Below are 140,820 nucleotides of genomic sequence, written 5' to 3' on the forward strand. Positions count from 1 at the left end.
ATTTATCTGTAATGCATTAGTATACAGGTAAGAAGGTACAAATTCATTGTGTCCCCTCCCTTCTCAATAATTCAATGCCCCAAATTCCCAGTAATTCTGCTGCTTGTTCTGGCAGGAGCAAGAGGAAATGTGTAGGGTTGGGTAGTAATTATCCAGGCACCAACATTCAATTTGTATTATCCATGCAGAAATATTTATTTATTTATTAGCTAAGTTTCAATCCTAGACTTTCTTTCTTTGTTGGAAAGGTAGAACATATCAAAATGGTGTGGCTGCACGTCTGAAACTAGTCAGTGTCACTGTGGTAAGAAGTAAATAAAGCAAGAAATACCAAACCTAAGTTTCCTGACTGAAAGTACACATGGTGTGATTACATAAAGCAAAAGAAGTAATCCCCAGTGATAAATTAAAAAAAATTAAGCTGTAGACTGGGGCCGAAATTTAAGAGGTTGAAAAGTTGGGTTTGAAGTATTAAAAGTGCCCTCCTATAAATTGTGTCTACTGGCATTTATTTGTAATGAAGGAATAACCCCTGTGAAAACTATCAGTTGAGCAGGGACAAAGCTGGAGCAGAATTCATGTTTTAAGAATTTAAATGTTATGTTCAGTTTTAATAGTTTTTAACAGTTTTAAATAAAATAATATTCTCTCCCACTGTTTAAGAATCTGAAAAATATCACAGACACATATCCTAAAACCTGGATGAATAGAAAACAGATTATTTGTGTTACAAGATAAAGTAACCACAATGAATGATAATAATTTGGGTGATTTTATTCTTTAAATTAACAGCAAGATGAAATGCATTAACTATAGATGCAAAGAGATGGTGGACAATGTCTGGAAGTGCAAGATTGAGCACACACACAGGAAGTGTCCGCGACATAAATCAGTCATGGGAGACACCCACTAGATAAACTTGCTGACACACAGGAATTTATCCAACTTTAACTACACTGATTAGTCAACATGTATTCCAGAGACCGCTCAAAAGCACCAGTATGACTTTTTTTTTAATCAAGAACCAAAAACGTTAACAGAAAAAAGTTGTAATAATGTAAAGGAAACCAAAAAGAGTGTTCCTCTGACTTTGAATGAATTTGAATAAAGATAAAGTACATTCAGTGTCAACCAATCAGCTGCTGATGATTAGTGATGATGTGTTTTTTGTTGTTGTCTTCTTGTTCTTTACCTTGTACAACAACATTGGTTGTTTTTTAATGTTAAATGTTAAAAGTTGACTTTATAGCACCTGTGAGGAGTTTCAAGGTTCAAGGTTCAAGGTTTCTTTATTATCCCTGGGGGGCAATTTGTCTTGTTTTTGACTGGTTATTAAACAGTCCAAAATGAAAAGCAACGCCTCTTCGTGGCCTACAGGAACAAATGAGACCATCAACGACATGATTGAGAATTTGTTAGTAAACCTTTTTTTTTAATGCCTGAAACCACTGAGGAGGTGATGGGGTCAGTGTTTGCAGCACCTCTACCTACTATAACATAAAAACTGCTTACCTGTTAAAGTAAAAACTGAGGGATTCATTAAGGGTTTACTACTTTTGGTTTTGTATTTGATGTTGACGCTCCAGACAGGAAGAATTCTTTGACGCCACCAACTGGTTTCTGGAGAGGTGAAGACCAAAGATAGCTGTGCATGTATTGGAAACGCTCGCTAATTTACAGCTAATCTTGAAACCTCAAAGAGGTGGAGTTGAGGCCATAGCCTATCCACAACAACCATTGGCTGGATATTAACATGAACAGCGTGTCTCCAACTCTCACAGTAAAACAGTGAAGCCAAAATACTGCAACTACAGAGGACACACTAATTTTGTCATTATGCTGTTAACTTGGACCCTTGTGCAAATGTGTCCATCAAAGTTAGTAGTAGAACATTTAAATGTTGAAAAAATTGTCACCTTGAAGTACTAAAATGCTACTGAGCTTGCTCAGCAGCTCAGTCCATGTCACATATTTGTCTTCTGTTAAACAGAGGAATGTGGGTCAGAGAGACGGGCCTATAGAAATGTAAGCGCAAGTGTTGGACCACAGACACTAAATCCCACATTTCCTGTAATGCAACCACGACCTGCTGACATCATGTGGGCTGTTTCTTAAGAGTTTGGAGAAATCATTTCGAGCAACAAAAGACACAATATCCTACAACTGTTTACAGGCTGAGTCACACTCTGCTTAAGTGGGGAGTGAATTTGATGCGTAAATGGGTGGAGTGCCCCTCCACTCTCTGGCACTGATGTTTCCTATGAAAAAGTTACCTTGTTTACATTGGTGAATACAAGATGAGACGTTTGTCCAGCTCATCATTTTGACTCACACAGACATGAACTCATGAGTTTAAGTGAAGCTGATAATCAGTAACTATGATGGAACAAATAGTTTGAAAATAATTACAGTTTTATGGGCACATGCGTATTTTTATACACAATGGATGAGGTGAAAGTAAAGAGAAGCAGCAAAAAATGGGAGTTTTTTTTTATTGATAACTTTGTTGTAGTAAAGGTGTATTAAAGTGCACAGACTCCCATGAGTGGGACTTAGCATCATAACTGGTACAGGCTGTGTGTTTACAGCCTGATAAACAGACGAAGGGGAGGTAGGGCTGCATCATCATCCAGGCCTGCTGTGCAGCTTTACACAGGTGTGGACTGGACGGCCGGGTGAGACGGTGAGCTGTGCTTGTGGCCAGACGAGACGAGACCTTTAAGTACATACCTTTGGATATCTCGGTCACGTGACTCGGTTCCTACAACCTGCCTTCCTCCAGCCGGCTGTCCGCTCGCACCATTGCAAACACTGAAGGTAAAAAAAAAAATCTACAGCAGCATTCACCGACTAGCTCTAGTTTACAGACCATTAGCACCGAAGTTCTCTCTTTTATTCAGCCCCCATATAAGGCGGAATGACATGAAGCGACAGGCGCGTCGCTGCTCCGGAAAGACACCGGGCTGACAGTGAGCTCAGTCGGGCTGACAGTGAGCTCAGTCGGGCCTTGAATTTGTTCGAAACGCTGAAAACAAACCGAGCTCCGCCGCTGGATCGTCTGATATCAGCGCTATATTAGCTCTATATTCACCGAAGAGGTACCGATTCGTGCTCGAAAATACAAGAAGGAAGCGATAATAGAGCAACGTGGCGGTAGGATTTGTGAAGATTACAGTCAATAAAGTGCTCTGCACAAGACTGCCTTCCTAATCCCTGTGTGAAAGGGATGGGCAGTGCACCGGCTGGATCCGACTTTCTGCAAAAAGCTGGGTGGGGGAGCAGAAGTAACACTCTTCCTCCTCTCATGCACATTTTAGTCTAAAACGGTGTTGCCTCACTTGTAGCTTACTAGATGTTAATTTTCAAACTCTTGCGAGTAGTTGAACGCACATTGTTTACACGATGCAGTTATATGGCTGAGGGAGCATCTTATTTGACTCCTCATTACTTTTAATTCCTTTCCAGAGACAGTCAAACTTCCTGACAGTTCCCCACCCAGCACCCACTCATTTTAATGTTTTCTTTGTTGCAGGATGGCAGAGCCTCCCATGTCATGTGATTGTTTTGTGTCTTTGCCCCCTGGATCTCGTGATGACCATGTGATTTTTGGGAAGAATTCAGATCGTCCGCGGGATGAGGTGCAGGAGGTGGCCCATTTCCCTGCAGCATCTCACCCTCCAGGCTCCATGCTGGAGGTAAAGCAGCCCTGCATTGTGACTGATAACTGGCATCAAGCATCATAATTATATACAAATAAATAGTGCACTGAAGATAAAATCCATACAATTAAAGCATATGAAAAGGTTCAAGGAGGTAAATACTCATGCAGGCCATAGTCTTGATGTCATAGTATAATCAACCTGTAAGTAGAAATACTGTGAAAAGCTGGTTAAATATTTACATCCCTGGTAATGTGTAAAGGAAACAGAGTACACGTTTTATCCAACTGATTAAGCCATTTTCCCGTTTTACCTCAGTCGTGCCGTTTGGATTTAGCTGTCCCTAAGATTGTCTTTGACTCCATTTAAGTACAGAGGAGATGAATGATTAAATGTTTGTGGTACTACTCAGAACATTAAGTCCCAAGAGCTAAATTTGAAGGAGCTAAATGTTACTGCTTCAACTCAGTGTCTGCAACCCTTTAATGTAAGACAAACTTGCCTGCTGTTTTAACAGTTTCAACATTCTTTTTTTTTTGCACAGAGAAATAGATTTTTTTTACAATACACACTATATGTTGTTGTCTGCTGAACAAAACACAACCAAAATTGTTCATAGATGGAGATTATCAAAAAATGGTAGATGAAAAAAAATGCTAGAAAGATCTTACAGTGGAAAATGTAGCAACAGGTGGTTTCTGAAACTGTGTGCTGGTTTCTCTTCATAATTAGCTGGCCTGCCTGAACATAGGTGTCTTTACAATTTTCAAAGCTCAAGAAATATTCATAACCATTAACATCCCTTTCTTAAAATAAAACTATTATGTGAATATATTTTCTTTAACAGGTAAAGGTGTAAAGGTCCTAATAACAGTTTATATTTGTTCACATGAATAAGAAGGTTAATGTATCCTGACTATCTGACCCCAATCAGCAAATCTGGTTGGACATATTTTGTAAATAAAATAAGCACCAGATATGGAGGTACCCTATGAAAATTGTGAATGACTTGATCTTTAGAGTGGCAGGGGTTGTGTTTTTTTTTTTGGTTTGGGGCATCTTTTAGCCTTCATTCAACTGGACAGCTGAAGAGAGACAGTAAAGTATGGGAGTAGGGAGTGGGGGATGACACACAGCAGTGGATTGTGACAGGGAGACAAACCTATGACCGCTGCAACAAGGACATAAGCCTCTGTTTATGGGGCACACACCCTGCCCCTGGGACACCAAAACGACAGGGGCAGTTGGGGTTTAATGGACAATATTGCTGATAATTGTTGGAGAAGAGGAAGAAGTTTTCAATGCTTTGCACCATGAACTAAAAACACATTCACTAAGTCAGTACAGAAAAACCGGGGCAATGGAACCAAAACTAAAACCACAGAGTATATAAAGTTTTTTGCCGAAGAAACCAACAAAAAGTCACATAACTAAATAAAACAATCAGAAAGAATTAAGGCTGTCAGCATTCACATGTAAATCATAATGCAATTAAAATGTGTGTTTTATTCGTCACGTTCTATTTTGTCCCCTTCAGGCACACTGTAGTGAAGCCACTGTAACATCTTCCTGCTTCACTCTGCTGCTGCAATGGGAAATAATGACACCATTGTGCTTTGACACTGTACATTTACTTAAAAAAAACTCCCAGAGGGCTCAGTTGACAAGGCGGAAGTAATATGCACTTTGCGTCAAATGGAATTAAATATCACCAAAGTACTTAGAGTTTGAGCTACCACCTTGGAGCTGAGCAGACAGGTGCAGCTAATCAGACTGATGTTAGCGGGCAACCACATCACACAAGCTGGCAGAGCACTATTCTGGAGTCTGAGAATCGCTACAGACCTGTGGATGAAACAGTTTATTTTTTAATTAAATTTCTGACATTCCCACAAAGAGTATAATCACTTAACATCTCAGCTCTGTCTTCACAATGTGGCATGTTTTCTCTGGCTTTGTTGATAATAATGCATTTATGAATCTTAAAAAGGCTTGATGGTGCTTTCTGCTTAAAAGTTTTTACTGCAGCATACAGATTTTTCAAGCAGGATAATAGCATACTGGTTATTAAATACATGGTGAGAAGTTGTACTTTTACCCATTGAGTCTCCTGGTTCTTAGTGTCCTGTCCAGCCGTAAATACTCTGGAGATTATTGCAGTTATTTGTCCAACAAATGAGTCAACCCACCAACAGTATGTTCATTGCCTTTTGACTTTAACGTGAACTGTCTCTTGCTCTCTCATTTTGTCTGCAGTGCACATATATCCAGATTCCTCAGGTGGAGCAGACACACGCTGTCATCCTCAGTAAGCCTGCATGGATGTGGGGGGCTGAAATGGGAGCCAACGATCAGGGAGTCTGTGTTGGGAATGAGGCTGTCTGGACCCGAGAGCCTGTTGACCCCGGAGAGGCTCTGCTGGGCATGGACCTGGTCCGGTGAGCACCACAAACCGTTCATCTCTTTTTTAAAGAAGAATTCCACATGGGTTATCAGCTTAATTGATTTCAACAATAAATAATATATAATCCTCAGAGCTGATCTGAGAAACTATTTCTACCTTATTAAGTACAGTTTAGATAATGTGTATTCAGTATTAGTATGAACTTAATCCTCTTAAGCTTTGATCAGAAGGGCGTGTATATAGTCAGAAGCATGCTATGACCGGTGTGTTATGAAGTATTATGAACAGTTGAAGAGAAGCAATGGCAGTGGCATTTTCTCCATGATTCAGAGAGGTGTTTAAAAACTACCAACAAACTCATGCTGAGTTAAAAAGACTAACTTTAACACAAAAAAGTAAGTTCAGATACAGATGAGAAGATAAGTGCATGGAAATTGTATTCTTTATACTATTGAGTTGCATGCATTTATAACTAGAGGACTGATGCCCTCTAAAAGAAAGACTCAGACTCAAGTCCTTGTATATGACCAAGCCTCACTTTGATCATCAGACTGGGGCTGGAGCGATCTGACAGTGCTTGGGTGGCGCTGACTGTGATCACCGGCCTCCTGGAGCAGTACGGTCAGGGGGGGCCGTGCAGGGAGGATCCCGAGCCCTTTAGCTACCACAACACCTTCCTCCTTGTGGACCGCAAGGAGGCCTGGGTCCTTGAAACTGCTGGAAAACTGTGGGTGGCACAGAGGGTCACAGGTGAGGATGCACAGAAAGACAACTGACAGTTTAATCACATTCAAAGGCTTTACTGGCATAGAGCGAAGTAGTGATCTATTTGCAAATACCACTGAGCAGAGCTATATTTGTATTTTTAAAGCCTTTTGTTCAGTTCACCTTAAGACACCTCAGATTTCTGCCCTGCTCTCACTGAACAGTCCTCTGTACTGCACACAGATCTGAGAGTCCGGAACAGTATAAAAAAGCAGTAGTTACCAACTTTTTCTGTGTCTCTGTGTTAAACTTGAATTTATGATCTCCACTTTTGCATCTAATGCAAATAGCTGTACTAGCTTCAGAGAGCCTCAGTCACATCCCCAAATGTGCAAAGGATTTAATGGATGTGGATACATTTTTGAGTTTGCATCAACTCAGGTATTCACCTGTATTTACAGTGTATTGAATCCTAAGTTTATGGCTGAAGGCATGCAGTGTGAGACAGATAATGTGTCTTCTCTCACATGAATCCTGGTAGAAGAAGCAATGCCAGCCAGGAGAAGTCTTATTTCTCTGTCAGTGTAACATGCGCTGTGGATTTTTTACATTTTTGCTTGTATAGACTGCGTTTCTAAATACTGAGAAGACATCAGCTTTGAAAGGTGGAAAGATTCCCTGAAAGAACTTGCTCCATATGTTTGTATGTGCATGTCTGCATGTATGTGTGTGGTTTAAATCTTCACATTTTGCAAGAAAAAGTTATGAGAGATGGAGTTTAATTATAAATAATGAAGTCTCTAGATACAGCATCATCGTTTTATGGTCACGACAAGGGTGAAAAGCCTAATCATAGTTTGTATTACAGGCCTTTAAAATCTATACCCCCTCCACTAGTTACAATCTGCAGAAAAGGTTAAGAGTTAACAGTTCGTCGACTGCATTTCTGGCTTTCTGAATAATTGGTCTGACCGGATGTTACTATCAGAACATTTATTTTAAAGTTAAGAACACGTTTTTTGATTGTTTTCAGTGAACAAAATTGCATGGTTGAACATAATTGTGCCGAAAGTAAAACATAAACATTAGCAGGGTACCATACTCCTTAATTAGTCTGACCGGATGTTACTATCAGAACATTTATTTTAAAGTTAAGAAGCCGTTTTTTGATTGTTTTCACTGAACAAAATTGCATAGTTGAAAATAATTGTGCCGAAAGTAAAACATAAACATTAGCAGGGTACCATACTCCTTACACTGTTGCCAAAGTTTTTTTCAATTTGTTGGTTCAAGAGTTTGGCAATAAGACACAAAATACAGCTGGGATGCACCGTCAGTCAGAGTCATAGGTCGTTTTTCAGGTGTTTAATTAGAGGCAAAATGTGCTAAAAAGTTATCGATCAGTCATTGGAGTTCACCTTGTACTTGTTTGGCAAAGCCAGCATACCAGCCTTTTCAGAGCCACACTGTCAGTGCCATACCAGCTAAAAGAAATCAAAGGACTGAATGAGACTGAAGTTGTGCATTGAGTGATCTTGCCCTTAATCACTCAAAGAGAGCGAATTAAAGAAAACCACAGCAAGGTGTTGAAATATTTTTAAAACACATGACTCATATCTGCTTTTTAATGTGGTGAAGCTAAGTAACAAAGCAAATACAACCCATTCACATGTCTTTGTTCATAATTCATTGATTGACATGTGTCCACAGCTTGTAGAGGTGTGCTGTATGATTCAGGAAATCCTGAAATTGTGATGAAGAGATGAGGATTAATCTGCACTGGATCCCCCTGTCAGCTAAAGATAACACTTGTTATGCTCAGAGTGTATGCACATGAGTATTACATGAACACCTGGATTGAAGTTACGTTTTTTATTGTTCTTTATTCGAGACACAATAATTGTTAAATTAAAAAGTGATGGTGTGCAAATATTTTAAAAAGTGGCACTCACAAAGAAAAGATTTTCATCAGCTTTCCAAACAAAGATCTTTGGTTTGAAAAGGCATCTTCATCACAGCGACCGTCTCTTTTTAGAGGGCGTGAAGAACATCTCCAACCAGCTGACCATCGGTGCGGAGGTCTCTGCAGAGCACCCGGAGCTGCGGAGCGTGGCCAAGGCAGAGGGCTGGTGGGACGGAGAGGGAGAGTTCAACTTCTCTCAGGTGTTCAGCCCAGAGAACCCACCTGCCAGAATGGAGCTGGCCAAACAGCGCTACAAAGGAGGAACAGAGCTACTCCGGCAACATGACGGTGAGTTTGGTCTGTTTACTCATTCCCCAAATTGCATTTTTACATCCTCCCCAGACCTGTTTGAAAAAGAGAAACTTTGACCATGATTTTAGATATGATGTCTAATGCAAGGTAATTCATCCCTGGCTCACCAAGTTCTGTATTATCTTGGGCAATGAATTATGGGAAAGTAAACACGTTTTTAAAAAACAAAATACATGTCAGACCCTATAAATACTTCAAATTCCTGCTGTTAACTTCAGCAAAAAGTTTCAAAAGAACATTTTCATGAGAATACTTGGCACAGAATATATATATATAAAAAAATCTAAATTAGAAAATGTTGCAATCATGTCAGTAAATACTATTAATTCCCGGAGCCAGGCGTCAAAGACAGGCTTAACGTTGTCTCCTTGGGCAAACAAAAAAGAAAATTAGCTGTGTAAACCACTAAGAATGAGCAATGTTTTATTTCTATTTCATCATTTGGTGCAACATTAGTTAACGTAAGGTTGGATAAATTTGTATACAAGTTAGTCTGTATTTTTGGGAAACTGTCTAACTTGCAAAAGACTGGTCTCTTGTAAGGAAAATTAATCCCGTCCTTACTGGTCTAATCAACGTGAAAATAGTCCCTTATGACATGCCTGAAAATGCTGTGTACAGTATTAATCAGAGAGGACAATAGTAACTCAAGAGAGCATGATTTTAGCTCTTTCATACCCGCTGTTTCTGCTTCTTAGGCTCAGTGACAGCAGAGGTGATGATTTCTATTCTGAGAGACAAGCCCAGTGGCATCTGCATGGATTCTGGAGGTTTCTGCACCACAGGCAGCATGGTGTCCATTCTGCCCAGAGACACCACCCTGCCATGTGTCTACTTCTTTACTGCCACCCCAGACCCCTCCAGGTTTGTCTCAAACAAGGGATTGAGGCTTTTCAGGCCACAAACCCTCCTCTCCTCTTCATCCCTACTTTTCTTTCATTCTCTGTCTTCCCTTTGGGTTGGAGGGAGTTTCTGAGTCTGGCTTTCTTTCTTTGCTCTTCTTCTCCCTGTTGACCTACCCCACTTGCACCCTGGTAGGTCTGTATTCAAGCCTTTTGTCTTCTCGGACTCTGCCACCCCAGTGATGAGGGTGGTCTCCCCGCAGTTTGGGCAAGATGATCCTGCCAGGCAGCAGCCTCGCTTTCAGAGCCGGGTGGACCGCAGACATGACCTGTACAAAGCCCACCAGATGGCGCTCAACACCAACCCGGTGGGTACTATTGGAGGACTTAGATCAATAATTGTCCTGTGCTAAACTTGGCACAGCTGGGAGTTGTCACTTACGTTGTTTATACATCCAATTTGGAACCATATTCACCGACAGCTGAACTTAGTCTGTTGTTATTGAGCAGCACAGACAAAAGGGACACTCCCAGTGCCAGGCTAGACACTGGTTTGAATGTAGACTAAACAATAACACACCACAACTACACATTCAACTCCAAAGAGTAGGGTTTCAATAACTGTGCAACAAAAAAAAACACCATGGGAAAAGCTGGGAGGTATTGGTATCTCAAAATAACATCAACATTTAAAGGTAATTAGGAAATGAGTAGACACAAAGTTTTTAAACAATAAAGGAAACGTGTGTTAGCTTTGCTGAAGTTTAACTGCAGCCAGTGGCACATGAAGTAGAAACTATGTAAGGCTAAAAATGTAGCATGGTATAACAGTGGCGTAAGTTGGGAAGAAAATAATTATATCAAAAATTATTAGCTCGTTAGAATCGGCAAGCTACCTAGAGTCAAAAGATGTTTTTTCCTCATACATTACTACCTAACCCTGCCTTAAAGTGCTCTGATCAGCTATCATTTGTTTCATTAAAGTTTGCCCTCAGAGCTTTCTTAAAAAAACTCTGTAATACAGGAGAAAAAGGTTTCCTGTCGTATCGAGACAGTCTTGCCACCCAGTTACATATTCCATATGTTGATGTGGTTTCTTGATAAAACCCCACTGTGTGGCCTGGGTGTTGGGATCAAATGAGCAGGTGGACAGGGATTCACTGGTTAACTCAATGAAACTTGTTTCCTAACAACCTTGGAGAGATAGTCTCTTCACTTAGAGAACCGAGGTTACAGTCTTAACTGACCATTCTGTCAGTGAGTCCATGCACGCCTCGGCACTCGACATTAAAAAACAATGCATTTACCATCCATTAATGTGTTTTAAAGAAATATACAGAACTAACCTGTGAGGGTCAGTCCCCCTACAAATGGAAAATGTTACTGGAGTAGAGATAATCTTGATATGATAGGGAACCAAGGTTTCCATCATAACTGGCAGTTCTTGTCCTGTTTGTGTTCGTAAATTGACCAACTGCCCAAACCAAACTAAACTGTTAGTGTTTAACAACTTTTTTTGGATTACAATTAAGAAAAAATGAAGTTAGGCCTTAAAACATTGTCAGTGATAGCTCGTTTTAGCGGCTCAAAAGCTACGTTCTCCAGGGTACAAGTCCTGTTTTTCACCACTTAGCTTTCATAACTGATCAAAATGTGAGACAAGGTGGAACAGAAAATAATGACAGAATTAGTGATGTGTCCCCAAAGTTACATTGGAATAACTGCAGATAGAGGGGAAACTGTATCAACACAAGCTTGGAAAATGATACTAAACGTTTTGCATATACAATTTTTATTATAGTAACTTTTTACAGGGCGCTTTCAACCTGTTGGCCTCACATTTCTGCTCCACTTCATTGTTCACCTTGCAACTAAGGCTTTGAGAACATGACCAAACATAGACCAGTTTGTTTGACAGTGCTCATTTAAAGTCACAGTTGGGTTAGTGCATTTTTGTAAATGTATTGTTCTATTTCCCTAAAGAAGTTCAGTAATTGTTTCTTTCGCATACCTACTAGGAAACCAGTATGCTTTTAATCAGTATGTATGTATCTAGTGTGTAGTATGGATTTGAACATAGGTTTTACCTCCTGTTTTGCCTAGTATTAGTGTATGTTGAATCCCAGATTAGCCTGTAGAGGAAATGGAGGTTTGTGATAGCAGGTGTGCGACTACTGTCATTAAGTGTGCACCACCCCCACAGACGTCTGGTGGAATCAAACTGAGAAAGTCAAAATGTGCAAACACACACACACACACACACACACACACACACACACACACACACACACACACACACACACACACACACACACACACACACACAGGCTCCACCAAGTTTAGGACTTTGACAAATAACTTTACGGCTTAAGCAGTTTTAAGCACACAACATGCATGTTCAATTTGACTCAGGTGTGACTTGTTTTGATGACGCTCTGTCTTTCTCTCTATCTGTCAGGATGAGGGTTTAGCCATCTATGAGATTCTGATGGACCTGGAGTCACAATGTCTGAGCGAGATTTCAGCCATGCTGAATGGCGAGATACCAGGAGAGGACCTGGGGGACTTATTTTTTGATTGTGTGGACGCAGAGATTAAGTTCTACCAGTGAGCAGGTGGGAGGCTTTATCAGCTGTTTTTGTTTTTGTTTCATGCGTTAATGTGTTCCTGTTGTAAAGGAAAGAGAGCTTAGAAGCCACGCAAGTAATACGTTGGCATTTAGTAGGACTGCAGGTAATGGTAATGGCATATATATAGTGCAGTAAATATTTGATTTGTGTATCAGCTGATATGACCGAGCTGATTTGAAGTCATTGCATAATATCTGTACCTGTGAAAAGGTTTGTATTTATTTTGCACCACATTGAATGACGTTTATCACAGATCACCTTTCTCACATCACAGGACATGCAAGAAAGAGGCCCCAGGTTGGAATCTAACCAAGGTCACATTGAGGACCAAAGCCTCTGTACATGGGCACTGGACTTAACTACTAGGCTAAACTTGTACCAGATTTGTTTGTATGTCATAAAGGACAGACGGCGTGTGGAAATAACATGCCTTAAATCTGAGTGTGAGACCAGCCAGAGCAGTCACAAAGAGTTTAACTGATCTAATATGGAAAGACCTCACCATCATCTTTGAACAGTCAGGTGTTGTTTTTGGCATTAGATAGGAAGTCTTAAAACAAACAATAGATAGAGTCACATAGGCAGTAACATAGAGAGATCAAAGCCTCTATCAGAACTTGAATGTTATTGTTCAAACAACAAGTTTATATTTTCTGTTATGTTTGTTTCATCCATTCATTGTGATTTGATTTATACACTCCCCCTGTGTGGAAGTAAATGTTGCTGTGTTCCCAGCAAAGCTAAATATGATCATAATGTAACTGCCCTCTGTTACAGTGCCCTCAGGTGGAGATCCCCAGCGCTTGCACAGTTGCAGGATAGAGGCTATGGGACTGATATAAACTGTTCTTCATCTGACGGGCCTCCGCCTCACACAACACACATCCCTGACACCATTCCAACATTATCGCAGACTAAATGTCTAACCTGCAAATGTGATTGGAGCATATATCTCATCTGTATCACCAAGGGAGCATTAACAACCCCACAGTAGTAACTATAATGATGTAGATAAACAGGAGCCTGTTTAGAGACAGTGGCACAAATACTGAGGGAATGGCATTTCTATAACACGTTGCTGTTACAGAAGAATGGGTGGTCCTTTTAAGGCTACCTTTAGGGAAAGAGCTAATAAAGAATGAGTCTAGACTTTCTTCAGTGTGTTGTGTGTTTTATTTCAATACTCTTATTGTGCTTGTACTTAAAATGTTTGAGGATTTTCACATACATTTTTTTGTACCATCTTCATTACAGAAATACAGAAATACAGATATTGTAAAATTGCCCACGAAGTGTGTAACTCTAACAATACCAACTTAGAGTTTCCTTATCTATTTGATAAACTATGACACAGTGGTACTTTAGTCTTGTACAACCTGCTGATGCTATTAACATGTATATATGAAATCAACCATTCCCCCACATTCAGATATTTTAAAGGATTTTTGGCTTGTAATTTCTACTACTAATGAATTTCATTTATATTTCCAAAGAGAAAATGATGTGAAATTTTGCATTTCAGAAATGAAGTTGTTTCTACATGCTGAGGGTTTGAACAGCAGAGACTAAATTTACCATCAAACAGACAAATTATTTTACACAACAGACAACAAGGCCTGCAATCGTATAGAAAATAAGAAGTTTTACTACACCGCTCCACGTGTAACAGTTAACTAGTTTGAAATTGAGCTGAACCGGTTCCCCTAAATTAAAGATTATTTATGCAATAAAGCAATCCATAGTTCTTATGCCCTTGCTCTGCTAAAAAGTCTGCTGAACATAATGAAAAATATTAATGCAGACAATTATTTGTCTTACTGTGCATGTATACTCACTGTGGATTGAAACATCTTATTTTGATCAGGAGAACAAAAAATGGTAATGTCACACAGGCACATTTTGAACATGTAAGTAACCTGAAAACCAGCAACTACATAATGTTTTTTTTCTTTAAAACTTAAAATAGGAATAAAACACATTTAAAATTAAAGAACTTTGTAAATATAAATGTAAAGTTTTTTCCTGAGTTTTTCTCTCCAAAAAAAATTGTATGGGAAAACTGAAATTTACAAACTGAAAGAAAACATTTACTGTATTGTTAAATTGCCCTGATGTAAAGTAAACAGAGAAATCTTGAAAACCACAAATCATTATACAAGCAAACTAGAGCATGGTATATAATATTGAAACGATGGGGCAACAAAAAATAAAGGAACATCAACAAAGTGATCATTATTTGGAGACATGTTTAAACACATTTCTGTTTGAAAACATAGATTTGGTTTTCAGATTATCATTCCAATAAATATTCATACAACTTCTGGTCCGGTTAAAGACCAGTGCATATAAGCTGTCTTCCAACTACACCAAATATCACTTTTTTGTTTGTTTGGATTTGGTACATAAGCTTAGAATATTACGAGTCCAAAAGTAATTCAAAATTATATAAAATAAATGTAAATGTTAAGTTGCCATTTGTTATTTGCATTATAACCAATAACAAAACCATGTCAATGATATATTTTTTTATTGTGCAAGAAATGTCCTTTACAAGGGGTACAAAAGGGGGACCAAGTGATAGTAGATAGAGTAACATGTAAACAAAGCATGAATATGGACAACAATAAAACAACAAACAAACAGACAGACAGACAGACAGACAGACAGACAGACAGACAGACAAGTGGTAATAATAGTAATACTGATAATAAGAGGAAAACAAAGACAAAAACTAAAACAAAAAAACGAGACAAACAAAGAGAATCAATGGATGTTTTTTAAAAAACAAAACAAAACAAATAACAGAGCAGAAATAACCTATACAAAGTAAGCCACGAAAAAGGGAGAAAAACAAAATAATAATAATATAATAATAATAGGAATGTAAATAAATATATTATATCAATAATGATAATGAAACAGATAAGGCTGGATGACAAAGTCATAATTGTTCATTTCAATGGGTTAATAAATAAAATAAAGATAGATAAGTAAAAATATAATAATATATAAATAAACACGTGTAAAAAAATCAATAAATAAACAAAAAGTATGTCTTGTCTGGGTTAATGTTTGTGTGGGAAGATTGAAGGTATGATGGTTACTGAATATATTCCGATCCATTCCATGTCAATGATATCTACACTGATATTGTGCACATTACAATGCCTTCACATCTTTCTAAAATATTCAGTCTTTTTTTTAACGAATATGTTATAAAATCTAATTTCTGTAAGATATAAAAGAAAAGGGATTTTATTATTTGACAATAGCCCAATGTATGATGATTTAGCCAATTTCGGTCAATTCCAACATGTTACAAGCGCTTTAGTCCTGAATGAGGTTGTTCTTACTCCGTCCAGTAGGTGGCAGTAATTCAGATTGTTTGTTGCTTGTTTCCTTGCGGGGTCAGTATCCTGCTGCAGGACGCTCAACCATACAGTAACTAACGATAACTTACAATTCAGTGCATCTTTCCTTCACTCTGCAGAGTGTTGTATTAAGGTTTTCTGCTGATTACCAGGTAAATCTTCATCATTTAGCCCTGCTGCGTTAAAGAACGAAGAGTCGTGCATCTGAAAGGTAACGTCAGGTTGCTCACCAGTGCTACGTTGAGTTGTTAGCTAACACCGTTATGTTAACCACTTCATGCGGAAATGTCATAAAGCTTGTTTCCTGAATTGTAGGTTAAGGTGTTGGTTGTTATATTACTTATATTATCTTCCAATGATTCAAAAGCTAGAGCTAAGGTAAAAAGTTAGCTAGATTTTCTGTGCTAATTTGCATCCGACCAACAAACAGCAAGTAGATCTGTCCAGCTGAGCTTACCAACGAGTAAAAAGATACATCAGGCATCTGTTTTCTTAATATCAAACCTCATTTGGTAAGGAATGCTGTACCTCCACCAGCAGCTGAAATGTATCTTATTAAACAATTCATCTGTGGTTGAATGGGGCTGGTGATTTTGTAATCTGGAGTAATCTCTGCTCGCCCAAAGTCTGTGGCAGCAAACAATATTATTCCAACAATATTTAGTACTTTTGTTTCTTAACACTGAGTAGAGGACATCATACTTTTGGTCCTTACTTAAGCACCAATCATAGTTTGTATTTGATTCAGTGTGTTGTGTTGTATAACCCTGTTTTCAAAAAAAGTTAGGACACTTGTAAAATTTAAATTTAACTCAAAATGTGATCCTAAAATGTTGTCAACTCAAACTTTACATATCTGTAAAAGTAGCATAAATCTTGAAACTAAGAAATGTCAGTGTTTTTGGAGAACTATATGTTAATTTTGAGCCTGATGCCAGCAATATGTTTCTATAAGTTGGGGCAGAGCTATGTTTTCCACTGTGTGTCATCACCTCTTTACACTCTAGGTGTTTGAGAATTGAAGCCCTTGCTGTCATTGTTTTTTAAAAGTGGAATGGTGTCCCATTTTGTTTGATATAGAAATCAATCTGCTTAATAGTTCAAGGTCTCATTTATCATGCCATAATGTGTCAAACGTCTCCAATGATTGACAAGTCAGGACTGTAGGCGGGTCAGTCTATGATCTGGACTCTTCTACTACAGAACTATAAGAATGTAGTTTGTCATTGTCATGCTAAAATATGCTAGCTCTTCCCTGGAAAACACTTCACTTCAAATGTGCCCTGTAGGGGTTTGTGATACCACAAATTTTGGTTTTGATCCAATACCAAATAATACAGGGCCAGAATCGCTGATATCGATACGGTACCCATACTTTCTATTATTAAAAGTATCTTATGTACTTTGATGTATCACATGGGTGTTCAAACACCAGACAGTTTTTAAAGGCAAACAACAAATACTCTGCCTGAAGTATTTCCCTCCTCCTCCCATCTTTTCTCTTGAAACTCAGAGTTCTCTTTGATGAGGATTTTTATATGTCTTAACAAATTGGTGGCACCACAGCAGCAAACAGCTTTCCTAAACACGTCACAGTTCGCTACATTTTCAGTGACAGCTGTAAAATAGCTCCAAAAGAGGCTCCTCTTACTTTCAGCCATCACGGCATGCAATGCATGTCTGATTGGCATCGTTAGTCAGGGTGCGCTGTGGCGCGATGTGTGATGCGTTTGTTCGTTGTTTGAGCACACAGGACAGCAGCGGTGGAGAAGCAAAAAGTTCATGCACTAAGTGTGTACAAGAAAACGTAACGTTGTTTGCACAGACAGCCCTACTCTTTGATGAAATGGATAAAACATAAGCAAGAAACTGAAACTGGTATCGATCCTATTGACCCAAGAATCGATCTTCAAAAACGGCATAGTATTGATATTTTGGCATCGATCCGCCCACCTTTAGTGCCCTGTTAGCTATCCATGCCATGGGCACTTATGCATGTCCACACCATCACAGATGCTGGCTTTTGAAATTTTGAAATTCAAATGTTTTGAACCCTTTTGGTTTTTGTAAAGGGAATATTCTCAAGTCACTTGGCCAGTTTTAATAGCCCTGTTCAAATGTAACCATGGGTTTCAGTGTTTTGCAGATCGTCACATTTCGTTAATGTTAACATTTTACAGTGTCCCAGCTTTAGAAGACAAGAATGTATTTCTAAAATCTATATTTGCATCCCGTCTTTGATCTCACTTTCTTCCAGCAGTCCTTGTAAATCATATACCATTTGTTTTTAAAGTCTACTCTCTCTCCCCCTTTTGATGCAGTCTTTGACATCCCGGTGGCTGCTGGATCTGCTGAGATGAGATGATGTATTCCAACAGGTCTGAGCACAATCACAGGGGGCAGTACAGTGAGAGAAGTTCAAGGCAGTGGGACAGCTATGACGACAGGCGGGAAGAAAGACGTGAACCTCACAGAGATGTACCCAAGGATTCATATTATAAATATGGCGGGGATGGACAGAGAGGTGCAGAGAGGACAAGCAGAGGTAGAGAGTACAGCGACTCACCCAAGAGGAAGTACAGTACAGACTCAATGAACAGAGACTGGAGTAGAAAGAGCCCAGTGAGGAGACGCACGTCTTCATCTGATTGGGCTTCTTCTGAAAAGAAAAGGCGAAGGTTTACAGAGGAAGATGAAGATGATTACAGATACAGGCGTGAGACTGAGGATAAGTCAAACAGACCTTCTCCAGACGTTTTTTTCCCGCTCACACACTAACAAGGATTCTAAACACTCACAACAACAAGATGAAGATTTCAAATACAAGAAAACATCACAAGACTCGAGGCAAAAATATCGACATGAGGAATTCCCTTACAGGCATCATCGGGATGATTCAAATAGCCGACCCTCCTCTGGATATTACAAAGATAAAGATAGCCATGAAAAAAGCTGGGATCGTTCACAAGAACGGAAGCAATCACAAGATTACACCTCAAAGGTAGGTCACAGACAGACTGAGATATTGGCAGTGTATGGATTATGATTTGAAGTATTAAATTGTTCCTCCTTGTCCGGCAGAGTTATGCCAAACCCAGAGAGACAACTGACAGCCCCTCCAAAGACTATGAGGATCATCGTCATAACAGAGCAAGGCTTTCTTTGAATGGATCTAGTGGTCAGGTGGGTTTATGTCACTGTTTTGTTGCAATACGTTATTTATTTAATTATTAGACGAAGTAACAGATATGCTCTGAATACAAAAAAGGTTAATTTCCACCCTTTACTCATTCTTTCTAGTTAAGCATTGTGTGCTTACTTTTCAAGAGAGGGAATTGCCTGGGACCAAACAGTACAATAATAACCTGATACCATTGCCAAAATACTATATTATATATCATAACCTTAGTTCAATTGAAAAATGTATCAAATATAACGTGGGAATCAACTGTCCCCCCCGTTTCACCTGATACATCTTTCACTTTATCTCTTTTGCTATTTTAACTTAATGAGTATTGGATTTTCAAGCAGACAGGGAGACAATCAATGTCATGAAATCCTGCCGTAAATCTTGCATGCACCACATAAACCGATCTTATATAACCGAGTCAGACCCATCAGCTGTATATACATTTTCAACAATTCAGTTGGTAACAAAAATTGACGCAGCCCATTCAACAACTGTGGGGGTTTGAAAGGTTTTTCTTTTTAAATGCACTTTCTGCCCTAGTTCATCTTTAAAGCAATCCAAATCATGCCCTCTCTGTTAATACAACATTGCGATCAAAAATATTGCAGACAGTGCTGTGCTGCATTGAAGATAAAAACACTGTGTGTAATACATTGTTTTATAAATTTCGGATGCTTTTGTGTTCCCCATTAGTCTTTCGAGAGCGATGTTTCTTATCAGATTCCTGCTAATCCTGTGGAGAAGAAGACGAAGGGTTTCCAGCGTTTCCTCGATGTGCTCAACAAGGGGGTCAATGTTGACACGCTCACCAAGATAGTGACCCAGAACCCTGAAGGAGGGGATAAACGACCTCCGTCTCCAATTTCTTTCATGCACCCTGAAGACCAACCATGGTCCCCCAGTTGTGATGAAGTTCAACAGGCACGTGACAAAAATAACTCCCATAGGAAAGAGAATGTCAGAGCTCAGAAAGTCGCTTCTCCTCATCACAGGTCTTTCAGCCCAAAGAGAAGCTCCCTGTCTGATGAAAGGTCTCTACAAAAAGGTGATGGAGTGCGCAGCTTCCTTAGCTCTAGCAGTAGATCCAGGTCTCCCTCAGTGGTGGAAAAGGTCACACTGACACCTGAAGAGGAGCACAAGCACAGGCAAATGCAGGACGTTTTGCAGGCCATTGGCATGAATTTAGGATTTGAGGAGCTGGGTCAAATGTCACATCGGATCCAGGAGCGGTTGTATGGAAAGAAGGACAGTGACAGGGAGTGCCATCGTAGAAGAAACAAGGAAAGGGACACAAGGCGGGCTTTTTCACCAAGACTGCATAGTAGATCGTCATCGAGTAGATCAAGTTTCAGTCCACCAAGTCAAGATTATTACATGAAAGAAGATGCAGATAATGCTCCAAGAGATTTATCAGAAGAAAGGCAAACCCAAACACTGAAACCTGTTGAATATGACCCAAACTCCAGCAGTAATACTTTCTATGATGTGAAGAAATATGAAACAAACACTCAGGAAAAGACTGCTGTGTCTCAAGCATTTTCTCAAAACCACACATACACTTCATCAGAGCCACCTCCTCCATCTGTGATGTCAGCGTACTCTCCTGTAACCAGTTCACCTGCAACACCTTTCCCAGCTCTTCCTCCTGCTCCACCCACCAATCTCCCTCCAGCTCGGCCTCCAGGGCTCCCTCCAGCTCTACCTCAAGCTCTACCTCAAGCTTTACCCCCTGCTCTGCCTCCTTATTTCCCCAATGTTGGACCCAGGTTTTTATTTCCTTGCCGGCCTCCCGTCTTCCCTATGCCCCATGCTCCACCTCCGAACCTCTTTCCTGGACTTCTCCCTCAAACAAGTCACCTACTCCCACAGCACATGAGTAATCCTCAGCCGCCCTTTTTTAACCTGCCGCATATGAACCCTATTCAGCCTACAAACAACACACAAAACAAGAAGACAGCGTCAAGGCCCCGCTGTTTGCAAGTCATTGAAACAAAACAAGCTGGATGAAGAAAGTAGATTAGGATGAAAACCAGACTTTAAAACAGATAGATATTGATGATAACGGTCATTTTCTCCTACAGAAATAGACACACTATAAGATGCTCACTATGTAAATGTTCTGGGTTTTGTTAGTCCAGTCAAAACCACACAATACCATTTTTTTTCTTATGTAAGAAAAAATAAAACCTGTTGATTAAAAGCAGTAACATCCTGAAAACACCAGTTTTGTATTCTGTGCCTACACAGAACATCAGAAGGGGCTACAAGCTGAGCTGCTGCTAGCTTATTTGTAGGTGCTCAGCTTGAGGGCTAATTATCTAACAGATCTTATGATTAAAACTGCCAAAATAATAAGTAAAGCAGTTTTATTAAAAAACATATATTTCTCTGACCCTCTATGGTGGTGTTTCGGGGGCTGGGAGCTGAGCTGCTGCTGACTTTGGCTCCAACGCTGAGAGAAATATGTCTTCCAGTGAAAAAAAAGTTGTGACTTTAAACTCAAAGAGAGGCTGGAACTTTTGTATTAGTCGGCAAACAGCACGTTGAAAAACAGATAAATGTGGTTACACATAAAACATGAGTCACATTGGATGATTTGGAAGTTTGGTGAGGCACTGATCTGGAGATAATAAGGGAACAAATGATCGAAGCTTCTTATTCAACAGCCAGATAGGAATTCAATGACTAAATTCTTAGTTATGCACAGTCCTTGGAACAATTGGAAGCAGCCTTACCAGCATCAATAAAGAATAGGTCAAGTACAGAGAAAACAGACAACAAATTTAACAACTGACAGTTGACCAGGAGTTGATTGACGAACCTGTAGGATGTGTTTGAGCCTTGTACTCATAGCACAGTGTCATCCTAGAGAAACGTACTGGAACAATATTGAAAAAGTGTCTTGATTTCTCAGAACTTTGTCTTCACTTTGTTTTCATGATTGGTTAAATCATGGACTGGTACATCATAGCTGCTCTTTGAATTATACTTGTCTTGAAAAGTTATCGTGTAGGATTCAGGATTGTCCTAACAAATTAGCAGATTTGTCTTTTCACTATGGCTTCGGTCAGCCTTACTGCACCCGCTCTTTACCTAAGCTGTTTGGTTTATTGGTTGACATGTTTTGTTTTTCTGTATAAATGCATATTGTGTAAATAACTTGAATTGCATAATATTAAACATTTTGATCTAAAGTGAATGACTAAGAGCTGTGTGTGCATTCATTCTTTGTTGTTATGAAAAGAAGGCAAAACGTCTCTTGCAGCAACAGGAGGGTCCTTAAGTAATCCTGCCATCTTCCAAATGTGTTTCTGCATTGACAGGTGCATATCAATAATTTAGAATATTGTGGAAAAAGTCATTTCTTTCAGAAGTTCAATTCAAAAAGTGAAACTCATATTACAGATTTAGTATGCATGGAGTTTCTTTAATTGTGATAATTATGGATTACAGTTTGGTCACTACATTTATTTTGGTAAAAGGACAAAATAACAGATACTAATGAGCACTTGCACTTAGACTTGCTGAGATGACTTTTATGTTTTGTTAGATGACTAAATGATCACTTTTCAGAGTTTAAATTGATCCATTTAATTTCAGCTCTTAAAGAGATAAGCTGCTACATGAACACCACATGTAAAATTATTGGAGTTACTCACTGCCTCTCGAGATGTATCGGGTGAAGCCATAGGGTGAAGCCTGCAAAAGTATGCTAACCGTTTTAAAAGTTCAAAGGTGTTGGAGAAAGTCAACAATTGCTTTAGTCCTACCCTATGAAGGGGCTAACTAGCGAGTATTGGATAGTAGGAAATGCTAAATCTGGTTCCACTACAGAGGCGAAGAACCACTCCAATAACTTGTGTTAACCCTGCAATATGAATGTTCCTGCAAGTTAACATGTCCCGGGTCCTTGATAGCATAAATACAGCATAGATTATGTAATCTGTCATTATAAATTATAGGTTTTTTCAGTTATAATTTGATTATTATAAGATCAAAACAGCCACAGTGGCCTTTGGCTTAAAACGTCACCCGTCACATAAATCTTTTATCCTTTGGGTCAATTTGACCCCTGCAATTTAAACCTCCAGAAACTGATTGTTACCCAGGTTTATGTGTCAGGTACTTTATGTTTCTTTGTTGATTACCTAAATAGCCCTTTAATTAAACTATATTTCAAGCATACACACAATTTAAAGCATTTAGAAGGACTTTAATTGTAAAATTGAACATCAAACTGCTGTGAGTTTGTCATGCTCTCGTCGGCCCTGCCTTGTTTCTATGTTATCAAAATGTATGACACAGGAGGACACATCATTGAATGTCAAATTGACCCCAAAGAACAAGATACATACATTTTTTTTCAGGAATTTGGAACATCTCAACATTTTAATTTGATGTTTTCCCAGTTGTCCCCATTAAGTTAGGAAAAGTCATGAAATAAGAAGCCAAAAAAATGATGTTAGTCATTAATTTAGAGACTTTAAACACTGAATGGGGTCAATCGGGTCCAATTGACCCCAAGGATAAGAGGAGGGTTACATTTCTAGAAGGTGCAAATATTCAGAATGATTCATGCAGTGGCAGTACTCCGTCCAGCAGGTGGCGCTGTTACATTATATCCCACACCACCGAATTAGTGATCTATGTGTTCTAACCATAGGGTTCTATCCTATCCTATGGTTCTACCCTCCTCTCGTTCAGTTCGAGGTGTCATCAAACTGTTACTCTTGACAACATCTGAATCAAACTGCAGTCTGACCTTTAACTGTCCGAAAACATCAAAATGTCGGCAATGAAATAACAATCCGCAACTTGACAAGAGGGGTTCGACTGTCTGTAGTAAGTAAACAATCTGGTAGCTACACAGCTAAGCTAGTAAAGAGAGAGAGAGAATATTTATTTTCTCTTCGTTTAATTCACAGTTTGCCATAATAACACTGATATAGAGTATTGCACTGCTATGGATGTGTGGTGATCAAATGTTAGGCTTGGTGTTTACTTCAACTATTGAGATTTGCTAACTTAGTAAATGTTATTATTATCTTTATTTAAACTCGAAAATCATTGAGAGCAAGCCCTCATTTACAATGACGACGAGTATATAAAAGAAACATTAAAATGCATGACAAGCAAATAAAAGATATAACCCTAAAAGAATGAATCTGTTAAAAACAGACAACAATTAAAAGTAATGTTACAACCATTGAAAAATAATGTCACACAAAGTCAGTGAAAACAGGTACAATCAGAGGTTAAAAATGTTAAAACTAATGATTTAAAATGATTAAAAGAAACCAGTGCATTTATTTTGAAAGTGCTTTGCAGGGAGTTCCATGCAGATGGTGCAAATACGCAAAAGGCAGATTTTCCCACCTCAGAATTAACTCTGGGAACCTGCAGAGTGAGCCAACCAGTTGATCTGGTATGTTTTGCTCCAGAGGACCAAACTAGCATCGAAGATAAATATGACAGTAGCATTCCAATAAGTGCTTTATAAATAAATGCATTGTGTACTTAAATATTGGAGTGATCAGTCGATGTTAGGGGGCTTGTCAAAAAGGCAACTGATATTTTCTGTTAAGCAGGGTGGCAGTTGCTGTATTGTAAATAAAGTCTGCAGATAAACAGTCTGCACACTTTATGTGCTTGTTCACGCACTGTCCTCTCACCTACCTTTCAGAAAGTGTCCTGACTTCAAAGAGACGAGCTGAAGGATGGATCCACTTTTCCAGGATGCTATTCAAAGGAGAAATCAACAGAATGGCATTATTAGCAGCATGTACAATGCTCCAGCTTCTAACCATAACCAGAACTCTCACTGTGAGTACTCAAGATACACTGATGTTGGACCACAAAGCAGTGCTGGAGTGAATGTGGAATGGGAGGAACCCAGCTCTGCATCCTCTGACTTTTACAACCAGGAGTCCGAAGCTGATGACCCAGATGGAGAGCCCCTTCTCATGGAAGATGAGGACCCAGAGCTGGCAAGAAAACGTCAAGAACTCAGAGAGATTGAAGAGCAGATAAAACAAAAGAGAGTTTCCATTGCTCTGAAAAAAGGTGAACATATTGTGAATAAGGCAACACTAGACTTTTCCACCAATAGAGAATCAGCTGAATGTGAGGGTCCAACTCTTAGAGAGAGGGTGAATGCAGTTTTGCAGAAACGACATCCTGACAGCTTACTGTCAAAGGTAGGTAACTTATATCTTCTGATTATCTAGTGTTTAAACAGTTTGTGCACGTTGAAATTAGTGTGTATTTCATAAAACTTGAAAATCATAAACTTGATTCTTTGCTGTTTCCTCTGTTGTTTCTCAGGGCCACTCACCTAAAGAGAGACTGAAGTCATCAAGCCGGAGCAAGCTGCAGGACCATCCCTTGAAGCTGAGAGTGAAGGCACTAATGGAGCGGAGACTCAATGATCCCTTTGTATTTTCAACATACAGACAGGTTTGTGTGATTGTTTTTCCCTTTCAGAATTTATTTTTGGCCTGACAGTTGACAACCAGAAAATGTATACTAATTAATACTAAACACAATAGTTTCTTTCAACTCTCTATTCTGTAATGGTGTATTCTGTACAGGGCCCTGGAGGTTTAAACATCGCCCAGCATGCATTCATTGATAGACAGTAAGGTTGCCAAATTATGATCTACAGTTGCAAACGAGCCATCAGCCAGATAACTGACTTTATTTTAATACAAGGAACAGCTTCCACTGGGTCAGTGTCAGACAAGATGAACCAACTTTATTTATACTTCAAGTAGGGTGGTTGATTGATAAACGACAGCAGGGAAGCACTTCATACCCATGATAGGACAAGATCAGCAAAGAGATTGTTTTGAGAGACTAATATTTACAAACTTCACAAGGTTCATGTATGCAATTTCTCCCAGGTCCCTGATATCACACCACCTCCTCCAGCTCAAATGGAAACTTCAGCAGAGAAGAAAGCAAACAGCTTTGACCTGGGTTTCCAGCGCTTTCTCAGCGTGCTCAACAAAGGAGTGGACATAGACATGCTCAGTAAGATTGTCAACGCTGATGGTGAGGATCTTCCTGTAGGTGTGGAGGTCCTTGACTTTCAGCCCACTGCTTTAAAGGACAAGTTAGATATGCCTCTCAGAGGCGCGAGCCAGGGAGAAGGTCCACCTTCCAGGAGTGAGAGCCAAGGATCAAATAGTGGAGTCTCTCTGCTGTGCCACAGCCAGACAAGCATCAAAGAGAGAAAGACCAACCCACACAGCCAAGAGAGATCCCTCAGTGAGAGATTCTCCCTACCAAATGGTGAGGAGAAGAGGAACGACAGAGGAGATCACTGCTTGCTTTCTAGTGGAGCCTTGCTGCCAGGCCACAGTCTCACCAGCAGTGCAGAGAGAAAGATCAACCCACACAGTCAAGAGAGGTCCCTCAGTCAGAAACTCCCCTTACCTGATGATGAGGAGAAAGAAAAAAAAGAAGGCCGCTGCTTTGCCTCGAGTAGTCAATCAAAGTCTCCCCCTGCAGTGAAGAAGAAGAAGAAGAAGAAGAAGAAAGAGGAAGAACCACCAAAGGTGGATGATCACCGTGAACAACTCCAGAACATCCTCAAAACTCTGGGGTTAAGCCTGGAAGTGGAGGAGATGAGTAAACTAGAAGACAGAACTCAGGAAAGGTTGTATGGGAAGAAGAGGGCTGAGAGCAGAGAACAGCAGGAGAGCCAGCAGAGGGGCTCTCACAAACATTTCAGAAACTCTTTTACTTCCTCTTCTTCCTCCTCCAACTCAAGGTCAACATCTCAAAACTCTAGTCCCAGTTCCTCTCACTGTCGGTTGTCTCACAGCAGAGACTCTAATCAAAGGCGATCATCTCACTCGAGAGACAGATGCAGAGATAAGCTGACAAACCATGACAGCAAACAGGACAGTACAAGAGCACAGACTCACTGTGACAGAGACAGAGATGGGGAGCACTCCAAAGAAACCTTTACCCATGAAAACCCACATTCACTTCATCCTATTCCAACATATCCACCCGAACACCCTGATACTTTTCCTGCATATACAGAATATGGTTTTCCCCAGTATTCTGAGTATGATGAGTACCACAGCAACTCTTTCGATGCTACTACAAACTCTTTTTGGATGTATCCCCAGGATGCTGAGCCTGTACCATTTTATCACAGTGAGTATTCTAATTCCCAGGACCCTTTCCATCACTTTGCTGAGCCTGCAGCAGCACCTAAAAGAGTCCGCCAACTACACAAACTTTCAGCACAAGACACTCACTTACTTGTGAATCCAGATTTGTCGAGAAGTGAGGGGCAAGTCGGGCCGGCCTCTGGCACTCGCTGCCTGCGTGTCGTTACCACCCTGCAGACAACCTCCCAAAGCTGTTTAAAGACACTCACAGGAGGCAAGAGGAGAAGAACAGGGGATCCTAACAAAAGAATATGGAAACAACGTTTATTTATACAGCGATGTAGGATGGGAAAAAAGCTGGCAAAATCTGCCAAGGAGGCGAAGAGGATGAAGACAGTGATGGAGGAGAAGGAGGTAAAGAGGGTTATGGAGGAGAAGGTAGAGAAGAGGGTGATGGAGGAGAAGGTAGAGAAGAAGGAAGCTTCACATGGAGTTGAACATGACTCTGAAACAGTGGTAGTAAAAGAGGCACCAACAGAAGAGGAAATAAAGAAGAATCTGAGGAAAATGGTTAGTAGAGGATCGTTTTTTACGACTTCTCAATCTGTCTTATCTGAGAAAATTAGAGAAGTTATTTAGTACCATTCATCTAGATTTTTGTTCCCTGGATAGAGAAAACAATTCTATATATCGATGTGCTATTTTTGTAAATTTAAGATATAAGCCTGACAACAAGTAATAAGACAAATTTTGACAAACAAACAACAAAAGAAACCTTCTAAGGGTGTTATGATAGGTCCCACAGAGAATGCATGATTAAGGGCACAAGAAAATGACGTTAGATTTAAAGTAATATAGTTTCAGTTGCTCTGCATTTCTTTTTCATTTTTTTTACCTCATGAAAACTGAACCTCAAAAATTAGTGTAAGGATGTTCAGGACAAATAATCTCAGTTTTAATCTGTGACTAAAACTTCATAACCCTTGTTTCTGTATCATTTCTTATATATAAAAAAAATGTCCTCTAAAGCTGATACCTGACTACCCTCCAGTTTTCATTGAGAAGAAGAAAGTCTCACTGTCCCATGCAGAGGACACAGGTTTAAATTGTATTTCTAAAGGATTCAAATCAATAATACAAATTAGAATTTACAGCTGATTTCTAACTGTTTCTACTTCAGGATATTTTTTGCTGACATAAACGTGAAACACTTTTTCTCTGTCCTGTTTAAAAACTTTTTTTTTTTCTAGCTGGCTGCGTTTAACCAGAAGCAGAAGCCAAATGTCATACAACCACACAACTCTATACCCTGAGAGACTGAATAAAGTGAGTAAAGATATGTGTGAGACCACTCAAATATGTACAATGGAGAATTAAGGCCAGATATGTCAAATCAAGAGAATTCAAGAATGAAATTGTACTATTAGGAGAATAATTTTAGTCCATGGTAAGTAGTAGAGTAGCCATCAGCCTAGACTAAAATGAGGAAAGTGGAGCATCTTGTGGATTTATACTTTTGTAAAGGTTTCGCAAATAATGAAATCAAAGCAAATCAGCACCACAGTGTGAGAAGTATCAGGACTCTGAGAAGATTGTACAAAAACACTGGGGCTTTCTCGAAGAAAGAACCACTCTGACCTGGAGGAGTTGTGTCTTTTGTTTCGAACGGTATGGCTGCAATTGGTTTACTGCAGGGCTAGTGTTGGTTACTGCATGCAATTCAGAGGGGCTTTGTTGTTTCTCAAGTTTGTTGATACCCAATACTGTAATAGACTTCCCTTCCTCAGAAAAGACTGACAGAAAACAGAAGACAGAAAAGATACTAAGGACAATGTATCGCTGAGGGGCTAAAAGGTTGGGTATTCAGTCATTTGTGAAACTTACGCTTAAGTAATACCACAAGATGCTCAACTTTAATTTGGTTTCGGCGGCTGGCTGTTCCCCTTACATTCCCCTTCAAAATAAGATATATGCTTACTATGGGCTAGAATTATGACTTTACTTTGGTAAATTTACAACTTTTTTTCCTTGAAATCTCAAATTTTTCTTTAAAGTGGCTAATCTTCCACTAGTGTAATGATTGACCAACCCACATACAATAGTAATTTATTTTATTGCAATATTTATAGTATTACTATTTTAACTTAAATGTCCTCCACTTTAGGTTCTAAATGTTGCCATCACCAAATCATCTCTAGATATTTTCTGTACTTGACGTCAGTATGAGTAAAAAATCAGTGTTTTTTCAGGATTAGTGGAGGTGGATGAATGAAATTTATTTTTCTCCCTCGTTTATTACCTCTTTTGTTCTTTTTCCACAGATCTGTGAAGTGTTCTCAGTGTTATTTCATTCATCGTTCTGTGAGCCCTGACAGACCACATGGACCTCATGTATAACACTTATCGTTTACAATAGTGTTAAATAGTGTAACATGACCATTTAATATTTAAGTCATACTACTGTTTTTGTACTGACCTCTCTGAAGACACTGTAAAAAAAAAAAGAAAATTATTTTATTTTGGGACTGTTGCCCTTTTTTAAAAAAAAAATTAGATAGGAAAGCTGGAGAGACAGGAAACATGTGGAGTAGAGAGTGTAGTAAGACATGCATGGGATGGTCGTGGCCGGGAGTCGAGTCGAATGAATGGATGAACTCTTCTTCAAGAAAGTATTTTTGGGCAGATAAATGCCAGTTTTGGTCTGGACAGTTTCACTCAATACATCATTGTGTTTCAGTGAGCATCACTGCTTTGTGACTGTTTCTATTCTGCCTTTTTTACGTCTACAAATTTGAATAAGGACAATATGTATGTAGGATCTGTTGGCTGAAATATATATTTTCTATCATAAAGTGTTGATCCTGTAAAGTGTTCAGGTCCTGTCATTTTGGGCTTCACCACCAACAATTGTGTCTGTGCTGAGTGAAGTCATCTTTGACCAGATTGAAATAATAATAATAATACATTTTATTGTATTGAAATGGAACAGAAAAGCGACTTTGAGTTGTCCTTTTTCTATGATGTGTTTTAGAAACATCTCGGGACAGTTCTCTTGACTCTTTCCTCCTCTGACTTTAGTGCCACCAACAGGTCCAAAACTTCATGTTTTACCCAGTAATACACAACAAATACCTCCTAAACTTCTGCTGTGATTTTTTTTTAGACAAACTATGAAGGTAATAGTGATGTCTCATTAATGTTAACCAACTTTATGAAGAGCTGTATTATTTTTAGGTCATTCAGAGATGGAATTGTTGTTGTAATAATCACTGAAAAGTTTGAGCATCACATCCTTGAGAAGAACTGTAGTGTATTTATACAAACTCCCAGCAGATGGTGAAAATGTCACCTTAACTGCTTGTGGCTACCAGTGCCAATGGTTGTGAATGGACTCTTTTTTTCAAATGAGGTTTATTTGAACAGCAAAGGGTCAGTTCTGCCTTGAATTAATGCATAATTGCTCATCTAAATTTACACAAACAGCACCAGCGCACAGATACAAAAAATAAAATAATTCCTGTTATGAATCTGGCCCTCTGTCTAAGAAATAAAGGAACCTTTGGAATGAGAGAAGGAATGTCTGAAAGAACTATTATAGTACGGTTGTCTTTTATATATATCTTTTTTTGCCTTTTTTTGCCTTTATTCGATAGGACAGCTGAAAAGAGACAGGAAATGTGGGGAGTAGAAGTGGGGGAAGACATGCAGGAGATTGCCGTGGCCAGGGGTCCAGCTGGCGACCTCTGCGACGAGGACTATAGCCTCTGTATGTGGGGCGCTTAGAGTGCTAGGCCACCAGCGCCCCAGTACGGTTGTCTTTTGATTAAACTTTAAATTACTGCAATGAGGTTGTTAAACATGTTAGCCTTGTAGAGTCAGCAAAAGAGGTCTAAGTAAAACTCAAAAAGAGTTAATGGATAAAAACTGACATATTTACTTTGGAAAAACTGAGATTGAAAAAGTCAAGTGTTGTAAAAGGATCCACATCCACAACATAACCTCATTTAACGACATTTTGCAATTTAAAACTGCATAAGTTGAGTACTGACATTCAACATGTTAACTTGATATTTGTTTTTAAATATGAAAAAAAGCCTGATACGACTCCTTTCAATAACTTTACTAAATTATAAAGCATACTTAACCAGATGAGACTTGATAGCACAAACTCTGAAACACAGGGTATCATCTATTCACTGTGATGCAAAAGTGACAACTCAGACATTTTCTTTTTATTAAATCAATTTCCATAACTATCTATATTGGTGCTGAGACTGCAGAAAGCACTAAAGTACATCTGGAAACTAAAAAAAAAAAACAGTTTTGCAGTCAAACTTTTGACAACATCCAAATTGTATTTTAAAGTCAAACAAAGTTCTTGAACAAAACCAGGAGAACTTCCAAATAAATTACTCCAGTCATCACACAGCAGGGTCTGCAACATCACAACTCACAGCACCAGCATCGAATACATTGCCCTAGGTCAAACTGTTATAAATAGGATTGTTTTTTTGTGTGTTTATCTAAAGTTCATCCTTCTCCTCTCCTTGACAGTAGCATGCTGATCTCTGGCTGTTCATGTAGGGTCTGCAGCCCAGAGTCCACACAGTGTTGAACAAGGTGTCTGCTACTGTTTCACACGCTGAGGACAGGAAGTGACAGAGAAACAAGAGCGTTAGTCAAAAAGATAGAAGATAGGGCTGACAGATAATTTGACATTTACTCAGCCTCCCTTCCTTTTATATTGAACTATTAGTAACTGACACTTTAACATTGCAGTTGACTCATTCTCAATGGTTTTTTGATCCATACCTAAATTTTTTAGAAAAAATAAATCTTTAAAAGTGGGATTTATTTATACATTATCATCATACATAAGATTTAAATTTGGTAGAGAAGCAGGCTATAGATGAGTTGAATCACTAAACTTGCAATACGTTTCCCAGTTTCACCTGCTTTTAAAAAACAGTGTATGACATCACTGGACTTCACTTTAGGGTAACTGTTATGCCGTCCATCTTTTTATACAGTCAACGGATCCTACTTTTAAAATATCAAAAGTTGAATCTAGTTTAAATAGTGCTGAAAATAGGAACAGGTTCAGTAACCCTGCCCTGGATGAAATAAAGGTAAAAAGATTACCAACCTTCTACTTTTGACACAAAGCCAAGACTCTTCTTGAGGTCGGAGCAGATGCTGTGGAGGCACCAGCGGAACTTGGAGTCGCAGCGGTACTTGTTGGAGCCACAGGTGTCGTAACACATATCCAGCTGATTGCAACACTTGGTCATGGCAGGGATGCCCATGTCCATCTGGTGGACAACAAAATATGATCAGTGTTCATGTTGGTGGGGGTTCACAAACAAAGTGGTAACAAAACGCAGTTTTGGGGGACTTTCTAAGACATTTAGGGCCAAAAACTTGTTCTTATTTTATTTAACCTTACCCTCACAAAAATTATAGTCAAGAACTAAAATTAGAAGAAATACTGGAATAAGTGATTTAAAAGAACACCATGTCTTGTTAGTTTACAATCAACCCTGTTTTACTTATAGCTGAGGCTTTACAGAGATGAATACAGCAATTTAATGACTGTGGTAATAACCATATCTCCACTGACACTGACTATCTCTTCGGAAGATCATAAACATAAGCTTGAATGTTTCGCAAACTACCAAAGAGTATTTAGCTTGGAATAGAAAGAAATAGCAGGAGTGCATATCAATATTTTCCTAAATAACTTCAAAAGTGTGTCATAAAGTAATAATCTTATTTGAAATCCTTCTTTACTGATATAATTTTTCTTAAACCTGGCATTAGTGCTGGAAAATCAAACTTAATTTGGATATTTCATTTTGAGTCTTAAAATGCAAAACAAAAGACAATCTTTCTTTCACTCAGTCTATCTTTCCTCAGGAAAAGCATGGAGAATTTGATTTGCTTCCATGATATGAACGCCTTATCACCCACTTCCATAAAAGCTCTTTGCTGTTAAAGATTATCATATACATTATACATATAGTTCGACATTAGATAAGAAAACAGTCTGGACAATTGGTGATGCGATTGCTCACACAACAAATCAAACATTATGAAGGGAATTCTTGGACTGTGCTGAATGACCAAAATTTCATGAACACTTATTTTTACAAGGAGTTGACTAAAAATAGGAATTTTCGCTGTTATACAAAATTGTTGATATTCGTAATCAGTTGCCAAAGATAGTAATTTTCTTGCCTTTGATTCCAGGCAAATGTTAAGATAACCAATTTTCTCCTTTGTGAATTCCCTTTAAGATGCAGCAATAAAACACAATGCTTATCTCCATACATAGTAATCGCACATTCACTGGGCAACGTGAGATTTCAACTACACGTGAAACATGCCATATCTCTTTTCATGCTAAATGAGTAAAGGTGCATACAGTCATGTACTGGGTCAGTGTGAATGGTATTAGATCACCTCAGTCATTAACACTCAGACTCAGACTTAGCTGTCTAATCTAAATATAGATTCAATTTAAGAGTTAATTAAATCCTAATGAAACATACCCCTTCTGGAACAGGGAGGCCAAAGAAGTAGGAGCTACAACCATTAGGCTCTGGCATCTGGAAGTCAGGACGAGGAACAGGATCTTTACCTGAAAGGAGAAGAAAAGTGACATGTCAGATTGTATGTTTGACAACAGACAGGCCTGTGTTCCTGTGCAGGGCTCTGTCTGACATACCTGTGGGTTTAAATTCATGTTTTCACGCAGAGAAACAAAGGTCACTTATCACAATCATATCCACTGGGAATGATACATGACACATTCCCCAGTCACCACAGGAAACCTCTGCTATCATGCCAGGGTCACAGTCCGTGTTCAGTCCCTCTTCCGCATGATAACAAAGATGATAAGTCTGAGAAGAAGTAAATCCTGCGGTATGTTTGGTATCAGAGCGTTCTTGTTTTTGATTTTGTGAAGGCATTTTGCGCCATAACTGGAATTTCAAGAGTACAACCACTTTGAATTATTGTGTTTTATAAAAGTATAATTAATACTCTCAATTACATTTCCAGCTTGCGTACTTAAGTGCAAGAGATGAGCCTTTGTGGTAGATTACGAAACGTTGTTGAGATTAAAAATTTATTTTTAAAACTGTCCTGGTCCAGACAGGCAGCAACACTGTCAGCAGCCTGATATACAAGCACATTACAAGATACAAGATTGCAATACATTAAAAAATATAAAATAAGTAAAACTGAAAATACGAATCAAAGTCAATCACAGTCATAATTTCATCAGGCTGAATATCTACAGCTAGATATGTGTGCCTCAAGTCATCTCCCTTCTTTCCTCTGTTAAAAAAGTAGCTTTCTGTGAATCTTTGAAAAGTCACATTGGTGCAAAATCAGAATATAACTCACATAGAGTATTTGTTTGTTGTCATTCCTGCTCAAAACCTCTAAACATGCCATCATAGTAACGTTTTTCTGTATTATTGTATTGGTTCAAGGAAATACCATATAAGTCTGGCTGTAAATAACAGATGAGGCTGAATTCTAAAAGGCATTCATATTTTGAATAACCTGCATACAAAAAGGTTTTCTTTCCAGAGTCAAGATCTTTTGCAATAAATAACATAAATGAGGACACTGCTGTATGGGATGAGAGCAGTTATTATCAGTTTTATTTACAGTATTAGCATTAAAGTTGGAAATGTTATTACTGGACCAGTCGACCTCACATCGGCTACAATATCAGTTGTACTTATATTATAATTACTTGTCTGCTTATTTACCATTGTTACAGACATTGTCACCATAAATCTGTTTATCTGTTGTTGTTGTTGTTGTTGCAGTGTTGGTTTGTCTCTATTAATATGATTCTCTCCCTCTAAGCCAAACTCAGTCTCAGGAGAGGTCTGTTTAACATGAATCTTGTTCTGCTAGACATTACTACCTGTCAAAGGGAAGTGGAATAAGGTAGGATCTCTGTAAATACAACCGTATACGGCCTCTAACCGCAAATCTGGCTTCATAGTATACCCCACTACTCTTTTTGTGAAGTGTCTTGAGATAACATTTGATTGATTTAGCACTACCGCTACAAACAAATATTGATGGATTGATTTAGCAGTAAAATAATTTAGCAGTGTTAAGGGTATTTTACCAGTGTTAAAGGGAAACTGTGATGCAATTGAAATGCATTTCTGAATTTTTTTTGGAAATGCATTTGGAAATGCATTTCAAAAAAGGTTTTTCAGTGTTACACATCACTGGTTTATGTAGTTTATAGTCTGATTCTAACTATCAACTAGACTTACCATATCGACAGCGGTATTGGCACACTCCATCACGTCCACCCATGAACTCCAGCATGGAGTCAAAGTAGCCACTGACTGACTCAAAGCCTCCTCTCAGGTTGTGAATACCCCACTCCTCATCCTGGTCCTCTGCCTGTGTGCCATCAGAGGCCGGGGCTGGTGTTGGTGCTGCTGGGTCCTCGGCGTCCTGAGTGACCGCACTGATGATAAAGAAGCTCAGAAGGAGCAGAAGGGGAGCAAGAAAGGCCCAACGGGTCATCTTGTTTCTAAGTATAGACACAGATAGAGTTTAGAGACAGAGGAGAAGCACAGACACACACACACTGAGGCAATACTGAAAGTGTCTGCGTGACCTGGACTTTGAGCCAGAGGCAGGGACTGCCTCATATGTGGAGGAACAAAGTACAGCTTCTATCTCAGCTTTCTGAAATGTATTAGCTTTTATCATTCTCACTGATTAAAGGGAGAGCATGCTTGTTTAACATTCAGCCCAGGAGATTCAAGAAGATTTTAATCCTATTAATTTAAGAGTTAACCTTTGTTGAGGCTAGTAAAGAGTGTAACACACTGAATAGATCAAATTAGAGAGAGCATCACCTCTGTTTAATGCTGCCCAACTTCTCTAGTAGGTTTACATATCGATAAGGTCAGACACAAGCTCTCTGAATACAAGACAATCAATCACACCTCCAACATGTGGTAATCATTTCATACTGAATTATTCTGTTCATAAAAGCTATCAAAGGCAGTAAGTACTATGTCATGGTGTATGAGTTATATATACTGAGTACATTTGACCTGACTGATGAGGTTTAACATTGTTTCATGTAACCTCAAAATAGTTCAGTTCATTTTTAAAAACTGTATATTTAAGGCTTTTCTTGTCTGTTTCATTCTATAATTCTTAATGAACGGTACGAAAGACCACCTCTGCTTTTTCAAGTCTTGAAATGTTACCAAATACTCCTATTCAAACAAACCTGTACCACTAGGTGGTTGCCATGTGTCAGTAAAGCCGGGCTCATCCTGATATCTCTTAGTGGGCCAAAAGCCCCTGGCAGATAAAAACATAAAGTCCATAGTAAATGATGCACTAGTGCAAATCTAAAAAGAGCCAAATCATTTTCATTAGACAAGTCATTAGACAAAATGTTTCTTAGAACACAGATATTAAGAATATGGCAGCATTTTTTATCAAAGTAAAGTCTAGTTAAACATCCTCTCAACAGAAAATAATAAAATACTTTTTTTGTCTTAATTCAAGTTGACTAGTGAGGATTGTCCCCCCACAAAAATCCCAGATTTTTTATAAAATTGTCTCAGATATTTCCTTTTCTAAGGTTGTTGATTTGGTGAACCAAACACTGTTTAATACTTCTATTAAATCTATGCCCGTAGTGATTGACGAGGTTGTATGAATACCCATAGAAGTACACCATATTTGACACTTAGTGTCCAGACAGATCTTGTCTGTGACTTCTTGAACTGACACCAGTCTTTTCAAGAAAATATGACCATATCACCCCGGTTCTCAAAACACTTCACTTGCTCCACGTTCAATACAGAATCCATTTCAAAATCATATTATTAGTCCATGAAGCACTCAATGGATCAGCTCCCCAGTACATCTCTGACTTGCTCACAGTGTATAACACGACCAGGATCCTTAGGTCAGCAGGTGGAAGTCTTTTAAATGTACCCAGAGTCAAATCAATCAGTCAAGTACGGTGAAGGGGCCTTTAGTTACTGTGGTCCATCTTTTTGGAACAAACTGCCTTCCGACATAAGGTCCATAATAACTGTTTCAATTTTTTTAAAAGACTCAAAACCTATGCTCAAACACATTTATTTTGTCAAGCCTATGAAGGATATAATGACTGTTGTGACTGAAAACATGTGCAGCAACAATTGCTGTTTGTTTGATTGCTATGTCTGATGCATGTTGGGTATATCTATTGTTTTATATTTATTCTATTTATTTTGGGGGATTTTTTTTTTATTCTCCATGTAAAGCACATTGTATCTATTGTTTTATATTTATTCTATTTATTTTTGGGGGGAATTTTTTTTTTTTTTTAATTCTCCATGTAAAGCACATTGAGCTTACGTGTAAGGAAATGTGCTTTATAAATAAAATTTGAATTGCTATTGCTTGGCAGAGGGAGACCCGGAAGCTGCAGATTCCAGACCGCAATTCTAACCTCTGCTCTGCAGACACCATAGGCAGACACCAGGCAGACACACACGGTCGAGGCAGTCAACGGTTGTCCAGTCCAGTAGATGGCGGTAATGCTCCTTTAAGCTTGTCTGGACACTGCTATTAAAATGACATAAGAAGAAGAAGGAGCTGTGACGTCTGTCTCAAACACGGAACTAGAAGGGAACGAGAGAGTGCAGTAAGCAGAGCCATGTGAGTCAGATAGTAGTAACCCAGACAGAAAGGTTTTAGAGATTGGTAGATAAACTAAACGTGGATAACACCAGTAGAATGATAATGCTCCGTTGTTGTTTTATGTGAGAGAGGCAGTATCCAGGTTTTCGTTTTGACCTGAGGTAAAATACTCACTGACGGTGTGGTGACGTCTTGTACTATGATGCCCGTTATTTTCTTTCCATAAGGATAAACAGAATAGTAACAAAAAATATTATAAAATGGCTTTCGCAAACCTGTTCACGAGACTGGCTGCTGTCGAAGAGGATGTTAAGAGTCCTGTTCAACCAGGCTTTACACATAGGTATCTATCGACCCACAACAACTGACCTTGATTTATTTGAATGATGAGGTTTATTCTCCATCCACTAAATCAGTATCAACTCCTTTTTGTGTTAAAGGAACGAGACTGGGAATGGCAGAAAGCGCGGTGGCAGAAAAAGGAAAAACAAGGGAAAGCAGACAGGTTCTTATGAAAAGGTGAGTTAAGCTTAAATGTTTATTTATTCTGTCTTCAAGCTTCATTTTCATCAAATATGTCATCTATTCATTTGCTTCTTGATAAAAATGTATCTCACTTGTCACACTGTAAAAATAGTTATATTTTTGTGAATGATATTACATGATGTTCATACCTGATGCACTCAGCTGATGTCAATACAGTCGAATCTAACAGCTGTAAAATTAAATACCCACATGAAGGTGTTATGTGTAGCTTTGTGTTAGTTTGATAGATCGTGACAAATGCACACCTAGAATCACTGGAAATGGAAACACACAAAATAAAAGTGAAATACCTACACACACTGGCAGAGAAGGTAACTGGATTCGCTTTGTAATGCAAGCTAAAACCTACAAATTGATTCTTAAGTTGATTCAGTGTCAAACTGTGTGAGTTTTGACTGAAACAAAGCATTATACATTTTATTACCTCTAAGTCTGTTTATCTTTTTGTGATAGTGCCACTTGCATGAGCACCATAAATTTGTATTTCTTTACATGCCAAACTTTATAAAATCCTTTTTCTGATGCTCATTTATTTTCATTGACGTGCAATTTGATTACATTTCCTTTCCACAGAAGCCATGCTACCAAACCCAGACAACCGGAACTTATGATGGCACATCCTTCAAAGATGACAATCACAAACCCCAACACTACCAGAATACCTACCATGAATATCTGAATGTTGGCTTCAACAACAAAATGTTAAACAACCACAGCCATAAGACTGGTAATAATAACATGGCTCACAAAGGTCAGAATACCAAAACCAGAAATGAGCGTAACATATACCAGCAAGGACAGCAGAGAAAGACGAGAGAGCAGCAGAAAAATGAACATCGTCAGGAGGATGGAAGGAGGGCTGCATATAGAGGTGGGAGACCTGCTTTCAGAAAAGATGGAGAGTACAGGAAGAATCAAAATGAGGTAAGCATAAATGTGACTTGTTATTCTTTATTGTTTTTCTGTTGCAGCAGTGTAAAATAAAGGACTTGTAAAAAGGCAGTCAATTGGTGTTGTGGCAGAGACGAGATTCGGATATGAATGTGCCTCTGTAATCTGGCCTGTGAGGATTTTTGTTATGCATTTCATCCAACACTTTCTTGATATTTGTTGTCCTCCTCTGTCATATGAAGTCAAAATAACAGCATAAATGCTTCAGTACTTTTTCATAAACCAATCAAATGAAACAGACATGGAATTGGCCCTGTAACCAAAATGCCTCCAGCAATCCTTAAATTTAAGAAAAACAAAGATGTATTTAAGGAGCAAAGCAATGAGTTCCAGTATACTTCAAAGGGCTGTAACTTATATCATTCAATGCAGACTTTCTCTATTGACAAATGGCTGTCAATTAAAAAAAAAAAAAAAGTATGTTTTCAAACTGAAAAAGATGCATTTGCAAATGTGCAAAATGTCACTCATAATTAGTGGTTTGTTTGTGAGTGTTGTTGTTATCTCCTCCACTTAGGACTCAAAAGTGAAACGCACAAGATTCATGACACAGGAGTTTAAGGACCAGAACGTCATCTCAGTGGGTGATCGTTTTCTCTGTAAACACTTCTTGTGGGGAAAGTGCGTGAAGGTAGGTCATATTTATTATGGATATTAAAATGTATTTTTAAAAAATGATATGTCAATAATTATGGTGGGTCATACTGCAGTTTCCTCTCCACCCTCTCCTGTACGCAGGGTGATGAGTGCCAGCTGGAACACGTTCAGGGTTATAATGATCTGGTGAAAGAAGTTTGCAAATTTTACGTCCAAGGAACCTGCATGAAAGGAGAGAGCTGCCCCTACATGCACAATATCCTTTGGCTGTGGAGTTGAGAAGCAACGATATGAACATCCTCCTGATATAAACTCATTTAATTCTGCAGACTTTTGTCCTGCTATTAACCTTGAACTGCTGACTAAAGAATATCATTCCTCCATTAGCAGAAAATGTAGTGTCTGTACTTGGGGGTCTGGATTTTTAAGCATGTAAAGTTTACATTTGTAGATTTGTTGTCAAAGTAGTTTTGACTTATCACTTAACAGCGGGCTTTGGTGTATGCAGGAAAAACAGAGAGAAACAGGCAGAACATCCCAGCATCCATTGGCAGTAATCTGAGGATGATTGATTCATCTCTACAAACACATATCATCATTAATGAGCAGCCAACAATCTGTTCTAGATCAAAGATTTCAACTTCAGTGACAAATCTGCTTGAGGACATGTAACAAAAGCCTAACAGCCAAGATTTCCTGAATCACGTTAGATTTCCAAACACAAGCATTTTACAAGTTTCTTTTTCTTTTTCTCTTACAAAGCTTATGAATATTTGATTTTTACATTTTGCAAAGCTGCTCCACAATGTTGTTATTTTGGGCAACTTAAGACCTGTTAACTGTGAGCAAATCACAAGAAAATAATTTTCTTTCAGGGGCTTGTATTGCTGAAGTAAGCTACAGTGAAGTCTGTGTAACAGAATTGTCTACTGTTGAACCTAGTTCAAACAGATGATCAACCACTATTCTGGGGAATGTAATGGACTCAGAGTTGACAGTGTTTATGTAGCAGACGTGAACACCACATGGAAAAGGAACCCAATCGCTGACTTCACCAGATAATTACCAAAAAGTGTGCATAATGTAATTCCACAGTGATACAGGATGATAGCTGATGGTCCTGAGATTGTTGAGTATCTAATGTTTCCTTTACTGAACTGCACAGTCCTTCCCTTGCAAGTTCTTCCACAGAAGAGGAAAGTGTTTTCAAGGTGAAAATTGCAAGTTTTCCCATGAGCCACTCAATGACCTCACAAACAATCTGCTGGATCAGGTGCGTCTGTTAAAAGTCCAGATATGAAAATGTTGTAAAATGTTTCATATGGATTCCAGTGTGTTAATGACTCAATGTTCTTTACTTTCCATGCAGGCACTAAAGCGGGAAAATGACCAGATTGCACTTGCAAAGAAAGCGGAACAAGAGTCATCAGTGCAGCCAGTGAACTTAGAGGAGTCCGAAAGCATAGGCGCAACGAAAGCACCTGATGTGCTCTCGCAACCATTAAGGTATTGACATAGAACCTTAAACCTATCACTATGATTCTGTTGAAATATTAGGTCTAATTTTAGCTCAAAGGTTTGTCTTTGTTTGGATTCACCTACACCTTTAATTTGTATCTTTCAGGACTAACTTTTATCAAAGTGCAGAGATAAGTGCTGAAGAGAGATCTTTGTTACCTCAAACTGAAGAACTGAGTGAAAACACAGAGGAATCTGTAACAACACATGCTGCCCAGCCTCACAGGGCTCTGTCAGCAAACCTTGATCAGAAGGAGCCAGTTTGTTATTCAGTTGAAGCAGTGCTGGGACCTCAGCTATCAAAACCTTTCCTAAGTTTCTACTCGGCTCCAAGAAGTCAAGAACCTGTTCCCCTCCGTTCCTCTGATCCCACTCCAGCTTCTGCCTCGAACAAGAGCCCCGCTCCTTACTCTGTGGAAGCTGTTCTCAGGTCTTTTAAATCAACAGAAACACCTACACCTCCTACTTCACAAACTGTGACCTATCCTCAAAAAACTGTCTGTCAGGAAAGCACTGATCTAAGCTTGGAAGCACAACATACAAAGGTATTTTGTCCAGTAAATACCGGAAATGAAGGAAACAAATTCCAGGAAAAATTGTTTCAGTGTCTTCCGTCCTTCCAAACACACTCTAACCTGATTCCAAACACGCGCTCTGATCTTACTGTGGCCTTGGGGGAACACAAGAGACAAGTTGGGAATATGCAAGAATCCCTTAAACCTGTTCATGAAGTCAAGCTGTTGCATACTCGGAAATCTTTTGCATCAAACAGCAAAGGAGATGTCAAAGAAAGCAAGCATCTGCATACAGATATTAAATGCTCTGTTAACTCTAATAGTGAAAGAGGTGATCAATTTGGACCCAATAAGCACAAAACTGTTTCCTCAAATTCCCTCAGTCTGACATCATCCTCTTCTGAACATCCCGCGCAGTCACATCTCTCTGTCCTGTCATCTTTCAAGCCCTTCAGTCCCTCTTCAGATTCCACAAAGTTTAAAGGTAAAGTCACTGTCTCCACCTCCATCAAGCCAAGTGATTCTGCAGACCATGTCGGTCCTCTCGCAACAAAACAACCCAACAAGAGTGATCTGCACCCCAAAGGAACCACAGCTGACTGCAGCAGTAAAATGGCAGATGGTCAGGTGGCAGGTGGATTTAAAAAGACCCTGAAAGCACCATTTCATAGCCTCTTTGCAAAACCAATAACTGACTCTATTCAGCTTAAAGAAGAGTCTTCAACAGCTACCTCTTGTCCTCGAGGCTTAATTCAGTCTTTATGTCCTGCTCCAAAGTCAGCAGGATTAAAAAACAATTATCTTAAAACTGACAAAGCCCCCGTCAGGTCCTTCGCCAGCCTTTTTGCTGCTCCTCTTAGTGCTGCTCTTCCCTCCATTTCACAAAAATCAGCCCAGAAAGTTGAAGTAGTTCCTCATTCTTCAGACTCCAAACAAGGGGCTGCCAGTTTACAGACTCAAAGACATGACAAGGTGAATGTACAGACCTCTCTCAGAACTGGAGTCCAAGAAATCTGTCAAGTGCCAAGATCTTCTAATTTCTCTCGTGATCCTAAAAAAGGAAATAAAGGCTGTTCAACTGAGTGTGAATATCAGCAAAAAGATCAAGCCTGTAGTCCTGTTTCTGGTTCTCCCAGTGAGCAGTCAACTGATCATCCTATGCCTGAAATCTCATCTTGTAAAGGTAAGGAGACACGACACAAACTGTTTCAGAACAACAAATGTGAAATTCTGGTTTGAACTGTCATTTATAATGCCTTCTTTTGTTGGTTCAATAGAAATTGCTGCAAAATCAATTCTGGGGACACTGTTTCAGCGCTTGAGCCCCTACCAGCAAGATGGAGATCAGCAGGATTCAGATCAGATCAGTGTCTCTGCAGGTATTTAGTCCTGTTCATGGCATTTATATGAGTGTCATTGTACTAAATGTGGTCATCCAGATAGCATTGATATGTTTTAATGCTTTCTCGAAATTCAAATGGAGTCCAAAGTCAGCATGGGGGAGTGTTTGAGAAGCAACAGCAGAAGAGGAAAACAGAAAGGTGGAAGAAAAAGGAAACTGAAGGTAGGCAGAAGATTGTGAGAAAGAAGAGCATGTGAGAGATGCAGTGCAAATTTTTGCTCCTTGCTAAAAGTAACTCCCAGAGTCTCTGCTCAATATTGATCTGAGAGCGACTCAGATTCATGCTGCCCCGCTCAAATTGCTCATTGATTTGCCTCCCAAAAAAAGATGCTGGCATCTAACCAGTCAACATCATTTAGACGTTTTCTTCTGTTCTGTCGGAAACATTTTCTTAGACCACTTTATCATCTGTTGGAGTTACATAAAAAGTATATTTACATGACTTCTCTTTTCTTAGTTACCTCCTCTGACAGACAATGTTGTTAATCACACAGCTGCAGTCTTTCTTTATTTATTTAACCAGGTAAGAGACTCATTGAGATTTAAAACCTCTTTTTCAAGAGTGACCTGGCCAAGACGTCTTTGGCCAGCATGCTTCAAAATCATCATCAGCACTATGCTCCATCCTAAGGCAACTTTATTTGTATAGCGCGTTTCATACACGAGGGCAACTCAATGTGCTTTATATCAAAACATTAAAAGCATTGGAAACATTCAGACAGACATAAAAGAACATAATTAAAATGAAAAATATAATAAAACACAGAAAAGAAAAGGAAAATTAGAAATATATTAAAAATTAAAATGTGTATTTAAATTGAGTTAAAATGAGCTATGATAGGAAGGCAGTGGCAAATAAAAAAGTCTTCATCTTTGATTTAAAAGAGGTGAGAGTTTGAGCAGACCTACAGCTTTCAGGGAGTTTGTTTCAGATATGTGGTGCATAATGACTAAACGCTGCTTCACCATGTTTCGTTCTTACTCTAGGGACTGAAAGCAGACCAGTACCTGATGACCTCAGAGGTCGAGGTGGTTCATAAAGTAGCAGCAGATCAGCAATGTATTTTGGGCCTAAACCATTCAGGGTTTTATAAACCATTAGCAGGATTTTAAAGTCTAGGACTCGAGCAGCAGCATTCTGTATGAGCTGCAGGCTTCTTAGGGAGTCCTGTAAAGACCCTGTTACAGTAGTCTAGTCTGCTAAAGATAAATGCATGGATGAGTTTTTCTGCATCCTGCTGAGACATAAGTCCTTTAATCCTTGATATATTCTTAAAGGTGATAATAGGCTGACTTTGTAATTGTCTTAATGTGGCTGCTGAAATTAAGCTCTGAGTCTATGACTATACCAAGGTTTCTGGCTTGGTTTGAACATTTCATCTGTGCAGATTGGAGCTGAGCAGTAACCTTTAACCTTTCTTCAGACCAACAGTGACAGGATTTAATTTTCTTACAGTGAATTTTGATGCTTGTTAGCTACATGCACTTCTGTTCTAAAAGTTTTCCTGACGTTGTTTTTAATCTGCTCCTCAGACACTGGAGACCTCTGAGGAAACAGAACAGCAGCCCTCTGTTCATGCTCCTCACATCTGCTCAGAGGCAGCCGGTGTGTCACCCCTCTGCAGTTAAGGCTTCGGGTGAAAAAGTCTGGTGAGCACCACTTGCCATTGACTAGGCTGATGCAGCATCACATTGAGCAAAGACTGAGACCCACATCAAAGGGAGAACAGTGTATCCATGGGATGCATGGCCGCCACACAACTGAAGGACATTTTAAAGACTTTAATCACCACCGTTTTCCACTCTGGACAAACTTTGGAGAGCTTCGGTGTAAAATCAAATGTTTTCTTCACGATCAGTTACAGTAACTCACTAATATAAGACGTATCTCTTTTTCTTAATCTACAGGCTTCATGCATCACAGTTTGGCTGCGCTTAGGATTTCATCATGGGAATTAGTAAATTCTTGTGTTGATAACTATTGAACCTGAAATTTTTTAGATTTCTTTTTTTTTTTTTTCTGCTATCAGAGATAAAAAAAACAATGCCACATGTTGGATTAGAGTGTATCATTAAAAATGATTAAATAAAACCTACAGTCTAAATTTTGTCTCTACATTTTGAAGTATATTAAGCAAACACTGTCCATGTGTACGGTGGCCCTGAAGGGCAATAGTAATGAATATTTCGAAAGCGCAAGAAATATTTCACATAACAAAAATTAATTTCACAGATCACAAAATATTTTTAACAGAACAAAAATACATTTCACAGAACAAAAATAAAAAATATTATTATTATTATTATTATCATTATTATTATATTATTATTTATATTACCATTATTATTATATTATTATTTATATTACAAACATTTCTTCATTTTTATAATTTATTTTTGTTTTTTGCCATTTATTTTTGTTCTGTGAAATGGTTTTTTTGTGAAATTTGTTTGTGTTCTGTGAAATTTATTTTGCCCTTTTGAAATATTTAGCACTATTGGCCTTCAGGGCCACCGTACATGTGCATCCCTTCTTTATTATCAGCTCCCTGTCTCTCTGCACTCTGTCCTCCCCATGGATAAACTGAAATTGTTCCTCTCAACTCGATTTCTTTTCTTGTGGTGCATCAGAAACTTCTCATGCCTCTTAGATTGTTACACCACCCTCCAGATGGCCGTAGCTAACTATATTGTAACAGTTGCTCCCCCCTTGAGCTATGACAAACTAATCATAGCTGAAAGACAGTAAACATATCATCACTGATACTCGAGCACAAATCTCAGACACAACATTTCTAGTTTTCCTTGGAGACGGGGAGATTCAATGGTCAGCTCCGTGGTGAGGGACTAAATAATAATTATTTGTTTGCATGGGGGAATAATAGATAATTATTTATGCAATATCACACGAAAGGGAGTTATTTGAAACTGAATATCACCACCGCTGTGATTCAGTTATAAGCACAAGTTTACAACCCAGGTGCTGAAGAGAATCACTGATATTTAGGAGAACATCAAGACGTGGAGTAAAATATTGCTTTTATTCAGAAGTTCAAAAAGCAGCATACACTAATGATGGATGATTTCATTTGTCATTTTCCAGTGAATTAAGAATCTGTTGTTTCATTCAGAGGTATCAGCTAACCATCAGGACTTACACCAGCATCAGTATGTAATATGCGTCATAATACTTGGCTGAGATAGAATGACACAGTAAAAAGTTCCAGTGGAGATGTTCTCTATATCAGCGCTCATGGTATGTTTATGCTGGTTTAATAAGAAAAAGAAAGCGCAAAAAAGGAACTCAACCCTATATTTCCTTTTCATGATATCTATTCATATTCATTTTTGCACAGAAATACAGTTTTGACTAACACTTATCAATGTAACACCATAAATATTATATCCTATGAAAACAAACATGTATTTTATTAATAAAAAATAAAAACACACTTATCATGCATGATTTCATGATTTTTCAACGTGGTAATACTTCCAAATGGCTTCAACATGTAAGAGTAGAGGTTACAGAGAAGAAAAGGTCATGCAGACAGAAATACATCATCTCTCTATAAGCAAAATGATTATATGAATAAGATAAGATAAAATACTACTTTATTCGTCCCACAGCGGGAAATTCATGGAGTTACAGCAACAAGCAAAAAAAGTGTGCAGTCCAAGAATTTCAACAAGAATATATATAGAAAAAAAAACTTGGCCATAATTCTCCTGTCAGCCACCACCTCCACAGGGTCCAGGACTGAGCTGGCTTTTTTTTTTACCAGTTAATTCAGTCTTGCTCTCCTGTATCCTGTCCGCCCACAGCAGGTGAAATCCTTACAATGTGGCGTTCATGCCCGGTGTTAGCTCTGTTAGCATGATGCTACTCCGCATCTACTGTATACAGTTTATATATATATATATATATATATATATATATATATATATATATATATATAAATTGAATATTGCAACCACTCTGTATTTTAAAAAAAATTTGCTGTCAGGGTAATGGTTTTGATGGCACTGAAATTAGTAGTCCTCTGTAGATTTTACTTTTTAAACATTTTTCACATATAATACAAACTAATATTTTGTAATTCATAAATGGTAACCTCTCGCTGGAAGTCTTAAACTGACTTTTGATTCCGACCTGTGGCCCATTGCCCCTTCCCCATGTCAAACCCCACTCTCTCTTCCCAGTTTCCGAGTCTATCCACTGTCCTATCCTCTTAAATAAAAGCTAAAGAGCCAAAGAATAAAGTTAATATGAATTGCATTTCCTATATACAAGCTGCATTTATTTACATAGCCATTTTTTGGATGATTACTATGTTTTATTTCTACTTAAGTCACATCATTCATTTTAGAGAAATGCTGATGTTGTCAGATCTTGTTCCATTCAGAAATCTATCAACCTTTCCAATAAGTTTCATAGAAAATAAGGGCAGATGTTTGTTTTGAAATTTTACTGACACGATTGTACTGGTATGACCTTTTTTTTTTTTTACAAAAATCTGAAACAGCCATGTGTTGTTTGAGAATAAAAATGTGAGTAATAGTGTGAAATAGCAGAGCAAATGACCTCCCTCTGTTTACTCTACTTCGAGTCAGGACGGCATACAAATATTTAGGTGTTGAATAATCACATCTTGAAGAAGTGATTATGCTGATTGCATTGCAGGTTTGAAGAAACCAGAAAACCAGCTTACTCCCAGGACAGAGCGAATGTTTTCTACCCTTGATTTGCAACAAACGGCAAGAAAAACATGGGCTCTTCTAACAATTAATGGTAATATTTAAAGCAATTTATATATTCTGCTATGGGTGGACAGTGAAGACATCCTGAGCCCTTACTACCTTTCCACCAACCTTTCAAACAGCCAGATGTATCTAGAGGACCACTTAACAGGCTGTACATAAAATACGCACATGCCGTTTGGGACAAAAGAAGAAATCAAAATACACGTTAAACAGTTTTTAGCATTAGCAGAGTAGAGGAGGAAAGGCAAGAGAAAACGCAACCAATACTGACACCACCTGAGGGATAACTTTTTGTTGTTAAGTTGAAAGTGTGTTTTGGTTCACAGTAGGAGTGGGATGTCACCGCAGCTCAATTGGCTGGCTTACTCTGACTGTAAAAGGTCACCAGTACAATATGTCGGTAAGGGGGCAGGATTTAGGCTGCATTTCTGTACTTCTTCATAGATTCAATGCGTAGGTATGAATAAGACTTATGAAAATGCTAAATGCCGAGTATGACTGGGAAATTGCTAGCTCTGGAAATAAACCGCAGTGGATCATCAGTAAAAAACTAAATCTTTATCTAATTTTCAATCTGTTGATTGGTATCAGTAGTTCAGGAAAGACTAGTCAAAGCCTGTCCAAGCTCAATTACATACAAAGTACTAACTTATAAATGGACATAAAACTAACACTTTGGTTTTTGCTCTACTTAAATGAATTTTGGCTTGTAATTGAAAAAGCTTTGGAAATGACCTGCTAGGTGGATTGTGTTAGCTTGGCTGGTTCATCAATCTTCAGTTATTTTCAGTTCTTCCAAACTTGGGAATGATGAAGGGTTCCAAGTGGCATCAGTCTTTTTCTCTATATCATCCAGTGAAGGATTGTTGGTTTCATCATCACTATTAAGAAGCTTCTTTTCCTCTAGAGGTTGATCAGATTTGGCATCCGTCTCTGGCTGGCTGCCTGTTCCATTGCTGGGGAAAGGGATGAACTCAGTCGGTGAGCCAGCCTGGAGAGCATCATCTTCCGCTTGATAATCCTCAAGTGTTTTCCTCTTAAAGAAACCCAACTTGTGCAGAAAAATAGAGAACAACAAAGAAAGATCAAGAAACAATTACAGTATTTTAAATTTACTTAAAGTGAACAGCTCTCAATATAAGGTTTGTCTGTATTTGGTATTTGAATAAACTGTTGGACTGTAATTTGAAATAAAACTATTGAATCACCTTAAACATGATGATTGTGAGTATGATCAGAAGCAACAGTCCCAGTCCAGCTCCAGTCAAGATGATCAGGAGTCGATCGGGGGGGATTACAAATTCAGCCCGAACTTCACTGCACTGTTGGCAAGAAACACAGAAAAAATGCTTTAAGAAGCAGGGTTTCAGCTTTTAGTATTTAAAATATGCAAAATTATTTTAAAATGTAAAAGTACCCATTGTACAGTTGGATCTCTGTTTTTCCACAGGCCACTTTCATCAGATTTTTCCTGTTTATGACCATTTCAATTTCATGTTCAATAATAATCATGATCAGTGAAGAATACTGAAAAGCAGGACAAGCAATATATTTCTAAAAATTGCATCACTGTGCTCAACTTACCTCTTGTTTGTAAGGTTTCAGCACATATTTTTGCTTGTTATAATCGACCTGCAGAAAACTTTTGAATTTAACCTCTGCACTGTCTCCAGTATATCTCTTGAAAAAGGCAATATTCTGCAATACAAAGAATGTCAAGTTAAAGACATATTCAGGACTTTAAACTGTGTGTTTGTCCTGTCCTTAGTGTTTGAGTGTGTGTTTTGTTGCCACATACCGATGCTTGTTGTTTGAGATCCTTGAATTGTACATCTCCCGACAACACAAACTCCACAGCGGATTCCTTCTCCAGGATGAAACTGTTGCACCTCAGGATTTTGCAGTATTTTTCTTTGGAGCAATACTGCAACACCACAAAACACATTTGATCAAAGGTATTCATGTATTTATGACACTAGAAGCTTGAAATTGATATTAAGTAGGTTTAACTTACGTCAGATGTCTTGTCTTCAAGGTTGGAGCATTCCGTTTTGTTCTTTAAATAGATGCAATATTATATCAGTATAAGAGATTTGTTGTTCTACACAGAGCAGCATCATGTATACATTTCATTTTTTCATTTGTCAAGTTACCTCCTGGACCAAGACTTGATAGTTTGTCATTTCAAAGTTGTGTTCCAGTTTAGTGGGGAAGAACAAGGACACATTTACAGGGTAGGCCTTCAAACCAGGATTATTTATCTGCAAATACAAAGAGACACATGGACAATTTTAAAAAGAATAGTTTGAAAAATAAAACAACTATTTATTTTTCTTGCCAAGAGTTAGATGATGAAGTTCAAACCAGTCTCATTAGAAAATGTGATCCTGAGAAAGTAAACTATTGAGGACTATTGGTATGAAAAATAAAGAGAAAGGGAAGCATCCTAGAATTCTTTTTAACAACCAGAAGGGGGTGACTCCAACTTTAAACAATTACATCACAGCCTCCTTTTGCTTCAGCATAGGTAATGAAACGCCTTGACTGGGTTAGGGTTAGGGTTGGGGTTAGGGTTACTGGTCACACTTAACATAGTAGGAAGTTGGCCCCAAGACACCAACTAATGTAAGCCAATTGACCTACCAACCAAATGAGTCATGGGTTAAGTTGGACTGAACAGCTCTCAGTACAGGGTTTGTCTGTATTTGGTATTTAAATAAACTGCTTGACTGTAATTTGAAATAAAACAATCAAATCACCTTAAACATGAAGATTGTGATTATCATCAAATGTCAAGGAGCTGAAATGCCTCATTGACATTTGGGTGGACGAACATATTTGTCAGGTGTAAGAGACATTACTCTCAAAAATACAGTTTACAAACTTGTGAATACATGGGCGAGAGGAAGCTTTAACCTGAAGTAAAGGTATAAGACCACCTTGGCAAAAGTAGAGGTTCCAGTGATAAGGACAAAATACCCTGGTTCAATGAGCTAGACTAAAGTATTTGAACTAAACCAGTTGTTGAAGGAGTAGATGCATTTGAGGTGTAAATAAAAAAAAAATAAACCAAAGAAATAAGTGAATAAATAAATTAAGAAACAAAACAAAACAAAACAAGATGGCTTTGGGTAAAATGCTGAATTTAAGTCATCAGATTGTTGTTCCTTAAATGAATGTGACTTCACAGTGGCTGTACCACTTCTAAACACTATGGTTTATGGTTTCAGTGCTGTTCAGCTTCCCCAAAGAAGCCATAAATTACTTAATAGGTAATGAATATAAACTTCATTAGCTAGCATTTCTATGGTCGCACTTTGTATTAAAATCACTTATGTTATCATCTGCTTCACCTTGTATATTGCAACCATTTTTTTTGGTGCAGTATCCTCTGTTGTGAAGTCCAGATAGTTGATGGAGTCTTCTTTCCTGAAAGCACATAGGGTGATTTCAAAGTTGATTGTAATTCAAATCCAAACACATATTTTAACTACAATTACAAAAGGCCAATTTGTCTCAATAAGACCACTTACACAGTCACTGCCATTTTGACTTCAAATTGTACTGGGATGCTTTTGGTCAGGGAATTGGTCCCAGTGGAGTTTGTGTTGTCACTGAGTATATGAAAGCAGTTATTGTGAATATCAAAGATACAAAATGTCATAATGTTAAGCAGTTTTTCTATAACAGAGAAAGGTGTTTGCTTTTGTTCTGTGTGTTGTGGGAGAGGACCTCTACCTATTTCCAGTGATAGTCATCGCAATGGTGTCGTTCCACTCGTAGTTGGTCATGATGAGGAAAGACGAATGAAATGTTGCCTTCACAGAGAAGAGGTGTTAGATTAGATTCACAGAGAAAGACGAAACAAGAGCAGAGATATAAAGGTAAGTTTACAGTTATTGGTTATGAAACTTGACTTCTTTAAATTCAGGAGGTGTCAGGGTGCAGTATGACTCACAACTGACAGGCTGCGATACACGGGGCGGCTGACACCACAGATAGTTTTGTTGAGAACGTCTTTAAGATCATAACAGCTGTGAAGAATGGGTCTGGTCCACTGTTTTCAGAGAAGAACAAGGTGGGATACTTTAGGATAAAAGTCTTTATCTTGTATTCAATTCAAAATAATGGTAAGGTTTTTTAATGACACCATGACATAGTGCTGTAGTATGAAAGAAGAACATTTAAAACACAATGAACAAAGAAAAAGTAGAGAGCCACAAAAATAAAACTTATAAAAGACAAAGTCAATGAACTTTAATGCCATGAAACAAATTAATTCAGTAAAAAGCATTTCCAGAAAAATTAGATTTTAGTTTGAGTTACAGCCCTGATCCCATCAACTTTATAGCTGTATTTCATATAGACTCAATCGCCCTGACTTTCACCTGATAAACAACAGTCATGCTAGATAGACAATGAGCCAAGATAACCCAACAGTAAGTGGAAATAACACGATGTGAAACTGATAAAGTTTTTAGTTCTTTTTTCATTTTTGGCCACAGTTGTAACATTTCTGCTTTGTGTTTCTTTGTTTTTATATCCTGTGTTGCCTTGCTAACTTCTCTGTAAAACTACCCAATAACACCTCACAGCTGGTCCTGAAATACCTGAAACCCAGTCCAGGCTTTAAAAAAAGAAGGGGTATTATGCTCCTTTAAAGGCTTTTTAGTGTCCCTCTTATATGTGTGCGAGAGCAGACTACATTTTTCTACAGCTCACAAAACCCTTTATTTATCTCAGGCTGATATCTTTGAAAACCCTCATTTTAGCCCTTTACTTTATTTGATTGATTTTTAACTCACCTTTGTAAGAGTCATCATGGAGAAGGAGAGGCCTGGAGGATAGTACATTGTAAGGCTGGTGTTGTATGAGTCATCCCCATGATTGGACAGCACTAGTGACACGTTGAAGTAATTGTCTTCTGTCACCAGCAATGTCGGCGTCCTAATAGAAATAAAAAAAAACAAGGTACTTCTTACATGTGGCCATGTAAATTTAATCCTGTAGTTGCTGTGCTTTGTTTGTCAGTAATACGTACATAAAGTTAAAATCCACTTCCAGTTCAGCAATACAGGTGTCATTTCCCCTACATTGCTTTTCAAAGGGAATCTGAAAAAAAAAACCAAAAAAAACAATTTATGTCCCACTTAAAATGAGCTGTCCAGAAATCCTTTAGTAAAAAAATAAGAAAATAAAAATCTGAGCAATCCAAGTTTTTAAACACTCCAGATGATGATGATGGAGTGAAGAGTAACAGGAATGACTTTACAAGCTGATCTTGGCTGTTTGGCCAAACACTCATTTATAGCAGCAGATATGTTAAGATGTATTTCTTACTGACAGGTCTTGAATATTTCCAACTTCAGTAAAAAAGTAATAACAACTTCTTTGACAATTTAATGAGAGAAAAAACAATCAGATAATAAAGCTTTGTTTCTGGCTATCCTATTTGGAGTTGTGTTGAATTTCTTTGGTTAGTGCATCTCAAAACTGAAAACAGTCACTAAAATTGAGTTTGAGAATGTTAGTGACTTCCTAGTGAATTTTAGTAACCACTCTTGTCATTGATAATCTAAATTTATGTTGTAGGTCATGTAGAAGGTATCAGGAAATGAGTGAGACTATTTCAGACTCCTTGTAGTGCTTTTAATAAAAGATGTTCTCTCATCTTTAAGCAGAATTTAATTTGCAACTCTAGTCTGTTTGTCAACAAAACAAAAGATCCAGTTCCTCATAGACACGCCAATACTGTATGTGGAAATGAAACTGTTCACATGAACAAAGAAAATTGTACATGTTGTAAAGTCATGCGACTGTTCATACCTCCACGACAGCCTGTCTTTTGCTGTCCACATTCAGGACAGCACTCGCGCCCTCACTGTCATCTTGGGAAAACTGCAACTTGATGGGGATGGACGAATATGTGTCTTCAACACATTTCTGCAAAATAAACAAAAAGTCATCTGCTTCTTGAAAACGAGAGTTTCATACAGTGCAGGAAAGGGACCCAGAAACAAAAGAGTAAATACCAACAAGTGTACTTGAATACTATCAATGTCTTTGTTAGCATTCAATTAAAAGAGATGAGAATGCATCAGGGTTATAGTTGTACCAGCGAATAGGACCTAAAAGTAGTGCAACATGGACAGGAGTTTTGTTGAGGATCATCAAATTTACAGCAGATTTCCATGCATTGCAACAACACAATCATTTTTTAATGCTAAATCCGGAATTAAGGTGCCAAATATTGGACTCTTTTGAGTCCTAAAAGTTTCCCTGAAACATGTTAAAGCCCAGAGTTGTTAATCATTATTTCTAACTGAGGTAAATGTATATACTATTCCTGCTATATGAAACCTTTCTTAAAGGTACAGTGTGTAGTATTTATTGATATGTAGCAGAAAATAATTGGTTGAAATGGAATATGATATATATGTTTAAATTAGTGTATCAACACCTAAAAAACGTAATTTTGTTTGTGTTAACACAGAATGAGCATTTTATATCTACATAGAAGCAGGTCTCCTTCCACGGAGGCTGCACAGCCATGTTTCTACAGTAGCACGGAAAAGACAAACAAGGATACGTGCTTCTGTATTTAGTGATTGGCTGCATGAAATGCAGAAGAAGAGAGTAGTTATTGTGTCGAAAATAATTTGTACTGATAGACGTTTCTGATGGTAAAAACTTGACAAACGGAGGATCATTCTCATCATACATCACAGGAGCTTCTTGTCCTTGAAGGTTGTTATCGCTGTGTGATGTGATGAGAGGAATGAACAAACAAGGGAGCGTTTGAAACTAGAATTTAGAACTAGATATTGCTGAATATTCCCATTTCTACACACTGCACTTTTAAATAATCTCTATAGGTTAAAATAAAAAATAAGGAACTAACTAGTTAAGGTTTAGAGACTTAGAGACTATTAAATTTTCATACTGGCATGTAGATGGAGTAGTTGAAGCAGGTGTCTTTATCCATGAGCTCATAGGTTGAGGTAACATTCCTGGCTTTCCTGTCAAGTTGACTGAAGAAACCTCTGGTTTTTTGTCTCATTGGATCCACATCAAGCGTGTATGAGATGTTCAGTCCAGAGCTCAATGCTGCTGCAAAAGCATACGGCAGGATTCAAACATACTGATGGTGTTTATAAATGCTCCTGAAAATAAATTATTGGGTGTCCTTACCTGCTTTGCTCTTTGTTGTTTCCATCTTTTTAAAACAGGCTGTGAGGGTAACCATTGGTAAAATTTCATCTTGGTTGCCCAGGCAGTCAATTTTGTCCTTACTGATCTCCTCAGGGTAAAAGGATAGTCTTGCTATGACATTAAAGACAGGCCTGGATCTGAAAGACATTGATCAAATTGATTAAAAAGTATTATTGTCTTTGAGAATGTCTTTTTGAATTGATAGTTGTTTATAACTGCATAAGGTATGTACAAACAAGGCATCAGCTCACTATTTGACCTCTCTTCACAACCTTTATTTGACACAGCCATGATCATTGTATTTAGTTAAACCTGAGCTAATTCTTCTTTTTTTCCCCAACACTGTATACAAACGAGTGTAGTCATTCAGTTGAAAGACATATCTTTGTGTAGTGTACCTTAAAACAACAGCCATGCCCTGTGATCCCACCACAATATCTGGCAGTTCGTCCTCTCCGAGGTCAATGTTCCCAACAATAGCCTGTCCAAAGAATCTCAGCTCAGGCTTTATTTTCTGCCCTAGGATTCTCTGCAATAACAAAGATTTGACAATTTAATCCATGCATGATTTCTCAGGATGAGACAGATAGAGTTCAAAGGTAACACTTCACAATAATGGTACGTTTTTGTTTTTCTAGAGAATTAATGCTTAATTCAGGTTGAAATAATGCATGACTCATGATGAATTTCTGTGTGAATATCTAAGGGATGCACTATTATTTCCTGTTGTTCACCAACTAATGATCACTATGACTTTATGTAATGACAACTTGTTTAACACATCATTAGTTAAGGTGTTAATTAACAGTTACTTCATACATCAAGCCATGTATGATCGCAATTGCTGGACATACAAGGTTTTTTTTTAAGACTATACATGTAAATAGCGTCTCAGATGCTTTACTTTGTTTTCAGAAAACTCATTTGTTTTTGCACTTTTCTCAACGCCACATGTTCTTCTACTGCAGTGCACTAATTAGTGAAGCACTAAATTCACAGAGAGAGCAGATCTAGACAGATCCCACAATTCCACCATCAGCAAACATTTGTCAGAAAGGAAAAACTTCATCAGGCTAACTAGTTTGTATCCATATAAATCAAGAAAAAGACATGTCATGGTCCAGGTTTACTCTATCTCACCTGGCTGAAACTGCTGCGGATCCCTTTGTGTCTGTCACCGAGATAGATGTACACCGCCCCCCTGTTTTCATCCTCCAGGGGAGCTCCAACAGCAACATCACGAAGTCCATCTCCATTCAGGTCTGCAAGACTAGAAATGGTGGTACCAAATCTCCCCATGGATGGTGCAGTAACAACCAGTACCTTTATCAGTTTCCTCTGAAATGTTAACATATGTTCTGCGATTAAGAAAATAAACATACAGTATACTGTATATATATATATTACCTATTTCCAAGTTCACCTCATTACATTTCAAACACAGAATCTGAGCCCACCTCATCAGTCAGAGTGTAGACGTAGATCTGGCCTTCTTTCTTTTCCTGAGGCTTGTAAAACAAAGGAGCTCCAACCAGTAAGAAATCAGTGTCATCATCTGAGTTGATATCTACTGAGCACAGCTCTGCACCAAAGTAGGAACCAAACTAAAGAAACAAAGTTGAAATTATTTCAGTTAGAAAAGGATGCACTACATTTTAGAACAAAAAAAATACATTCAGGCAAAAGCTTCAGACACACACTGCTTTTGTCTTCTAGCAAACCTTGGTGCCCTGCAAGGGAGTTCTTTGGTTTCCTCTCTCACTGCGGTTACTTCAGTCTGTGCACACTGCCACTAAAGTGCTATATGTAGCTCTATTCCGTTACACAATTTCCATCTCCAAATGGAATTTAAATGTATGAATACAATCTAGTTTCGTGATAAAATGTTGCCTTTATTCACCATATTTACATTTTTTCTTAAAAATGCAAAAAAAAAGGATCCCTTATTGGGGAGATCATTCAATGCTGGTCTTGTTTTTACACTAGCTCTGCCTCTTCAGCTTTAACCACTCTTCTGTACTATATCTAACCATGTTTTTTTTGTCTGATCAAACTTTTTATGTAACATCAACATCCTGGAGAAACAAAATGTAATCTTTCTGTACAAAGGAATACGGTTCAAATGACAAGAAAGATGACTTGACTTGAAGAGGTCAACTTGATTTTTGAATTGCATAATCTGTAAACTCTTCCACCTTCCATTTTTATGCTAACCATCGCTTCTCTGTACTTTCAGAAGTATTTTACATGGCCCAGAACATATTATTTGAGTGGTAACAGGGAGTAAACCAGTGACTTCATTCTACTGCCATCTACATTTTTTAGAGAAAAAAACTCTGCACATTTAGTTCTATGCTGACTTTTGTTGAAAGCATGACTGATAGATTTTTTATCTTGCAGCAGGTATGAAGGTGAGTCATTTTTTGTTTCCTGTTTCCTACAGGAAAAAGCAAATCTGCCCCATGACGTTCTCTTGATGTTTAAGTTCTAACTACATCTATAAGCAGTGATATACACCCGCTCTGATGTCGATAAAGGCTGTTGATAATTTGTGATGACAGATGGAGCATTCAACAACAAGAACAGCACCCATGAAGAAGACAATAAGGAAGATGTAACTTTTCAATTAAGACTGATAAAGCAAGTGAATTTCCTGACACAGTTACCAACCTGGTCTCCGTCTTCTCTGTGCGCTGCAGTCCACTTCTTTTCATTCTGAATGAAAAGCACAACCTGTCCTGTGTGCAGAAACCTTGGTGCCCAGTGAAATACAGAGGAGCCTATTCCTCTCCCCAACAGAAACAGAGTACCTGTAACAGTCAGACATGTGATGATGTACTTAGTCGTCACTCAAGCCACTAATTAACATATTTTCTGAAATATGCATCACATCTATTAAATATATATCCATTACAAAGCTGCTTTGAATGTATCATCTAAACTGAAAAATATAAGTAACTGGGGCAATATCTCGGATACAATATCACATCAGCATAGAAAATCAGCATTTAAGCAAAGTGAAAATATTTTTTAAAGAGAGAATGATAGGAATATAGCCCCCCCAGAAATAATGATCTTGTTTTTTTTTTTACCCATGTAAGAGTCCATCAGCATGTGAGGATCTTCTATTTGTGTTGTATTTGGTCCGTGAAGCTCTTGAAGAGAACCACTCCAGGTGTTTGTTCCCACTGAACCAAGAATCAAAGTGTCCTGGAGACAGAGATGTGGAACACAAATCAAAGCACACAGAGGAAAGGAGCTGCCAACACTTGTGTATTGTATAAAACATTGGTTACACATTTCAACATGACTGCCTGTTGTCCAACTGTGGCTGTGGCTTCGTTGGTCGCTTGAGGTGTTACAGAAATCAGTGAATTGTGTGAAATCCACCTGTGCATTTTATTTGGTACCCGTTAATATTTTGAATAATTTCAATATATTTCAATTTAAGTCTGCCTCATTTTCTTATTGGATTACATTCGTGTTAATTTTTTTTGGAAAGCATGAGTCAGGAACCAGTGCAAAAGTGACATAAAGGGTTGGCTTCTTCACTGTGATAATGGACTACAGGTCTGTTTTGACTTGACTCACCTTGTAATAAACTGCACTGAATCCACTCTGTGACATTTCATTTGTCATGTTTCCTGCCCGAGCCACTTTGGAGCCTACATATAAAAACAGAAGTGTTTAGTGTTGTAAGTACAGAAGCACACCAGCATGATGAAATAATTTTTTTTTAATCTCATTGTAAAAATGATGAGAAGACAAAACTGCATATCACCTTCCAAGTTAAAAACCTTCTTTTGCAAGTTCTCCAGTACTCCTGCGAGTCCGTCGTAGTTCTCAATTTTGAAGGCGTTTTTGTCTTTTGGTTCTGAAGCAATGGCCCTGAATTTGTCCAGTTCAGCTTTTTTCACCTGAAACCAAAAGCTGTTTAAGATTATGCCCTCAAGTCTGGTGCGGACAAAATAAACGCAGCATTTTTAGGCAACGCTGACTTAAAGCTGAAAATGGGTCAAGTTGTTCAACATATGTATTAGCTGTAATGAAAATGTCACCATTTTAATTAGAGTTTTACTTAAGGATAAAGTATGTGAAATGATCACATGCTGGTGAATCATGTCCTAACTATTGTTTTTGTGTCTCACAAGTATAATAATAATAATAATAATAATAATAATAATAATAATAATAATAATAATAATAATAATAATAATTTTATTTGTAGAGCACTGTTCAAAACCAAGTTACCAAGTGCTTTACATGGGCAGCAAAATAAAACAGGCAGTTAATAAAAAAAAAACACAATTCAAGATAAAGAAATTAACATTTTAAAAGACATAACATTCCCCTAAAAGAACTCTAAAGGATTACAATTATTTTAAAATATATTTCTTAAGATGGTTAAAATACAATAAAATAAAATTCAGATAAAATCCGGGAAGGCAGCTGCGATAAAAGTATGTTTTCAGAAGGGATTTAAAAGAGCTCACTGACTCAGCAGACCTGATCTTCTCGGGCAGATGGTTCCAGAGTGTCGGACCCCTCACTGCGAATTTTTCATTTTTGTAACTGAAATGCACAATAAACCTCTGCCCGAGGATCGGCTTGTAGGGTGTTAAAAGGTCTGCTATAAAGCTTGGAGTAAGTCCACGTAGAGCTTTAAAAGTAATCAGTAAAATCTCAAAATCATTTCTAAAACATACAGGAAGCCAGTGCAAGGAAGCTAAAACTGGAGAGATATGGTCATATTTGTTGGTTCTGGTTAAAACCCTGGCAGCTGAGTTCTGTTCAGTCTGGAGATGATTAAGGGATTTGTTGTTCAGGCTGCTAAAAAGACTGTTAAAGTAGTTCAGGCGTGATGAGATAAAAGCATGTAAAATCGTCTCTGTGTCTTTAAAAGTTAAAATGGACCGAATTTTAGAAATATTTCTGAGGTGGTGAAAACACGACTTTACAAGTTTTGTGTTATAATGCTTGAAATTCAAACTGCTGTCAAACCAGACGCCAGATTCTTTGCAGCATGTAACTGTATGTCATCTGCATAGTGGTGAACAGAACAGCCAAATTGGCTGATTCCTGAGTTATACCGTATGTGATTGTTCACAGCAAAGTCACACAGCCTTCTGTAAAACAGTCCTAAAATATTTCATAAATGCAGATGAACATCGACAGTGTTTCCTTTTTATGTGCATGTGTCCTGTTACACAACTTCAGTTTCAAAACTGAACAACTCCTCACAGGAGCTTTAGGGTGATGAAATGAATTGAGCCACAAGGACTTTATCATGAGACAAATAAGAGGGATAAATGTGACACGTTGCATCAACTCACAGCTTACCCCAATGACAAAGCGAATGATGTTTTTGTCATCATATTTCTTAATAACCCTATGTCTATCTGTGTCGCTGGGATCTCCATCAGTGATTAGCACCAGGACTTGAGTTGAGTCAGGTGAGGCACCCGAGTCTGGGTTTCAAAGATCTCTTCCCTGAAAAAAAAGTTTGAAAAGTTTTGTTTCAAGTTCAAAATGAATGTGATCCTTCAGTATACTATGACAGTGTTTTAATGGAGTATCAATTCCTTACAACATCTGCTACTCTGCTTTTCAGTTGATCAGGTGCATGATAACCAACTGTGTGATGAAACTGAACTTACAACACAAATTTGAGTGCTTTGTGCGTGTTGGTCAGAGTCTTCAAATGACCCTCCTTTTCAAGTTTATCCAGGGCAGTGCCAGCTCTGAAGTCCTTAAAGTTAAAAACTTTCCTGTAGTTTGAGGAGAACTGAACTGCTGCAAACTGAGAAAAGAGAAGAAAAACAGACAGCAGGAAATGGCATTCATAAAAAATCCTGTTGATATAATTTGCAAAAGAAAACGTCCGTTAATGCTGTAGTATTGATTGGTTACCATAACTGATGTGCTCGTGAGGGTTTTCATTATATCCATTATGAACAATTTATTTTTGTTGAACTCTTCTTCAGTCATACTTGCAGATCCATCAAAAAGAACACAAGGTCCACAGTCTTTTCTGTGCACTCTGAAAAAAAACATTACATTTGCAAAGATTGTGCAGTTTGGACGCGATGTTACTACCACAGAGCTTGAGGCATTTAAACAGTGCTTTCCTTACCTTGAAAAAACAGGTTTGAATGAGGATAATTCCTGAAGTTGATTTGTAAACATGTAACACACACTGTTCAGGTAGGAGTTCTCATCACATTCATGGCCCACACTTGGACTGCAAACCTTAAAAAAGGAAAGAGACTTTTGTTTTGCAAAGAAATATCACAATTAGTTTTTTTTTATTATTTTCCAGTCATTTATTTGTGATTTTCTTACAGTGAAATGGGAGCTTGTTGAATCCTCAGCTATCGACAGGCCAAAGTGTTTGACTGGTACTGTTGCATTCGCAGTGAAATGTCTAAACAGGATAATTTCATCAGTGTTTCATAAATTCACAATTATGTTTCCATTTCATATTTTTTATTCTGCAATGCAAAAGAAGATATTTTTTGTGATTCTAATACTTGAATGTATGGTAAAGTACATTTATGTACCTCTAGGGTTGAAGCAATTTGTGGTTTGGTGTTGGTCAGGTTTGCAAATTCCCCCAGATCCATTTAGCTGTAGAGGTGCAGTCACGATTATCCTGTGGATGACATCAACAGCCATAATAAGTAAGGGACAAGCTATGGTTGGCATGGTTATGCATAAAACCCCCCTGAAAGGATGGTTCAAGACACCAACACCAACACAAGAAAATGCTGTTGGTCTAAAAGATGATGTTACTGATTGAAAATAATTTACACATTGAAAAAGAAAAATTCCCCCAGATTTGACAGTCAGGAGCTCTTCATTCAGGGCAAAGTCAAAACCATTAGCATTTTCTCTTTTCTTCTCTTCATTTTTAACAGATGCAGAAAATAACAGAGGCATCTGTCAGTATAAAGTCCTCTTCCCCATAGCTTTTCTGATGGCTTCGTTTCTGCACTCCACCAGTATTGTAACACTGCCAAAGCCCATACCATGTTGTGGTTTGTGTCTGTGTTGTTCAGTTTGATTGACGCCTCTGAAGCACCCTTTTGTTTTTTATTTTGTGCTCACCAAATAAATCAAGAGTAATATTGAAAATATCCTCCATGTTATCTCCATGATTTCTAATGTTTTTTGCCACACTGTCAACCGAAAGAATTGTTTTTATGGGGTTTAGACCAAGCAAAATCAAGTATTTAACACATGATTAGTAAGAGAGCCGGTGATTAAGGATATTAAACCATTCCAGTTTCAGGTCTCAGTAAAAAGCACCAATAGACAACTAGAGAACTTTTTTGTTGCATGCAGGATGTTAATCTTTTGATTCTGTCACAGGAAGATTATTCACAGGATGTGAGAAAATGTAGTGAGTAAGTTATGAAACCACACAGACTTGCCGTCTGCATTACAGGCTCAGATGGACAAAACTTCTTTTGTCCTTTATCTTCACATTTAAGTTACATTCAAACTGAAAACATGCATGGCATGATGGAAATGTATCACTGTACCTGGATGACAAATAAGAACAACAGTACATCAGTACTGAAATCAACCAAACCACAAGACATAAACTCACCCTTTGTTGTGCCAGACATGAACTGAAGCACTTTGTATCCAAGAAATCATTTTTTTCTCCGGCATGAACATCAGGGTTGTTCGTGTCAATGTTGAAGGCCAGAGAGATGGGGAGGGCTGCAGTTTTTGAGAAAAGAAGACAAACTTAAGTTTTATGTGCAAAATTGTGTTCTTAAAAAATACAGAATCTGAACAATATAAAAAAATACTACTCTATTCACCAAAATGTAAAAAGTAATATCTCAGCCCTTACATCTGTCTTGTATCTAATCAAACTATCACATTTTTTCACTAAGTTGATAATTAGGACTTCTTTGATTGAACAACTGTTTGTCTTTGCTCTGCACAACTCAACTTCACACATGTAACATAATATACTATTTGCAGAAATACAAGGACAAAAATCTAAAAAGTTCATGTGAAAAAAGTGAGTAATTTGGGTGTGTAAGGATAGTTCTGCTTTTACAAATGTCAGTTCAACACATCAAGTTTCTCCTGCTTTATGTTTAAATTGAGACAAGCTGTATTATCTTCTTTACTCTATAACTTGCTTTATTACTGGCAAAATGACACATAACATGACTAACAGTAAACAAAATTACAGATTACCTCACAACAACAATAACTACAACTACAACACACGCAGAAAGAAAAAGAAAACGCAAGACAAGAGTGGAGGCAAGACAAAAATAAGAACACAAAGTTCATTCAATTTTAAACATTCATGGTGCCTGAATTACATTTCTAGTGTTGAGTGTATCCACTAGTGGTGCAACGGATCACCGTTGAATCCGTGATCCGTTGGGATGCCTCTCCACGGTTCGGCACGGACGTAGTCCGCGGATCGGTTGATTAAAAAAGTTGCGCGTGTTCACGTGATGACCGCATGTTCAATCCACTCTCACTCGTCAAGCGCAGCGGTAGTCGTGGTAAGTGAAGGAGCAGAGGAACTTAAAAACCCTCCTGCATCTTGTAAGTCACATGTATGGGAGCATTTTGGGTTTCCCTGTGAAATACAGTGAATGCTGAATGTGCTTGAGCCACGTTGCGCACCCACTAGACCAGAGGCCGTCAATACGCGGCCCGCGGACCGCATCCGGCCGCCTATTTGTGGTCGCCGAACTATTCCTTCACTCTGTGTTTTGGTCGGGTCACCGCGTGTTTACTGGGACTTGTCTCCATGTCAACGATACGCAGACAGGCTGTTACTGGGTCACTTAGAGTCCAATGCTGCGAGTACAATTTTTAACTTTCACTTTCGTGTATAGAGCAGTTCGCATATTGGCACTTTGCCAGCTGTAGGACCCTAGAATCAAACGGTGTGTTCCAAGTTTGCAGCTCAAAGAAAAGTGGACGGTGAAAATCAGCGATTGAAAGAAGAATAGAGTGACATTTTAGAAGTTCCTCTGCTCCTTCACTTGCCATGCCATGAAATGCAGTGAATAAGGCAGGACTGGGCCCACAGATAGGGTGCTTTGCACATGCAGTACATTTTGAGTTGAATGTTGTTTTTATTTAATGGGCAAAGTGTTTTACAAAATAAATGGAGGGACAAAGTTATATTTTCTTGTCTTCTTTTTATTTTTTATTTTTTTTGCTGAGCCGAAAAATGATCCGATCCGTGACTCAAAACCGTGATCTGATCCGAACCGTGAGTTTTTTGTGAGTTTTTTTTAAATACTCTAACCAGCCTATTTTATTATGGCCTTTTATTATAAGGAGACAGTTTTTTTCAGACTACTAATGTGTGCATTTAATTGACTTACCAATTTAACGTGTCGCTAGTGATCAACAGAAGTACTAGTTATTTTAATGATTTTTTATATTTCATATTTCTTGGCCTGAAATGTTGATCACATTTTTTGTCTAAGCTGTAGCACAGCCATCCGCCACTAGCCATGGCTGTTAATTGCTTCTGCCACAATGCTATTGAAATGCCACAACATATAAACACATTAATACCTTTGATGACATGTTGACAAGCAGATGACAAAAGGCCTCTCGTTGGACAAAGCAGTCAAGCAGTATTTTGATCTGGCTGGTGCTAGCGTTAACTGCATTCAGAAAACCAAGACTCTGTGATACTGTATTTTTTTCCATGCTTAAGAAGCTGTGCTATATTTCTGAGTGTTTTCTTACATTTAGACTAGCTGGCTAGTGAGAATAACATTTTCTGTTCAAACAAGAAATTAGGAAATTAGTCACTTACACTGTAAATAATAAAAGAGTACCTTACCCGTAAAGCACTGCATTTCTATAGCATGTCATTTTATGGAATCTGGATGGAGTTTAAGATTTGATTCAAACCAGAAGCAGAAATTTTTTTTTTATGCCTTTAGACATATTCTTGTCAAAACTCGCTCAATGCAACTCGATTACCTGCAATTCAGTGAAGGGTTAGAGTGTGTTAAGCTAATATGCAATAGAGAACTCTTGTCACTGGGCAGAGATGAGGAGCACTGCAAAGAAGTTGAGTCATAATCATTTTTTAAAGTTGTAGTCTGCAGTCAAATGCTGACTTAAATGACAACACATGGAACTCACAATGCAATGCTCTCTCTGGAGAAACTCAGGGTATAAAAATTGCATATAACTATTTTCACACATGCAGTAACACTTTTCAGCACTCAGATAACAACTCTGATGAGTAAAATAGGAGTTTCCCCTCTATGTGCAAGGCAGAAAACCCCCAATGTATTACATTTAATCCACTTAAATCAGCAATGATCCTGTCGACAACTTTTATGTTTAACTTTGACTGATTCTGTATTTACATTTTATTTTGATAAACGTGTTATTAAAGGTAATTCATTTGTATCATGTATTTTTGTCTAATTTTAAACAGTACATCAATAACTAAACATTGGCCTATTAGAGGTTTTTGTCATGGCTATAAATTACAGAGAATTATCACTAAATATTGCTGTGCCTGTCACCTCTATGTAGCACTATAGCATCACCCAGTTCATAGTTTTGGGTCATTGACCCTCAGGTTCATTATTTTGGGTGACTTTCACTGATGTTGTCAGTGTTGTTTTCAGCCATATCATACAGTTTCCTCCAATAAACATTCTGAAAAGCCATAACCCACCACTGAGGACTCCCGGTATCAAACATTGAAGAAGAAGCAACTAGATTTCAATATTAAGATTTTTAAGCAGCTTTAGAGACCGACATTTCCCTCAGCATTGATGGTAACTAAAAGAGGAAAAAGGAGAGTGAGCTTTGTACTTGCTAGAGTGAATGTTGCCCTGTATTTGCTGGATGTGGCAAGGGATACCTAGATTTAAAAAAAAAAACAACCGCTGCCACTTCACTTGTGTTGTATTCACAAACCATTGCGCTGCCCCAAATAGCCTAAAAAAAGTAGTACACAAAAAGTTGCAGTCTGCCAGTCACTTTTTGACACTTTGGCACTCGCATTGATTGTTAAAGAGAGAAAAAAAATCTGTGCTGGTTTTGACAGTAATAAAAGTTTCATCTTAAAATTACAATGCAGAAAAAAGGAAGTTTGTACCACTCAGAAAAAAAGTTACACTGAAAATCAAAGGTTTGTTCCCCTTCAAAAAAGCATGTTCTGGGAAGACCTTTCATTTTCTATCGTTGCGATTAGTTCTGTAAAAATGTGCTGCAATGAAACTTGCTTTTACAGATTCAAAAGTCTGAAAGTGAAGCAACATAAATCAGTCAAAGCATGCAAATTTGTGGTCGCGCACCCCTATTTCAGGTCACAGATAGATTTCACACACTTTTGCATTCAGCACAGTTCCTGAACAGTAAATTGAGGGTTACCACCTACAATGCACAATTAAATTACAAAATGATAACAATTTAGAAAATGAGAAGCACTATTTTGAACAAAAATAATTAAACACATTTTTCATCTCTCAAGGATTTTGCATTATTTCTCGTTAATATCATTCCAGCAAAAGATCTCCATCATACATTTTTTGGAGATTGTGTCTCATATTTGACTCAAATAAACAAAAAAGATAGTACTTACCAAAAGCTACTAAGTAGCCGAGCAGGAAGATGTGACCCTGCATCTTTCACATCACTCTTCTCTATGCCAAAAGATCTGCTGCTGAAACCTGCTGTGATGTTTTTTGTGCAATACTTCCTGTGTGTTCTCTTACATTTAGGCGTTTCCGCAACAGGTGGTTGTGACACTTCTGCTCTTACAGCAATGCTCTCAGCAAATAATGTTTGTCCCTGATGCTTCTCCTTTTATTGTATAATTCCTAAACATTTATTTTTTTGCCGTTTTTGAACAATATTTTTTTCAAAAAGTGACACAGAATGAAGAAAGTTTGGGCTATTGAAAGCTATTTCCAGCCCACTTTCAGAACACGTAAATAAACACAATTTTTTTTTGACTTTTTTGTGTTTATTTTGTATTGAATAAGATAAACAATTTGATGTTAGATCCATCTATACTCAATCTTAAGTATAGTTTAGTTATAGTTATGTCAGTTTTAAAGCACTTCTTTTGTGTAAGATTTCCAAAAAAATTAAAGGTGTAAATGAAATGGCCACTTTGTGGAGATTTTGTGATATCAGTTTATCTTTTATTTTGTATGTCTGTGATATGTCTTTGGAGTTTTAATTTAAACTACTTGTGACTAATGTTGATCTTTGCTCTATTAGGGTTTTTTTTCAGGAAGCACATGACAGTCATTTGACCTACACAGTACTGGAAAAAAAGCAAGTTGTGTCTAGTTTCTATTCTCCTTTGATCCTTATAAAAAACGGTCAAAAAATATTTCTCAATCCTCCCTCTCATAAATAAGTCAACACCCTGAATTATTTTAAAGGTGCCATATCATGCAAAATCGACTTTTAATGGTTCTCTACCTGAAATATGTGTCCCTGGCATGTCTACAAACCCCCCAAAAATGCAAAAAATCCATTCTGAAAATCCATCGTGTTTTTCTTACGTCATAACGCCATCCAGTCTGTAACGGAAGTCAGAGCTCGGAGCTTGTTCAGCCCATAGAGTGTATAAAATACAACTCAACCCCTCCTCCGTTTTTCATTACCTGCACACGTGTGCCAACAAGGAGCTTAGGAGGGAGGTATGCTAGTTGTAGGCTGTCTCAATAAACACAAAGGTCGGTTTTACTCCCCACGTCTGCAGATTTGAAGATCTAGTGGATGATTTTTATTTTTTATGGAGAAGTGCTAGCGCTAGTTAGCATAGCCACATAGCTACATGTTCGTAGCTGTGTACCAAGACACACGTCGACATACTGACAAATAAAACAACAAGAAACACTAAATCTGCGACCAATGGTTCAGAAAGGTTCTGCTGCAGGCGCCTCTCCGTCAGGATCAGATTCTGGATCAGATTCAGAGGGTTGAAGTAACGCGGGTCTGTGAGCAGCCGTGTATATTCAGCCAACATGTAAACATTAGATCAATGCGCTGGAGAGCCGAGGCCACATCCACTACCCATGGGGGCGCGGTCAGAGAGCTCATTCTCATTTAAAGGCACAGACAGAAAACAGAGTGTTCTGAGCAGGGCTGAAAAAGAGAGGTTTACAGGCATACCAAAATCTGATTTCAAAGTGTTTTTTTGAGCAATAAACGTTAAAGACATGTTTTGGGGACCTCTTATTTTGATGAAAAAGAGCATAATATGTCACCTTTAACAAAATTTCACTACATTTTCTCATTCACTCAGTGTGGGACTGTCTTAATATATTTAAGTTGCTCATCATTCTTGGAGGCTTGAGACAAAAACAGGCTTTTTAACTTTTAGAGAAAAGTCCACAACTGGGCACCCTTGTGTTATACAGCCAAGGGAAATAATGTCCACATAGGGGGAGAAATACAAAGTTAAGTTCTCTAGCGTCACTCCTCCGCTTGCTTCGATTTGCAATTCTGGGAACTCCCTCTTCAGTGCTTGAGCTGCAACATGGAGCTCCTGTAGGTGAGAGAGGTTAAAAGATGAGTGTATTGTTTCATGTAGAAAGAGGATGTCAAGCAATGAAAATAAGAAATGATATGCCTTGTGGTTAAACAATATTCTTTACCTGAGGTTTGAAGTTGTCCAACATAACGATGTCTGCTCCTGCTCCAGCCGCCTCTCTGCCCTCCTCGGCAGAGCAACACTCCACCTCAATCTTACTGCTGAAGCCACACACTGACCGGGCAGATCTCACAGCCTAAACAACAAACACAGTTGTTTTTTTGTGTGTTGAGTTTGTTTTGAGCACACATGAAGCCATGATAGATGCTCCTGCCCCAGTTGTCTGTTTGTATCACTTTACAGGGCAAAGCTTGATTGCAACATAGTATAACAGTCTAGAAGAGAAATACATTGTTAAGAAAGAGTTTGTGTGATCTTTGACCTCTTCTAAATTAATGTGAAGTTTTAACTTTCAGAGAGGAATTATTACAGATATAGCTTTCAAAGGTCTTTCAAACACCTTTGCTGGGTGACTTTTGCTTATTCTTTGTAAAAATCATGGAAACCAGGGAGCGTCATAGGAAATAGAATTTCATATGACATTTTCTTATGTTTTTTTTTTTTAATGTTAATGTAAGTAAACCTGCACTCTTCCTTATAGCCAACAAGTAACTCTTAAGACTTAACGTTTGTAAAATAAGTCTAAGATGACCCTACAGGAGAGTATGCTTGTGTATCCACCTTCTGGTTAATGTATCAGCTAGAACCAGGCTACAACGGCCAGAACAATGTGATGGTTGGTATTTGATTGAATAAAAAGACAATTAAAGAGGTGGTATTATGCTCATTTTTTAGGCTTTTTGTCCCAAATTTGCCCATTTAAGGAGATATACCAACTGTTCATGTCATAATTTGAGCAAATTATAGCTGAATACTGGTTGAACTTTCTGAATAAGTAGTAGTCCTATCCAGGGATTACCTCAACATGCTTTTACCTCACAATGTTAAACTTTGCCCATGTTTAATTAAGACATCCAACATTTTGAAGTAACACATTTTTTTATATATCAAAAAAAGCACAATACCACCCTCTTTAAAGGATCTATCTGTTCCTGTTTTACATACGAAAATGTAAAGCCTGCCAAAATCGAACAGTTTAGTTACTGTGAATGATAGACAAACCTTGTGAACCAGGCTGACAGACAGATGGAGCATAGGACATGGATTAAGAGATGACACTGAGATGTTGGGGTGCTGTAATTTTAAGAAAGCCATAAGACCATAATGTGGCCGATCTTTTAACTTGACCTTTGTGACAGCCTCCCACCTGTGTGATACTCCCTGATGCCCACACGTGGTTGTCCTTCAGCATCACCATTCCACTCAGGTCCTGTCTGTGCATGGACACACCGCCGACCAGCATGGCGTACTTTTCCACCAGACGGAAGCCCGGTGTGGTCTTGCGCGTGCCAGCCACTTCTCCATGCCAGCCCACTTCTGTCGCCATTTCTTGAAGCTGAGAGCAGCGAGTAGCAATCCCCGAGGCCCGGGCCAGGCAGTTTAGAGCAGGCCTTTCCCCCAGGAGAAGGCATCTTGCTGGGCCTCTTACCACAGCAGTCAAGGTAATGGCATCTGAACCTGTGGAGGTGAGAAAAAACAATCTGAGGATGGGCATTAATGTAACCCAGCAAACTGCTATTGGCGTTTTATTTCAGATAGATGTCTTTCTATGTCAGGGAAGTTTTCCACAATTTTTGAATCTATACCTAAAAACTCCAAAAAATATAAAATGACAATGTTCCTAAATTCTTCCTTTTTACAAGAGGTCATATGAAAAGAACACACACTGATTAACACAAGCAGCTTCTCTGACATCCTTAATGTAAACGTCATTTGATATGAACAACATGCCATTTAAATAACAGCTCCAAAAGATCTGTTGGTTAATGTTCTTCATTACTCTGTGGTGTTTGTTGATGGATAAGGGTCAACAAATAAATGAAGCCCAAAAATCATTATTTTTATAACAGCCCAGTGATTACATGTTCTGAATTATTTTGAGAACCTTGAATGCAGCTCCTTAATGTGAAGCAGTGCCTTTTGAGGTCATACATAGTTGCTTCTAGAAATATAGTCAATTTTTACAACACAAACCACTTTAGGGATGGCTCTGTCTGTATCATGTTTTTACTCATTAATTGAATTTAGTATATGACAGTCTCGCGCTGGCTTAAAAAAATGACTTAAACAGTCATTACTCCAGCCTGCTGGTTTGGCTCCACTGGTCGAGCATGCATCTCATAGACATAGGTTTAATAAAGGTAAACTGTTTCTGGTATGTTAGTGCTGTGAATAGTAGCAGTACAATGCATACCAATCTCAGCTCCCTCCTTGTGAATCCAGTCCACGGTGCAGCCGACCTCACTGAACACAGCTGTGAAGAACGGGCTCCCTGCCAAGACACTCTGTGGTGTTTTACACAGCAGCCTGGCCTCCACCTCCTGTGACCCCACACATACTCCTGCTGGGTCAAAGTTTGGTGTGTCCTCTGCCAACCACTCTCGTGCCAGTCGGGTCAGACTGTGAGGAGGGATCGAATGAGCTGCTGAGTGCGGGAGCGAGGACATTCTGAGAGGTATAAGAAGATGGAGGTTCCTTGTTATTTGTGGTTCCAGTTCTCATGCAAGTTGGAACTGAAAGCATAATAAGTCAAATAATTCATGCAACTTACATTACAACCAAACTAGATATTACTGTGTCTCTGTTTCGGTGAAAAGTGGAAAAAACACAGTAGTCATTGATTAAAGAGCCTCATAAACAGGGTTTTAGAAGACTTAAAGACATATCTATAAAGAATACATACTTTAGAAAGTGTGCATGAAGTCACAAAGGAGGCTTAAGTTGTTTTTTATTTGATAAGTCTTGGGGTTATGACACCTTGAAGCCAGTAGGTCTAATAATGTCATTTATTTTGTAGTTAAGTCTATTCTTAATCATATTCTGCATTTGTCGTTAAGTGGCAAACATAAAATCTGTTCATTACTCATCTTACATTAGGGTGTGTGTAAATATTTTGTTACATGAAACGCTTACTTCCCATAATGCAAAGGAGATACCTTGTTGGAGCTATAAGGTAGCTAAAATATGCAGAATCCAGTTGCACTCTGAAAGTTATTAACTTTAACAGTTCATTTTCTCAGTAAACCAGGTTAAATTCTTAATATATATCCAAGTACTCTAACAAATCAAATGTAAACTGTAAATCAATTAATGGAAAACTGGGAAAAAAATGCAGCTTTGATGAGTTATTGCACTATGCGAAATATATATATATATATATACTTTTTTTGTAGTGGATGAAGGTTTTGCTAGTATGTCATAAGGCAGTGAGTTCAACCGTCTTCATCAAATGCCAAATGAGAAATATCTCTACAATCATGCCTCCAGTCCAGACATGTATAGGTCTACCAAAAGAAAAACAGTAACAGATAAACCAACACATCACAAAGACACATTGTTGTTTTTTTCCTTCAATCCGTCATTATGTATCTGTTTAACTTTGAGTATTTCTTTTACCACATCCAGACATTATTCTGTGAACAGTGGTGTAGTTAAAAGAAGGAACCGCATAGATGATACAAATTTGATTTTAACTTACTTTTATCAATGGCTCTGCTTTCTCTGGTGGTCTCAGACTTTAGAGCTGTACTTGTGAAAACACAGAGCCACAGGAAAAATGTGATGTGGAATTTGACCCCCTGTCTGTGTTGGAATGTTTACAAGCTATGTAAGCGTTAGCACTCACAGTTGATATTGATTTTTTTAACCAAAACTGATGCACAGGCCAAAGAGTGTTTATTTGAAAAACAATAGAAGTAAAATTTGAGCTTTAAAGTAAATGCATCTAAGCAGATACCATACTATGGGCTTATGAAATATGCAGCACTTTACAATTTGCATTAGACAGGAGAATATTTGAGTGCTTCTAGCAGAATTGTTTTCATTAGTAACACACGAGAAGGATATTCTTGGTCATCCTGTTCTCACTTTGTGCCTCTAGGGTGTGGTGGCCAGTAGCACACAAGTGTGCTCACTGTGCATCAGTTGGTGCAAGTTAGTGCAGCATTCACCACTGTGAAAAACAAATACCACCCTATCTGCAGCAGATGAGATTATCATCAGAATATGTTTTCCTATGGCAAACTTCTTAAACACCTGTGCTGACTTTATGAGCTGTGGTTTTCACAGCATTGGGCTGGCAGCCATTGCAAGGTGAACAGCTCCTCAGGTGTTTGGTCTTGCTCCTTCCCGCCTCCCTTAGGCCAAATGAAGAATATTTCTCCTTGATGTTAGTGTACTGTGGCTTAGCATCATCTCTGACAGGCCTAACTGTCCCCATATTTGGAGGAGGAACTTGGTAAATATATGCTTGTTCCTACTGATTTAAAGGCTTCACTTGAGATAGTGAGACTCCTAGTTCAGTCCTACTTTGTAATTATACTATTATACTATATATATAATAACGTAAATGTATAACCACTGACTCGATTCATTTGATTATTTTGTGGATTATTTGCTGCTTTACAAATCTGTGGGAGGACATTTTAATTTCATTTCATTAAAAATAGACACAGGAGTGGATCCAGAAGGGTGGCCAGGGGTCTATGGGCCTCCTTGAAATGTGAGTCCAAAAAGTTCCAAACTGTGATTGACTATTGCATTATCAAATGCAGGACTTACGTTGAAATAAATCATTTGTGTTGTGTAGCTCTCCTGTATTTCAGGATAATCTCAGATAACTCATGTCATAGTACATATGATTGATGTTCATAAAAATTAGTATACCAATGCCAGTCCCTCGAGTTTGCAGCACATGTGCATACATACATCATGCTCATGACACACCCCTGCATAAGAAGTCAATGCCCCATTTGGGCCACCCCAGTCAAAAAAGCCTGGTTCCGCACCTGTACAGAGCTGTTGGAAGAAACACAATAACAGGAAGTGTAGTGGTTGCTTTCTCTGCACAATGCCCAGGCATGGAGCTGCTTCAGCATTTCGCTTCAGGGCGCCACTACTGAGCAGCGTGCTGACGTCAGAGTGACAAGCCTGAGCAGCTCCGCGCGCGCTCCCGACGCCAACCAGCAGCAGCGGAGGAAGCTTCCTCCAGATCCAGCAGCAAGAACCAGGAAGTGAAAGCGTACACATGGAGGGTGTGTCTCCCCCTGCCAGCGAATGTTTTATTCTTTAAAACCCAGTCCTCCTCGGATAAATCATGGGGGACTCGGCGAGGACCAAGCGGCGGGAGCAACTCAAACGTTGGGCCGAGTCCTGCACCAACAAAGCGTCGGCCGTGCCCAGGCGGAGGTGGCGGGGCGATGCCGCGAACGGAGCTGGGGAGTCAGAGGACGCCGAGCTCAGCGACCCGCCCAGGGACCAGCCAGTATCCTTGGGCAAAGATGAAACCAGCCCCCTCCTCAAACGACGGTAAAAACAACTCTTGTCACACAGTTTTACAATGACGGCCAGCTAACAGCTAGTTAGCTTAGCATGGACATCTGGGGATCTGCTGAAGGAGGAATGTGTGCGCGTAGGTGGACGGATGGTGAACACAACTACAAAATATGTGCACTACACAACAGTCTAGCTGATATATAATGTCCACGGATGAATACACCTCCATTTGTCTCATTTTGTTGAGACTGTCAGTGGTCAGTTTACATTCCCGGAGCCATAATGTGTGTGCTAGTGTTGTTGTGTGCTAGCTCTCTAGCTAGCTTACAAAGTTCCTGTCAGTCTTGTTCAGGGTCTGCAGAGTCCTGAACCGAGACCACTGCTTCTGATGGACTGACCACCTCTTTACATGTTTTGATTTCTGGAACTGACTTACTGTGTACCTTTTGGTATTTGTTTCATCCAGTGCAATGAAAACTCAGGCAGTGACTATCTGCATTCAACCCCACTGTTCATAATAGTCATTTATACATACACAATCTTTGTATTGCAGTTGTTGTCAACCAAGCTGGCAATACAATGCCCACAGTAATATCAGGATACAGATATTAAGTGATAAATGATAGCTTGTTAGAGAATCATACGATATCTGAATAACACAAGGATACAGAATGTCCCTTCGAGGTAAAGAGCTGGATTAATGTCTTAGTGCCATCACAAGGAGTCATATATGAGTGACTTGTTGAGTGAAATTGGATAAATTCGTAAGAGTGTTCTATTGTTTATTAGGATTGCACCGATGTACCAGTTGAACATCTGTATTGGTTTCTATTTGCCCAGCTGATTGAAAGATCCATCCACAAATTATATGCCATGGACCAATGTCAGCAGCTGATGTGTGTTGGTATATTACTGCATCTTATCTTTAGCTGTACCACATCAGTTTAATGCTAGCCAGCTAGTTTAACCAAACTACTGGTTTAGTGAAGAAGTTTTCTTTGGGCAGAAGAAGTCACGTGCTGCTGGACAAACTATAGTCTGTCAGCAGTGTGGGGGCAATATCCCATCCAACACCCTCTCCTAACACCAAAATACCCACACCCACTCACCTCGTATAAGTCCCTGTTCTGTAGTCTTCACGGAGTACCCCCCTTCCCCCTGGAAGCCATGCCACTGCTTATTTTATCAATTTCATAGTTCTTCATTGATAGAGCTTCAGAACAAATTCACACTAGAAACTGAAGAGTTTTAGATATTTACAGCTTAGAAGCTGGATAATAAAATATTTGATTTGATGCCAGGTCCCTTTCAAGAGTTCAATATTTGGCGCAAGTTGACTCTGGACAGCAACATGTTGCTATATTGATCATTTTTTCCATCCCTGATGATTTTGTCACATGTTGGAAAAGAGAAGTCACAAGAAGACCCTCCACAACGCTGACCTAAAGACACTTAAAAGTGGCATTTATATAATAACACTAATAATATGGCCTCTGTTTTCAAATCTTTTATTATTACATGTTGTGTTTTCAACAACAAATCCCAATAGACATTAGACGTTAAACAAAACCCTAAATAAACTGTGCCTTCCCAGGTGAAGTATTGCCTGTCATGTAGCATTTGTCTAAAACTGTTAAAACAACAATGATTCACACGGTGTTGCTCTGGAGGATGTTTCACTTCAGCAACGTGAACACAGTGGTTTGTATTGACTTGTTCCCACACACTCTGTCCTGCTGCCCTAAATAAACACCAACGCTTATGTTACAGTTTACATAGCACTTTTCTTCTTTGGTAACTGGCAAACAGCTGTTAATTATTTGATCTCATTGTATCCTCTGTCTTTAGGAAAAGTGTGAGATTCGATAGTGCTGCAGAGTTCCTGGCTGCCTGTGCCAGCGGGGACACTGAGGAAGCCCAGGTGATGCTGAAGGAGGCCAAAGAAACCAAATTGAAGAGCAGGGAGGAAGTAGCAGAAATCATCAACTGTTCTAATGCTGATGGAATAACTGCTCTCCACCAGGTGAGGGTGCTTCTCCATCTGCAGTTTCATTGAAATTATTTGTAGATGCTGAGATGCATCATTGTGTTGTTCTGTTTTCTTATCTTGGAAGGCCTGCATAGATGGCAGTATGGAGATGGTGTCCTTCTTGTTGGAGCGTGGTGCCAACGTGAACCAGGTTGACAGTGAAGGATGGACGCCGCTGCATGTTGCTGCCTCCTGCGGCTACCCTGACATTGCAGAGTGTGTACCAAATGTCTCTACAGCTGACAAAATACAACAGCATTGTAACTGCGATATAGAGATTAATCTGCCACTTTTGGTACACCAGAATGCAGTGTGGGAGCCTTTCTATGTTTAACAATACTAACATTGTTGTTGTGTTTGGCAGGACAACAACTCAGCTAAAGCATGAGTGGGCTTGCCAGGCACTCATATACTCGAAGCTTGAAGGGTTTAAGAATTGATTCCCTTTTTCTCTCAGTCTCTTGTTCCTCATGTCTTGTTTGTATCATTTTGTAGATTAAATTTACACCCTAAAAATGGTTACTGTGATATTATCGAGGTCTTCTCAAATTCTAGTTATGTGTATCTCTTTGGACTCTGTTAACACTGCTGTGGCTTAAATCGATTAAAAAAACAATATCTGTTTTTTGTTTTTTTTCAGATTTCTTTTGCAGGAAGGCGCGTCTCTTTCTGCTGTGAACTGTGACGGTGATGTTCCTCTGGACATTGTTCTGGATGAGACCACTGAGTCCCTTCTTCAGGGTTACACTCTGAGACAGGGTGAGTTCTGCTCTTACAACTTAACATTCTGGGTTTCCCCAGAACAGTTGTGGCAAGTGTGTAGTGGTGAGGGGCTGGCAGCTTGCCATCCTTATATCCATGTCTGTTTGAAACTGAGCTGCCCTAGTTGGAGGACCACACGATTAATTGCATATTCAATGTCTAAATGAGCATTCCCAAGAGACACATTGTGAAAGTCTGAATTTATTGCATCAGAGAGGAAAGTTATTTAATCAAAACAAACAGTGCTTTCTAATTTAACATTAAGGGTGCAACAGATCACGAAGCTCATAGTTTGGATTGGATCGCAGATTTGTGACATGGATAAAATAATTTGTCGGATCAGCCAAACAAAGCAAGTCTACTCCTTTTTTTATTTTTAATTTATTTATTTTTAATTTGCACAATTAAAAGAAAATACACACAATTAAAAGATAATACGCACAAAAAAAGAGCAAAGATAAATAATATACTGTGCAGGAAGAGGCAGAAAACTCAGAGAGCTTATTTGAAGCCTCCACCCAAATAATGTTCAAATATAAAAAAAATATAAAAAAATACCTAATTGACACATATAAAGACAATAGTTGATACTAAAAATAAAATAACATACAGTTTAACATCAACAGTTATTACTCCTCACTTCATCATGACTCTCCATGCATCTCAATAATGTATTGTTTTATTCACTGCACATAGACATTGCCACTGCTCCTATAAGTAACACAAATCAGTCAGGTTAACCTAAGCTCCTTTTTTGTGTAAAAGGTGCTTAAATGTGAGTTACACAGTGTGTAATATAAACAGCTGCATCATCCAAATAGCAGAGGTTATTACCTCCAACTGAGTACTTATAGATTACAAACACAATAGAAAAATCCTCAGTGAAAAACAAGAGGACTTCCATCTACAGTAACACGTTTTTTTTTAACTAGTCTTTTGACAGTGTTAAACGTTTAACCTTAACACACTGTTCATTTGGTGGATGAACGGGACACACTGTACAACTGTGAAATGTCTTGAATTCATTTTTAGGATCCCGAAAGCTCAAGCTGTCCGGGGGTCAGCTGTAGCCTGGCTGACTACCAGGCATGCAATCCGCTGGCAGAAACTCTGCACTCTGCTTTCTAGAAGGATTTTCATCATTTGTTAGGGCTTAATCCGGGGTGAAGTGTGTTTGTTTCAAGAGCCCTTTCTGTGGAATCAACAGCACATGATTTGCATATTTAAACTGAGCTGCATTAAAACTTCTCAGTGGATTTATAAATGTTTCCCGGTGATTCTCATGATTAGCTGTTCACAGACTAAAGGGCAGGGTTGAAATTGGGGATATGCTTGAAACAAATAAATTAGTTTTTTCCCCAATCTGACATACGTAAAGGCCTCTCTCTTAAACCAGGAGGCAATTTTAATGTGTTGGGATCATGCTACAGGTTATTACCTTATAGAGACACCTTTTCAAGAAGGTGTTTCTATTCACAATTTTGCAAAAAGTATCAGAAGTAGTTTGAAGGCTGAGAGAAAGTCGACCTGCTCGAGAATGGCAAATCAGAAGATCCATGGGTATAAAATTTCACCCCCCAAAAATGACTGTTTTTATTTAGTGGTTATTACAACAGACAATATCATTGTTACATATATATTACAGTTGAGATTAATATTATGTAAAGATCTGACACCATCTCTGCAATCAAGAAACATCAGTACATCACACCCTTGTTAGTGTAACCTGTGTTACTTTTTTCAATATGTAGAATATTTAATGTCAAACTTTAGCTTCTTTACCTTTGCAAAGAATGTAGTGGCTACACAAACCAATAGAAAATAACTCAACAGTCTGTCAAGATGCAAAAGTAAAGATGACAAACTGATCTTGAACTTAACGTGGCTGAAAACCTAGTGACATCCTGGTCCTCGTGTCTGTCCTCCCCCCCTGCTGTTTGCTGATTTGCTGATACTCACTTTTGGAAAGACAGAGCTGGTTGCTCCCAGCCTCAACGTTTTTAATTATGTACCTACGTTGTTATGAGCAATGCATATGGGCTAACAAGGATCACCACAGAGAGCAAAAGAGAGAACAGGCAGAATGTTGATAATGCCTATTAAGAACTTGGTGTCATGTTGGATCCTACAGCTGCAGATGAGGCCCTGCATTTATAGAATTATCAACAGAAGTTCAATTATAGGAACGAAACCTAAACCTTCCTCCTTGTTGGCCAAGTAACAGTTGACAACCAATATAAGTGCACCAACAATAATGATCTAAATATAATGCACCCGTTAGCGCTATATAGATAAAGATTGATTGATTGATTGATTGATTGATTGATTGATTGATTGATTGATTGATTGATAGATAGTGGGCCTCATACTGTTGACAAAGAGCAACAAAGGGGCGGATGTATGTGACTATTAGTTTTTGTGTCCAGGTGTGGATCTGGAGGCAGCCAAGCGACGAGAGGAGGAGCAGATTATGACGGATGCCAGGACCTGGCTCAGTGAGGGTCTACCTACTGATTTACAGCACCCTAAGACCGGGGCCACACCTCTGCATGTGGCTGCTGCCAAAGGATACGTAGAAGCCCTCAAGTAAGCATCGCCTTATGTTTTTTCACTATTGATTGTTGTAAGTGTGCCTTTAACTAGTGCTGGATGATCTGTTAAAATCATGTGATTGGGATTATGGTGGACAATATTGCAATTTGCGATTTGCAGTAAAATAAATGGTATTACTCGGTCTTGTCTTGGTCTCGGACTCCGTAATTTATATCAAGACCAGTCAAGACCACCACTGATGCACTCTGTCTCCCTGTCACTACTGTGATAAGAGAGGAAGCCCCCCCCCCCTTTCAATTCATTCAAACTCATTTCCCCACCTGTTACGGCCGCGACTTTCGCGGTGCTACGGTGAGTGACATGCCCCCTGCACTCATGCATTAATGAATGGAGACAGGCAACAAGAGGACAGACTGTGTGCCCGTGACCAGAGATGTCTGCTTACTTATTTAATTAAGTAATAAATACACATTCAATAACAAACTCTGGAGGCACACCGAGAGAAGGGCACAGATACACCTGCCGCAGGATTACTTTATTTATTTTATTATTTCATTTATTATTTAAAAGGACCATGCATATTAATGAACACTTCTGTAAATATGCCAGAATTAGCCAAAAGGCTAGTTTACATCCGTAGTCCCTTGCCAGATGTTAAAAATGCACCCTAAAAAGATCAAGATTAATCAAAGATAAAATAAAGTAAAATAAGATCAAAATAAGAAGGTAGAGGAGAAACCAAAACCCAAACAAACAAACAAACAAACAAAAAAGAGAAGAGAACACCTATAACCCATCAGATAAAAACACTACAAATATTAGAAAATAGAAAATGCACACAACTGAGAAAAAAAGGCTTGACAAAATAATCCTGCTTCATCTCCTACCTCTCCTGAGATCACAAGCAACAGAGAGCACCACTTTAACTCGGATCTAAAGCGAAAGTTAAACTAGCAACGACCAAAACGAAACTTAAGGAGTCAAAATGCTCACAGAGTGTCAAAAGAAAGGCAACAACGACAAAACCAAACCTTGTTTGTTGCTGTCAATTGTATTTAAAACAAACTCAAATAAAATAAACAGAAGTCTTTTAGTTTACTCTCATGGTGATTTTTCATTGATATGGTCTTGGTCTTGTCTCGGTCTTGCCCTGCCTTGGTCTTGACTCGGTCTCGATCCCTAAATGTCTTGGTCTTGTCTTGGTCTCGGTGCACTCTGTCAGTGACCCTTGAGACTCAGTAATTGTGCTCTGCTGTGGTTAGATTTGGCCTTGATGACCTTGAGTAGTCTCTCTGTCTTTGTTTCTACTTGCCTGGGCCTTCACTCACAGGCATTCATCATACTTTTCTCTGTGCGGTCTCAGGTGTTGACACAAATTGGTCGTGTGGCAATGCAATGTAGCGACTGAAACAAGTTTTGCATTCATTTTCTTTTTGTTTAAAATCAAATATAGCATTTCGTGCTATATAGCATATAGTGTTTGTTTTTTCACCACCAGTTTAGCATCAGCTCGCTCATCATGCTCCTGCTCATCAGCATCCATGTTGATCTGGCTGCTCTGTGTGCACTGGATATAGTTGTGACCAAACAAACATGCTGCAAACATGCACACACAAATACATGCACTGTCAGAGCAGCTTAATGGGCGTAAACAAACAGACTTCAAACAATCAGAGGAGGTTGTAACATTTACAGACATGCACATTTATGTAAATTGCCGCCCTTTTTAGTGGATATGTACTTGCACATTCTCACATAACAATAGTAAACACAATTAGATCAATCCCGCAGCACTACCTGTAACATATTATCTCGCTTAAGATACAGTATATCCACTGTTTCGCACAGTTCTGTTTTTCTCACCTTGCTATTGCATCATCCAGGATACTGTGTCAGTGTGGGCTGGATGTATCAGCTGTGGACTTTGATGGCTGGACGCCTCTCCATGCAGCAGCACATTGGGGACAGGGGGACGCCTGTCGGATTCTGGCTGAACATCTGTGCAATATGGAGGCTCGCAGCAATGCAGTAAGTAGAAATAATTAATGAATTCCACCTAATTTGACCTAATTCCATCATACTTCTGTGTTCATTCTGCTGTTTCATTTACTGGAAGTGCATTTCCCCTGATATTTGGACAGTTTTTTATTATCTAACCATGGAACTGAAAAGCTGTAATTTAACCCTTGTTGTGCATACACACAGAGGAAGTAGAATTCATTGTGAAAATATAGGAACAATATGTCTGTTTTTTATACTGTAAATTCAACTTGTTGTCTTGAATGTATCTTTTATTTTGTTATGATGTTTCCCCCCTTTTCATAAACGCTGCAGGGTCAGACGCCGTCTGACATAGCTGATGATAGCGTTGAGGAGCTACTGGAAGAACTATCACAGAAGCAAGCTAATGTGAGAAAAGGCTTATTTCCTGATGTCATATGCACTAACTATGTGTGTGATTGGGATTCTAGCTGACTGCTGCCATGTCTGTCTTTCAGTGGCGTAATGAACAGTCCATATCTGAGAGGCAAAACCCACCAGGCTCCACCACTGCAAACACACAAGGCAAACGGCGGAGGTCTGTAACTTACCTTGAGTTAAACATATTCATTCAGCTACTTAGGTTTCCCTGAAGCAAGTAAACAAAGTACATTTTTACAGGAACATCCATTAGAAAATGTCTTACTCCCTGTAACACCTACATATACTAAATCAATAGATATTTATTAAATTACTTTTATATATAGTCACACACAGTTGAAAAAAAGTTAGAACGCCAACATCTGCGTGTCTTCCAGGAGCTCAGTGTGCAGGATGAGCAGTAAAGAGAAGATGAACGTGCAGGACCAGTCCAAAGAGAGGGGCGTTTCAGGAAGCCTGGAGCTGAGTGAGGAGAAGGACAGCAGTCCAGGTAAACCAGCCGTAGTCATGACAGTTTTACAGACAGCAGGCATGACTCTCTAAATTGATTGACTGATTCCAAACAATGCTGGTTCTGTTTTTACAGAGAGCTCCACTGTGTCCAGTCCAGACACTGAAAGTGTGACCACATCCACAGTCAGCCCTGCTGACAAGGTACAAATCACACAGCACCATCCCATATGTCACAGAGTGGCTCTCTTTTACAGCTAAATGTGAGAGATCAAATGTGGGGAAATGTTCTAAATAAGGCAAAAAGGGTTTTATGTTGATTTTAAATTTTTGTTCTGAAACAATTTATGAAAATGAATGTTTAGCTTTGGCTATTTATGATCAGGGCTTTCATACGATTTGTGTTTTAAATCTTTGTTAATTGCTGAATTCCAGAAGTTAATTGTGATAATCGCATTTTGAACTATATGTTTGAAATTCAAAACAGTTTTTGAGTCCATTTCAACAACGTAAATAAAGCAATACATGTGGACCTGAGCACCAGGTTCCTCACAATGTTGACTGGCCTGCAGTCAGTTGTCTCATTTATAGAAAACACTGTTGTTTGCTTCTAGTCTCAGCAACAGGTCTGTAGTGATTTGTCCACTCCAAAATAAAGCTCTAATGGCTTGTGTGATGTGGTTGCCTGTAGCACTTTGAAATTTCTTGAAATGAAAAGTTCATTATAAATACAATTTATTATTATTATTATTATTATTATTATTATTATTATTATTATTATTATTATCATTATTATTATTATTATTATTATTATTATTATTATTATTATTATTATTATTATTAGACATCAGTCTGATTAGCTTCAGATATAGGCTTAGCTAATAGGTGGTAGCTCAAACTCAAAGTACTTTGTTGATGAGGCTATTTTATAGACAACTTTCATGATTTATTAGCTGTTAAGCATTATGGAGCATTGCCCACCTGATATATAGAAGTCTGATCTGTTGGCTCAGACACATTTGATTTTATTACATGTAATAAATCTGTCAGATGAGAAAGTGAATGGCAGATGATTGAGAACCAATCCTTTGTTTAGATCATATACACAGATGGATTCATTTCCCTATGTTAGGTATGACTGAGAACATTTGTGATGTCAAGAAATCATAAAGAAAGCTGGTTCTGTCTGCCGTCTAATTTTAAAACAACTGCCACAATAAATATTACCCAGTACGTAGAAATCTGTCATCATTGGTATCTGATCAGCTTGTTTAATCTCAAAGTTTTAGCCCACATAGCTGATTACACACCCAGACAATTCAACTGAGCTTCTAAAAACCTCCCTGCAGAGGACATGTGCTCAAACTTCAGATGTGGAAGCTTTGATCCTAGCTAACACATGTCAACTAAAGGTTCTAATTTGAACATCATGCTGTCACTAATCATGTTTCTCTCACTTGGGAAATGGATCCCAACTCTGACTTGCAACAGCTGATCACAGTTACATATCTGGTTTTCTTCCTCTTGTCTAATGTGGTGCAGACACCGGAGGAGAAAGATGATGAGGAGAAGGAGCAGGACAAAGCGAACCGCACTGCCAGAGTCCAACCAACTCCACAGACGAGGGATGCCGCAGCTGAGAGTCCAAATACTCCCAATGCTGATCGTCGCAAGTAAGAAACAATTCAGTGTTTGGAATTGATCAATTTAAATCACTTTTACTTTGTGCCATTGCCACAAAGCTGCATTTTCAAAGATTTTGTATTTTCTGTTGTATAAATTCATACATATGTGCGGTTCATAATGATGGTCTAAAAGCATAGTAATTATAAAATGTACTGTTAAATTTATGGATTCTTATGGATGTGTTCAGGTTCCAAGCTCCAGTCAGAGATGAAGAATCTGAATCTCAGAGGAAAGCTCGATCACGGATGATGCGTCAGTCCCGACGCTCCACACAGGTACTGCTCATCCAGCCAAGTGATGTTACACATTTGTGATACCATCATTTTTATTCCCGCTCTATGATGATCTGGTGCATCAATATGCTTCTTCTTGATGAAGTACAGTAACTGAACTGTTTTTGTGGGTACAGCAAAAGACCTGAGTGGTTTTGCTTTTTGCTTTTACAGGGTGTGACTTTGACAGACCTGAAAGAAGCTGAGAAGACTATGGTCAAAGGCGCAGATCAACCATCTCGCAACATCCAACCTGTCAGTCCCATCGTCACCATCACTCCTGCTGAAAGGGGTGAGTCGACACAAGGTTCAACGTCCACTTTCTTTGTTTTATCGTCTATTGATTTTTGGGGAATGATGTCTGAACAGTTTCTTTTTTTAAGTCGAGGTAGAAAACATTGACAGTATTAATCAATAAAGCTCCTACGATATTTTATCTTAGAATTAGATTTTTGTCTTTTTCAGTTTAAGAGAGTAAAGAAAAGTGTTCATTCTTCTTTAAGAAATGAAACTTTTAAAGGTACAGTGTGTAGAAATGGGAACTGTTCCTTGAACTCTGTGAGAAACTTAAGTGAAGATTAAATGTATTTGATGTTATCAAGTAGTGGTGAACCTGTGCACCAGAAGTTGTGAGTTGCATCGCTTGACCAGAGTCTTGCTTCTGTTTACTGAAAAACATGACTGCTAAATACAAACATGAAGTGGTTTTTGGGTGGAGTGCTACTTGAGCCAGTTAAAGGAAATGAGGTTTTCTCACATGGGCTCTGAGAGCTAACACTGCTCAGAGTTTTAGGAGTGGTTCATCTGAAACTGTACACTGGATATGCTGATGTATATATCTTGAGAGTACACACTTTACCCCCCACACTATTTTTTTTTCATGGATATCTGAGCTTTTCTCATCTGAAATATCTGAATGAAACTATGCTTCAATGCATCAACTTGTTCTCTCCAATTATTACACCAGATCAATTTACAAATGTCCCTGCCTTTGTTGGTTATTTGTTCTCCTTTGGATCTAATCTGTTGGTACAGGATGTTGTTAGGGAGATTTTTGTCCCAAACAAACGTCAGTCAGGATTGTTTTAATCTGACCCTTTTATTTGTTTCAGATACAGACCCAGTGAAGCCAGCAGAGTCAGAGGGAGAAAAGCGTCTGGGGGTAAAGGAGAGAAGGAGAGGGAGAAAAGAGAGACGCTCCACTGGCATAGTTCTGCCAGGGGGAGAGGTAAGAAACGATACATCATCACAAACAAGGCAGAGAGCTCAATACAGCTGCAGTATATGATTTGAGTTTGTTGGGCAAGACAGAGGTTTGCTTCACTCTACTAGCAGACCTTGTTACTGGACTACATGAAAACTGAAAGGGCAAAGGACGGCCAAACCAGTTCTTCTTTGTCTTCATGTAACCAACTATTTGTTAAGCAAACCAGTTTTCATCTTTCTTTAGAAGATAAAGCTTTGCTGACCAGTGTGGTGCAAGTACGCCTCAACTTCTGTGTTGAAAAGATGAAGCCAGTGCAAAAACGGTAGTTCCTCTAGTGTCAACTTGAGGCTGGCCACAAAAGGAAGGAATCCCCTTTAAAACACATGTTGAAATATCCATTTATACAGCTAAATTAAATATGATGTTCACAGCCTGGTGGAAGAAATGCTCTTTGGTATGTCTCCCATTTATTTATTCATACCCACAGTATGGGGTTAAGATACTATAAAGGATAAGAGTTATACATAAAACTTAATTCATTAGGGGCACGGCCGAGTTGACAGACAGGTGGGTGCGTTGTAGCTGTTTGCCAGGAGGCTCAAAGCCTGCCTCAACTCGACCTCTGCCTGTTTCTGGGTTGATCCAAACTTGGCCACCATCTCTGGGCCTTAAAACACCTCTTCAGAAACCAATAGGTGACATCATAGAGGCTACAACCATGTTTTATAAAGACTGGTTGTAAAACCCATCAGAACTTGTGTTAGAAAGACATTTTCGCAACAGAATTAAACATGTTAACAGCTTGGTACTACTGGTTTTGGTCTCTATACCTCATTTGTTTTTATTTGGGGAACCTGTTCAGGGGCAACATTTGTATAACTCATCTGTTTTGACTAAGGGCTTTGCATAATTAGGGAGCATCAGGAGCATGGCTGATTTGACTGATGAGTCAAAAGCACGTTTTAGCTGTCTGTTTATAGATAAGCTGGAAGGTAGATGTAGTCAGCATTTACAACATGGTGGCTGTCCTCTTTGAGCTTCACAACACCTCTTCCAGATGCAACGGTGACCTCACTGAGACTACATCCATATGTGATACAGTCTACTAGTGTACATCATTATGATAAAAAAAAAGTCTCAAACCAAGTGGTTGATAGATTAGAGGATTATACATACTTGTGAAACTACAAAACTCTACATGTTAAAATATATTTTAGAGTAATGTAGGCAGAATCCTCCGGCTGAAGTCCCGACATAAAGTACAAATTAGAAACCGCTAACTTGTTATGATATGTGCTTTGGGAAGTTAAAAATGCTTTCAGTTTACACAGTAGGGAAGTCATATATTGTATGCGTTAAAGTTTATATTTACTTTCACAAACAACCATCCAAGCTAATAACCCTTATGAAGAGACGGATAGAGTAACTACATTTTTCAAAAGGAAGTGCCTGATCATATTGAATCTGACTTATTAACCACTTTTACTTCAGAAGTCAGAAAATGGTTCTCACAATTCTTTGGAACAACTGGCCAAACCTTTTATGAAGAGATGTCAAAAATAGGATTTTGAGAAACTTTAAAGTTATGTTTTCTTCTAAATGACATTGTAACATGTTTTGGGGAATTTTTGCATGTATTTGACACTGACAGGACAGTTCAAGAGAGACAGGAAATGTGGGGGAAAGAGACTTATGGGTGTAACTGTGAGAGCATTACAGTGTACCTTTGAGGGTCATGAGCAGTGGTTGCGATTTATTGCCAACTCTTGTGAGCTTCTGTGTCATGTTTTTTGCTTTGTGAACACAGTCAACCGAGGAAAACAGAAGGGAGAATGAAAATCTGAAAAAACAAGAATTTCTGAAAAATCTGAAATCTTTTATTTTTCAGAACGACGATGAGGATGGTCAGTTTGATGACACCAATAGTAACAGTACTGCCAAGTGAGTGCCCTTTGTTTGTTTTCTGCTAGTGAAGTTTTTTTTTAATTCACACTAAAGCAAAGAAAACAGAATCACCTGATGTATAATCTGTGGATGTTTTACCTCCCTGTCTTTTTAAATCTGGATTTGTGGGCTGTTGTCATGTCTCTACTTGTGCGGGGTGTAAAGTCTTATATAGGGCCGCAGGGGGAGAATTTGAATATAAGCGCACCTACTCATTTCTCTTTTAGTACTTAAAAAGCATGACTTTTGTTTTCAGGGCTCAAAGGTACATTTGTAAGTTTACGTTTCTTGTGTGTCTCTGCAGTGAGAGTGAACCGGAAGACCCAGATGGCTACAGAATGGTATGTGTCCGACCCTTGTCTTGCAGAAAACGGGACACATTCCTGAAAAACACACCTGAGGGCTTAAAGCCAAGATCAGGACTAACCAGGAGAGGAATGATACTCCACAGGCTTTTTAAAAAATGAACAGAAACCGCTGGCAGGCTGAACTGTAATAAGGCTGTTTCCATCCATGCACATATGAGTTTATTTTACCATTTCACAACAGTCACATTACTAGGATGTGCAGTGTCAGTCATTTGACCTGAAACGTGTCATGCTGTCAACAGTTTCTAGTTGTGTCTGACATCACTTTTACAAAGCTCTTCTCTTCAACTCAAAGAGAGCAGACTGCTGTTCAGATTTTAAGACCATGTATGGCCCTTTATTGAATTGCTCGTTGATGTTGTGGGCACACATATGGACCACTTACGGGACCTCAGTGTTTACTTTTTGTGTCTACACCTGTAGCGCAAATATAACTTCAAACAACGTCATAATCGCATAAGCCCAAGCTCGTTCTCTGACGCTCTGTGTTGTGTGTTTGTTTCCTTCCAGCAGTACCTTAAGGTGCTTCAGGAGAACCTGTCTCTGAAGGACAAGCTGCAGGAGATGGAGCTGCAGCTGAATCAAAACAAAGTGGAGCTGGAGCGACTTCGACAGGTTGGGCAGGTTTGCTGCTGCTTTTGACCTTTTTAAGTGTGTGCTTGTAGGTGTGTTTCTCTGTGTGTCAGTTACATAATCAGTAGAGTGTTGCAGTGCTGGTGCTGACGTTTGTTTGAGTCAGCTGTAACAAAGAGTGTGAGAATATCTTGGGCAGAGCATGTTATTCTTGAACAGTTCTGCAAACGCTCTGCAGTCACATGTGGATGTGGGCATCTTATTTCCAAATAACATGAATTATTTGATGTCTAGTTCAGATTCCTGCTGCTGTCAGCTTAAAGAAGTTGGTAAATTAACAGTGTTGTTTGTGTTGCAGAGTCAAGAGAGCAGCACTGAGAGGCCGGCGCTACTGGAACTGGAGAGATTTGTAAGTGTCAGACACGCAGGAACACATTTCCTGTACTTAACAGTCAGATCCTAAAATATGCAGCATGTAGTTCATAGTTCAACACAACATTTAGACCTTAAGAAGTCAAGGCAAGTTTATAAGTATTGCACCTTTGAATCTTACACTAATAAGAATAAATAAATACAATTGACAAGCTTACAACAGATAGAGATTAAAAAGAAATAAAAATGATTAGAAAGCTGAAGTAAATAAATGATATTGAGGCCCAGTTAAATGCTTGGGAGAGAGTAGGATGTTAAATCAATCCTGGCAGCAGCATTCATGACAAGAACTGCTTTTATATTCCACCATTACATGAACAGATGTTCTGGACCTCATTTCTAGAGACGATTTTAATTAGAACAAGACTCATTTTGGTAAAAGTGTTTTTTATAACCCTAGGTAAGAATCTCAAAGGATCTGTAGATTTCATTGTAGATTTGGGTGACAATGATTTAAGGTGAGAACTCATTTCTTGCTTCAGTTTTCTTTTCTCAAGTACAGCCTGTGAAGCTGTGAATGCTGGTGTACAGACTTCTTTTGTAAGGTGTGACCTGAGAATGACAGCTTGTTAGCGCCTTACTTCAGAGGAGCATGAAGCAGATGAGTCAAATATATCAGCAGAGCTTGCGCATTGTTTCAACTGAAATAAATAGCAGCAGGGGAAATGTGTGTTCTCACAGCCTCAGTCAGTTTGTAATGTTTAGTCTTTTGTTCACAGGAGAAGTTGGCCCTCCAGAGGAAAGCAGTGGAACTGGAGGACGAGCTGAAGGTACATTAAACACTGACCTAATTAACATGAATGCATGGCAGAACTATTGTTGAAAGTTCAGTAATAAAGGCATAATATCAGTAAATTAGGTCACTTACAATGTTAGCTCTTTGGCTTTTATTTATATGTCTCAGAGCTTCACTCACTGTCAGTAGTGATCTCCATCTTTAAGGAGGTTAAACATCAAACTACAAATATTCATCTGTTGCACATCAAAATGTATAACTAAAGAAGAGCAAAGACTTTAATCAGAAGATCCTAAAAGTTATCTCTTCAAAATAACTGCAAAATCTTACAATACAATGTATTACCTTTATTCACCTTTCCTCAAAAAATATATATTTTTTTGTCTCTGAATGATGCATATGAGGCAGACCTGTCAGTAGTGGGGGGCGAATAAAGATCTGAAGCTTTGGGGGTTCAAAAGCAGCAAACACTGACATCTGGTGGCTGTTTTCAAATTTAGAGCAGCTCTTATTACTGTTGGCAAAGGACCACTTCATCTCCATGACTAGTCCTTTTAGTATGGATAGCTGAAATCTGATAGGGAGTGATACAAGCCGAGGAAGCCTGCTTGTAATACACATTGAGTGTAGTTGTTATTGTGCCGTGAAATAATTAGTTTTTCATGCTGACAGGAACCAAAATGTTCCTTTTTCGTATGAGGATTTCACCTGTCACTGCAGGCTAATGTTTTAAACTTAATTGTTTATATTAATGTGACATTTTATTATCCCTCACTCATGAAGGTTGCCAGATTTTCAGGTTCTCCTTTTTATTCTTATTCCATCGATACGTTGAGTCTAACTGTTCAAATTCCTAAACTGTCAAACTTTATTGAACTATTTCTTTTTCTTTATTTTTAGTTTTATTTTTTTATTTTTATGTATTTATTCATAGAGATAGGAAAGAAGATAGGGTTGGAAACTGGGAAGAGAGAGGCAAAGGGACACAGCTCGCAAGCAAACCTGGCCTCCTGTGTCGAGGACAATAAAATCTGTACATAAGGCGCACGATTTAACTGCCGAGCCAAACCATTACCCCAATAAAACTGTCACTGGGAATCAGTCAGGTGATGTTCTTTATATATGCTCTTCATTTGAGTTATCCAAGCTTCTGAGCTCTGGTCTCCACCACCCATCTTTACCATGAAAATAAACTTCATGTTTCACCTTTTAAGTACAGTTTTTATGAGCTCCATCTGAATGGTAACCAAACTGGAGGGATGCTTAGTGAATCAGCAACAATCAGGCAAACAATTCATTTTTAATTTATTCAGCTCAAAACAAAAGTTTTCTTGTGACATTTAAGATGAAACACTCTAGTTTTCTAACATCATTTTTACATTAGATTAGATTCAATTTATTGTCATTGAGCATGTAACAGGTACAAAGATGCTCTAACATAAAAAAAAGTTCTTAGAGCCATCCATCCTCAGTAACAGAGGCTGATCCTGTTAAATTGAAGCTTCCATCACATTTTTTCATGTTTCTGCAGGTTGTGGGGGATCTCAAAGCAGACAACCAGAGGCTCAAGGATGAAAACGCTGCTCTCATTCGAGTAATCAGCAAGCTCTCAAGATGAACCCTTTGAAAGAAAAAACAACAACATGGAGATAAAAGTATTACATTCTTGTTTGGCCCGACTCAGACGCCACAGAGCAGGATGGGAGACGATGGCATCAAGCACAGCACATTCAACAATAACTGGAACAGTGTATAGATTTCAGGGTTATTCGCCTGTGTTTGGGCCTTTATGTTTTGGCAGATCTACTGTAAAACAAGCTGAACTGCTCCTCCTGTGGACTGACAGGGCGCTCTCGTTCACCTCCACTTTTATATTACGTTTTTATTGTTGTATTTTTTTAACTGGAATATTTTAATGTGCTTTGCTCCTCTGATGCTTTGTATAGAGTCTGTATTAAGAGTCTTAAAGCCATGCACAGTGCCAGCTAACAGCAATGTGTTTGAATGAGCTCCGAAGAGGTGAACAAAAAATGCCAGTCAGCTGTAGGGCTGGGGAAAAAGAATTCAATGTGCCAAAAACCAGCCCTAGTTTGCATGTCCTTAGGGAAAACTCAGTGGTCAGTGTTGATTCTCAGGATGAGTGATAGGCGATGCTTTCTGTTCTGGCTGACTGCTGTAAAGGTGGACCAAATTTGCATGCTCACTTCTCCCTGATCCTCTGAATGTATATTTAAGATGTATATTTATGTACAGGGGCCCTATGCCCTGACAGTGATGTAAAGGTGTAGTCTTAGTTTCTGTTTTTAAAAGAAAGACAGATTTTCGGGTGCTAATCGTGGCAACAGCTCATGTTTAGAGGGGGTTTTACAGAAAATGTTTGTTGCAAACAACAAATCTTTCAAGGGATTTAGGAGAATGCATGCTTTATCCTTTAGTACTGTAAATCAGTAGTTCTCTCACTTTGCCATGTTGACTGGATGCTTGTGAAAGCAAAGACCCCTAAGCTAAGTATTCACCCTGTGACGGACAGCTGTTATTTGACAGACAGGCCAGAGGGGTCAACTCCTGAATGTTTACTCCAGTTTTAAAGAAAAAAAACCTGCATGTCAAACTGTCTTTTGATGCTGTGCCTTTCAATATACATTTCTAAGTAATATTTCTATTTTGCTTCGGTAACAAACACTGTTAAGTATAAAATATAGTATGGGCATAAATGAAGCCTCAGTTTGATCTGTTTGTGACTTTTATTAAACCGTCTTAGACTCTTTGTTTCCAAAGAACAGTCTGTGGCTCCATAAGTGTGACTGAACAGCTTAACCAAAGCACATTTTCTTGAGAGCAAATTAGTGATACCATTGAGTGGTGAGAAATTTACAGCAGGGGATTAAAGCTAATCGCAAGAATGAAGAAAATGGGAACGCTTTTTTAAAAATATTTAAAGAATTTAAATCAAATATCCTTCTCAGTAAAATTATTCCTCCTGTTATTTGTATTTACTGTACACCGTTCCAAAGTTTAACTTCATTTTCAACTTTTAAACTCAGAAAAAGCAACAGAAAAAAAACATACTCTACTTATTTCAGTGCTCCTCTTCTGGTTATCTCGAACTTTAGAGATGACAGATCAAGACAAACCTGAAAAAAAAAATTCAAATATAGAAACATTGTGTTCATTGTCAGTGAATGATTTTCCCTTTCATAGATGATTTGCATAACATTCAAGATATTGGAGTTTTTAACTCTGTAACAAAATCATGTATACTCAGCTGCTGGGATTTAGAGCACCACCTCCTGGTCTGCAGCCATTCTGACCTCATGGTGCAGGCCATAGACCGTAAATAAAAGGTGCAAGCTCTCCCAGACGCCATCAACCTGCACTCGTTACAGTTTTTTATGCTGGCATGAAAAGTTTAAATGTCACAAAACATACAAAAGATAGTAATGTAGGTTTAAATCACTCTACACTTGCCGAGATAAAATGATTGCATGTCCAAAACTATTATTTTGATTTTTTCAGGCGGTATACTGCTTAAAACTTTAACAAGAAATAAAAAGTACAAAGTTTCATTTTCTATGTGAATGGAAGTGAGCAATGTTTTTTGGTGCTTTTAAAGGGGCCATGAAGTCTTACATTATTTTGAAGGTAAAACAGTAACAATGCACAATATGGACAAAATCTAAATAACATCAAATACTTACAATATCCTCTTTGAATGGTTTCAGGTAGTAACTATCTCTTTCAAGATGCATGCAATGTGGCTTTTATTTTGTGCCCTCATCTTACAGACTCCACTAAGGGTTCACATGCTTTTCATGAAGTGTTTAGTCTTTAAGGCCAGACTGACACTTTCTCCTTCAGACATAATACCACTGTGTTTACAGGTAACTTGTTCTGAACTTTAAAACTGATGTAATGAGCCATGTAATGAATTCCTTCTTTGCAAAACAGCAGTGTGGGAGGCAAAGTTGAGCAAAATCTTTATTGACCGAGAAGAGCACTCACAAATGATGATAGAATATACAACCCCACCAGCATGCCAGCGTTTTCATAGAAACTGTACAATGTGAAGGAATGTATGGAGCAGGAAGTACATTATTATTAGAAGACAAACAAAAAGTTTTACATCCATGTGTTCTGGTACAGTACAAGTCGATTTCAATTGAAGTTTAGTCAGTTGTTAAAACCCTCCGCCTCTCATTAAATATTGAGCATATGTTTCTCTTTTAGTGTCACCTGACCTTTCCTTTCACCACTTTCTTCCTGTGAGGGTTAAAAGGCTGATGCGTGGCCTGGTCAGTTTTCTCTCTAGACTGTCAGTGTCTGTCTCCGGGCGAGACCAGGCACCGCAGAGGTCTCCAGCAGCAGCAGACGGTGCCCAGCTCAGCCTCCTCTCTGCTACGACTCCTCCACCCCAAGGCTCTCCTGACTGACTACAGGCTACGAGTTTTGAATAAGCAAAGTTAAGGGCGTTTTGTGAAGGGGATGATTCACATTAAAGCAAACAAGACAACAAATAAAACAAAAACAAAAAGGCTAGATTAGAAATGTTCAATTTTCTCATAGTTGGTGCTAAGGCCTCATGGCTGAAAGGAACAAGAGTGCCCAGATTCATCAACACTAGCTTTGTTTGGTGACTTCTCCAATCATTAACATTCAGTCTCCTTTCATTACAAGGTCAGTTTAATTTGGGGGCAGTAAGCGTGTGTGCAGCTGTATGTGAGTGACCTGTATAGACAGTCTCTACTACAACAGGGCTACATGTGAGTTGGTAGCGAGAGTAAGCCCTTGATATACAGGCTACCTGATAACTAGCGCTGCTCGTACACACAAGGCATGCTAAAGAAACATTTTAGACATTAGTTGATACATAAGGCAGCTTCTTCTTCTTTTTTTACCCTTATACTATTTACTCCCTTGTTCACTTTGGCCCCAGTCCCCATTTAACAGGGGAGTGGGTGAATACATTTAGGGAAGGGAGGGAGGCGCTGTAAAGCAGATCTGAATGTATTGTTTTTCCAAGGCAGGTATTGGTAATAATATCAAAAGACACCAAAGCATGTGAGCAAGCAAAGGAATGCTGTAGCACAAGTGTGTGTGAGGGGGTGCAGGTGGATGTGGTGGGGCCTGCGATGAACACAACAGCTGATAAACAGTGATGTGAATACAGTCACATTACACAACCATTGATACAATTATATAAAAAAAGGCAAACAAAAGTTGATTGTACAGTTGCTTTTCCACATGTACTTCATACTGAGAGAGGAAGACACCATTCTGGACAGGTGAAAGGCGGGGTTAATCTCTTCAAGCAGCGAAAAATAGAAGACGAATAGATGGCTGGGAGTGAGGGAGTAAGGTGCTACATGGCACAGCTCAGTGAGAGGAGGGTGGGGGGGGGGGTTAAAGATGGCAGGTGGGTGGACAGAGGTGGCTTGTGTGCAAAAATGAAGTGTTAAGTAGGTCAGGTGGGGAGGTGTTGGATGGACGGACAGGGGGGGGGCACTGCTGCTACTGCTAATGCTACTGCTGCTGACAGAGAGGAGGGAAGGACGCCGGGGTGTTAGAACAGCGAGGCGGGAACTAAGGCATGAGAGCATGAAATGCACATCAAAGTGAAAACAGAGAAGGCAGAAATGGTGGAGAACACATGGCAGGGACAGCGGTTGAGGAATGCACGGGGCTGTGGGAGGCGGGGGGGGGGGTCATGATTCCTTCAACCCCACCCCCCCCGAACAAAAAGGCCTCTTTTAGTCTTTCCAGTCTTTCTTGATGTTGAGGTTCCACTCCCAGGACAGGTGGTCGTGCTTATCGTCGTCAGTAAACTTGGATTTGATGACGTAGTTGCCGCGGGCCAGGACGCCTTTAGGTGCCTCCTCAACTGTGGTCAGGAAGTCGTATTCAGCTGGACGAGGCCCGTAGCTGCCCACCATGTAGTCCGATTTATCAACTGTTGGTGAAAAAGAATGAAAAATAAAGACAGAGGTTATAAGGAGCTGTTTTGAGAATGTTATATCCTATTAGACACAGAATATAAATGTTTCTGTGCATGTGTGTGTTTTCAGGCACATTTACTAACTGTGTCTGTGCGTACAGAGCTGTGTCTGTATTTACGTATTTAATAGCTAAGCCAGCAGAGATACAAAATAAGAACATTATTTCTAGTAAACAAGCAAACAAGTCTAACACAGATATTGGATTGGTGAAAAAGGTCTATGGCAGATAGAATGAGTACCAAATACTCGTATTAAAACCAGTATTCAATCTGTTGCCCCCCCTATTACCGCCGGGGTCCCATCCTTTACGAGTGTATTTTTGTCTGGGGCTTTTTACGGTCATCCTTATGGCATTAAATTCTATCCACACAGGATGAGCTGCATACATTTATGACAGACACAAATGTCTCAGTTCATGGACGGCTAACGTCCTTTAGGGAACTCGCGAGAAGCAGCTTGTTCAGGCGAAAAACCGAACAACACTTGTCCGTGCGTGAAGGCACAGCTTGTATGTGCTGGTGTTGAGCCACAGACAGCCCAGACTGATTTACCTCACTTATTAATACAATAATAGTAATGCCAAAGTAATAGACTTTATATTAGGGATGTAACGGTAAATATCGCAGTATTTCGGTTTCAAAATTCTCACAATAATGCCGTGGCATGTGACGGTATAAAACAGGGACTCGGAGTACTCCCGCTAGTGTCGTTTTTTTCTGGCGCCATTGAGTGGGCTGGTCTGAGAAGCAAACATCATCTCCCATGATCCCCTGCGGAGTGCAGGAAGAGATGGCGGAAAGCACAGAGGGGGAGCGGGGCGAAAAACTTAAACTAATGGAACCTCCTGCAAAGTTAAAATTTTGGCATTTTGGTTTTGCAGTTACCAAAAACGATAAAGGAGAAAACATGACGGACATGCAAGAAAAACTGTTTGCAGACACTGCCAGACCGCAGTCGTCTACAAGTCGGGGAATACAAGTAATATGAGAAGGCGCTTGATAAATCATCACCCTGCAGCCGTTTTCAGTGGTGGACAATAAGGGATTTAAAAGGTTGGTGAACGCGCTTGAGCCAAGTTACAAAATTCCAGTCAGTTTAAAGACACTCAACTGAAAGGTTTTTTTTATTTGCTTGTGACTTGAAACACTGGATGTGCCTGCACTGTTCTTTGCACTTGAAAATACCTGTTGGTAGTAATAAATGTGATTAGAACAATTGAGCATTATGCTTGTGTTCAATTACAGTAAGTGTGTTTATCCTTATCATTCCTGGCACTTCATTTTCCACACTATGACATTTTTCAAAGTCATCTTGTTTTTTTGACAATACCGCAATAATACCGTACCGTGGCCTCAATACCGTCACGATATCGCACCCTGAGATTTTGATATCGTTGCATCCCTACTTTATATACAGATGTTCAGTGATCATGACAGCGATTACAACTCTGGAGGATGTAGAAACTGAAGAGTTTGAGCGTGATAATGCTCATAAATGCTGCAGCACCAACTCTCAGCAGCATTTCACTGCAGCGGCACAGGGCTGTAAGCGCTGGTGTTAGTGAATCAGGCTCATTGCACGGGATGGGGCAAATTTTCAAATGGCTCATTTAACAATACGGGCAAACAGTGACAAAGCCAGCAGAATCCTTTTGTAAATCAGGCTCTCTTTTTGTACTAAAATATGAATAATTGTACTTCTTTCTTAGGCAGAGACATTTTAATATAAAGACCTGCCTCTAATACAAGCCAGCTTCATATAAAGCCTGGTTCTTTCAGCAGTAATTACAAATGAAGGATGTGGTCTAAATTTGAGGAATTGCAGATAAAGGTTTCAGAAATGGTTTCACCATGTATTTCATCCACAACAAAAGCTGCAAAGTCACTATTTCCATGACCGTCAGTACTATCCACAGCATACATCACAGCTTATATGACTCATATCATTTTCATGCATTAGTCCCCCATTCCATAGGTTGCACTCGACTGTTTTGTCAGCAGTGGTTTTGAAAAATAAGGACCACATACAATCACTTCTAGATAAAGATAGACTGTATAAAACAATGGACAGAACAACAGCTATCCCCAGTGAAGCCAGAACTTTTAAAGCTCCCCCTGGTGACTGGCTGCAGTACAGGTCTTTAAGCTCACCTTCTCCATTATAAACAGATGGAACATGGGTCAAAGTAAAAAATTAAAATGCAAGTCAATTTTCTCAAACACGCTTTCTGTCATAGCTGTAAGTACTCATTACTAACAGTGATGGGCAATGATTTTCAAATATTCGTCCACATTGTAAAAATCAAAGAGTTACTTGTATTTTCTCATTTTAAAAGTACAATGTTCCATCATTTTTACCGGTGCCTGGTTGTAATGCAGTATTCTCGCCAGACGGGGGCTTTCGAGTGTCTTAAAGCTGATTACTAACCCCCATTAGAGAAAAAAAGAAGAAAAATGCTAACTGCATTAAATAGCAAAATAAGTGTGTGTGTTCGAATAATCGTTGAGTAGATGCCAATGATTATCGAATAGTATTTTGGCTTGAAATGCCCATCCCTAATTACTCATTATTTATTATGGCTTTAACCATTATTTTTTTTCTCAAAATCCTCATCATTAAATGATACTGAAATATCTCACGTTAGGAGAGGCCAGATTAGAAAGGTATTTCGATAAACCAAATCATGTCAGAAACATTTTTATTCTTTTTGGAACCTGATCAGACCAGGGGTACCAAAAGCTTAATTCTAGACAGGAAAAACATTGAAGAATTTTTTCAAGTGTTAGAGACAGAACTGTAATTTTGTGAAAAATACAGTACACAGAAAAAAAACACTCACTCTTCATTCCTTTCCTGTATGTCTGCTGCACATACTTCAGACCCGAAACTATCTCCTTGTTCACCTGAGGAGACAAAAATCATTGTTTGAGACAACATCACAAGCAGAACATGTGTAATAATAAGGGCTGTCCAAAGAGTAATTTTATTAAACTGCAACTAATGCATTTTAATCGCATGTATCAAAATCCTTTATTTAGCATTTCAAAAGTTTAGAAGATCCATATTGACAATGTGAAGCAATCCTTACCAGTGTGTTGATTTGGGAATCAATAAATGCAATGAAGTGTACTTTTACTATTATTATTCAAATAAATGTTGAGCTGCTGCGCCAGTGTGGTCTGAAGCCGTGACTTACAGGAAGGAGGCAGCTTCAAAGTGCTTGTTCTGTGCAAGACAGTATTTCTTTATCTTTGTATTTTTAAAGGATAACACTGTAACACATTAAGAAATTGGCAGGACTACATCTGCAAATTGTCCAGTGTCAATATGGTGTTGTGGTTGTTTGAATTTTGACTTGGACCCAGCAGCCCTCACCTTAAAGCTGATCTTTATTTTGTATTCAACTCCCTCCTTCAGGACAAAGGCCTGCTTCTTGAAGGATTCCAGGTCTCCTGTTGAGAAGCAGAGAAGCACAGACAACAACATTTAGGTGAACAAAAAGCAGATCATGAGCCTAAGGTGGAATCAAAGGAAGCATTAGAGTCCATATTATATCTGCAGAGGTAACCCTTACAAAAATGTCCTCACAGCTTCATTTTGTAGCATTTGTCACATCATACTTGTTCTGGTGATTCTCAGTGGTGTGAAGCTGTTTGAAACATTTGTGAGAATTTGCCTACATAGAGAAACTGGCAGCTTTGTTTAATGTTTACTCCTTCACACTCCAACAATTAATATGTTGAGTTTTATTTATACGATAAATCGTAAAAAAAGATTATCTCAGGACTAAAGAGCAGCTTTTCATTATGTTTGGATCTTTGTTGGTCAATAACATTTAAAGCTTGTTCAACCTCTGATCATCAGCCTTCACCAAATAAACATCACCATCATAGTGCATTCCAGAGAAGCTTTCATGATAAAGAAATTCTCAGATCCTGATAAATGTTTAATGCCATCAATTCCTCAGACATCCAGGAAATTCAACAGCATCATACAGAGAATGCACCATCACTGACTCTGTAGAGATACAACGGCTGCCTCACACAACCTTTTACTGGGCAACTGTTCTCAGGCAGGCTGCCCACTTGCTCAGTTTCTGTGAAATAGACGAGTTGACTGACAAAAATCTGAAATTCAGATTTAGTCACAGCTAAATGATTTGGACTTATGGGAGACGTAACCTAAACATCATTCAGACAAAAAATGCAAGCATGGATAAAGCTCTCAGGTAAAACATCAGCCAGATATACTCTCCCCTCAACACAGGAAAGACCAAGTTAATGCGCATTAGCAACAGCAGCAAAACTTAATCTAACCTGAAAGCAGAGCTAACAAATATTAACACTATTATGCACAAATGGAAGCAAAAATGCAGATATCAAAGTTCATCCTGGGAAGGCTGGGACAGCTTTAGCTCTTCTCTGGAAGTCAAAGGAAATATGCCAAAACACTATAATGCACAACATTAAACTGGTCCTGCTGTATGGTTCATGTACATAAAAACATCAAAATCTGACCACAAAGCCCCAGACAATTTAAAAGTTCAACTGTGCAAAAAACATCAGGGATATAGATCCAGGTAAGAAAAAGCAGACACCTAGATGAGTTAAACATGAGTAAGGGGGGGTTATTGGAACTTTGCTATGAGGCCCAAAAACCACCCATCTCAAAACCATCCCTTTCATAATTTTCTCTCCCTCTCATCTCTTCTTCTTCCACTCTTATCACTAAACAGTGGCACAAACTTTTATCATGTATTTAACACACAACACATTGAAACTAGATCGTAAGTCATAAATAAATACGGATTATGTTTAAAGCCAATACAAAAAAGTGTCTCAAGAACTGCTCAGAGTTTTAAAGAACAATGCTTAAGTTAAAAACTGATAACTGAGCAGGCACCTTCAACTGATTATGCAATATACTATTCGATAAGCCCATTAGTCATTTTGATAATTGATTACTATTCAACTTTTAAAATAGCTGCCTTACAGTCCAATAAACTTAAGTGAACTTGGACATTTTATTGTTCAGCTAGTCTGAACTTACATTTCTTTAAAGGCTGCTACACTGCAGCACCAGATCAAGCTGGCATACAGGCGCAGCACTGCTTCCTTTACTGGTACTGATCTTACTCACTGACTGAGGCTGCATGACTCATCTTTAGCAGGCTTTTACTGCAACTTCTCCAAACCCACCCCTACTTTAAATGACTGAGTCTTTTAAACAAATACCTGTGCGTTTTCCTTTTGCTGCATCAAGTGCTGTCAGTGTTTATTTCAAAAGAATAGTTTATGATTTTAAATTCTATTTTTAACTCACAGATACAATGAAAGTCACCCAAAGCAAGGTCTGTGAACTATTAAGTGTAACCTGAACAGAACTTAAATGAAACCAAAGTGGTTGCAGTGAAGGTTTTACTACTGATATGATAATAGTAGTTATTTTTTAAATAACTATTTAGAACCTTTGAGCCTCGTACCTTCCAATGTTTCTGATGTTTAAATGCCAGTTTTGTCCTGCAGCTTGCTTCCTAACTTCCCTGAACATAAGAGAGGGTGGGTGTACAAAGGCAGAAAGAGAACCAGCAGGTCACTGATACTTTGAAGAGAGATACCTCTGACCTTTAGAGCGCATTTCCACCTCTGCGGGACTCTTCCAACATCAGTTCAAACATCAGTCAAACTACAGTAACTAACAAACGGTAATATGACCTTGTTTCATTTCTCACATCTTATTTGTTTTTCTACTAATCAGAGGTAAAAATCATGGCTAGCAGGTGGACATAGGTGACATTATATACAGTTTCACCTCGCATTGAGGTAAAACAGAGCAGATGCAAATGTTTTTTGCATTCCATGGTGGCATAAATATGTTTTTTTCTCAGAGTAATTTAAAAAAAAGTTGGTTTCAGTCTAGATGTTTTTTATTTATTTCAAATCCACAAACGATTAGCTGATCCAGTTATTATTTCAGTCTTTCTATCTATCCAACAGAGTTGGAGAATGAAGAGTGATGAGGGGAATGAAGACAGGACAGAATGTTCTGGATGGATTAAAATATAGGCCAGCTGGAGCACGAGCAGCTACAGAGGCAGAGGTCTAGAGTACATTTTTACAGACATCAGCCAAACAGAAAAAAGAAACCTTTCTGTTGCAACTCTATAAAAACTCTCCACCTGTGGAGGAAATCTGTGATTCCAGATTCATTTACAGCATGCTCAGCCAAATCTCAAATAGATACATACAGACTTCAACCCTGAAGGTTTGGATAGACAATTTGTATAATAATTTGTCCTGTAAACTCAAGAATCTGTCAGAAATGTAATAAAATAGTTAAATATTAAACATGTTATCCTTTTTTCTTTTTTTTTAAAGCAAAGACAGCACAACTCACACCTTACGATAAGTATTTTTACCTCATAAAACCAGCCCAGACAGGGACTCACCTTGCAGGTCCAGGATCAGGGGGTTTGGGGCTGCTTCACAGAGCAGACTCATTTGGGTCACTTGCACATTTGGGATAGTGGGATCTGAAACAGGATCAAAGGGAACAACAATTTAAAAAAGTCACCAAGACCAACATTTTAAACCTACTTTCCCAGATGATCATTTTTAACAGTGAACATTTGGTACTCTCTATGAGTCATTCTTTGCACCAACGATCTTAAATAGTACGGATTCTGTTGAATTTTTATTAACATAAGAAAATATTCCTCCTTGTTTCAGATATTTATCAACAACACAAGTGTTAACACGTGCAGACAGGAGTCCTGCACCTTATGCGTGCAGCTTCTTCAGTGAGAAGGCACAGGAGGGCTGAAATAGGAAAGGTTTGCTGTAGTTGGGACATCTTTGTCATTAATTAGACTTCACTTCTCTCTCAGCAGCTCTCTCTCTCTGCACTGAGATAACACACAGACCCACTACAGGCTCAACTTACAGGAAAACACATGTGGTCACAAGCGCCCATTGATGCATGTGACTTGATTAGAGGATAAAGACAGCCAGTGTTTTACCTTTCCACTTTGTTAATCTCCTTTTACTGATGACTGATTAGGGACGAGGACAGTCTATTTTCATTGTTATTGATACATTTATTGTGTCTCCTTAACACTCCAAGGCTTCGCTGATGTCACTTATTGATGCTTCTCTATTAGCATGGAAAGACGGTAATACATTTATTTCATTATTGTTGAATAGTATATCCTTTCTGTTGATGTACTGACTGATTTTTGACATCGGTATCAATATCTGCCCGGGTGTTTTTAATCAGAACATCCTCAGCTGTTATCAATGAAAAACACCAATTCATGTCGTCCTTTATTTTAAATAAAAATAATCACAAATATTTGATAACCATATTCATAAATGTTATCTATGTTGATCATAAGAAGCTGACTTGTAAGGAAACTAAAAAACTGAACCTTAGAGCTGTTATTAAATCTGATCTGTTCATGTAGGAGACAGTAATTTAGTATCATAATTATACCAACAATATCAATATTTTAACCACTTAATCTATATCGGTTTCAAAAACTGCAACTGATTCTGCCTTTTTCCTGATTTAGATCATACTTTAAATGCAGTTGATACAAATGTCAAAAATATAACTCCCCTCATATGTTAGTTTTCACAGTTTGTAACACACACCCACACACTCGCACACTCGCACACTCGCACACCCGCACACCCGCACACCCACACACACTAGTGCATTACCAGCCTCAGCGTTCCCAGGTCCGAGCAGGGCTTCTTTATATTTGCGTAAGCTCTCATCATCCTTATCCAGCTCTTGGATCTCTTTCAACGACTTCTGGGCTGGTGCCTTGTAGTTCACCTGCTCTTGCTCCTCATTTTCGGCGGCAATGGCTGCTAGCTGCTCCTCAGTCACGTCATCCTCAGCCATGTCTGGGGAGAGAGAGAGAGTGTGGAAGAAAGTAGCTGTTAAAGCAGCAGAGGAGGAGGTTAGGGGGAGAAAAAGAGGAAGAAACTAAAGATTTCAAACAATCAGCATGCAGAGAATTCTCCTTGTGTTTCCAAAGGAGTCTTGCCTCTTTGTGAAGGAGTTTCAATTTGTAGTACTAACAGACGACCACAACAGATTGCTGAAGGGAAGAGTCCAGCCTGCTGTGGCTTTGGTGGCGTGTGTCTGCGAGGTTGTACTGATAAGGAGGCAGCTGCAGCGTTTTCTCTTCTTGCTGTTGATGACCTAACTGTGGCTGCTGTGTGATATCATCCAAACACATTTCTCTGAAATAAAGTCATCTCCACAAGGAGAGTCGTGAATGAGACATAAGGTCTCACATGATACAAACCCTGTTGCTGGAGGAAACCCCCACATGCTGAAACACTTCCATAAGGAAAGGATTGTGTTCCTGTGGCATGACAAAAATGAGCCCAAAGGCTTCTTTTTCTGAAAAATGGACTCCAACAAATCACTAGGTCTCTCACTGCTTGTGCTCCGTCTTAACAATAAAGCCCACAACAAAGGAAAACACATTTGAAAAAACTCAGGTAGGTACAGTGGCGGACCACAGCTTACACTGCATGCTCAAAGGCCACACCGGAACCAAGATTCAGACTGAAAACCTTTGGCACCATTCATTTCTTCCCCACTTCTGCTGCTAGCTTCCAATACAAGTAACAATAAAAACAGAAACATAAGGTGGTGCTCCAGTATTTAGACCCCCCCCCCCCCCTCAGAAACATGCCTAATTTTTGCAAGCATTAAACGCCCGCAATGTGAACAATGCTGAATCCAAGCGCACATTTATTTGTGCACATTAAAAACTTAAAATGACAAAATCAGAAAACCTCATCTGAAGGGGGTAATTTGTGGCCTTCTAAGTAGGGATGTAACGATATATCGGAAGAATAAGGGTGGATTAAAATCGATTCAACAAAATGTGTATCGGGATATTATTTTTAAACAATAGAAGGAGCTATCTGCATTAAACTCCGCTTGTTGAACATCATTAAGTCTTTTGTGCTGCTCTTTCGTCACTCGCTGAGTGGAGGCGTTTTTAGTTTAAAGCATGTTTCAGAATCAGCTGACTAAAGGTGTTGCACACAGCGGAGACGCTCAGCTGGAGGCTTCAGCTGAATGGCAGGTCTCCACGTGCGCTTTTTTTCCTCCACTGCTGGACTGATTCTGAGCCGGTTGCGCTCCCGGCTGACACCTTACCGCGTTTAAATGCTTATTTTTCTCAATAAGAAAGAGAAAACTGGACACTGTGAGTCCAAAATATGATTTTGTTCAGTTGTCCTGTTGCAGTAAATCCACATGTTGTAGTCTTCACTCTATGACCATGCGTCCAAGGAGATTATTTATAAGCCTGCTCCTCACGTTGATATTCAGCGTGTTTAACATTTTGAACACCTCATTATGATCAGAAGCTGTTTAATACTGTCAGTAATATACACTGTGTCGTGAAGGAAATTTGATTTAGGGGGGAAAAACACATTTGGCATTATTTTTGACATGGAAAACGTTTTTTCAATGATTCATCGATAATTGATCGTTTACATTTCCAAAGATCGATCACGGAAAATATTCTAAATTTTCCCTAATTTAAAGAGATTTACCTTATTTGTTTTAATATTTAATACTTTAATTTGGGAATTGTTCACTTTCCATTTCTCTATGATTGTTCTGAAATTTTCCAACAAGATATTTTGTGCGGTCATTTTTAGTTTCTTTGCAAGTTGTGGAAAAAAAGTGTGCAGTGGTTTTATTTGAGTTACAACACACCTTAAAAATGAAAAAGGATTACTTTGTTTACAAAGAAATAAGAGAAAAAATATATATTGCAACTGTCCATATCTGAGAATTTAAATAAAACAATAGTTATTTAAATTTTGAGTTCAATCCAGTTTTCTTGAAAATCGTTAGAGTGAACCAAAAGTCGGGATTCGAATCAAATCGTTGGTTGAGTGTATCCTTACATCCCTACCTCTAAGGGATTTTACTTGGTTTTAAAGCTTCACCACAGCGGCCGTGGATCTTACTTTATTTATTTTTGGCCCATAGTAGCTGCGTGCTACAAACTCAGAAGACATACCAGTACCCTGCTCTGCCTCTGCCTACTCTGTTCGTCAGACCAACCTCAACTAAGTGACGAACAGCAGCATGTCACTGGTGATTTTTCCAGGAATTTCAACTCAGCACCAAATTCTCTTATGGTAAAGAATACTGCGAATGCAAGAGCTCACATCAGCGGCTCGTAGGCTTAATCAGTATTGAGTAGACTAGACTGTGAAAACTAAAAATACACATCTGCACTTCTATTTTCCTCTATTACTGGGCCACCCCTCGAGAGCGAGGTTAGTGTTGGGTGAAATCTCTCTGCTAAATCACAATGAGTTACAAAAGCAGGAAGAGCTTTGTTTATACCAGAAGAGTTGACATTCATGGTGAGGCCATCCCACCCTGAGGCACTGCAAGGCAACAGGCCCTGCAAGGCAACAGGCCCTGCAAGGCAACAGGCCCTGCAAGGCAACAGGCCCTGAATCCTTCATCACAAACTGTAAGGCAGTGTAGATATTTGTACTGTTAAGACTTGTATCCACTCCGTACTGTTACACTCTACTACATGTCTAGAGGGTTGGTCGTTATCTTCAATCACATAAGTGCAGCAAATTTCATACTGTAAATAATTCAAGAAACATTGTGGGATCCGCTACCACACAGGAGGAATCAATCTAATGGGTGCCTCTGTCTGCAAAAATAATTTGCAGTAATGTGGGAAGCCAACAAAGCCAATTGAAGATGTTAACTCTGTTTGGGTGTCTAATCCCTAATATGCAGTATAAAAAAGCTGCAGTGCGCAGATACATTACAAAACACTGCATTCAGCTTCACCGGTCATCAACAGAAGATCAATAAAAAGGTATTTATGACTAAATAAGCAAATCAATAAATGTGCTGTGACAGTATGATCAACCTTTTGGAATTAAAATCACTTTTCAAGTACGGTCTCCATTTGTTTAATTTGTAAAGGAGTTGACTCTGATGCCTGCTGTTTGATGCCCACTTGGTTGGCCTGTTTGCTGCTGTTAATGCTCATGCATTGGATCTCTATTTATTTATTTATTTATTTATTCATTATTTTTTCCTTTAGTATATCTGGGTTTTGTTTTACTTGTTACTTATCAATATATGTCAAATGTCTTTATTTCACTTAAAGCTGGGGTTGGTAGATAGATGTAGATACACTTTTTGTTATACTGGTTAAAATGATCTTTATGTCCTGATGGTAATCAATACATAATGTGTCCTTTAAAAAGAGCAAAAAAAAAGCCTCCATCTATAGCTGGAGTAAACCTGGGAAAACACCAACCAATCCCTGCAATCAGGAGCCGAATTATGAAACCAATCAAATCCCGTCCTGCCGTTCTGCCCGCCTCCTGTGCGTACATTTCATGTTTGTTTGTGTTTTTAACTTTCATTATGATAATGTTTTGGTGTGAGCAGGGGCGTCGTTTTGGAGGAGCCTCCAAGGGGAGGGATTAGACAGAGTCCTGAGGAAATGCTACATTCAAGGGGGCATGTTAATGTGGGGTATTGTCTGTACAAGTTCAGTATGTCGGTATGTGCGTTTATGTTTATAATTTGTATAAGCTCAAAACTTCATAAATTCCTTCTTTTTTTTTCAAATCACTTTTCAAAACAAAAAGTCTTAAATCTTTTTTCTTCTTCTTCTTTATATCATATAAATGTAATATCTTTAAAGCTGCTGTGATTAACTTTTGCTTTGTGTCACTTCATATTTTCTGTTTTAGACTCTGGACTGAAAAAAGAGGAGTAATTACATTTTGTTGGTTGTTGTTCTTAGACTGTATGAAACACGGATGTAGTCTCAGTGACACTACCTTGAAGATGGCAGTCACCACCATGTTGAACATGCTGACTAACTATTGGCCAAGTTAGGAAAGCAAAGCAGAGGAGTTGAGGTTATAGACTTACAGTCCACAGAGTATATGCAGTTTTTTGTATAAAGAGAAGAAATACAGATTTTAAAAAACATCTTTTGTACCAGGCTATTACTGTGTTAAATTATTCTGTAAAATTGGCATTATAGTGGCTTTTAATGGGGTTTCTTTGGCTTTTGGAGCATGCCTCGCTGAGGCACCGAGGGATTATTTTCAGATTAATCCAGATAATAATTATCCAGCTATAATGGACTGTAACTTTGAGCTACTTATATTTTCACCTCTCCAATACCGTTTCTAAGTGGGTAATGTTAGTCACCTTCCAGAGTTAACAACACTTTTCAAAAAATAAACTACTAAGAGATTTATATGCCTTCCATAGCCACCCTTAACCACTGGCTGAAGTTTAGGAGTGATGGAGAAAATCATAAACAATGACAGTCGGGTTGCAAAACAGACTGTGTAAATGTGTATTACAAATTTGGAAGACGGCCAAAACTATAGTCTTCAAAAATCCTGTCAACATCTGTAAGAGCTACTTTATTACCACCATACAGATTTCTCCTTCTGGTATGGAGCAACAAACTCTGTGCATACCTCTTTCCTGGGTCTCTGCTGACCTGCCCAAACAAGCAGCTGGCAGAGGAATGTATGCAAGCAGTAAAGGAGGGAAGTCTGCAGACAGAGGAGCCAGAAGGCTGCAGTCATGAACGTGCCCGAGCAGAGTCGAACATATGTTAAACATTTTCATTGACCTTTAAATTCCAATATGCGCAAAGATTTTGCACAAAGGTGACCAAGTTCTTCAGGTTGAATTTGAGTATTAACATGTTTCGCTAATGTTTTCAAACTGTACGCATTCTGATGTCCCGTAAAACGACAATCTAACATGAATATTCTGATTTTTGTTTTTATTGTTTTACTCCAGTTATCGAAAAAGCTAGTTTGATTATCCTTATCCCGACTTTTTTGGAAATGATTGCGTAGACCTTGTTATAGAGGATGGGTCATAAAACAAAGCTCTGCAGCAAAGCAGGGCTGACTCATCTCGACTGAACATTCCTCTGATCCCAAATGCACTTCATTGTTTAGCATAACTAAGTTGTAGTTCTACAGGACACCAAATTTGGAACAAGAGTGTTTGTAAGGACAGGAGAGGCTCTGGTGGAGGAAGGGGGGTTCAGAGGGATTGCATTATGTAACTCTTGGCATTAAAATGTGTCACTGTGGAGAAAAATCAAGTAGTTCCTCTTCCCTCCTGTTAAGGTGGAGAAGCTTCCTGTACATAGCTGCAGCAGAAAGAAGTTGTTCTCTAGGAGCGATGTTCATTATATGTCTGAATTGGCATGTAACTTTGGATGTCCTACTATTAGGGATGTACACAATTAATCGATTATCGATTAATTGATCGTTAAGACATTAGTCAAAACATGTATTTTTGTTTTCAATTTTCCATCACGTGGAAAGAACATCATGTGGTCTCATATAACACTCAGCTATCAGGGAGGTGTTTAAAGTTTAAAGCGTGTTTCGATGTGAATCAGCTGGTTAGAGGTGCACAGCGGAGATGCTCAGCTGGCGGCTGTGGCTGTGCGTCAGGTCTCCACGTGCGCTTTTTAAAAAGGATCAATACGCAACTGCTGCCAACAATGACACACACAAAGGTTGACTACTTTAAACAGGACATTTCCCCACCTTTGGATTCGAAGCCAACAGACTGTTGGGAATTGCTAGTAAGCTATGTTTACAGACCAGCAACATAAGAGCCATCAGGGCTTTTCTGACGCTGGACTGATTATGACCCGGTTGCGCTCCTGGCTGACACCTACCTCCTATAATTTTTCTTTCTACAACTGGGTTCAAAGTCAAAGATCTTTAGGTGAAATTGATCATACAGTATACGAGTCAAGCAAACCTGTAACACCAAGACAACACTGTTGAGAGATGCACTCAAAACTAACGTGACAGACCGACCCCAGCTCAGGACCACGGCTCCCTGAACAAGACAGGAGACTAGAGACTTCAACTACCCAGAGAGAAAGTCAGGTTGACTCATGTCTCACTTTGGTTAACCTCTTCTGACTGGTCTGTTTTTCCTCTGAGTAAATCCATTTATGTGTAAATAATACAGAGCGGTGGCACTATGAAGAATCCAGTCTCTTTAAATCCAGGCTGGCATGAATCAAATATGTAATATCAGATTTCAAGATGCATCAACAGACATGTTTTACCATTATGATAAATGAGTCAATTTAACTTTTGATAGCACATTTTTGTTAAAACTCATGGCTTTTAGAGAGTGGCAAATGGAAAAAAGTTAGTCCAGTTGGTTTGACACGACTGTGGTATTTTGCAAATTCTACTAAATAATTAAATATCCATCGCATGTGCATTGATGTCCTAGTAGGAGAAAAGTGGCACTGATACCAAGGACTTCAACAGAGAATGGGGACCTCAATGGACCTGAAATTAAAATATTTTTTGTTTGCATTTTGTTCTCTTTGAGTTATAGCTGCCTTAAGTATGATTGGATGATTCCTCCCTTCATCTTGAAAAATGTGAGGTCTCTCTCTAAAGCCTGCTTAACCCTACTGAACATACAGAATGGTTAGGTCCATCTGATGGGGAGTGTCGAGCATGTGAAAAGTTAAAATATAACAAAGTCATAAACTGTAAAAATTTAAAAAGTGAAATGAGTTTGTGGTCTGATTGATCTTGAAAAGTATGATACGTTTAAAAGAGTTACCATTTAATGGAGACTGATTGAAACTACTGAATTTTTTAAAACAATTCTTACAGCCTGCTAAATGCTGAAAACTGTGCTATTATCAGAAAGCTACACATATTACAAATAGGGATGGGAATTTACAGTAATCCTTGTACTCGATTACCTAATGAACGACCACTTGAGTACTCGCAATTATTATTTTTTTTAACCGTAAACAAAAATAAATAAATAAATAAATAAAAGTCAATTTTTTTATTAGCAGGCTAATCTTCTCCGCTCTGGTATCATCACAACGACGTGTTAACAGGGTGAGCAAAAGACGTGATGCGAGACTGCCTGTTATCCGTCTCCGCTGTTTTCTCCTTGTTCTTTAAGCGTATGTGGTTAAGCATCAAACTAGTATTTCTATGGTATGCAAGTTTAACACCACATATCTTGCACTTCACATTAACCTCATTGGGTTTTTTTTAAGTACTTCCAGACATCACTTTTTATAACTGACATGTCGCAGGTGTCGCAGACGGTTCTGTATTTGTTTTGCTTTTGCTTTTGGTGGAATAATATGCTCCTAGAGAGTTGCCGTAGCTGCCGTAAAACAGTTGTTTTTGCTGAAATCTGACTCGATGTGTTCTAAAGCTGAAGCCGTGGCCGGAGAAGTCATACGTTTATATCCCGTTAATTATTCTCCTACCTTAGGCGAAAACAAAAAGCACATGGTCACATGTAACGCTGTATGAGTTTAAGTTATGTTGCCAGGTGCGCGAGTAACAAAATGCTACACGAATAATGGGGTCAATGGCGAGTACCTGAGTACTTGAGTATTCTTACCCATTCCTAATTACAAAGCTTAATTCTTTATTACTTCATAAACTGCAATAAAGCATGTTTTTCATCGGATTTGGAGGCATTGTGTCGACTTAAAAAACAGAAAAGCTTGGCTGTAATAATTTGAGAAACAGGTATGTGCAGAATTAACTTTAGAGAAAGTGATCAGAAAGTTGAAAAGTTGGAATATTTCATTATAATTTAAATAGAGTTTCCTGCACATCTGTTGATGGCTCAAATCTTGAGTGTGTGTTAATAAAATTGACTGCAGGTGCAGAAAATATCCCACTTTCCCAAAATGAGATGCTTGATTCCTGTTTCCCAAGGTGTGACTAAAGGTTCTCTTTATTAAAAGCTTGTGCTGCTGGGTCATAAGTGTATTGGAGGTGTGGTTATGGCAATTGTGCTGGCTTGGCTTTTGGCTGTTGAGGTGTAGGGGCCTGATGTGATGTCTTTTTACGGACCCAAGAATTCCTGGCGACGCCCCTGCACATACATTGAAGAAAAGCCTCATTTTCAGAGGCTAAATCAAACTCAATCACAGCGCTATCCCATGACCGTGCAGGTGATGACTGCCGAGCCGGCTAACGGAACCACTGCTGGCTGGCATCTCTTCAAAGAGCCGGCGAACATACTGCTTTTGACAGCACGCCTCTTTTCCGGCAGAATACGGCCAAAAAGTGAAAGGGCCTGAGTTAATGTATTGAATTAATGTCATAATTAGGACTGAACTTTTCCTGGCGCCGACCCTCACACAAAGGGTGGGACTCAGGAAAGAGACAAGTGTCTATCTGGTGGTCTGGGAACAATCCAGCAGAGCTAACCAGAGGCTGCGGCTAACATTAGCTGGACAAGTTATCATCAGTTACCGGGGAGCAAGAGTGAAATAAAACAGGTTTCTGCTCCACACACCGACAGGGTTCATTCTAGTCATGATTTTACATAAGCCTTTAAATTCTGCAACACTTACCTTTTTATTATATGCTGTAGTGATTTCAGGTGCCTTTGCAGTAAGTGCGTTCGTTGCTTTGCGCTCCTGTGCAAGTATGGCGAACAAGGGAACGGCGCCGCCCCGTGCGTCGCCCGCGCGACACGGTTCCGGGAACAGGTCCGCGCACGCAGCACGTAAATGACGTGTGTCAAGCGCTGCGTGACACCAACACAGTAGGTACACATTATGGAGATATATTTTACATAAGAACAAATCTTTATCCTATGCAGACTGGCATGAGAGAAATATATATAAATATATGGTGAATTATGAACAATTCTGTTGCAAACATAATTTCAACCCCCCAGAATCTGATTTTATTAAACTCCACAAAGCACTTCACCAACAATTTGTATTCCTAACAAAAAATGTATTGACTCACCAAAGAATAGCTCCGCAACTACCTTCATTGTCCATTCAAGGATTGTCAGTCCTAGATAAAAAATTTAATAATACATTGATAAGAAATAATCTTAATGAAATACTATTCCCAGGTAGGCAAAACAGGAATGATATTTTACACAAAATTGACAAAACATCAATGGAAAAATTAAGAACGATGTTTCTCACATCCCCTATACCACTGTCGAGTCGATGAACCATGTTTTCTTTTCATGCCAAACTGTGAAAACCTTCTGGACAGTATCCATGAATTGTTAAAAGTAAAAATTATATCCATTCCAATTTCCTTTTCAATAAATGACATAACTTTTGGTTTGATATTAACAAATAAAAGTGATGAAGCCTGCTGTAATACAATCATAACCATAACCCCAAATTTGTTGTTTTTCTAAATGAATTCCAAATATACCTAAAATCATTGAAAATAATGAAAGAATCAAGAGCACTTAAAATATACGATTCCCTAAAAGAATTCCTCACTGAATTGTAAAATGATTCCCTTTCCTTACTCAACTTATTTTATCATTTATTTTTTATGTATGCATAATTTTCTCATTTACCTTAAATTACCAACTGAAGCTGTATTGTTTCTGTATCTTTAATCATTGTTTATGAATGATGCTCCTTCTGAATGTACCCATTGTTTGTTATGTACATCTATAATAAAGCTATAAAATAGACTGTTATGGATAGATTGTTTTTTTTTCTAGATATACAAAAAAACTATTTAGTACCCTTCAAACCCAAAAATACGGAAGAGATTAGGGCCACTGGAATAAAAAATTAAGGTGCAATTTATCAGAATTATGACTTTATTCTCAGAACAAAAAAGAAAAATATTACACCTTCATCCTTTTTTCTAGTGGTCCTAATCCTCTCAGACAAAATCCTTAGGGGCTTTTGTAAATAATCTTTAAACATGTTATGGACTAAACAGCTCAACCTTTCATTATCCCCATAACTATACTTAAGGTTTTACTTTATTTATTGTCTTTAATTTTGTTTCTCTCCCAACCACAGGCATGTATCTGTTCATTAATTAATGTACATTTATTGTCAAGTTCGTTTGAAAAACACTTGTTTTTTGGTATTAGAATTCAGTCATATGTACAATCAACAGACAAAGGAAACATAACAACCCCTTTAAAAGTCTGAAATTGAAGGTCATGCTAAAAATAAACTAAGTTTCTCAGTCACTTACCGTTACATGTTTTTCCTTAAGTTATGTACAAAGCAAGGCAATGTGGAATATTTATAGTAGCACCATTAATTTATAGTGCAATTCAAAGTGCCTTGAAAAAAATTATCAATAGCCTTAAGAGCTAGAAAGAAATATGACAACATTAAAAACATTGAGATAAAAAGAGGAAAAGAAAGACATATTGTACCAGGATGTAATGAGGTATTGAGGAAAAAATATGAGATTAAAAAAGAACGACAACCCATTATTAGATCAAGGAACCCTAGGTTGGAATGAGATAAAGTAAGAAGTAAACTACAGAATAGTCCGGTAAAAAGTGAAAGGCTGCTGCAGCCTATGACCGATATTAACCTTGCCTGGTAGGCAGGCTGACCATAATCAAGCGATACCCCTTACTCTGAATGCTTAACAAGTATTTAATTTGCAAGTTTATTTAAGGACTTCATTTGACTTGAAGTCTTTGACTGTAGAAAAACAGTTTCATCGATTTCTATTTGTATTCAATCAATACATTCATTCACAGAATTCATTACACCAAAACACAATGTATCAGTATGTGACGGACTATTTTGCTCCAAACCGTATTCATCTTTTCTTAGTCACAATATTCAAGAAACATTTATGTCTTCTTGTAATTGCCAACTGTAGCCTTCATTTTGTTTTATTTAGTCTTAAGTAGCTAATTTGGTCAAGACTCAAGATGCCTGAGAAGCTACAGCTGACTGACTTGGTAATGTCAAGATGTAAATAAATGCAAAGTATGACCCATTTCTGTTATAATAGTCACATTAAGATTTCACATGTTTTTGATGTACATCTGTCACAGTGAAAACCAACAGCACATCATGTAAATGAATACCAGTTTATAAATAAATGAACATGAACATAAAGAAGATTCAATATAATCATTTATGTACAAAACTCTGAAATTTGTCGATATGCCAAGTTTATGGTTCATAGTGGCAGATTTATAAACAGCATTAAACATTTTCAGCATTGCATTTACAGTTATTGTCAAACCATTGAATCATGCTCACATGATTGTAGAAGAGTTTAAAGAAGTCTTCCGTTTAGAGAAGGGCAAAGGAGCTGGTGGCCAAGGAGAAAAATCCTCAATTCATCAAACTGTCCAAGAAAACACAGCTACAAAAATACTGAGAAAGTCTAAAATCAACGAAACATAATGGTCTGGACAATAAAATGGCTTCAAAATAAAAGTGTAAAAAGATACATCATTATCAATCAACTATTAAAAAACAAAAACTGGAAATGAGAAGCCTCCTTCAGCATCTCTAACTGGTGTCCATCTGAAATGAAAAGATGAGATATTTTTATGTTACCAACAAACTCATTTAGTTTTTGTTTTGTCTCATTAATTCCATACATGATTAAATACCTTGGCATTGTAGGCGTCCAACTGAGCATCAAGCTCCTCAGCAGTAAGCTGGGGTCTGTTGTTTCCTCTCCCACCTCTTTCTCTTCCTCGTCCTCTAAAACCTCCACTGCTGCCGCCGCCTCCTCCTCCTCCTCCTCCTCCTCCTCCTCCTCCTCCTCCTCCTCCTCCTCCTCCTCCGGCTCCTCCTCCTCCTCCTTGCCTCCTTTCACTTCTGTCATTCCTTTCACTTCTTGTAAACTTGGGCTGTCCAAGCCTGCTCCGATCAAACCCTCTGCTACAACAGAAATAAAAACAACAAAATGAGGGAGGCCGCAGGTTAATGGTAAATCAACTACATCACTAATCACTAGCATGTAGGCCTACATGTTTTGACCGTAGCCAGTAACAGAGGCATTACAAAGTCAAGACGGGATCACTGTCGGAGCAGAGCAGACAGGGAAGAACAGTCCCTAGTACTACAACAACCCCATAATGCATCACACTAGGAAACCAATATTCCACTGTTATGGGATCATTATGAATGTACAAAAGGTGAGATGAGGGTGCAGTTTCATTATGGCACTGCTGCAAACTTCCAATATGAACAGTCAAATTCTAAGTTGCTCATTTTTAGGGGCGTTTTTTGATTCTTAAATAAAAGCTTTACTAATAATTCAGTTTTGATCATCAACATCCAGGATCAACAGGAATAGACACTACACCCCCCACCTTATGTTTTCCCCACTCATTGTAACTTGTACTACTCTGTGCTCTGGAGGTAGGAAAAATAATTTGACATCACAGTTCAACTAACCCTTCGTCTGTAGATGTACTTCAGGTGACACTGTGGTTGCTGCTGGCGTTATAACAAGTTTTAAAAAGAACAGGAAACCCCTCCTTCCATGACGGATGTTCAAACACCTGCTTCCCTGTTCGACTAAAAAGACCAACACCAACTGTATAACTACATTTACAGGCATTAAAAGTTCCCATTTCCTTTATTCTTTTAAAGGACTTTTCCCATCAATGCAAAAATACTCCTCCTGCTAGTCTTTCTGTTTATGACCGCTCAGCATACTAGGATAACCTGGGTTGTGATATTTTTGGTTTGTTTAAAATTCAAAAGAGCCAGGTACCAGCAAAAGGCTGTGTGTAACTGCAATGAATACCCTTACTGAGATGCATAATCAGAATGTGCTGTACATATGTATGACAAAAACTTCTAAAAGTTATTAGCCACTGTGCATCCATTCTGACTTCATCTATAAATGCTTCATCTCATAAAAGGCCTAGTTTGAGATACCCAAGCTTTCTGATTTTAGATGAGTTGTAGACTGCAAATTTTAAACAAAGCCAAGTACACCAGAAGACAACTAGCCTTTGGTTTAATACAAACAGATTTAAAGTTCTGTTTTACTTTGCACTGTCCCTGAAAAATAAAGCTAATGATACAAACCTGGATAGAAAAGTCGAAAAATCAACTACATGGAAAAAGGTTTAAGTCTGTGCTGAAAAGCGCTGTAAAAAACAAAGGTCATACACCTCTCTCTGCTGTCCCTCCATAAATTACAATCAGCCAGCCTCCTAAATTTAGTGGTTCATGCAGTATGTGTATCTACTCTTTCACAACTTACCTTTGTACAGGTTCTCTACTTTGTGTGTCGTCCTCTGAAGTCACTAGCTGGATTTTCATGGGGCGACCTAAAGAGAAAAAATGAATGGCTGAGGTTGTTATAGGTGTGAAAACATCTTGCTTCTGAAGGTGAAAACAAGCACAACAATATCATTATAGTATCAGAATCATATCCCTACCATCAAGTGGTACACCATTATAGTGCTTGAAGGCTTTGAGTGCATCTGCCTTATTTTCAAAATGAACATCTGCAGTCCCTTTACTGCGACCAGACCGGTCATAGTGTACAGATGCTTTCTGTAATTCCCCAAACTCTGCAAACAGCTCCTGCAAACAAACAAATGTATATCAGTCCTTCTCACAACACACTGATGCCAGCTGATTACTGAAAAAATAGGATTCTGTAAACTACCTTGATATCGGAGTCAGAGACGCCAAAGTCCAGATTGGAAACCAGCAGCTTGCTGCTACTTTCCTCACTCCTTTCTGCTACTGCACTCGGTCCTCTGCGTCCGCCAACATGCTCCTCAAACATGTCATGCTGCCATTTGTCTGGTAACTCTCTGGGCTGTGGAGAGAAAAAAATACTGTCTTCAGATCCATAGGAGTCTAAAAACATCACAGTGGTTGGATGGTGAACAGATAAATATTGCAAACACACAAAACCCAGAACAAGGCATAGAAACCAGAACATTTTTAAAGCACTGGATATGCCAAGGCTGAAGGCTGGATTAAGATTCACATGATGATGATGTTATCAAGGAAGACCCAACTTTAATCTTAGAGGATGAAGTCTAATAAAGTGGATTACTCTGTGTGTAGTCCATGATATTACTGAGGTATTTAACAGACATCAACTGGCTTCAAATAACCATTTGAGTGATTTGTGAAGAAAGAAAAAAGACTTTGGGGATCAGGCCTGGGGTATAATCATGTTTTTCATCCAGAACAGTGTTATACTGCTGCAAATAAATTGAGTAAGCAAAACATTAATATGACTGATTTTTGACCTTGTAAATATGTTTAAGTTAGGGTTGCACTGTCTGAGCCAACACCAACGCTGAGGTTAAAAGCATAATCTTGGCCCATGTCTAAGTTTTAGATATTGATATCAGGGTTGGAAGCTTTTTAGCATGACCACAAACTCAGTAAGATTAACCTAAAATATTTACACAGCTCAGAAAATATTTTAAAACATTAATTTTATGTTACAATTGAATAAAATTAGAAAGGGACTAAAATGTAAAATCCTTTAATAAAAAAATAGGATTTATTACAAATGTAAATAAGTATATCATTCAGACCCTCGTGTTGTACTATGCACTGTATAAAAGAGGGGGACCACATAGCGGTGTGTACTAGCTTGCCATCATTAAATTGATGTGACATTACTTCAGCAATCAGGATTTGACGATGGCCAATGCCCAATGTAAACATGATAATCAGATGATTTATCGAGGAATCATTCTTCAAATACTACATTTTTCTCCAGCTAGAACAAGAACACGTCCTACACGACCAAACTACACGTTTGGATCTTGGCGAGCAGTAGCCGATCCCCTCACCTTACAAACAAAAGGACATCTTCAGACTCAAAGCTGCCATCTTGAGCACAACTCCATCCAGGTTACAGTCACATGGGGACATGTTTTCACAGAATTGCCTTCATATTTATGTCGTTTTCGGTCAGGCGTGGACTTCCGTGGGTAACGCGGCCCGAGGCTGTGTCGACATATGTAGTGATTCAGGCGGGAAGGTCATTTAGTTTCAGGTGACTGGGAACTTCTTGTTTATCACATTAACTTTAGCTGTTTACGGCTGGTTGGGGGGGGGGGGAGTCCGATATCCAGACACCTACGGACGTCGAGCCATCAAGATACATTGATATACATTTCATGTTTTCTATAGTAACTGCTTCTCGTTCATACCCTGGTGTACGGAGCGGCTCTGTTGTTTCTCTCGCGGTTGAAGTTGTTCTGTCGGCTCCGCGCCGGCCTCGACAATCCGCCGGCAGATCGTCCTGAACTTCCACCCGACCTGGACGATCCTCCTCCGCCGCCTCGTCCTTTCTGGTTCATCTTAATGATGTCGTCGAGGGACATGTTCATCTTGTCTGCCATGGTAGAACTGAAGCGTGAGGTTAACGCTGCGGAAGGACAAAGATGTTACGGTGCTGAGATGTGATTGTCTGATTCACCACACTGTCGCGCGGTGTCGGAATTGGCGGAAGTGCGTAGGTGGCAGCGGAAGTGACGGACTTCCGCTTTATTCGTTTCTTTCTTCTTCGTTTAGTTTTATTGGCAGTTGACAAAGAACTTTATAGTGCATAACCGCCATCAAGTGGTATGGAGTGTGTATTGTGTCTTTAGATTTTTACAATGTTTCAGCCTCCTAATAAATAACTAAGTACGATAAAAATTAATATCTTTTGTACATAGCGACTTCTAACTAGTCTGCGCTATTGTATATACTTTATTATCATTCTATTTATTTAATTGTATTTTTTTTATTTTTTTTATCTTATTCATATTTATATCTTATTTAATTCCTTTCCTGTTATTAATATATTGACTAGTGTTTCTGATTCTGATTTCTGATTCTTATATCTATCTATCTATCAAATGTAAATCATTTTATGCTACCTCCAAAAGTTCTCTGACGACACCGCCATTGTTGGCCTAATCACCAATGGGGCGACAGGGAGTACAGAGAACTGATGCAGGATTTTGCAGTCTGGTGCCAGAGAAACCACCTCCAGCTCAACGCAGGAAAGACCAAAGAGCTGGTGGTGGATTTCAGACGACGCAAGCCCTCTCCTCCCACACCAGTGAACATCCAGGGAACGGACAATGAGATTGTGAAATCTTACAAGTACCTGGGTGTTCACCTGAACAATAAACTGGACTGGTCAGACAACTGCAACGCACTCTATAAGAAGGGACAAAGCAGACCCTTTCTGCTCAGGAGACTCAGGTCTTTTGGTGTGGAGGGGGCTCTTCTGATGTCCTTCTTTGACTCTGTGGTGGCATCAGCCATCTTTTTTGGAGTGGCCTGCTGGGGAAGCAGCATCTCTGCTGCTGACAGGAAGAAGCTGAACAGACTGGTGAAGAAGGCCAGCTCTGTCCTGGGCTGCCCGCTGGACCCTGTGGAGGTGGTGGCTGACAGGAGGATGATAGCAAAGCTATCTTCTCTGATGGACAACACATCACACAGTCTATGGTCACACCCCCTCCAGGAGACCAAAACAAGACTAGGTAGCTTGTTCAGTGACAGACTTCTTCACCCGCGGTGTCTCACGGAGAGATATCGCAGGTCTGTTCCTCCTGCAATGGTCAGACTATATAACCAAAAAAAAAAGGTTTTCAGGTGTTTCTGGTCTTAGTATTGAAACTTCCAGGAAAATAACTTAGCGCACTGCTGCATACTTTTTGCGACTCTTGTGGCTGTAACCACAGGTAGGAATAATGTTGGACTTTAACGTTGTCAGATAGGTGCCATTTTTTTATTGAAAAACAAATATCCAGTCCTGGTGTCAAATTTGTAGGTTTAATATTGGTACTAGTGTTGAAGCCAGAAGTTTTCCACTCTGAAAAAGAAACTGAGGCACACGATGAGGAGTCCTTCACTGTTGGCGCACTGTTTGATCTAGTAGTATGAGAGGAAAAGCTTATTGTAACATTATTACATGTGCTCTAACAAGTTAAACAAACATCACATTAATACTGCATGTCATGTGGTTTTACAACATTTACAGGCTTACTGACATTGTGACTTTTGTTTGTTGTTTAAAGGAACATCTTCCCTAAAAAACCTGTTATGGGCATGCTTCCTTCAGGGAAGCTCTCATTACACTGTTTATGTCCATTATTTACCTGTTATAATGATCATTTACCATGTTTTGATTTTTTCCCAGTTCAAGACTGAAGAGGTAGAGTTGGAGATCGATGGAGATGATCAAAATTCGAGCTGTGGAACAAAACATTTTTAGTCCCTGTCTCGATGGCTGTTTTACGAAGATAAAGTTAAAAAGGATTTTCTTCGTTACATGAAATTGTTCTCAGAACAGTTTTGTTTATGATTTCTCTGACTTTTTACAGAACAACTCAGAAGTACAGATTGTTGGTTACTACATTGAAGGAACCAACGCTAAGGGCCTGATTGCCTGTTCTCTTATCATTGGCCTGTGCCTCAACAGGATGGGAGAAGAAGGGGAGAACTTTGTGCTGCAAGGAGTGGCTCAAGATAGACAAAAGAATCACTTGCTTGATGCTGCCCATTGGGACAAATATCAACATGAATGGAACTGCACTCTATGAAGTGGTCGCAGCAGTTTTCCTCGCCCAATTCAATCATACCCATCTAAACCTGGGCCAGTTAATCACTCTTTGTAAGCCTACCCTGCTCTCAATCTGCCTGTTATAGCTACATTGTTAATATTTGTATGTAACAAGGAACCTTTAAGAGAAAGTGACTTGAAAGCGTTAGATACAATGTTATATTACTTCCCTCTGAATTTACCAAATAGTATCCATTTTGAATGTGCAGAGCCTATTTTATACAGTCTATGGTGCAGAGTGACATCAGCAGTGTCCAGCATAGGAGCAGCAGGAATCCCAGCGACAGGGGCAGCGACCACTCTTTTTGTCTTGACAGCGGTTGGTTTGCCTGCAAAGGAGGCAGCCATTCTGGTGGTCGTAGAGTGGATCTTATAAGTTTTATTTGTTGTTTCTCAGTTTGTCTTACCAAGTAAACATTTGTTGCACCATCACAATTGAGAGATATCTAAAATATAGAAAGAGCATGAATTATTATAAAGTTAAATATACTGTTGATTGCAACAGTTTAAGGAGTGTGAACGGAAGAGTTATGAGAAAGGTCATGCTAACTTAGCTCAATTATGACCATATTATCTTCATTCCGAAACTATTAGCATTACATTTCACATCAACATTGTGTGCTATTTTTATGAAAGACACTGTAAAGGAAAGTAAGTTAATTCACTGTAGTATTTGTCTTATACTGTACATATTGATTGTACAGTAGGTGCAAGTTTAAATACATTACTCCATAGATGATTCACAAACCAGTCTTTTTTTGTAGATAATTGTCTTTTTGTAACTAATGCAGACAAACTGTAAATAATACCTCCTCATTTGGCATTTATTTTGAATCATTATTAATCCTATTTTGCAGGTAAAGTTCCTGGAGACGATTGCACGCTGGTCGGGGGTCAGTTCTCCCATTGTTTCCACATGCACTGCATCTTAAAATGGCTGAACTCACAGCAGGTCTAGCAGCAGTGCCCCATGTGCAGACAAGAATGGAAGTTTAAAGAATATGGAAGAGTGCTGAGTAACCTGTTGATGTTGATGGAGGCCATTTTTATACCAGCTGTAAATAAACATGTTTTTGTATTCTCCTTCTGAAGGACATTTGGACCTAAATCTGTGGTGATAAATAAAAAACATCACATGCACTGTATGCTTCTGAGTGACATGTTGTTTCATCAGTATGGTTGATTGCTCCAGAGGCCTCTGGCAGCGATTTGAAAGAATTTGACCTGAATTTGGATCTGCTGCTAAATGTTCCAGACTCTAATCCTTCTTAATGAGTTTAAGCACATTGTTGTGTGTTACCAGTTTCCTCAAGACGCCCTTAATACCAGCAGTTCAAACTCCACTGAAATTGAGTATAGGATTTTGTGCCTTTGATCATTTTGGCTTCTGTACTGACTCAGAGATTGTACACTGCAAAAAAGGGTGGCTTTTTGGACACACCAGGCAAAGTGGGGCAAAATAACACAAAAGATAAACTTCTAGTTATTCATATATCCATATGATAAACAGCCAAATTCATTGAAAGGCTTTAATTAATGGGAATCCAGACTTCACTCCCCTTTAAAGCCTCCTTGTGGCCTACTAAAGCAGACTAGACCATCAGTGATAAGACAATTTCTTAAATTGAGTGTCAGAGCAGAAGATTAATAGCACACTAAAGAGACAGTCTGTCTTGACATTTTCAACAAGAAATATTCAGAATGAGGGACACATTTGAAGAAAGCAAGATGAGATGTTTGTCAGAAAAAGCTGCCTCAGAATGTATTTCAAGATCAGAAAAGTGGTATGATGTATATCTTTTTCCACTGGGGGGCGCCAAAATCAGCACAAACCATTGACTATGATCCATCCAACCTAAAATTTTGGACTGCAGCTTAAATCCTTTGAGTCCTTGAATTCTATCCAATGTTGACCGAAGGCTTGGCTGAATGAAACTCTGGAGTGCTTGATCCCCACAATGAGGAAGCTGACTAGAGGATCTGAGTAACTACGTTTTCATTTTTATTTGAAAGTTGTCCTGCTGGGCCTGCAGTAATGGCTGTGCTGTGCTGTGGTTGGCCAGAGAAGAGCTAACAGGTCATATTCTTTTATCTCATCAAATGTGTCACTGATTATGAATATTTACTGTTAAGGATGTGCATAATTGCTATTTCTTCAGCGGCTGGCATCCATCTCCTCACAGCAGTGTCCAGAATTAAAAATGCATCATCATACCTTGTTCACATCTGGGGAAAACATGGTTCGGTATAGAACTATAGTTCAGTGTTGAGTCTAATTAAAAATACTGACTTCCTCATGTCAGGAAGCCCTGAAGGACAAACGTTAGTCCTAGCCAATCGTGGTATAACCCCAAACAGCACAGTTGTGCTTGATTACTCTGCTGGGTAATACATCACATTGGGAGCATCTGAAGTTTTTATCTTTTTGTTTTGTGCCACCAAGTTTCTCTCATACGAGTGGACACTGCCATATAAGTTTTTTCTCTTCTACTTTTGTGTGACAGAAAGAAATAACAAAATTAAGTATTTTCTGATAAAGTTTATTTCAAAAAGTATAAAAAAAATATTTACAGTTTACTCAGCTTCAGTTAACAGAAGGTTAAAAAACAGGAAGTAATGATTTATAAACCACAAGCACATTAGCTTCTGAGACAGACAACACAAAGATGTCTGACTCTGCTAAATTTAGCCAACAGCAGGCACTAATGAGCAGAGAGCATCAACAACAGTTTCAGGTTTCACAACATTCAGAAGCCTTCCTAATCCCAGCAACATGCTGCATAAATCAACACTTGGCTCATTCATTTCACTACAGTATAAAAAGTTCTGGAACTCTAACAGGTTGCATTAAATCTGTTCTACTGGTGATCAGAGGATGGACTCTTCTTGCTAACGTCCACTTCATTCAGGGGGGAACCTACACGCTCTGAGGGCTCCCCTCTTCCATCTCACATCCTTAGTCTTTGACCTCCAGAGCTGAAGCAGCTCACAAACTAGGATTGCTGGATCCACTTGTTCGAAGCCCATATCTGCAGAACAGTGCGGTGACTGGGCAGTATGATTCAGAAGAGTTCTTGGCTCCAAAAGCTCCATGTTCTTAGCCATTGACAGTCAGTGCAAAGAGCTCCAGCAGCTCCTTGTTGTCTGATTCAATAAGGTCAGCTGGCTTCTCTCCGCACTCGTTCTCCAGCTCAGGGTCGGCACCAACCGAGAGGAGGTAGCTGGAAGAAACACAAAACAGCCCTGCTTACTAAAAAGGGCCAAATCTCACTGCGAGTGTCTGCGATTCTTTGGTGTCAGAGGGGTCAGTGGGGTGCAGGAATGCAGCAGATCCCCAGCTTCTCTTACCTCTATGGCGTAGGAAAGCTTTGGAACTTGCATATGTGTTTTTTGGTATGTGCTTAGAAATGTGTAAACATGTAGTGTCAGCAACTCTAATTGGGTACATATTAGGAACTTTACATTTGTTGCCTCAAAATGTTGGGTTTAAAGCATGAGAATATAACTGACTGACAAAATGACATTGTTTCTCAATGCAAAGTTGGAGTCGTAAAAAATAAAAGGTAGGCTATCACAATGAAATACACTCACGAGTTCGGCTCTTACATCCTTATTTGGTCTTTTATAACCAGCAGCCTCTGGGCGCAAAATGTCAGCCTCTTTGCTGGCTTAATGCATAGACTTCATATAGAAAGAAGCCACCTCGAGCAGCTCTTCATCGCTTTACTTCTCAGGATAACATATAAAGTCCATGATTGATTTTGTCCAAACTCTTTTAGCTGGTGTTGTTGCATTTACCATTATTACACCATTATCACTGTTCAATAAATGCCATTCTCATCCTTTAGACTAAAATTTAGCTCCATTTTAAAAATGAACTTTGAAAATGAAAAAAAGAGTAGAGCCTTACCGTGCAATTTCTGGGAAGCCGTCACTGCAGGCCATGTGCAGTGGAGTCCAAAGCTCCTCATCTCTCTGGTGGATATCTGCTCCAAGTTTGACCAGCAGCTTCACGCACTCCAAGTTCCCAGAGAGGACAGCCTCATGGATGGCTCCCATGCCTATGTAGAGAAGGTATTGAGGAAAATAATTAGTACAGAATACATTAGTTAAAGAGCAGGATTACTATTTGAGGTAAAATCTTGTGGATCAGGCTGATGTATAGTTAAGGTGTCCGGGATGCTCACCAGAGTGGTAGATGGTGTCCAGGCTGACTCTCCTTGCTCTGACAAAACGTCCAATCCACTCCAGCTCACCATGTCGCACATGTCCTGGAACACGATGTCATGTGGAAAGTGAACGTTGCGCATTGGCTTCATAGAAGCTGCGCTCTTGCAGCTTAGTGGGAGTCCACAGTCTTGGTTGCAGCCAATGGTCTGGGACACAGGGCTCTGAAGGTACTTCATACTGGTTTAAGGTGGATTTTCCTTGGTTCTTGCAAAGAAAAAAAAAGGATTAAATCTTTGTAGATTTCTATAAAAATCAGTCCTTGTTCTGAAAGATCAGGCAGCGTCTCTCAGTGAATCTCCTTTGCTGTCCAATGTCTCTCCTGTGTAGATATCAGCTGTGGAGCTGTTCTTCTGAAGGCCAGTGCTCCCTGTGGAGCTCTTTATACTCTCTGTAAGGCTATTTTAGGAAGTGACACCTCACAGATCCGTGATGCAGGATTTGGAAGATGAGTAGCCCTGGGGTCAGATCCTGTCACACACCTCTCAAACAGCTCACGTCTCCAAGACATGACAGACAGAAATCTTGTCGCCCTGACGTACCCAGATGCTACTCACTTAAAGTCATTGGCAGTATACCAAAAAAAGGATGATAGGGGAGTGGGGAGGCTTCTAGTAAACACCAGGCTGGATAAAAGTGATTTACTGATGGGGGTGTGTTTGGGGCATGGAGGGGTGAGGTGTCATGTGTGGGCTGTTGATCATCAGCTGCACTGACATAAACAGTCAAAAAGGCTGTTGTTTCATAGTCATACTCTATCTTAATCTCTGATGTGAGACCATGATGGGTGATGATCATTCCTAATAAACGATATCAGAGAAGTTGTGATGAAACAATTAAAAAAAACAGAATTTAAAAATCTGTGCCAAACATGTACTGGTAAGAGCTTTCCAGCTTTAATTTTCTGTTGAATTTTATTGCCATCATTAACAAATATGGCCTCCACAAACAGGAGTATATAAGGGCAGTCATACAGAAAGGAAGATTTTCTTTTAACAACAATAATAATATAATGATAATACATTTTACGTATGGGCGCCTTTCAGGACACTCAAGGTCACCTTACAAATGTAACACAAATAAAAACACAATATAAAAAGCACTCGATAAAACAAACAATATACAATGTTGTTTATTGATATACATCTTTTCTTGTTTCAATGATGATGTTGAGGATTAAGATTTGTATTTGTGTTTTTTATCTTTCAAATTGGGACATGTCTAATATAGTCATTGTTTAAACTACATTTTAACAGTATATTGAATTATTTTGAAATTGACAGTGAGTATTTGGTCTCAGTCCTATTTCCTCAAATACAGTATGCCACAAAGCAAAGTATTATAAAAGTATACCAGTTTACCACTAAATCTAGAGCCATAATAGCAGTTACAACCTTCAGCAGTATAGCTTAAAGATTACTACCCATACAGTAGAGCTAATTTCAGCAAAACCATGAGCTAATGTATTTAATTACAGCACTATTTATGAACGTATAGATCATCATTAGAGTGAGGAGGATTCATCCTCTGCCCATTAATATGCCCCTGAAAGATGCTTCAACCTGAACCATCTCTACAGATTGGTCTTACAAGGACACAGTAGACACCAACCACCATATAAGAAAGCTTTTTATTCATTCATATTTTATATTGTTTTAGGAGTATTTTTGGGACCCTTTCCATTGGTGGGATACATTACGAGAGATGGGAAATGTGAGGAGTAGAGAGCAGGGAATGATGTACAGTCAAGCCAGCGACTGCTATGAGGGCTATAGCCTCCGAGTGCACACCTCAGCTCAACCAACGCCCAAAGTTTGATGATATTTAGGAAACGATCAATTGGGTTGGGATTTGGACTCTTTTTCTAATAAAACAGGGAATTTTGAGTGTATCTCTTTGGGTTTGGAACCATGTATGTCAGGTATCTCAGGTATTTATACAGCAGTTATAAACATGTTTGCAGCTTTGTACAAAAAAACAGTCATGGCTGGAATAAACAAATTATCTTATTTATAATGGCTATGAATAAAGGCTTTTACCTTCCCATGTTAGTCATAAATCTTGGGGTGCACTGAAATGAAAAACCAAAACAGGAGACATGATATGTTTGTAATTTTTTTTTTATTGGCCACCATTTCACGTTTTTTTTCCACATCGATTTGGATATGATGGAATGCTTTGTTAAAGTTCCCCCTCACCTCTGTACAGCTGTCAAACCATCACCTTGCTCTACTCAAGCCTCCCCTGCCAAACACAGCACAGTTCACTCTCCTGCTAAAGAACAACCTGACATTTTAACAAGTCAATCTTATTATCACACAGCATTTTTACACCACTCACACAGCGCACACATACACACGCACACACACTCACACTGCTGTGGCATCAAGGTCGCTGGGTAGAGCCACAGGGGATGAAGGAGGTACAGTATAGGTGAGGGTGGGGCTGTGCAACAGTTCCCTCCCCACTGTCAGATGCAATAGACACTTCTCTCAGACCAACCCGACCAGTAAACTGTACCATCTCTGTCCGCTTTAGTAACGGTGATAAATCTCTGATTAGGCATGAATGCAGTGCGACCCATCAGAACTGGCTCCAGAAACCATCCCAGGTCTGAGAGTGCGTCCAAGGGCCAACTCTGCCCCAGCAGGACCAACTGGCTACAGCTGGGCACAATGGTACTCATTAAAAAATGACAAGTCCTAAGATAAAAAATAAAACAAAATACCTCAAAGTGAAAGCAATTAAATAAAATAGGATTTTCCCAAGAAAAGTTACTTTTGTTCTTTTTAGAAAATAGTCAGTAGCCATGCAGAAACGATGAGACTTCAATGAGAAATTATCTGGGAATGAATAAATGAAAGAAAAAAAAAAGTAGAACTCCCCCCCCACCAAAGGAAAGAAAATAATTGGTCTCGCTACAGATGGGGGCCCTTTGTGCTACACTGAACAAGCTCTGTGGGGTTATTTTAGTGAAAACTTTGCAAAATAAACACATCGATAAGGATGGCCCCTTGTCCCCCTGAGAGATCAGTCCTCACAATACTACCACACAAAAACCCTGGTCCTCTGGATTTCTTTAGAGGGAAAGAACACTGGCAGCCCCTCTTACCTACAAATACAGGTTACAGCACTCAATTAGCTCATACCCACACTGAATGAGGCTTCTTTTTTTTTTTAAAGAGTAGGGGAGCAATTCATTGGGACAAAACAAAACATTTCAAAACAGGATCTCAATGCCATTTTTACATTTGGTTTGAAATATACAAGGCAAACAGCTGATGTGGAGCTTTGTAGAAGGCATTGAGGTCTCCCATAGAGGTGCTGCGCCATTCCACAGAGTCCTCCAAGGTGGGACAAAAACCAGTCTGGCCAGAAGAGAAGTTGTGAGGTTGGAGTTATGGCTGACAAAAAGGCCCCGCCACTGATGGACTGACTGACTAACCGGTGGGCAGGCTAGCAGGCCGCTGACTGACTGAGAGGCAGTTTAAGGGGAAGTATTAATGTTCACAAGGATGGGGAAGGTCCACAAGGAAGTGAAGGTGTTGATGGCGACTGGTTGGATGGGTTGGGGTGGGACTTGTCTCCTCTTTCTCTCCTTTGCCAGCTCTTTACAACTCGTCATGTCCATCGTAATCTTCCCCATCGGAGTCCTCATCCTGTCCTTCGTCCAAATCCTGGGGAGAGAAGAGGTCATTCTTTAAGTCAGTCTCTACAGTCCGCCAAGCTGAAGGTGTTTGTATTATAATTGTGCAAGAAAAAAATACACTGTTATCTAGAAAACTAAATCTCTCCCAGCAATCTGGGACACTACGCAGGAAAGGCTAGGCATAAACCTTTAAGTATTTGTTTGTAATACATGTTTAGATTTGTTTAGATGCAAGTATTCTTTTTATTTGTAGCATGATCACATTTTACATGTAGTACATCAAATTGTGATCTCTCTGTGTCTGGGTACGCAGCTGGTGCCGTCATAAGGAGGCACTAAGCTGAGTGTACACCACCTTGGTGGACTTATTGAGTGCTTTGCAGATTGAAACAGGTAATGAGAGATCTGTCATTGCCTCTTTTGCTAGTAGTGCCAGCTTGCACTGCTGATGCCATGAGGGCGGAGAGGAACAGTCAGCTCATCAGGAGTATTGTGACAAGCCTGCAAAAACCTTCCTTTTCTACTAAATCATGTTTGTGGAGGTGGAGTACGGGATTCTATTGTGGTATACAATGGTGCAAAACTTCAGTGAGGTAAGCATGATGAAGTGCTAACAAGATACCTACTACTACAGACTCATGGGCTGAACTTACTATACAGCCATATGTAACCATCAGTTCATATATCACCCTGAACTGAGGGTGACAGACTGCTGTCAGGCACAGAGGAGTGGGCCTTTTAGGTTAGAGCTTGTGCCCATGACAATGCGAAATTTACGATGATTCCTAGTGAGTACCTCCTTTTTAGAAGTTCTCCATCCCAGTTTAATGTGAGCACTAGAATATGGAAATCACCTCAACTGCGCAGCATTTGTATGAAAGGCTTTGACATTGGCTGCATTACCAAGTTTCATGGGAGAGGTGTAATTTAAGGATACCAAAGGCCACAATCACCGTCTGAACAAATCCAACCCTTCCTCTCTCAGCAGAGTATGTAATCCACACTCTGTCTTTAGCATAACCTCTCTCTGCATATAGATAACATCTTCTTTATGCACAGCCATTCCTTCATGTCTAGCCTAAGGATGGGCCGGGTGAGGGGATGCGTCTGACATGGGAAAGCCAAAATTTTGGCTGCCACGCTGCACGTGCAGATTCTATCAGGGGCTCACATCTCTGGGGCAAAGGCCAGTAAATAGCTTGAGCAGCTGCAGATGGCATTAGTGCACAGCATTCAGCTGGGCTGCAATTAGACTTCTCAGAAGGGGGTGTGGTGACAATAGTGGAGTGGGATGGTGCTAGTAAACAGGACCCCAGCAACCCTTCACATGTGTATGACTGCATGACTGCATGAGGGAGCTTGTCAAAGTTTTACATGCATCTTTTGCATAATTATTTGATACAGGTAATGTCAATATGATTTCACCAACACTAGCTGTACATCCTCAATATTGCATCAGTAGGTGTGTAAGGTACCATATATCTTCCTAATGTGCTAAAAAAACGAATTTCTTTAACTGGCAACCCCTAGATCTCACGGTTCACTTTGGTTCAGTCACGCGACCACCCCCACCTCACAATAAATGAAAACTAAAAAACTAACTGGGTCAGTTCTAGGGTTGCGCTCTTAAATCCTGACAAGTCAGTCCCCTTAATCTATTCTGGGGAGCTTCAGACATGATGCAAAATATGCCTCGCAAAGAAGGTCTAGTGCTGGCCACGTACAAGCACCTGGATCCAATATAACTCCAATATATGTGAAACAACACCAGGAAAATGATTAGAATTATCAACCTTACATGTGTGCAGCTACAGTCATAACCTAATACACGGCTATGCCTTCAATCATAAAGTTAGGGTCAGAAGAATTTAAGTTAGACTTTTGGATTCTCTACTTCCGGATTGTAATATAAAATGTTATGCTCTTCCTAAATCAAAAAAGTATCTGGTATTTGTAGCTGCTGCAGGCCTGTAATTAGTTAATCCAATTATTCATACAGGCAGAATAAACTGATCAGATGGCTTACATGCATGTTCACCTGCATGCACCATGTATAATCAAACCCTTAGCTACAACCACTTTTCCTCTATTCATGAAGTGACACCTGCTCTGTGGTTTTATCACTGTCTATAAGCAGTGTGAGAAGGCATCTCTCACTTTGGATGATCTTACCTCTGCATCCAGATCATCCTCTTCATCATCTCCTGCAGGAGCACCACCGTCCTTACCACCACTCTCAAGGAACTTGGAGAAGCCTTCCAATGTTCTCTCACCGTTGTAATCAATAACCTGTTGATCAGAGATGATTAATATTAAACGTACATGCTGGTTTTAGATTTGCCCACCAGTCCCAAAAAGAAAGTCTATAAAGTGAAAGCATGAATTCATCTTTATTTGCAAAACACAAACAATATCAGGGCCTCTGACACCTGACAATGCCATTCATAATCAGCCAATGACTTTTTGGCACTTAGTTTTTGAATGATTCTAACTAATTGCCCAGAGGTGAGCTGTCTGCAGAGGCAGAGCAACAATCAGAGGGGTGAGAGCTAAAATAAGGTGATGCATGAAAAGGACAATCAAAGGACATCTGCAAAGCAAGCAGTTTAATAATTGAATGCTGCTAGAACCTCAAAGCTGCAGCTCCATCCTTTCTTAGCCGCCTCTTGGGTCTCCTACATGCTTCATCTAAGTAGGGTCAGAGGCTAATCCTTGGACTTACTATGGGGCAGCCGCAGCATATACCCCTCTTTAAGATCGCTAGACTGGCACATGAAGGCCTCTTCCATACAGACACTCTATGGAGAGAGAGGCAGCTGCAGCCTGAGCAGACTCTCAGTGAGAGCGATGTCATTGAGCAGAATGCTGTTAGAACCAAACACCAACATTTTTGTGCTGGAACCAACAAGGCCAGAAAGCTCAGGTTTCTGCATGTGTTATAGAGCTGCTAAATCAAGAGGCACTCGTGAGATTTGGGAGGCTGAACTGCAAATGATTTTGGATCTGAATAACCACCCGGATCACTATAACTCACAACTGCAAGGGCATGTAATGAATATGATGGCTGACCCAAGAAGAGTTGGAAGGATTATAGATCACAAATGGAGATATTAACAGAATAGCCAAAAGATAAGCAGTAGTATCTATGCATCTTTCTGTTTGCCTTTAGATCAAATATGACACAGATAAAAGTCTCTTTGTCCAAAAGTCCTGAGCACTCACCTTGCGCTCATCTCCTGCTGGGAAGAATTTAAGCGTTGGGAAGCTGTGGACTTTGACGGATTCGATCTCATTGGCTGTGGAGTCCATCTTAGCCACGATGATGTCAGCGCTGCTCTTGTATTTCTCTCCAAGCTTCTCCCAGATGGGAGTCAGCTGTTTGCAGTGTCCACACCAAGGTGCATCTGAAATATCAAAAACACACATAAGTTAGTCAAGAGCTAAATCATTTTATGGACAGATATGAAGTACACTTTGATTGGTTCATGTACCAATTCAACGAATATGAATATCTAAATGAAATATCTTCATACAAAAATAAGTCATATTGTAATAGGAGTCTAAAAGAAAGTTACCCTACTTCTGGCTTGATTTATCCCCTATCTTAGTAGTACTTTATTCACAGGTACATGATCACAGTTGCTACTTTCAAGTCTTTAATACAGCATGATGTTGACTTCATAAATTATGGTCCTATGTAGGGGGAAATAGAAATTAGAGCAGGGTAATCTTAGAGGTTTGGTTTACCCCTGCTTGAAAAATTGCTGGCATGGGAAACGTGTCATCTAGGGCATGGAATATCATGACTTTGTTTTTTACCTTCTCATCCAACCAGGGTAACCAATGACGCACAGAAACAAAACTTAAAGGCTTCAGAACCGCTATTTAAATCGGTGACATTATAGTGGCTACTTTCACCCCTTGATATGTAGCGTTTGGATTGCTTGGCGCAGAGCAAACACACAATGAGCTTGTCACATGCAGCCTGCTTCATAGCTTCACCCCCCTTTCACTTGCTAGGAAACCTCTCACTCCCCTGTCAGGGAATTTGGGCCTTTCCCACTGTGCATAACTGGCCATAAACTGTAGTTTAGCAACAAGTGATGGAAAATTCTAAAATCCAAGTCCAAATTTAAACGTATGTAGTGATAAAAATAATCTGTTGGCTATATTTAACAGGATATTTTCAACTACAGTGTCTGGTGACAAATTAATTTGCACTGAGTGGGCTGAGAGGGCATGAAAGAGCCCATGGAATCAACACTTATGCATTTGTGGGGGCTTAGCACGGGAAAACTAAAGAAGGGCAAGATTCAAGTGTCAGATGCTGAAGCTAGAAGCTTGGCCAAATTTGCAACTGACTGATAGACACCCGTGATCTCATTGTTTTATGCTGTTAACATGGAAATGTCTGCTGAAAAGAAGAGACTCTTACAGAATTCAATAAAGACGTTCTTAGATGAATCGAAGGCGACCTCCTCAAAGTTCTTTCCGACTAAAACCTTGACGGGAGTTTTGTCCCAGTCATCAGGAATATCCTGGCTCATAAGGTGGGGCTGTGAGAGAAAAAAAGGGGAAAGTTTAGAACGTCTTCGAACCAGAAAAATGAACATGAAAATCTAAGAGTATTAAACAACATGTTACAACCCTGTTCTGTTTAGTGTGTTCACAGCACGTTTCAGAATATAGCTCAAAAGACAAAACAATGGAAGACAAAAGATTTACAAAAAACAACCATAAACTGTCTAACAATAAAATCACATGACTCAATTAATCAGAAACATAAATGTGTAGCTCTGACTGAGAAGGCCCCTTTCACCTTGAGTTTGCCGTCTGTGAACTGTGTACAGAAACTGGTGATGCTCTCTGCTGTGATGGCGTCGTTCTCAGGCTTGTACTTGGTCATTTCATCCTCCAGGGTGATGAGGCGGATGGCAGGGCACTCTTCTTTCTTCAGGCCGAAGAACTCCAGGATCCGCTGGTTGTCATCCACATCGCTGTCGATGAAAATGAACAGGATCTAGACGGGGAAAGAGAGAGAGAGGTCAGTTTCTAATTTTGTTGTAGCAGGTTATTAAAAACATTTAGATCTACAAAAAACTTTGACTGCAGAAATGCAAAATTATTATAATAAATCACATAAGTCAACTGAGTTTATAGATGTTAACATGTATGATGTTAACAATTAGTATAGAATAGAATATCTTTATTGTTATTGTAACAACTTCAACGAAATTAAGTGCAAAATAAAAAAAGAATTGAGTAATCGAACACGCTTTATTTTCCAGATCGGATAGAGATAGACAACTGCATGATGTCACATATTTGACCCTGCAGGTAATGTAATGATGTTGCAAGATGAATGATTGCCATAGCTGGAAGTGTTTTATTCAAGATCAAACAAGGTAACACAAACAATCTATTGGTCTGTTTCCAAAGGACTAAGACTTGTTGGAAATGATTAAATGGATTTATATGCATATTTAAAGAACATCAGTTTACCCACCTGAGCCTTGAATCCCCCTGCAGCTTTCTTAAACTCATCCATTTTATCCTGGAAATCAGAGGCGGTTTTGGGCAGGAACATGAGGATGTGGGACTTGATTTCGCCACCGAAGATTTTAGGAGCAGTCTGCAGAAAACAAACAGAAAAAATAATTAAAGTTTGAAATGTGGAGCCCATTCAAGGACTTGTACAGTTTATTGATGGGTATATTACTGTGCAGCAAGAAAAAACAAAATTGTCTCATTTCTATGCATGGCCTCAGTCAGTACCTGCTCAGTGAACTCGATGACCAGAGCAGCTGGTTGGACTTGACAAAGTTCAGGAGGTTCTCCTTGGTCATCTCCCCATCAAAAGTGTTGCGCCCTTCATCAAACTGTACAGGAGACAGGGAAACATTTAGCAACAATTACTATCCACAATCTAATCTGCCTATGAACACCAAACATAGATTTACCAGACAAACCACTTCAAATCCCCCGGTAACCCAAGCTGAGGAAAGAGCCAGAAGCCCGAGTGGACTTTTATTAAGTGATAAGAGTAGCTTGTTACATCTGTGCCAGGCTGCTCTTCCTGGCACATAATAACAAAACTCACATTTGGCTGGTGGCATGCGGCCAGCCCGTGGAGACTCAACAAGATGGAATCTAAACCTCTAACCTCCGTGTTGCAGTAAACAAGTGTAAGACCCCTGCTGTTTATGAAGACTTTGAAAGAGGAGAGGGGGGGGGTTCCCACATGTCAGCAGTGTTTGTATCAGGGTAAAGTTACACACATAGATCTGATGCTGGACAATGGAGAGGCAGGACTTGGCCTTGGTCTAAGTGCCAAATGAAGAAATCATCAATGCTCAAGGCCCGAGATATTTTAAGCTTGTTGTTTAGTGATGAGAAACTGAGCCTGCATAATAATTGATTTTATTACCGGCCGTGTGTGTGAAATAAGGATGCCCACCGAGAGTTACAACTAAAAGTGATGTTAAAAAACAAACAAACAATGAGATTAAAACTTAAAAGCTCATTTAAAAAGGACCATGCAGAATGGATTAGGTGTCTCGCCTGAGTGATTATTACTGAGCCTGTGAAAGCATATGAATAACATAGATATAGATATATAGATATTAAATTGTATTTATCTATATTGTTACTTTTAGATATTTATAAATATCACAAACAAATAAAGGACTTGTTCAACAATGTAGGGTTAGAGATGACACTAAAGTTCTCTTATGGTTCCCAGGTTAATGAAGAACATATCTTTTTTTCTCTTTTGGTCTTTATCAAGAAAGATGATCATCACCAATTCATGTCGTCTCCAGAAATTTAATTTTCTGTGTCCCCGAGAATCCATCACTCACTATTTACTTGAGAAAACAGTGAACAGTTGCTTCTCTCAAGAACTCCCTCTCTTACAAGATGTTGTCGCATAGAAACACTCTCTGAGCAGAGTGAGCAGCCATGGCAATGAAATCGGGTTTTCTTTGCAATCAGAGTATTAACGGTTGAAGGAAAAGAGAACAATCACAGTTTTGAACAGTGAATTTATAAACTTAAGGACTTAAATCAAACACCCTGGTTGCTTAATTATTATATTGTCAGGCAAGATGGACCTTGACCCAATCGGACAAATCCACAGGCCACCTAAGATACGCTTTCTTTGATAAGAAAGCCAAGAGATCTCTGACGTATTCTGAAACTATAGTTTCAGTCCATGACTTGTATAAAAGAAGAGCTTGAGCTCTGTCAAAAGACCTCATCTTGTGCCAATTTGAAGTTATAAAACATAGAAAGGGGGAAAGATTTCCTGGTTTTGTGAGACAAATGGTGCTACATGAAGACATGTACAGCTTAACCTCACACAGCTCTTGATCACTGATGAGCAACATGCTGAGGTCATTCACAGGGTGGGACAGGTTCAGAGGCAGGCTCACGTCTAAAACGTTGAAGCACTTTAGACGTGAGCAGTGTAGCAGCAGAGAAAAGACAGAGTGAGGGCTGCAGTATCACATTACTGACGTGTAGATTTAAAACTCTGGGGTGTCTACAGCAGCTTGTCTGTTAATGCCTACACGTGTTGAGATAGTTGCACAGGCCAATATGAGCCCACTAAAAACATTTCATATCAAACTTTGAAGTAACCGGGACAGCCAGTGCAAAAGTGTATACAACCTAGAACCTACAACAGTCTGATGTTTTAGAACTCAAAGAACAAAGACTGTTTGTGACACTGCTTACCCCACGTTAGATATTTTTATTTTCGGTGTACTGGCTGAAACAAGATTTGTGAACAGTGACGCAGACATCCACCTTCCCTATCTGGGTGGGTCTTATTAGTCACGATGTGTCCTTCTGATCTAACCAGTCTCGATCACTGAACGTTTCCAGAAAAAAAGCTTTGAGAAGTACTGGATAAATCAACATTAATTACTCATTACCGATGCAGCCGACCTTGTTATCTATGCTACAGTGATGGTGCATTCAATTCAGCATTTTGTAAAGCTATTACATGAGCAGAAGACGAGGAAGTATTCAAGTGATTTCCATGTCTGGAAGCATTATTCCTGTTATACTGCTGCTCTGGGTAAGACAATTTCCTTGTATGTGTGCGCATGTTACACAGACACGGCGTGCCCAGTGTACCTGAATAGTCATGGTATATGCATTTTAATTGTTCATGAGCTACTACAGAAAGAGATTAGTTCTCAACAGAGCTAAAAACACTATTCTGAACTGGAATCTTTTGTATAATTAAAAATGTGTTTCTGTTTATGAAGTCTTATCATGATTCTATCAAACAAACTTAAGACTGTGAAGTCACCTTCTTGAAGAGGACAACGCCATCCTTTGACACCTCAAACTTGGAGAAAACAGCATCATCAGAGGTCATGGCGAAGGGGATTTCGTCTACGGCTTCAGCTGCTTTTTCAAAGGCCTTGGCACCCTCAGAGCTGGCATCCTACAGACACATGAGACCTTTCACTTTAGATAAAGCAATGTGCAGGTGATCTTCAATGATCAAAATTCCTGTTGAGTTTTATGACTGCAAAACAGCTCCTAAATTAGAGTCGCACCTTAAAGAACCCGATGACTGCCACCTCACTGTCAGCAATCAAAGACTCAGCCTCTGTGACTCCAGCCAGGGTGGCCACAGCGGGGCCTGTGCGCTTCTTCAGCCATGTGACGATATCATCTGCTTGTCTGCCAGCTGCAAGAAAACAAAGCACAACAACATAAGCACGTCTGTGTGCTCAGACATTGATGAACTCATTGAAAGCAATGGGACAAACTTTAAAAACACTGAGCAGTATCAATAAAACATATAAAACATGTTCAGCTGCCATGCTTTATGGATATTAGAAAAGTGGAATACACCCTCCTCTTTGAAAAGAGACTCAGAGACATCATCTTGACTCAGAGTTACAGCTGACCTCAGCTTAAATACTTCTGTGCCTCGGGGAGATTCAAGTGTAACTGAATTTGCTCTTCGTTTACTGTAGCAAAGTGAAGCTGTGAGTGAACAGAGAAACGGTTTATATATTTTCTGACCACTTCTTCTTTCCTGCGACCTCTAACTAACTACTCTCAAAAGTTTCACATGACAACACAGAACTGGCTTTTACATTTTACATTCCAATAGAAAAGTACTGATCATTACTAACTATTGCCAACTATTAAAGGCTGCAAAAATAAGTTGCACACATCTATCAAGTCAAATTGCTGCAATTTTCTGGAGCTAAGATTAAGATGTCGCTGTGAGACTGGACCAGTGATGCAACAGAGTAGCAATTTCACAGAGAAAAAGGTTGTAATTTTGATACTTTAAGGTCACAGGCAGTGTGTGGGAGACGGTTGTTTCTAGGAGCTGATCTCAAGACGAGATATTCACATCCACATGCAAAAAAGAAAAAAAGGCAACAACTTCCCAACCTACTCGCTCCTTCCTTTCCAACCCACGCCTGACCAGCCAAGAAGAGGCGACGTGAGGAACTGCACATACCTCTGGCCTGCTCCTCCAGCATGAGAGGAACGTGCAGAGAAGGCCCAGCCCACTATAAGTCTTAGTCATGTTGCTAAAAGCTGATTGGCTGACTTACTTTTTATGCTGCTGTGCAGATCATTTTACAGGATGATGAAAGCCAAAAGGAGCCTGCCTAAGTTTGTCAGGGCTGATTCTTCAGAGTGACAACGTATTCACCAAGTTAACTATGACAGGAGATACCTAATATTATATTGCTGTTTTAAAAAAATTACTATCAAGACTCAGTGGGCAACACCGAGCTAGACAAAGGTAGGTTGGTTGTAGTATAGTTGTGTGGTGTTTGAGAATAAACTCTGCTGTTTATTAGGAAGCTTTGGCTCGGCATTACACCTTTCCCCCGTATAAGACTAAATGACTCATGTTTTATCTTTAGGGTATCACAGTAGATACAGGCCTGAGAACACTGACAACATTTCGCTTCTTTGATTCTTTGTGTCTCAAGTAAAAACCTTGTAGATATTCACTTTTACAGTTTGCCTGAGTAAAGGATTTTAGCTTGACTGGTGGCTCTTGAAGCCTTACTATAGAGTACCAGATGGGCACAAAACTGATTTGTTCAACAGTTTTATAAGTCTGTATTACTCAAAAGACCGGGTCTGCTCGTTTGGGGGGAAGGAGATATTTTCAGATAAGTTTGCAATTGGTAAAAATACTTTTGTTGTGAACATCTAATTACAAGTTGGGGTTCTGTTGACTGAAGATTTGACTCTCAAGAAGGGGCAGTCTTTGAGAATAGGAACATTATAACATCTTATATAAATGTAACACACAAGCAAACACTCAAAAACATGAAACCCCTTCGCAGTACAGAGTTCATTTACTACTACTGCCCCATCTTTATAACTGTTCCCCTGAAATACTCACCAGAGTACTCTTTAGGTGACTCCTTCTCTCCACCCTTAAAGAATTTGATAGTGGGGTATCCTCGGACACCGTACTCTTGGGCCAGCTCAGTCTCCTCTGTGGCATCTACCTTTCCCAGTCGGACCTCAGAGCCCTCAGCCTTCAGCATGCCGGCAGCCTTGGCGAACTCTGGACCAAGGGCCTTGCAGTGACCACACCATGGGGCATCTGCAGGAGTAAGATTGGTAACATTTAGCAGGGCATAAAGTGACATACAGAGGTTTGCATTGTTGATGAACAACAGATATCCTCCTGAATGCAAGTCATCTTATTTCAGGAAGCTTTAGAAGACAAAATCAAATCTCTTACACATTAAAAAAAAGCTAGTGACTTCAACCTACCAGCTAATGTGTGATGTGATCTGTCAGATTGGTCTGATCCATCTCTAATTCACATAGCTTTTCATCTAGCCTGAGTCAAGTCAGCCCCATCACAACCATGTGTCTAGTATCTGTTCTGCTGAAGCTTCTGTCAGTCATCAATTTCCTAAATCCTAAACAATCCAGATGGTATCTTTATCTGATTCTATTGATATCCATTTAATAATCTTGAAAATAAACTGGGAGGTTTCTGTCTAATTCACATTTACGAGTTGGTCCTGAGATGCCAAAGTCCACAGTGATGTGTTTAGTGTCTGTTTTCTGCTGTTCAGAGAAATTCAAGAATGGTGAACTCTTTGCCTCCCTCCGTCTAATCCTCATGATCTTAGGTACAGAAGTGAAACACTCTTTTATTGAAATCCCTGTGGTATTAGATTACATCTCTGATGATTTACCATACAATACATTTGATAACCACCTTAGGTCTCCACCAAAAGTCCATTCAGCTCTTACTCAATAGATTAGTTGAAAAATTAAATGTGAAAGCATCACAATCGATAGCAAAGAGTTTTCTTAGACTTGGACGTCATCTGGTTTTGGACTGTTGGTCAGAAACAATACGAAATTTGAGGACTACAACTTCAAATCGGAGGAATGATGTGCATCTTCATTTATCATGTATCGTTTTACAAACTAAATGTCTACTGAAATGCAATATTCTTAACAGGTTAATTGTTGCAGTGAATGAGAAAGTTATAGGCTTGAGTTAGTTGCAAACTTTTAGGGTAACTAGTTTTATGGCCTTTTTAAAAAGGAAAGATTTAAACTTGAAGAATATTAACATATCCTGGTCTGAGCAGGATCATTTAATCCCTACCATGGTCTTACATATTGAATTAAAAAACATGTGTAAATGTTTAAGTGTGGACACTTGAATCCAAAAGAT

General features: G+C 39.0%; 12 protein-coding genes across 28 annotated transcripts in view; 5 read left to right on the plus strand and 7 right to left on the minus strand.

The window, feature by feature from the left end:
• The first annotated feature begins 2,673 nt into the window (after positions 1-2,673).
• On the plus strand, positions 2,674-13,669 carry scrn2 (secernin 2). 6 transcript variants are annotated; one of them, XM_034688964.1, is made up of 9 exons: positions 2,674-2,817; positions 3,533-3,695; positions 5,916-6,097; positions 6,614-6,813; positions 8,804-9,019; positions 9,742-9,907; positions 10,082-10,253; positions 12,344-12,500; positions 13,293-13,669. In XM_034688964.1, the coding sequence occupies exons 2-8, from the start codon at positions 3,534-3,536 to the stop codon at positions 12,494-12,496; spliced, it is 1,251 nt and encodes a 416-aa protein (XP_034544855.1). In that variant the 5' UTR covers positions 2,674-2,817; position 3,533; the 3' UTR covers positions 12,497-12,500; positions 13,293-13,669. The 6 variants fall into 6 exon arrangements, with proteins under 6 accessions (XP_034544855.1, XP_034544857.1, XP_034544858.1 ...); XM_034688966.1 differs by lacking the exon at positions 2,674-2,817 and adding an exon at positions 2,892-3,098; XM_034688963.1 differs by lacking the exons at positions 2,674-2,817; positions 13,293-13,669 and adding exons at positions 3,124-3,270; positions 12,790-13,286.
• A 2,224-nt stretch (positions 13,670-15,893) lies between these two features.
• Positions 15,894-22,275, plus strand: LOC117816368 (actin cytoskeleton-regulatory complex protein PAN1-like). Of its 3 annotated transcripts, XM_034688587.1 has the most exons (5): positions 15,899-15,956; positions 16,039-16,097; positions 18,208-18,887; positions 18,968-19,069; positions 19,770-22,275. In XM_034688587.1, exons 3-5 carry the CDS (start codon positions 18,579-18,581, stop codon positions 21,081-21,083), a joined length of 1,725 nt encoding a protein of 574 aa, XP_034544478.1. In that variant the 5' UTR covers positions 15,899-15,956; positions 16,039-16,097; positions 18,208-18,578; the 3' UTR covers positions 21,084-22,275. The 3 variants fall into 3 exon arrangements, with proteins under 3 accessions (XP_034544476.1, XP_034544479.1, XP_034544478.1); XM_034688585.1 differs by having other exon boundaries at positions 15,894-16,097; XM_034688588.1 differs by lacking the exon at positions 16,039-16,097 and having other exon boundaries at positions 15,894-16,038.
• A 1,445-nt stretch (positions 22,276-23,720) lies between these two features.
• LOC117815890 lies at positions 23,721-30,772 on the plus strand. 3 transcript variants are annotated; one of them, XM_034687898.1, is made up of 7 exons: positions 23,726-23,918; positions 24,760-24,899; positions 25,001-25,273; positions 25,401-25,532; positions 25,979-27,772; positions 28,453-28,528; positions 29,524-30,070. In XM_034687898.1, exons 2-6 carry the CDS (start codon positions 24,813-24,815, stop codon positions 28,513-28,515), a joined length of 2,349 nt encoding a protein of 782 aa, XP_034543789.1. In that variant the 5' UTR covers positions 23,726-23,918; positions 24,760-24,812; the 3' UTR covers positions 28,516-28,528; positions 29,524-30,070. The 3 variants fall into 3 exon arrangements, 2 of the variants coding, with proteins under 2 accessions (XP_034543789.1, XP_034543788.1); XM_034687897.1 differs by having other exon boundaries at positions 24,760-25,273; positions 29,524-30,772; XR_004631861.1 differs by having other exon boundaries at positions 23,721-23,918; positions 24,760-25,273; positions 25,979-28,528; positions 29,524-30,342.
• Positions 30,773-31,307: 535 nt separating this feature from the next.
• LOC117815976 (group XIIB secretory phospholipase A2-like protein) lies at positions 31,308-38,341 on the minus strand. 2 transcript variants are annotated; one of them, XM_034688001.1, is made up of 6 exons: positions 38,273-38,341; positions 37,713-37,828; positions 35,512-35,777; positions 33,754-33,842; positions 32,349-32,514; positions 31,308-31,844 (listed from the first exon to the last, which is right to left on the minus strand). In XM_034688001.1, the coding sequence occupies exons 2-6, from the start codon at positions 37,730-37,732 to the stop codon at positions 31,726-31,728; spliced, it is 660 nt and encodes a 219-aa protein (XP_034543892.1). In that variant the 5' UTR covers positions 37,733-37,828; positions 38,273-38,341; the 3' UTR covers positions 31,308-31,725. The 2 variants fall into 2 exon arrangements, with proteins under 2 accessions (XP_034543892.1, XP_034543893.1); XM_034688002.1 differs by lacking the exons at positions 37,713-37,828; positions 38,273-38,341 and adding an exon at positions 37,619-37,693.
• Positions 37,844-45,622, plus strand: LOC117815974. 3 transcript variants are annotated; one of them, XR_004631886.1, is made up of 12 exons: positions 37,844-38,246; positions 38,344-38,422; positions 39,023-39,373; positions 39,918-40,031; positions 40,139-40,253; positions 41,161-41,270; positions 41,367-41,503; positions 41,622-43,213; positions 43,308-43,409; positions 43,514-43,594; positions 44,966-45,082; positions 45,341-45,622. XR_004631886.1 is itself a non-coding variant. In XM_034687999.1 (11 exons), exons 1-11 carry the CDS (start codon positions 38,164-38,166, stop codon positions 44,980-44,982), a joined length of 2,781 nt encoding a protein of 926 aa, XP_034543890.1. In that variant the 5' UTR covers positions 37,844-38,163; the 3' UTR covers positions 44,983-45,540. The 3 variants fall into 3 exon arrangements, 2 of the variants coding, with proteins under 2 accessions (XP_034543890.1, XP_034543891.1); XM_034687999.1 differs by having other exon boundaries at positions 44,966-45,540; XM_034688000.1 differs by lacking the exon at positions 43,514-43,594 and having other exon boundaries at positions 44,966-45,536.
• Positions 45,623-47,928: 2,306 nt separating this feature from the next.
• zmp:0000001082 (integrin alpha-M) lies at positions 47,929-67,080 on the minus strand. Its single transcript, XM_034688651.1, is given in 35 exon segments — positions 47,929-49,247; positions 49,405-49,518; positions 49,614-49,667; positions 49,781-49,894; positions 49,995-50,120; positions 50,211-50,252; positions 50,350-50,457; positions 51,550-51,625; positions 51,730-51,810; positions 51,935-52,014; positions 52,155-52,253; positions 53,002-53,143; positions 53,238-53,308; positions 54,023-54,139; positions 55,140-55,306; positions 55,388-55,545; positions 55,807-55,937; positions 56,549-56,746; positions 56,866-57,012; positions 58,079-58,167; positions 58,170-58,190; positions 58,193-58,219; positions 58,501-58,618; positions 59,000-59,073; positions 59,190-59,325; positions 60,749-60,885; positions 60,888-60,898; positions 61,066-61,208; positions 61,319-61,448; positions 61,542-61,657; positions 61,751-61,832; positions 61,959-62,060; positions 63,017-63,062; positions 63,065-63,136; positions 67,023-67,080. Coding segments are annotated over 35 exon segments (3,654 nt in total). The 5' UTR covers positions 67,066-67,080; the 3' UTR covers positions 47,929-48,965.
• Positions 67,081-68,582: 1,502 nt separating this feature from the next.
• On the minus strand, positions 68,583-73,995 carry LOC117816516 (nicotinate-nucleotide pyrophosphorylase [carboxylating]-like). 2 transcript variants are annotated; one of them, XM_034688818.1, is made up of 6 exons: positions 73,898-73,950; positions 71,662-71,691; positions 71,305-71,558; positions 70,258-70,568; positions 69,055-69,186; positions 68,583-68,945 (listed from the first exon to the last, which is right to left on the minus strand). In XM_034688818.1, the coding sequence occupies exons 3-6, from the start codon at positions 71,555-71,557 to the stop codon at positions 68,736-68,738; spliced, it is 906 nt and encodes a 301-aa protein (XP_034544709.1). In that variant the 5' UTR covers position 71,558; positions 71,662-71,691; positions 73,898-73,950; the 3' UTR covers positions 68,583-68,735. The 2 variants fall into 2 exon arrangements, with proteins under 2 accessions (XP_034544709.1, XP_034544708.1); XM_034688817.1 differs by lacking the exon at positions 71,662-71,691 and having other exon boundaries at positions 73,898-73,995.
• Positions 73,996-74,028: 33 nt separating this feature from the next.
• ppp1r12c (protein phosphatase 1, regulatory subunit 12C) lies at positions 74,029-92,594 on the plus strand. 2 transcript variants are annotated; one of them, XM_034688815.1, is made up of 20 exons: positions 74,029-74,417; positions 76,233-76,407; positions 76,499-76,629; positions 77,054-77,172; positions 79,602-79,761; positions 81,612-81,756; positions 82,063-82,137; positions 82,227-82,306; positions 82,527-82,639; positions 82,736-82,803; positions 84,142-84,272; positions 84,473-84,560; positions 84,732-84,849; positions 85,670-85,785; positions 87,653-87,705; positions 88,013-88,049; positions 88,587-88,700; positions 89,008-89,058; positions 89,801-89,851; positions 91,349-92,594. In XM_034688815.1, the coding sequence occupies exons 1-20, from the start codon at positions 74,206-74,208 to the stop codon at positions 91,433-91,435; spliced, it is 2,124 nt and encodes a 707-aa protein (XP_034544706.1). In that variant the 5' UTR covers positions 74,029-74,205; the 3' UTR covers positions 91,436-92,594. The 2 variants fall into 2 exon arrangements, with proteins under 2 accessions (XP_034544706.1, XP_034544707.1); XM_034688816.1 differs by having other exon boundaries at positions 74,030-74,417; positions 88,587-88,691.
• A 1,183-nt stretch (positions 92,595-93,777) lies between these two features.
• Positions 93,778-112,401, minus strand: LOC117816517 (rho GDP-dissociation inhibitor 1-like). 2 transcript variants are annotated; one of them, XM_034688820.1, is made up of 6 exons: positions 112,267-112,401; positions 103,532-103,753; positions 102,259-102,342; positions 99,186-99,262; positions 98,650-98,713; positions 93,778-95,764 (listed from the first exon to the last, which is right to left on the minus strand). In XM_034688820.1, exons 2-6 carry the CDS (start codon positions 103,716-103,718, stop codon positions 95,565-95,567), a joined length of 612 nt encoding a protein of 203 aa, XP_034544711.1. In that variant the 5' UTR covers positions 103,719-103,753; positions 112,267-112,401; the 3' UTR covers positions 93,778-95,564. The 2 variants fall into 2 exon arrangements, with proteins under 2 accessions (XP_034544711.1, XP_034544710.1); XM_034688819.1 differs by having other exon boundaries at positions 103,532-103,720; positions 112,267-112,399.
• A 2,337-nt stretch (positions 112,402-114,738) lies between these two features.
• LOC117816030 (THO complex subunit 4-like) lies at positions 114,739-119,151 on the minus strand. Of its 2 annotated transcripts, none has more exons than XM_034688107.1 (6): positions 118,827-119,151; positions 117,311-117,466; positions 117,078-117,225; positions 116,900-116,966; positions 115,287-115,557; positions 114,739-115,197 (listed from the first exon to the last, which is right to left on the minus strand). In XM_034688107.1, exons 1-6 carry the CDS (start codon positions 119,016-119,018, stop codon positions 115,183-115,185), a joined length of 849 nt encoding a protein of 282 aa, XP_034543998.1. In that variant the 5' UTR covers positions 119,019-119,151; the 3' UTR covers positions 114,739-115,182. The 2 variants fall into 2 exon arrangements, with proteins under 2 accessions (XP_034543998.1, XP_034543997.1); XM_034688106.1 differs by having other exon boundaries at positions 115,287-115,560; positions 118,827-119,149.
• A 4,658-nt stretch (positions 119,152-123,809) lies between these two features.
• On the minus strand, positions 123,810-126,130 carry ppp1r27b (protein phosphatase 1, regulatory subunit 27b). Its single transcript, XM_034687167.1, is given in 4 exon segments — positions 123,810-124,455; positions 125,145-125,295; positions 125,422-125,502; positions 125,505-126,130. Coding segments are annotated over 4 exon segments (492 nt in total). The 5' UTR covers positions 125,641-126,130; the 3' UTR covers positions 123,810-124,331.
• Positions 126,131-127,563: 1,433 nt separating this feature from the next.
• The window catches only part of p4hb (prolyl 4-hydroxylase, beta polypeptide), a 15,305-nt gene continuing 2,048 nt past the window's right edge, over positions 127,564-140,820 (minus strand). Inside the window, 11 exon segments of the mRNA XM_034687166.1 lie at positions 127,564-129,138; positions 131,283-131,399; positions 132,333-132,514; positions 133,546-133,666; positions 133,930-134,130; positions 134,617-134,742; positions 134,886-134,911; positions 134,914-134,989; positions 137,431-137,568; positions 137,684-137,817; positions 139,516-139,722. Coding sequence (XP_034543057.1) covers positions 129,073-129,138; positions 131,283-131,399; positions 132,333-132,514; positions 133,546-133,666; positions 133,930-134,130; positions 134,617-134,742; positions 134,886-134,911; positions 134,914-134,989; positions 137,431-137,568; positions 137,684-137,817; positions 139,516-139,722 — 1,394 coding nt within the window. The 3' untranslated portion in view covers positions 127,564-129,072.

The sequence above is a fragment of the Notolabrus celidotus genome, chromosome 7, assembly GCF_009762535.1.
Source record: "Notolabrus celidotus isolate fNotCel1 chromosome 7, fNotCel1.pri, whole genome shotgun sequence".
In the NCBI taxonomy this organism is placed as follows: Eukaryota; Metazoa; Chordata; class Actinopteri; order Labriformes; family Labridae; genus Notolabrus; species Notolabrus celidotus.

Excerpts from the sequence above, each read along its gene's own strand:
- scrn2 (XM_034688963.1), top strand. The coding sequence starts at position 3,227 with ATGGGCAGTGCACCGGCTGGATCCGACTTTCTGCAAAAAGCTGG. Across the intron at positions 3,271-3,532 it reads GACTTTCTGCAAAAAGCTGG|GATGGCAGAGCCTCCCATGT; the intron begins GTGGGGGAGCAG and ends TCTTTGTTGCAG. Across the intron at positions 3,696-5,915 it reads CTCCAGGCTCCATGCTGGAG|TGCACATATATCCAGATTCC; the intron begins GTAAAGCAGCCC and ends TTTTGTCTGCAG.
- LOC117816368 (XM_034688585.1), top strand. The coding sequence starts at position 18,579 with ATGAAGATGATTACAGATACAGGCGTGAGACTGAGGATAAGTCAAACA. Across the intron at positions 18,888-18,967 it reads CACAAGATTACACCTCAAAG|AGTTATGCCAAACCCAGAGA; the intron begins GTAGGTCACAGA and ends CTTGTCCGGCAG. Across the intron at positions 19,070-19,769 it reads TGAATGGATCTAGTGGTCAG|TCTTTCGAGAGCGATGTTTC; the intron begins GTGGGTTTATGT and ends GTTCCCCATTAG.
- LOC117815890 (XM_034687897.1), top strand. The coding sequence starts at position 24,794 with ATGGATCCACTTTTCCAGGATGCTATTCAAAGGAGAAATCAACAGAAT. Across the intron at positions 25,274-25,400 it reads CTGACAGCTTACTGTCAAAG|GGCCACTCACCTAAAGAGAG; the intron begins GTAGGTAACTTA and ends GTTGTTTCTCAG. Across the intron at positions 25,533-25,978 it reads TATTTTCAACATACAGACAG|GTCCCTGATATCACACCACC; the intron begins GTTTGTGTGATT and ends AATTTCTCCCAG.
- LOC117815976 (XM_034688001.1), bottom strand. The coding sequence starts at position 37,732 with ATGGTGTCTGCAGAGCAGAG. Across the intron at positions 35,778-37,712 it reads ATGGTGTCTGCAGAGCAGAG|AAACAAGATGACCCGTTGGG; the intron begins GTTAGAATTGCG and ends GTCTATACTTAG. Across the intron at positions 31,845-32,348 it reads CTTTGTGTCAAAAGTAGAAG|CGTGTGAAACAGTAGCAGAC; the intron begins GTTGGTAATCTT and ends TCCTGTCCTCAG.
- LOC117815974 (XM_034687999.1), top strand. The coding sequence starts at position 38,164 with ATGGCTTTCGCAAACCTGTTCACGAGACTGGCTGCTGTCGAAGAGGAT. Across the intron at positions 39,374-39,917 it reads ACAGGAAGAATCAAAATGAG|GACTCAAAAGTGAAACGCAC; the intron begins GTAAGCATAAAT and ends TCCTCCACTTAG. Across the intron at positions 41,504-41,621 it reads GTGCTCTCGCAACCATTAAG|GACTAACTTTTATCAAAGTG; the intron begins GTATTGACATAG and ends TGTATCTTTCAG.
- LOC117816516 (XM_034688817.1), bottom strand. The coding sequence starts at position 73,971 with ATGCCTGGGCATTGTGCAGAGAAAGCAACCACTACACTTCCTGTTATT. Across the intron at positions 71,559-73,897 it reads CTTCCAACAGCTCTGTACAG|AATGTCCTCGCTCCCGCACT; the intron begins GTGCGGAACCAG and ends TATACCTCTCAG. Across the intron at positions 68,946-69,054 it reads TGGACAACTTCAAACCTCAG|GAGCTCCATGTTGCAGCTCA; the intron begins GTAAAGAATATT and ends TCTCACCTACAG.
- ppp1r12c (XM_034688815.1), top strand. The coding sequence starts at position 74,206 with ATGGGGGACTCGGCGAGGACCAAGCGGCGGGAGCAACTCAAACGTTGG. Across the intron at positions 84,273-84,472 it reads CCCAATGCTGATCGTCGCAA|GTTCCAAGCTCCAGTCAGAG; the intron begins GTAAGAAACAAT and ends GGATGTGTTCAG. Across the intron at positions 89,059-89,800 it reads TACTGGAACTGGAGAGATTT|GAGAAGTTGGCCCTCCAGAG; the intron begins GTAAGTGTCAGA and ends TTTTGTTCACAG.
- LOC117816517 (XM_034688820.1), bottom strand. The coding sequence starts at position 103,718 with ATGGCTGAGGATGACGTGACTGAGGAGCAGCTAGCAGCCATTGCCGCC. Across the intron at positions 99,263-102,258 it reads CCTGATCCTGGACCTGCAAG|GAGACCTGGAATCCTTCAAG; the intron begins GTGAGTCCCTGT and ends GCTTCTCAACAG. Across the intron at positions 95,765-98,649 it reads ATACAGGAAAGGAATGAAGA|TTGATAAATCGGACTACATG; the intron begins GTGAGTGTTTTT and ends TTTCACCAACAG.
- LOC117816030 (XM_034688106.1), bottom strand. The coding sequence starts at position 119,018 with ATGGCAGACAAGATGAACATGTCCCTCGACGACATCATTAAGATGAAC. Across the intron at positions 117,226-117,310 it reads TCTCTGACTCCGATATCAAG|GAGCTGTTTGCAGAGTTTGG; the intron begins GTAGTTTACAGA and ends GTTTGTTTGCAG. Across the intron at positions 116,967-117,077 it reads TAATGGTGTACCACTTGATG|GTCGCCCCATGAAAATCCAG; the intron begins GTAGGGATATGA and ends TTTTCTCTTTAG.